The 143,001-nt window shown below is 39.5% G+C and overlaps 9 protein-coding genes and 1 long non-coding RNA gene across 20 annotated transcripts in view; 4 read left to right on the top strand and 6 right to left on the bottom strand.

Annotated features, from left to right (window-relative positions):
• kcnj5 (potassium inwardly rectifying channel subfamily J member 5) overlaps window positions 1-10,886 on the top strand; it is a 12,440-nt gene extending 1,554 nt beyond the window's left edge. Inside the window, exons 2-3 of the mRNA XM_040130776.1 lie at window positions 771-1,644; window positions 10,460-10,886. Coding sequence (XP_039986710.1) covers window positions 771-1,644; window positions 10,460-10,845 — 1,260 coding nt within the window. The 3' untranslated portion in view covers window positions 10,846-10,886. The remainder of the gene's footprint in view (window positions 1-770; window positions 1,645-10,459) is intronic.
• Window positions 10,887-40,280: 29,394 nt separating this feature from the next.
• On the bottom strand, window positions 40,281-67,998 carry st3gal4 (ST3 beta-galactoside alpha-2,3-sialyltransferase 4). Its single transcript, XM_040130397.1, has 12 exons — window positions 67,614-67,998; window positions 59,159-59,226; window positions 55,729-55,800; window positions 54,331-54,412; window positions 53,916-54,005; window positions 52,492-52,589; window positions 51,905-51,968; window positions 50,615-50,710; window positions 47,256-47,445; window positions 46,679-46,816; window positions 40,601-40,753; window positions 40,281-40,414 (listed from the first exon to the last, which is right to left on the bottom strand). The coding sequence occupies exons 3-12, from the start codon at window positions 55,748-55,750 to the stop codon at window positions 40,325-40,327; spliced, it is 1,023 nt and encodes a 340-aa protein (XP_039986331.1). The 5' UTR covers window positions 55,751-55,800; window positions 59,159-59,226; window positions 67,614-67,998; the 3' UTR covers window positions 40,281-40,324.
• A 5,276-nt stretch (window positions 67,999-73,274) lies between these two features.
• LOC120792090 (toll-interleukin 1 receptor (TIR) domain containing adaptor protein) lies at window positions 73,275-74,985 on the bottom strand. Its single transcript, XM_040131124.1, has 3 exons — window positions 74,839-74,985; window positions 73,932-74,525; window positions 73,275-73,740 (listed from the first exon to the last, which is right to left on the bottom strand). Exons 1-3 carry the CDS (start codon window positions 74,945-74,947, stop codon window positions 73,628-73,630), a joined length of 816 nt encoding a protein of 271 aa, XP_039987058.1. The 5' UTR covers window positions 74,948-74,985; the 3' UTR covers window positions 73,275-73,627.
• Window positions 74,986-76,261: 1,276 nt separating this feature from the next.
• On the top strand, window positions 76,262-85,139 carry srpra (SRP receptor subunit alpha). Its single transcript, XM_040131365.1, has 15 exons — window positions 76,262-76,376; window positions 76,485-76,622; window positions 76,935-77,018; window positions 77,180-77,343; window positions 77,691-77,851; window positions 77,934-78,096; window positions 78,558-78,708; window positions 78,839-78,957; window positions 79,049-79,170; window positions 79,271-79,357; window positions 80,994-81,166; window positions 82,294-82,507; window positions 82,813-82,976; window positions 83,494-83,592; window positions 83,747-85,139. Exons 2-15 carry the CDS (start codon window positions 76,500-76,502, stop codon window positions 83,873-83,875), a joined length of 1,953 nt encoding a protein of 650 aa, XP_039987299.1. The 5' UTR covers window positions 76,262-76,376; window positions 76,485-76,499; the 3' UTR covers window positions 83,876-85,139.
• A 120-nt stretch (window positions 85,140-85,259) lies between these two features.
• fam118b (family with sequence similarity 118 member B) lies at window positions 85,260-95,356 on the bottom strand. Of its 4 annotated transcripts, none has more exons than XM_040131367.1 (8): window positions 94,702-95,356; window positions 93,913-94,002; window positions 93,409-93,661; window positions 89,057-89,284; window positions 88,098-88,226; window positions 87,590-87,887; window positions 86,313-86,378; window positions 85,260-86,020 (listed from the first exon to the last, which is right to left on the bottom strand). In XM_040131367.1, exons 2-8 carry the CDS (start codon window positions 93,993-93,995, stop codon window positions 86,007-86,009), a joined length of 1,071 nt encoding a protein of 356 aa, XP_039987301.1. In that variant the 5' UTR covers window positions 93,996-94,002; window positions 94,702-95,356; the 3' UTR covers window positions 85,260-86,006. The 4 variants fall into 4 exon arrangements, with proteins under 4 accessions (XP_039987301.1, XP_039987305.1, XP_039987302.1 ...); XM_040131371.1 differs by lacking the exon at window positions 94,702-95,356 and adding an exon at window positions 94,454-94,660; XM_040131368.1 differs by lacking the exon at window positions 94,702-95,356 and adding an exon at window positions 94,294-94,413.
• On the top strand, window positions 94,503-102,189 carry LOC120792288. Its single transcript, XR_005707786.1, has 3 exons — window positions 94,503-94,711; window positions 98,863-99,047; window positions 102,097-102,189. It is a non-coding gene; the product is annotated as an uncharacterized LOC120792288 (long non-coding RNA).
• On the bottom strand, window positions 99,041-106,145 carry ilvbl (ilvB (bacterial acetolactate synthase)-like). Its single transcript, XM_040131366.1, has 14 exons — window positions 106,032-106,145; window positions 105,360-105,561; window positions 104,869-104,996; window positions 104,416-104,666; window positions 103,947-104,046; window positions 103,644-103,741; window positions 103,262-103,398; window positions 102,955-103,089; window positions 102,537-102,651; window positions 102,105-102,274; window positions 101,659-101,729; window positions 101,487-101,558; window positions 101,021-101,126; window positions 99,041-100,868 (listed from the first exon to the last, which is right to left on the bottom strand). Exons 1-14 carry the CDS (start codon window positions 106,143-106,145, stop codon window positions 100,690-100,692), a joined length of 1,878 nt encoding a protein of 625 aa, XP_039987300.1. The 3' UTR covers window positions 99,041-100,689.
• Window positions 106,146-107,011: 866 nt separating this feature from the next.
• LOC120791952 (beta-galactosidase-1-like protein 2) lies at window positions 107,012-115,853 on the bottom strand. 3 transcript variants are annotated; one of them, XM_040130861.1, is made up of 19 exons: window positions 115,753-115,853; window positions 112,833-113,016; window positions 112,553-112,621; window positions 112,330-112,425; window positions 112,134-112,242; window positions 111,928-112,020; window positions 111,736-111,817; window positions 111,519-111,583; window positions 111,285-111,369; window positions 110,937-111,074; window positions 110,720-110,800; window positions 110,459-110,565; window positions 109,746-109,892; window positions 109,539-109,610; window positions 109,053-109,131; window positions 108,562-108,649; window positions 107,908-108,022; window positions 107,464-107,580; window positions 107,012-107,337 (listed from the first exon to the last, which is right to left on the bottom strand). In XM_040130861.1, the coding sequence occupies exons 2-19, from the start codon at window positions 112,994-112,996 to the stop codon at window positions 107,227-107,229; spliced, it is 1,818 nt and encodes a 605-aa protein (XP_039986795.1). In that variant the 5' UTR covers window positions 112,997-113,016; window positions 115,753-115,853; the 3' UTR covers window positions 107,012-107,226. The 3 variants fall into 3 exon arrangements, with proteins under 3 accessions (XP_039986795.1, XP_039986796.1, XP_039986797.1); XM_040130862.1 differs by having other exon boundaries at window positions 112,833-113,004; XM_040130863.1 differs by lacking the exon at window positions 107,012-107,337 and having other exon boundaries at window positions 107,468-107,580; window positions 107,908-107,969.
• Window positions 115,081-135,181, top strand: LOC120791951 (beta-galactosidase-1-like protein 2). 6 transcript variants are annotated; one of them, XM_040130854.1, is made up of 19 exons: window positions 115,081-115,502; window positions 116,295-116,480; window positions 116,670-116,738; window positions 117,238-117,333; window positions 118,157-118,265; window positions 118,848-118,940; window positions 119,154-119,235; window positions 120,937-121,001; window positions 121,357-121,441; window positions 124,497-124,640; window positions 125,223-125,303; window positions 126,980-127,086; window positions 129,120-129,266; window positions 129,705-129,776; window positions 130,261-130,339; window positions 130,494-130,581; window positions 131,900-132,014; window positions 133,042-133,158; window positions 134,681-135,181. In XM_040130854.1, the coding sequence occupies exons 1-19, from the start codon at window positions 115,399-115,401 to the stop codon at window positions 134,765-134,767; spliced, it is 1,926 nt and encodes a 641-aa protein (XP_039986788.1). In that variant the 5' UTR covers window positions 115,081-115,398; the 3' UTR covers window positions 134,768-135,181. The 6 variants fall into 6 exon arrangements, with proteins under 6 accessions (XP_039986788.1, XP_039986793.1, XP_039986794.1 ...); XM_040130858.1 differs by lacking the exon at window positions 115,081-115,502 and adding an exon at window positions 115,510-115,832; XM_040130857.1 differs by lacking the exon at window positions 115,081-115,502 and adding an exon at window positions 115,935-116,032.
• A 4,576-nt stretch (window positions 135,182-139,757) lies between these two features.
• The window catches only part of b3gat1a (beta-1,3-glucuronyltransferase 1 (glucuronosyltransferase P) a), an 18,220-nt gene continuing 14,976 nt past the window's right edge, over window positions 139,758-143,001 (bottom strand). Inside the window, exons 4-5 of the mRNA XM_040131155.1 lie at window positions 142,805-143,001; window positions 139,758-139,844 (exon numbers count right to left, since the gene is read on the bottom strand). The exon at window positions 142,805-143,001 is cut by the window's right edge and continues 100 nt beyond it. Of these exons, the coding sequence (XP_039987089.1) occupies window positions 139,758-139,844; window positions 142,805-143,001 (284 nt within the window). The remainder of the gene's footprint in view (window positions 139,845-142,804) is intronic.

The raw sequence follows: 143,001 nt of genomic DNA, 5'->3' as shown, positions 1-143,001 counted from the left end.
CTATCCAAGAAGAGGGCTAAGCAAATGAATGGATTCTATGCAGCCCCTGCAGGAATATGTTGCCAGGCTGTGTCATTGTTTTTTGTGTTTCAAATGTTCTTGAATCGTGTAAAACATACAGTATAATATTGGAATTCTGCTTGTATGTGCATGAAAGCCAGTTTATAGATGGTGCGACTTATTTGCCCAGGCATATGCCTCTCTTTTTAAGGATGCCACAAGGGTCGGTTGGGGAAGGATGGTAGATCTGTTCCTATCCGGGCCTGCCAATGTCCCATAGGGTACGAGGGGATGGAACACAGGGGACAAGGAGAGAGACAGGGCACAGCTGTGGAGCCAGATCGCCTCACTGGAGCTGGGCCAACATAAACAAAGACCTGGGTGTCCTTGTGTTCTTGTGATGTCCTTACTCCCCGTTTCCTTCTCCCTGTATATACGTACATACGCTGACACCTACAATGTCAGTGTGGGATATCACAGAGCAGTGACTTTAGAACAGCTCTTAATTTTAATCTTCCCGCCTGCAGCAGTAGTGTGGTTTTGCAAAGGCTGAAAGAAAATCCCATTAAACAGGTTAACACCTACATCCTCCAGTACAAACTCAATATAGCTAAGAAATCAGTGAGACTACTGTAAAGTACACCGATATATAGAAAAAACCTAAACTGCTATTATTTTCTTACTCTCTTCTTTGTTTTCTTGCTCATAATGCTTCACCTCTTTATCCTTATTTTGCCTCTCTCCTTCTGTATCCTTCCTGTTCCACATAGGTGAAGAAGCTTCCCAAACACTTGCGGGAGGCTCAGATCTCGACAGAGCGAACCCACTTGATTTCTGACCCGGCAAAGAAGCCACGTCAGCGATACGTGCAGAAGGATGGCAAGTGTAACGTCCATCACGGAAATGTGCAAGAGACCTACCGTTACCTCAGTGACTTGTTCACTACGCTGGTGGACCTACGCTGGCGTCTTAGTCTCTTCATTTTCACTTTGGTCTACGTTGTCAACTGGCTTTTCTTTGGCTTTCTGTGGTGGCTGATAGCACTCATCCGTGGGGATCTGGTGCATGCTGACGAGGAGGGCTGGACTCCATGTGTGGAGAACCTCAACAGTTTTGTCTCAGCCTTCCTCTTCTCCATTGAAACAGAGACCACCATTGGGTACGGTTATCGTGTGATCACAGAAAAATGCCCTGAAGGTATCATACTGCTTTTGGTGCAGGCCATCTTGGGTTCCATTGTTAACGCCATGATGGTGGGCTGCATGTTTGTCAAGATCTCACAGCCAAAGAACCGTGCTGAGACCCTAATGTTCTCACAAAACGCTGTTATATCGGTGCGAGACAACAAGATGTGCCTGATGTTTCGGGTGGGGGACCTGAGGAACTCTCACATCGTTGAGGCATCGATCCGAGCGAAGCTGATCCGCTCACAGCAGACCAAGGAGGGGGAGTTCATCCCGCTCAATCAGACTGACATCAACATCGGCTTTGACACGGGAGACGACCGGCTGTTCCTGGTGTCACCACTCATCATCTCTCACGAGATCAACGAGAAGAGCCCTTTCTGGGAGATGTCTCTAGCACAAATGGAGAAGGAGGAGTTCGAGATCGTGGTTATCCTTGAAGGAATGGTGGAGGCCACAGGTATGAAAGGGGGTGTAGTGGGGGTGGGGGGGTGGGGGCGGGTGGGGGTAAAGACAAAGAGAAGGAGATAGGTGGAACAGGACATATGGATGGATAGAGAGAGACAGAGATTGATGAACTGTTGGATGCTGAGTGGGTGAGATGGGAGGATGGATAAATGGATGGAAAGGCAGAAGAGGCTGGAATGGAAAGATGGACTGCTTAAAAGAGAGGAGGAGCAGGAGTGAGTATCTTTAAGATAATATTGTAATGGATGGAAAGACAGAGAGACTAACATTAACAGATAATTGACTCTCTAAGTGAGACATATATAACATTAATGCATTTCAGTTCAAAGTTAGTACAGGTTTTAATGATGATTTTATAATTTTAATGATTTCATAACAGCTGACAAATGTTTGTTTTTATGTTTTTTGTGTTTGTTTGTTTTTTTGGTACTTGTTTCCTTAATTAATCCTGCAACTGCAATTCTGTCTTCATCAACAAATGATTTCTACCCATTTCCAAGTATTTGTTCCTTCTGCTGAGACAAATCATTGACAGCTGATCATGCTGCAACCGCCTTGCAAATGTTTCTCTGTACTCACTGCAGCCCGCATTTCCACTGTTGCTACTTCAAGGTTATGTCTTTGATATTGTTTATTTCCAAATGAATGAAGTGTAGCTACCCACACCGATGGTCTGTGTTTTGGGGAAAGGCCAAGCAGTCTTGAAAACTGCTCTAGGCTGGTTACATTTATGCGGCAGACGTGGCCCAGAGTTTCTGTAAAGTTCCACAAGGCTCCTGTCTCCCCGCATGAGGCCGTATTCAAGAACGCAAGAGGAAACATTTAGCATCTTCAACTCAGCAATCAAACTATAAGCACTAATCATCTTTTTATTCATCATTATAGTGTAATGAATAAAGAAACCTTTACTGCATGATGGCCCACAGCTAGCTGTTAATTTGTTTTTCTAACATGTTTTCTGTGGGGCACTGGGTAAATCAGTTATTGTTTTTATGCCTAAGCTGCATTGTTTATTGGCCTTTGCTCAAGGACTCATTATAATACACTCATTTGAAATACCATGCATTATACATTTCACTAATTTAAAATTATTGGATATCATCGTACTTGGCATCAGTAAATGAGACACATTGGTTGATTAGGAGCATTTAGTCTCGTGGACATAACTGTCTTTTTAAAAACTCGCACAAACCACCGAGCTCCCTAATGTGATCAGGCATGGCTTTGCATGCATCTGAACATTTCTGCTCTATTTCATTTTTGATTTTTTAAAATTTATTTAATTTTTTTTCCCCTCCAAAGCACTAGTAGCCATCATGCTTCCTGCCCGCGCTGCTGGACACTTGACTCAAACATTAAATCACCTTTCGCTTCACCGGCAGACACCGTGGCATCATGCAGGGGTTATGTCATCACCGTCCTTGACCGCTGGGCAACGGACGAATCTAACCATCCACTAGCCCTCCCCCTATATTTCTGTCCCCTGTTAACTCTAATGAAACAATTCACAGGCCTTAAGCCTGGGAATTAAAGGATAGCTCAAATTATTTCTTTATTATTTCCCTTCATAGTTTTTTTCCATCATTACATTTATGTTCAAATTTTCTCATTAGCTTCATCTAAATACTGCCAATAGTGCACTTGACTCAGAAGCTGAAACCTAAGTCACAACCGTGCCAATCGAAAACACTGAACCCGAAACTATCAGTATTTGATTAACCCTTATGTTTTGTTAACAATGGCTTTGCTTCATTGTTTGGGGTCCTATTGACCCCACTGCTGTATGTGTAAAAATACTATTGCAAAAATCAGCCTTTTTTTGCTTTAAATACATTTTTTCCCCTTTCTTCTGAGTAAAATTGAAGATGTAGGAAAGGATTGAGGTGGTAACCCTTCCCCATGCCACATACTGCACAGGCATGTTTGATACATTAATTATCAAAAAGTATTGTTAACCCAACGAGAAAGTATTTCAGGTGTTATTTGTTATATGAGATATACATAAACAAATGTATATTCCTTTTGCGGTCTTAAAATTCACTCACAGAATACCTCATATTAAAAAAACGTTATCAAACTCCAAAGACAGTGAATAAAGTGACCTAATTTGGGATTTGGGAGGGGTAGTACTGCATAAAAATGTTTTGTCAAATCAAAGATATAGAGCATTTGAAAATGTATTGCATAAAACCATGTTTTACAGCTGTGGTGTTTGAGACCCCAAACAGAAGTATGTGTCATTTTCTTTTGCAGACGTCATAAACATGCCATCAGTTCAAAATGTTTATAAGCAATTCTCATTAAAATAGGATAGGTCATGAATTATCAGGGTGATTAAAAAAGAAAAAAGTTAAGTATGTTCTGCCTCCAGGACTCCAAATGGAACGTTAGGATTCAAACCTCCAAAAAGAAGGCTAGTAAATTACAATAACCGTGTCTTTTTAATTGAGGTATAATGCTCTAAGGTCATAAACATTTAAATATATAGCTGACTAAGCACCCTCACTTGCTATTCTAAAAGTGTTGAGTCTGCTGTCAGTGTAGTTAGGTATCAGTGAATGGATGGCCAATGCTGCGGTTTGCAGAAAATATGATTTTTATCTGATCCAACAGGATATCATTTTAATATTCAAAAAACCAAAATTCGAAGAGTGATGCCAGGGGGAGAGATACAGTACATTTTTTAAGTGTTTTCTATAAAATAAAAAAGTTGGAGAATAAAAAAAATAAATAAATAAACAGTTGGTTTATTGGTCCCATATGGTCCCATATCAAGCATCTGATGATCTTCATTGATGAACTGCAGAGGTTATATACTATAGAGTAAAAAGTCACCATTAAACAAATGTTTACCGCATCACAAGTTAGATGCTCTGACAGACTTTGGAAGTGACAGGTAAGAGGGTGGTGAAATTGGCTTTATTTTCTCTTTAATAGCCAGCCCTCAGTTTTTTGTTGTTTGTTTCACAACCAGCAGGTGGTTTTCAGCATAACTGTGAGTCAGGCTCTGGAAAACGCTTGTAACATTTGTTTTTCAGGCCCTCGCAAAACATTTGTGATAAAAAGTAAAAGCCATACAAACGAACACACACACTAACTAAAGAACATTCTACCCTCCTACTTGATGACACAGCATAGTTGCACTAATGAAATTATATGAAACAGAGGCAGCCTACAATATACTCAAATACATTCTCTTTACAGAAAAACTTGCAGTCAAAAATCAAAATGAGGTTTATATTTATGAATATCAAAATCAAGCTAACCTCAGTAGAACTCAAACTGACTGTGAGCTGACACATTTCTGTTTTTGGAGTAGATTCAAATAAATGGGAAATCTTCCACACTGTCGTCCACAACACCAGCCTCTTTGCTGTAGATGGACCATTATTTCACAAATTTTACAAATTTTGGTTATCATAGAATGCAATAAATAATTTTGCTTTTATCACACAGATTTAATTGACCATCTGAATGTTTTATTTTATCACCAATTTCCCAAACTCTGCCCTTTATCACTTCCACTGTCTTATGTTTAAAGCTTTTCTTAAAGTACAGTTTTAGAAGTCAAGTACAAATACAGGAAATGCAAATGATGGAAAGCTGCAGTTTATGCACACGTGCACTTTGGTGCCCAGTGGATCAGTCCATTCTATAAAAAAACTAAATTTTACTGTTAGTAACCATCTCATGTTTTCAACATTTCAAACGTGGTAAGGCATTTATTAGATGGAAAAATGTCTATCTAATAAATTTCTTTCATCTTTGGGCACCTAAGCAGCAAGCAAACTGAATTCTCTGTCATCACAGCTATCTACAAATAGCTGAGGGATCTCGTGACTTCATTTGTTTATGTACCCTACCTGTATATTTTTCCATTGAGTGATCGTTTTTGGCCCTTAAGGCAAGACACTACAGGTGAATAGGGTAAAAATTTTAACTAACAGATATCACAATGAAACTTCCCGAGTATATTAGTTACATTAAGAAAATTATTATTTGTATCACAAGTTTTCTGAAATTTCATGTTTAAATATGCAAATGATGCATTATCCAAATTAAATAGGCAGTTATTGGCATACATTTCCAGAACAGAAGTCTGAACATTGGATAAAGCCAGGTTCAAAGTTCTTGTTTCATTTTGTTGACATACAGTATTAGAGTCAAAGGTTTTGTTATAGAGGGGACTTGGGATATCTCCTCTTATCACTCTATAAATTAGAAAGTACTGTCAACAGCCATAAAAAAAATTCATTTTCACGATGTTCTTAGAAATAAAATGTTCTATAAATGAGGCTATGAATTCTATCTGAAAAACCTTCAGAATATAAACAGGAAAAAAAACTGGAAAGTTTGGTGTAGGTCAGTGCTACAGAAGTGGAGATTTCTGGCTCAGTGTATGAGAAGAAACCCATTTTGAGAAAATGGTCTTTAACAATATGTATTGTGTTTGAAATCCACCGACGCAAATAGACAAAGGGTATTAAATGTGTATTTTGGACGTTTTCTTTCCATGAGTCTCAAATGAGTCATGTTGTGGATGCAAAATAGCCCAGAATTTCACAATTGACCAGTGCATGAAAAAACAATGTTTTTTGCCTGTAGTGTCTTGCCTTAAGAAATATAAAGTTAACTATAACATTTTGCTGTAAAGAAAAAAAGTGATTATGCTGCAGTTTATTGTAACATTTCTGGTGCTTGTTCTGCTGTGCCAGAGGCCCAGTCATATGTGTCAGTGTTGCCGACAACAAGCCTTGTTTTCACTACTAAAGTATATCTGAAGATAGCAGGTTTAAAGCCACTTTGTGCCCTGTTTTTCCTTTACAGTACATTATTTATATATAAAATAAAGCCTGCTTTATGCAGTTTCTCAGAAGCCACGAAGCATTTTCCACTATTGTTGATGTGTAAACGAGTGTTTGCAGTGGCATTTTTTGTTGGAAAATAACAGAAGATTAGACACCGGCAGGGGACAAAGTAGGTTTTAGTAATCATTACTAGTAATGGTTTATCCTGAGACAAAAGTGGTTATCACTATTATATCTGGGCCAACCAAAGATCTTAGTAACCATATGCATATAAAGCAAATAGAAATCGGGATGAGTTTGCACTTGTGAACGCATCATTGTTTGCCCTCTGCCCTCCCAGACTGTCCTTGTAGTTGAAGTAGGAGGGTTGGTCCTCACCAGATTTCATTTGTCCAAAGATCCAAAAAAAAAAGTCACACGCCAAGCCCTAAGCATCTCTGAATGAACCAAGTTTGACTTGCCAGTATACAGGTTACATGCCCGTTCTAAGGGGAAAACCAAAATTCAGCACAAAACGAAAGTTGTAAAAAAGATAAATAGATACAATACATGAACAATTCCTTGTCATACTTTTTATTCGGTTGAGATCCTGTTATGTTTTCTCATATCATCATTTTTCATTTGACTTAAACCCCATCTCTTATCTACAACAATGAACAGTGATAAGTTAGGTGTGTTCTATACAAAATTGTCAATTTTTCATAGCAGGATATGCACGGGTGTAATTAATAAGAATAATTTAGAGAATATTACACAAATGCAAAATATGTCAAGAGTTGATTTGTGATGTATAGACTCTGACCTTGTCATTGCCTGCAAAAAAATATCAAGCTCAGTTCAGCAGAGATTGGGGTGTGACGACAAAAAATTTCCCCGAAGGATACTTAGTCAGAGTCTACGGGTGGATGCTGGGGTGGGGGCCATAAGCACTCATGGCGTGCTCCATGAAAAGCAGCAGCAGCAGCAGCAGCATGTGATTGCAGCAGTTGCACCTGCAATGACGTTCTGACATTTTGGTGTGTCAACATTGGTAAAGCACAGATGTAACTCTTAACATCAGTGATGACTCTTCGGTGTGCCAGTAAGCCAGCATGCAGACTACCAGGACTTAAATACAGCTGTATTTGACAAGTCAACATGTCCGCTGTGAAAAAAATTACAGATTCATTGTTTCCTCTTGTTCGCTCATGCATCATTTATCTTCAAGGATTATCCTGGTGCCTTTGCATGTTTTATCCTGTTTATTTACTGCTCCGATTGTTTAGGTGAAGCTAAGCTGTGTGTGCATTTACATGCTGTAGAAATCCCCAGCTACAGATTTTGTAATGCAAGAAGCAACCAAATTCACATCATCCTTTTTTTCGACACCCTTGTTTGCTTATTGTTTGTTGCTTTGTCACTGTGGGTCAGGTGGAGAACCACAGTTCAACATAGTCATAGAAGTCAGCAATAATAATTAAAAACTCTATTGTAGGCTACTTTCCAAGGTGAAATGCGGCCACAAAAGCGTCCTATCATTTGAGTTAAACTTTCATACTTTTTTTTATTTTTTTATCAATTTGGTGTGAAGGTCTGTACATCTAAAACCTGTAAATCACACACTGAACACACGTCAAAATAATGTGAATTCTGGAAAACTGTCAAGTCTTGTAACACATGAACACATCACAGCTCAAGTGTCTCTTATGCACAAGCAAGCAACAGATTGTATAAAACATAAAAAATACAGGTACTGTTTACCAAATACGCAAGAGGAAAGAGTCAGTTCACTGTTCTGGAGCCAAGAGCTTAGCAGCAAGAAAAAGGGACACCTTACCATACAATATTTGTTTCAGCTGATAGTCGAAAATGGAAAGTGTGTCTTCAATTACAGATGGTTTGAAGTATTCCTAATAGTTGTACCTGACAGCCTCATGTGTGTGTGTGTGTGTGTGTGTGTGTGTGTGTGTGTGTGTGTGTGTGTGTGTGTGTGTGTGTGTGTGTGTGTGTGTGTGTGTGTGTGTGTGTGTGACACATGGGGGGGGGGGGTAACTTTCCTATTTGTTCATATTTGTGAATACTGATCTATTCCCTTTGGAAATAACTGCTGAAAAATGTATTTACCAGTGCCTCAGTAAAATAGTGTCTATGTCTTCCATGAGACATCTAGAACTTTTAAGTGAAAGGGACTGGATTCTTCAATAGTGACAAAACCTATATAAACACAATAAAACTGGATCCAGCATCTTTACAATGCTAATATGACAAGACACTAAAAACATCTTCACAACATGCAGTTACTTCATGTATTTCGACTGAAAAGTATTAGCTAAACTAAGAATTTAAAACGACTCCCTCAATTGACACTATAGAAACCCTTCTCATTACAAGTGTAAGATGCTATATTGTCTTTGATGATCCAGTCACAGAAATAACAAACATTTCACAGATAAATGTGGAAACTAGGCCACTCATATCCACAGGGAAAGCTGAAGAAAGGGTTCAAAAGCCCCTCCTCTCACCGTGACATTAGACTCCATATCAAATTTGGCATCTACGTCTATTTTAGAGCACATGCTTGGTGTTATGGGTGATGCTGTGCATGAGGGAAACAGCACATTATGTAACTCAACAGCTGGCTGAGAAAGTCATCTATGGCGAGTTAGATTTGATGCTCCACCCAAAATCTGTCTTTTGAGTATCAAACACTCCCCGCCTGTAAACTTGGAAGGTGGTTGTAATATGTTTTTGCCTTCATTAGCTTGTGGCCACTTTCCTAAGTAGCATTCTATATTCGTTCTGCACCACAGAGTCTTGTGAAAGCAGACAGCAGTGAGTGAGAGACAGGAAATAACAGTTACACATCCCCTTATCGTTCAAAGTTTTAGTTGCAGTTTCTACTGTGAGTATGTTGGACTATTTAGATGCTAGTTATGTGTTGTACATGTCGCTTTGTTTTTTTCCATTTCTTTACCACCATTCCTCAAAATTCAAGCGTGGGTTTGTTTAAGCATTACGGGGCATCATACACGTTGTTATGAACATTTATTTATGTTATTTATGCCAATGTTAAATCCCCAAGTGGGATAGATAGTGGCTAGCTCGCTAACCTAATATTCCTACCGTACAGTACAGTGACAGTGGACTATCTCGTTTGTGATTAATTGTGTGTTTTGTCATTCCTATTTGTTACTGTCATTCTTATTTTCTTTTGTTTCACAATAAGTGTTTAGCTGTATAGCTAACTATCTCACCCACTCCGCTAATACGCCTTTTTCACGGCGGACATTTCTGTAACTGCAGGAAAAGCACAGGTGTAATTTTTGGCAGTAATAATGACTGCACTCTCTTTAAGTGTTTCTGGTATTGTGACACATACAAATCGATGCTTTTCTAAAAATAGACCAATGTGCAATGTGTCAAAATTTATATCTGACACCACCAATATGGTTAATGAGTAAAACCTTATAGTAAAGCTGTGTCTTTAGCATTTTAGCACTTCTGGCTGAGCCTCTCTCTTCTTTCCATTTCCAAAGTAAGCGCAGTTGGAAGTCTGGGCTTCCAGATGTGCTTTTTTTTTTTTTCTGACTTGCTTATTGGCAAAAACACACTCCAGGTAAATAAATGTTGACACGTTTTTGCCACCTTTTATCAACTGTGTGTGGATCTTTCTGTAAACAGCTCATTATAAAAACAAAAACAAAATAAACAAAAACTTTCTGTTCAGACCAGTGGCATTTCCAACATTTTTCTTTCACAAAGATGATGGAGGTTTAGAGAGAACACTGTGCAGGTTTTGGCCCTTTCTGTGTGCAGTTGCTCTATAACTATGAATAATTTACTGATGCTGTTTCTCTTTCTCCCTACACCCCTTTCCATCTCTGTGTATGTCTGTTTACCCGTCCATTCTGATTGTGTGTTTACTTGCCTCTTTTCATTCCTGTGTATGTATGCGACATATTGATGTTGTGTGTATGTTTGTGTGCATGTGGACACATACGCCGATCCATATTCGGACAGGGATGACATGTCAGGCGCGGAGTTCCTACCTGGACACAGAGGTGCTTTGGGGCTACCGCTTCACACCGGTTCTCTCATTAGAGAAGGGCTTCTATGAGGTAGACTACAACAACTTCCACGATGTCTACGAGACCAACACTCCCACCTGCAGCGCCAAGGAGCTAGCTGCTAAACTTCGGGACGGGCCGCTATTGCCTCAGCTTTCGCTCCTCAGCCCTGAGCCTAAAATTCATACTTTTGACTCCCTAAATCGCCCGTCCGAACAGGACCCGCTAAGCCAGGCTGAGGACAAGGAGGAGAGAGATTCAGGGGGTGACAGAGGAGAGACCAATGGCTCAGCAGCTGCTTTAGAGGACCCGCCCCTTGCTGACGGACTGCCTGACTGATTGGCCACTTCAACTAAAAACCCAGGAAAGACTGAACAAGAAGAGAGGACAATATAATGCTTTATTTAGTCAATGGCCAGCTTGTACCATTGCAGGGTTTGGAGATAAAAGACATCCGTCTCCAGCCCTCGACTCATGCAATACTCCTCTACTAGAGTGTCAATCTATAGTATAGATTGGTTTTGTAGACATGTAAGTACACATACACGGACACACACATACAATATCTATATCTACACTTAAAGGGTGGTTCAGATTGTCTTTTTATAATCGTAACGACCACTTACTGCTATAACAGCTCAAGTTGTATAATATGAACTTGAACTAAAACTGGTAGCCATGACCGAGTACCATGGGCTTATTATGGATGGTCCAATATTCTCATTTTAGAGTGTGTTGATTCACCTTCATTTAAGCAGAGTATCAGTCTCATAACTCAACTAATGAAAGCAGCTTCTGCTTGGTAATGGAACCCTTGTTATTGATCATTTTTTAAAAATGTGGGAGATTATTATTTCCTTTCTCTGTCAGTGTTGTTATTATCCTGTGTCCAAAACCCCATTCATCTAAGAGGAAATGTACAAGGCCTCTAGTTCACATAGGCAAAGAGAAGATGTAGGAAATTGTTCTATAAAAAGGCAACATGTACTGGCAACCACAGTCCAGTTTTGTTTTCTTTTTTTCATGCCTTCCTCATGGTTGTGCTGTCGTTAAAAACTCTTATTATGTTTGTCTGATTGTCTCCCCAACACACTGGGAGCCCTGGCCCAAAAGAAACCAGCAAGTACCTCATTTTATATACATTTTCAGGGTTTGAAATTAACAAAACAAGTAGTAGTTAAATGCTGGTAAAAGCTAATACTACTGAGTGACCATTTTGAAAACTTCTAGACTGGTTAATTTTCCTTCTCACTGCAGCAACCAAAGCAGTCCAAGTTCAGTCCAAGCCCTTTTCTTGGTACGTAAAGCACAATTTCCCATGAGGTGAATCCACACTGACCTAACCACCCACCTAGCCACCGCTGCTGGCTGATGCATGTCAGTCCTAATTAAAAGTGACATTCAAATGTAGATTTAATTATTTTTTGAAATATTTATGCTCAACTGCTATCTGAAATGTTCTTGATTTTTATATACCACAGATATGAATATTTCAAATGCTCCACAAGCAAAAAGAAATGCTCCATGTATCCTTTTATGTTTGTTTTCTTTTTGTTTTAAATATTCAAAAGACATCCAGCCTTGATATTTTGCAGTTGCATAAAAGCTATTGATAATAGGAGCAGGCTTTCAGTCTAATCTCATGTGTTTAGCATCTAGCCGGCCCTTAACCTGCAGTAATTACTGTCTTCGTAACTACTCCCTCCAACCTTCACCTTTAGCTTTCACCTTATAATTTGAAGTCTTCTTTGTCCACACGCAATCGGTTCAATCTGCACTTTTGCCCTGTTCCACAAACCACCCCTGGGTCCTTTGCTTGATATAGTTTGTGGCCCTTGTGACTACTGTTTTGGAAGCTGACACTTGTCCTGCGAGGGCCATAGCCTACAGTGTTTTTTGACTTTTCTTTGAAAGTACACATGTCAGAGCTTGCATGCATGAATCAACCCCTGTGCCCCCCATTGTTGAGTAAGTTTAATACAGTAAGAAATACAGGGTATTTTCTAGGCATGCAAATTATGAGGTTTCTACAGTATATTACCAGATTATATATTAATTTCCAATTATAATTTTTTGAGAATCCTGATACTTTAAAATCTCCCACTCCCCAATTTAATGTTTTTTTCTTACTGATGCTTGACCAATCAATGTATTTATTTTCACTGTGACATTAGAGCATCTTACTATGTATTCCATTTGCTAAATGATACGTGTGTCATTAGAGAGAGATCATCTTTCATTGCTGGAATGTCATCCATTTTCTGTGTGTTCTCATGGGAATAAACATAATATGGCCGAAAGAACAACATGTTCCTGTTAGTGTGCATGCATGCATGAGCAAGTGTACACACATGAGTGTGTGTGTGTGTGAGAGAGTGGAGTTATTTTGCACATAACTTTGCAACTGAGGATGGGAAAGTACCTTGATTTAGCATGTGTGACGCTGCATCTATCAGCAGTGGTATGACAAAATGATAGATTTAACCAATGGCTCTGGGTAAAACAGCTGTGTCTTCCACACAAGCTACCTGAAAACTGGATTAGCTCTGCATCAGATCATGAAAAGGAGACTTAAGCAACCTTTAATTACCAGCACAGAACAATCTTTTCTTGCACTGAAGCGTGAGACAAAAAATGCTTCCTGCACGCTAAGGAAACATATATGAAGGATAACATCAAGAAATTTGTCTCCCCTTTTTCATGTCTGAATTTGAATTAATAAATTAAAAGTGTACAGCAGCAAAGTCTGGATACATCTCAACAGTAACCCAAACCCTCCCTGTGCTGAAACACTGAAATCTGACAGTATTTTTCCAAGCCTGTAAAGGAAAATAACCAGTGGTTTCCCATGAATTAACATGACTGTGGCTGCTGAAGTCCTCAGGACCTAAACAACATCCCTGAGTCAGCTTTGTGTGTTAGGAGACTGCAGTTGCATTAACACAGACGCACACACACACACATGCAAAGACAAAGCACAAAAAAACAGCTCACAGACAGATTAAGAGGGCCAACACGGCTATTAACTAGTGACAGAGACAACACTGCAGAAGCCACAGGGGTAATCACATTTATCCAGCATCTAGAGAGTACAACCGGTCGGAAAATGAAACACGATGTTACATTTGGTGGCCATCGTGTCATAGAAATTCACTGAATCATAGCAATGTGCTGTCAGGGCTATTCTTGTCTGAGCTATTAAATTTGGGAGCTGGATCGTCAGCATGCTGACAGTCCCTGATTCAAATCTGAATAATGTACGATGATGAATATAATGCATCCATTGAATCGTGCATTGAAATAGGTACCCGAGGCAGGTGCATGTGGGTGAGTAAGGGTGTGAGAGAGAGAGAGAGAGAAAGGGAGAGGGAGAGACATAATCAGTCATCACAACCTCAAGCCAACAGCGCACATTTACACACAAAGACACCTACAAACACACAACAAAACATAAAATTATCTATGTAAGCTTTTTGCCAAGGTAGACGAAACAAAGAAAAATAAAACTGCTAAAGCTGATGAATGGCACCACACCAACAGAGTAACTAGCTATTGTTCTTTCTCTTCCCACAGCTAGCTAATACTCTTCCTATCTCCTTTAAATAATGCATGCTTGTGACGAAGAAGGAAGCACATAGGCCATTAACAGCTGTGTAGTCAGAATAAAACATCCTGCATAAGAAAGAGACTTACAGTCACAGGGAGAAAAAAAAAAGCAAGTGGGAGGAATTTTACTGTGGTACAACACAGTAGTATGAGCTCTTTCCATGTTCTTGCTCCGTCCAACTTCGACCTTATTTTGCTCATACAAACAAGCTGACCCCGTCAAACAACTCCCACACAGAGGGAACACACAGTGACAGACACAGACACGATCAAGCAGAATAAAGTGAACAAATACTTTTGTTGCCTGGTGAGTTTTTGAGTTTTTTTTTCCACCATCCAGAGCAAGACAAAAAGGAAAGCTCCTAAACCCCATTGTCCCTTCTTTAGCAACTGTGACTCCCTGCTGCAATTATATCTTATTAAGCATTCAAATCTCCTCTTACATGGTACTGTAATGGTTCCCCTGTCTTCACTCCCTTACGGCTCCCACTGGTAAAATAAGGCTTTATGTGTGTCATTTCTTTCTTTCCCCTTTTTGAAGCTTGTAATTTATCCACCACTTGTAAGTATACTGGGGAGTGTAATGTAAATTCTGAAGCCCCGTCTGCACATGCATCTTCATGTGCAGCTCACGAGACCTGGTGGGATTAGTGGGAATCTTCCTCTGCACTTTTACTCTGAACAAAAGTTGTAAGCCCCCCAGAATCCAGCAGCGAACATCTTACAAAACCTTATGTAATGCAGCTTCACACAGAGCAAGTGAACCAATCGCAAGAATCTCTGAGGTGACGTATTCCAGTCCGCTGTTTCTTCAGGGTGAAAATGCGTTTGGAGCCGGTCAGTTACAGTTTGAAGCAGTAAAATCAAAGAAAAATGGTTTCAGGAATGTGCATTATTTGGGTACAACAATAATAGGAGCTACTCATCCACCCAAATTTTTTTTTCCTAGAACAGAAACATTGCATGCTAGCATACAGCCATATGTAAAATGCAACATACAGCCTCACCACACATTTCTTGGACTTTCTTGTCATGCAGAAACTTCACAGGTAGTGGCCAGAAATACAGTATGAAAAGAGAAAACCATGAGCACTGCCGGGCAAGTCTGCTGGTTTGTGTGTAAAAAGGAGCTTGATAAAGGATCTATTTCATGAGTTTTGAATAGAAGAAGCAGACAGATGCACAGACGGAGAAACCTTTGCCTTTTCCCAGCCAGGAGACAGAGGTCTGCCCTTTGATGTGTTTGGACGATGGCAGCCTTTGATGAGGATTTCTATAGCTGCAGAGTGGCTGTGGCTTCAAATTGGGCTGGCTGAGGTTCATCTGCTGAGAAGCACACAGGCAAGGCAACACAGGAACATTAAAGGATGTAAACTGTATTGTCAGTGCCAAAGTTAAAGCATTAGTTCGACACTAGGGTACATATGCTTATTCAATTTCTTGCAGAGTCAGATGAGAAGATTGATACAACTAAATGTATGCTAAATATGAAGCTATAGCCAGCAGCATGCTAGTTTAGATTTGCAAGAGACCTGGAACCAGTGGGGAACAGTTATCCTAGCTCTGTCTGAAGGTAACGAAATCCATCTACCAGCACTTCTAAAGCTAAGCTTCTAAAACTAATTATCAAGTTGTATCTTGTTTGTTTAATTCAGACAAAATCTGTAAAAATGAAAACCTGTTATCTCCCCATCTCATGCTCAGCAAGAAAGCCAATAAACAATATTTCCCAAAATGTCATTTCCCAAACTGTTGTCTTAACAGTTAAAAAACAAAAAACAAAGGCCTCCCACAAAGTAACTATGAAAGAAATTTAATAATTAGCCTCACTTCATGTCAAAAACTTCTGTAGCTGTAATTTTTTTTGAATGCTCTGGGAGCAAATTCTGTCACCCCAGGCCTTGTTTAAAACTGTACGAGCCAATAGAGCATACAGAATTGGATTAATCACCACTGATCTTTTAGTATCATAGTCAGCCATTACTTCTACAGTATTACTGTGGTGAAACCTGAAATGAATGTAGAGCTTCTGCATGAGGTGGAGAAAGGAGGTTCACAGCCACTACAGAAGCTCACTGACTCATCATTATGGCACAGCACTGAGCAATGCTGCAAACATTGGAAGTTTCGATACATGAGATTTGTAGAAAAGCTGAGAGGTTAAGTTCATGGAGGAGGTGTGTTTACTTTCTTTTTGCGTTTTGTTAGCATTTCTTCGGGTTTGTTAGACAAACAATAGGGGTCTGTGGGGTTTTTTTTAGCAAGAGTAGCAGAAGTACAGGGAAGAACATCCAAGTGCCAAGTGGGCAGATGACATCCCCTTATAGTCTTGCCATATTCAAAGAAAAACTGAGATGAAAAGCGTAGCAGAATTTTCTACGGTAAGTAGTGATTCATATGTTTTTATTATTTTCTCAATGTTTCTGTAGCCTACTCAGATTTTAACCCACTGTTTTACTACTTCACACTTTTCTCCAACCAGTTATGAGATAAAAGATTTTTCTATGTCTCTTATCTAAATATTGCACTGGTACATTTAGGGAAAAATAGGCTGGAACTGATTCAAGCCCTTTGAACTAGTGGATTTAAGCCCACTTGAGAACCTTTGAATGTGTAGGAGAAAGTGAGAGAAGTCTGTGAGATGTGAGAGATCCAACATCAATGGTAGGGATAAATCAATAGTTCCACACAATGGCTCCAAATGAAGGTATCGGTTGGCTTTGTCTGGGAGCTCCGTTACCAAGAAGCACTTTGTTCCAGGATTTTAAGCCTCCACCTCTGCGTGCCAGCAGTAAGGTTTAGAGCAATGTTTAAACTGTCTGCCATCCAGGAAAGATGCAGCATATTCTGTATGTTTAATGCAAAACAGCAGACAATGAGGGCAGATAAATGCCTCCAGATGCTTTAAGGGTTTATTGATTTAGTAACACCAGAAAATAACAGTTTCTGAATCAGTACCCAAGTCAATGAAGGAGCCTCCTTTTCTGTGAAAATCATACAACTTCAATTATATTAGGGTTATTCATGTTTTTATTATTCCCTGCGGAGAGGGTAGTGCATAACGCTGTAGTTGCAGAAAAACAAACTGTGGGTTTATTTGAAGAAATCATCAAATCAAATGAGATACAGTATAAGAGGTTTTATGTGCATTTAATAGAGATAACACTGTGTAGCCAGTAAACCTGCACTTTAAATTTAAAAAAAAAAAAGCTGTAGTCTGCATACTGTGCAGTTTACTAGCTTGTCTGTAAGAGGCTCCTGTGGGAAACCAAATTACCTCATGCAGAGATAAGTTACTCTCCATATTTGTCTTTTCATCCCCCCCCCCCCTTCTATCCATCTCTCATTGAGTATGTAACCCTCATGACTCCTCTCCCTCCTACGCACCAAAACAACTACTAGAACAGGAAAGAGTGCTGTCCGGTTCTCACCTACCTGTGGATGACTAACTGGTTTCAGGACAAATAAATCACCACAGCACACACACAAGCATGGATGCAATTGCAAAACCTGCAGCCATATCAAACCAATAGGGAATTTGAAATGTTTTATGTCACTGTTTTCAAGAGAATCTGAAAATACCAAAAGTATCACAAGAGAATCTGTCACAGAGTCTAAAACAATGGATCAACAACAAGCTATCGACATTCATTTGCTTTGTCATGCAACCAAAATTGCTGTACGTTTTCTCCACAAGCTCCAAAATAGCACCCATTTAATGTTTTTGTTTAAAGTCTGTTACAAAATGCAGCACTCTACCAGCTGATAGCCAAATCCTTGCCTCGTATAAGACATGCCTAGTTATTACTCATACCACCAAATCGCATTGCTTGTATAGTACGAACGCTGCCTCACTTCAACGTCTGTGGGCTGTTTGGGTTTTGAGAGAAATATCAAATATTTATAGATGTGACTAAACTATGCTGTGTTGAACTGTACTGAACTGAAGCATTTTCAACCAGGGCTATTGTCTCCTTTGGGTTCTGGCATTTACATGCATCTGAACTGCCTTGTACTAACTCTTCATGCATAAGGCAGCCATCCTTTATGAGTCATACTATAATCACATCAAGCATATACAGTGCTACACATACATCATGCCGTTTCACGTGCATTCACAGCAGGCCGCTCAGAATGCGTCGCTGAGGCAAACGCTCCCTACATCTTCGCTTCCTTTCTGCAAACTATAAGCCGATGAGTCTCAAAGACTCTTGAAGTCCCAGAAGCTTTATGCATCTTCAACACGTGCTTCCTTGTCACTGCATGTCCTCCCTCCAGCCAGGCTAGTTGTTTTGCCTGTGACCTTTTACCAGATTCCCCTGGCATCACTGCAGCCTGCAGTCATTTGCAGTGTGCTCTGTCACAAGCAGCATAGTAAACGTTTCTAAAAGGGTCATAAACTGTATGTCAATCATCAGAGGCAGGCATTTCATGATTTTTATACAGATTGTGCATGTTGCATGATGCAATATTTCATGGCTGAAGAATCAGTAATGTGCCCCCCACACACGCTGTGATTTTGTTTGTTTGCCCTTCAGCATTGGATTAGGACTATATTTAGACAAATGAAGTATGCTAATGAGCACCTAGCTTCTGGAAGGCATATCTGACAGCCTCCAACACACGCTCTGCCAAGTCCATAATCTTTACCCCAAACTCCTTTTTTTCTCAGCTTCTATTTTTTCTTCAGTCTATTGTGATCCTATTGTTAAAATGCTTATGGAGTTGCATAACATAAAATTGGTTCACATGGATATGGGCGGGAAGGGTGAGGAGAGTTCTCACGTTTATTAGATGCTGAAGTGTATCTTAATTTGACACTTTGTAGGTCCCCAGAGAACGAAAACTCTTGCATAACTGTGCTCTCTCTAATGGAGATAAGAAATTTGTCCCCTGTCAGGACCGCACTGACTGTCCTGGTGAATCATAGTCATGCTCTCGTACCTTTTTATGCAAAACCAGATCAGGCTGTTAAGTCTTGTCTCTTTCATGTAATCCTTCAGTAGTGAGAAAAAGTAAAACTAAGTTTCATCACAGCAGAAGGGTTTTCTTGTTTCATCTAAAAATAATTAACCTTATTTTCAGACCAGTTTTCCATCAGAGATGATACTTGCTGTCTAGGGTAAGAGAGAAGTGCGAACAAGCAAGGACACTCCTCAAGCCTAAAAACATTACCAATATTGTGAAAATCATGCATTAAAACTTGATAGGATAAGGTGTTTATTGAAGGAAGAAAGGAAGAGCTGTTCATAGTTTCTAATTAAGAGGGGCTCACAGTATTCCTAAAATCAATGGAAGTTATTTTCAGTAGTAAGCTTTTAAAGCTCTGACATCGATTCTCTGTAAGCATCTGGATTAGTCTGAAAAAAGGAATCTTGGGAAGAATAAAGTATTGAAAACCCAGAATGAATTATATGAATAAAAGGTGACATCTCTTTTGTGCTAACTGTGGACAAAATAAGTGGACTAAATATATTTATTCGAGTAAAAATGATATGATAGGACCAGTGCGGCCAGGTTCAAGGATCTGAAAACCTGTAACTGGCCAACCTGTAAGTCAGCTGGGCCAGTAGTTTGAAGGTATCTGTTCCTGGTTTATCAGATAAAGATTTAGCATTACAGAATAACTGAATTAAAATGGGTCCATACATTTTGTAGCATTAGAAGTACTGTGTGTAATTCTTCAGCTGCATCCAGCAGCTTGTATATTTACTTACTAATAAACCCTTTTTCCAGTTAATCCCATAAATGTTTATTATGCAGATCTTGGTTCTCTTCTCATTAAGAGAGTACATTTTTGTCCCAGCTGGTCAAAGCTAATCACAATTTACATGTTCTGGAAATCTTTAGAGTGGAATAGTATTTCCATCAGCACTTTTTCAAAAAGGTGTGATCACACCACACTTTGTTGTTAATCTTGGGTGAGTGAAAGGAGTAGCCTTAGAGTTGAATGCATGTTTGTCAAGCATTATGCAGCCAAATTCCTCTTCCTGAAAGCTTTGTTAGAAAAAAACGATATTTGCGACACCTGAAGCCATGTGAAACAGCGAGGCTAGGGCAGCAGGGAGAACGCCATTCTCACATGGACAGCTTTTCAAACATTTTTCATAAGTCCCGTGGTGCAGTTACCTGTTTCTTAACTGGATTTTAATGACCTCTGTGTTTGCCAAATAATGCAATCTCTAACCATTCACCGGGTTTCTTGATTTTAGCTCAGTAAAGGCTGTTTTCCAGCTACACATTCTATGCTATATTAAATTATGAAAGTTAACCGTGCTTGTTATTGATGCTCTTTTCACCAATTGTCGGTTTCTCTGGTTTTTAGAGATTAGTTTTTGACTCAGGCAGTGATAGCCCTGGTATTGATTCTCAGGGGCCACAATTTGATTATTTTCCAACATTATCATATGATTGTGTGATGCAGTTTGTAATCCTGAACATCAAATGATATTAAAAAAAAATATATGTTAATTATGTTTTAAAAAATTCCTTTGAAATTTTCTAGGGCCATTTCCTGGTGGCTCAGCAGTTTGAGGCATGTCAGCCTATCAAGTCACGCGGGCCCAGGTTTTCACAGTTGTTGCATAATGAAACTTCATCCCTCTTATCTCCTGTGCCCACACTCTACACCACCTAATCAAGCAAAAATCCCATGATAGCAATCTCTCGATGGCTCTCGGGAGATGATGAATAATGTGAATCCTTCAGTCCTACTGATGTGCCATTTATTAGCATGCTGCTAAAACTGTGATGGGCTTTGAAATCAGCTTTTTTGCCTCTTAGATTGTTATTTTATGTCGCCTTGATTGACACCTTTATAGCTGATGAGGCACAACACAGTCTAAATTATTTAATGTTTTCCTATGGAATAGCAATTTTTACTTTCATGCTAAAGCTGGTGGATGGTTCATTGTAGCTGATGTTCAGCTATCTCATCACCCCGTCTTAATCCATCTCTGTGAGGACACAATCCAGAAAACACTGCTGATGAAAATCAGCTACAAGGACCGGAAATAAATGAATGAAATGCTTTGATTACAAACTTGCAAGGACCGACATGGAAGGAATAGTTTGATATTTTTGGGAATACACTTTTTGGCTTTCTTGCCAAAATGTAGACGAGAAGACTGATACCACTCTCATTTTTGTATGCTAAAAATGCAGCTGCTCAGCTTATCTTAGCACAAAGACCAGAAACAGCCAGGAAGCAACTACAAAGTGTCATTTTTTAAACGTCAGCTTTTGTACGGATTAAAAAGACAAGGTGCAGCGTGTAAGTTAGTGAGCTTTGGAGGAGCTGGTAGGTGCATTTTGTTTCCTTTAGACAGAGCCAGGCTAATCAGGTTTGCCCCTGTTTTCAGTCTTGGTGCTAAGCTAAGCTGACCAGCTACTGGTACCAGCTTCATTGAAGTCCTTATAGACGTGTTAAATTTGAGACAGGAAAGTGGTGTTTTTACTGTTCTCATATTTTTTGTTCTTGTAGATGTGTGCCACTCGTGCACAGCCAGCTTGTCGCTGTTTTGTACATGTGTGTTCATGTCTGTCTTGTGCATGACTGCCTCTGTATGTGTGTCCGTGCATGTATTTATGTTAGGACTCAGCTGTAAAAGGTCTCTAATTAGGACTGGATGGCTCCTTGTATTCTGGGTAATTTCAGTTTTTACACAGGCATTGCTCCTATGGGACAAGCTCTCCTAAATTAGAAATGGAGGACTGATTTTCACTAAGATTTATTTAACCACTCCGTTTATTCATCATAGAGCAAAGACCTCATATTTTCCTCTTTCGTTGTAGGTTGTGCATCTGGGACCATCTTGTGGCCATTCAACTAGAAATTTTTTAAATTAATCTCCAAAAAAAGACAATGTCTTACAGTTAATTGCCTCAGCTTCTGTGCTCCATCAAGGTAGCATTCAGAATGATGACAAAGCAACAATGGAGTCATATGATTTTGCAATCTGCAAAACACTAATGCTCCATCTGACAAATGCCTCTTGATGGCTCTTGTTAATGTCATTCTTTATCGGCACATATCCCCACTGGGTAGATGTAAAGGGCTAAGGGGCTGTCAGCCATCTGTGGTATGTCAGAATCGTCAGGAAAATGTCATGTGACTTGATGAGCACATGGGAAATAAATAATTTCTTTAAAGAGTGCTGGGCAAAGCAATCTTTTACTACTAGAAATTCATGACTTTTACTCCTTACACCCCTTTTACAGCACAGTGTTCATGTTGTACCTATGTTCTTCTTTTTTTCCAGGAGCAGGTGATTTTAGTGATTTTATTGCAACATGCTACTGAACATGTGTATTGAGCGTAATCTACAAGCGAGGCTTTCAGCTGCACTCAACATAAAATCCATTAATAAATTACATTCAAACAAAGGAACTGATATCATGATATAAGGCTTGTTCTTGTGGGTTTGTTTTTGTGAACTGTTTCATGCTGTACGCAAGTACATCCAGTTTTGAGCTGATCAGAGACTAGACCAGACACCTTCCTGCTGGCACAGACATAATCATCACATAACTGTCTCGGCTCCTTCCATTTGAAAAGGGAATACTCTCCATCAGCACATTCTGCTGCACGCAGCGTGCCAGCTCTAAATGGTTGAAATTCATGCCCACTTATAGCACTGGTGTGATCTGTGTTTCAAAGGCTTCATGGCCCAAGAAATATAATTTCTTAAGCAATTTATTCTGATTCTTGTTGCGTTTTAATGGAAAAAAATATTTTAAAATGTGGCAGCTCCATGGACAAAATGATGTATATTTGGGGGTAACACTAGTTAATAGTGCTAAAGCTACAATTTTTCTTTATGGTACAATTTGTACAATTTCACATTAACATAACAATAAATAAACATGATCATTTAACATGTGTTGTCAGCCTGACACTATAGGCTTAAATTAGCACCTCTGACTGCAAATTGGCTTTACATTGCTTTTCAGTGGGTGTATGGTATCCAAGGGCCTACGCCTAAATTTAACAGCAAAATCAAAAATGATACAAAACTAAAAGGAACAGCGGTGCAGCAAGCGTAAATGTTGCAGACAAGACTAATTTAAAACATCACAAAACATCTGCATTGCTTGTTCTATTTTACTAGAGGATGTCTGCATCTGGCATCTGTTTCTTCACAGCCTGTTATGATACAGTACATACGGTACAGTTAGCTGCTTCAGCCTCAACCTAGATTCTACTTGAAGATGGACAGCTCATCAATATAAGTGGCAAATGCTGAGACTTGAATAACCCTGAGGCAACAGAGTGCCTCAGGGTTAAAAGGTTTCAAATTTTAACCTCAAGCTTCTTCCGATAAACCTTTTAGGTTTTGGGATGAGGACACATTTGGTGTTTATGAGACATTTCAGTACATTTCAGAGACTACTGCATAAAGTGTCTACTGACAGTTGCAGTCAGTCTTGTGTAGGTCACTGTGCACAGCACAGTGAGACACTAACACTCCACTCCTCTCTCTTTAGTTCTGAGTAACTATCTGTCTCACTCATTCCTCTTCTCAGAAATGTTTTAATAATGGAGAATAACTACTTTCTAAGGTAATAAGCAAATTAACAATATCTGGTATATCCCCATTAAGTAGTCGCTGTCTTATTATAAATCGATAATTAACTGCTTGGTTCCCATCCGACAAACCTGCTACTTCTGCTGAGCTGAGCTGTAGCACAGAACAGGGTAACCCCCCATGACACTATCATTATGCGGACCGGAGCCCAAGAGCCCTAACTCATTCATATTTTAAATTCAGTGATTCTTAGACACCAGCATTACTGTAACTAAGTCAATTGGCGAAATCATTTGACAGCTTATCTCTATTTTTTTAATAGTGGCCCTCCCATTCCTACTCTAATTAATGGATAAACCAGCTACAGCTGACAGCAGGCCTTTGATGTGGGGCTATCACAATATAATATGCCCCCGTGGCTGAGTTTTTACTAGCCAGTGTTTTGATATAGAGAGCTGAGCTAAGGTTAAGGGGCTCCTTTGGCCCTGCGTCGCTGCAGGGAGCCTGTCTAATAACTCTGATTCCATCCTTCACTCCATCCTAATCTCAAACACCTCATGTGTTGATGGTCAACATATATTTTCTCCATTTTCATCTAGCTCTCAATTTTAGTCCTTCCTCTTTTGTCCACAGTCAGCCTCTCTTTCTCTCTCTCTCTCTCTCTCTCTCTCTCTCTCTCTCTCTCTCTCTTTGTGTGTGTAGTTCTTTCTCTCCCCGACAGCTGTCATTCACAGGCAGACAGATGGTAGCTTATTTTGAGCACAAATAGAAATATGGAACATCTGAAATGCATCAATGCCAATTCCTCCAATCAGTTACAGTTGGTAATCTCTGATTATACTGTACACTTTACCTATATAAAACTAAATATAATTGCAGGTTCAGGTGTATGGATGAGTCAGTGAAAAGAAAATGCATTTGAAGTCTTCAGAAAGAGCTACATACCATTCATTTAGTCAAAGATTATGCAACAGCCTAAATTAATAATATCCTCAACAGTTACTTACTGCAAAAGCATAAGGTGTTCAAACATGCTGTCTTGATATAATGGATTTTAAAACCCATCTCAAAATGCACTTGAAATATTTAGTTGTACCCGAGCGTGAAATTGAAATTCATGTTTGCATTCTGCAGTCAAAATTTCTCACTGCCAAGTAAAGTGTAGTCAGGCCTACCTGCTGGAGAACCTTCTCAGTACCTCACTGATCCTCTCGGCTCTTTGTAGCTATTGTTTTTTTTACAGCGCTGAGTCTGGTAAGGTTGCCAGCATCCTGTGAAAAACTAAACTAAGGACACTGCTGTAACACAGACTGTCCGATACCTGAGGCGGCGGCCAAGAGAAAAAGCAATGGGATATAGTGCAAAATCAATGGCAGAGAAAAGGAAAGTACCCTCATTTGATGCAGATCGCATGTGCCAACATGGACATTACTGCAGGCTATGTTCCTTTAATGAGCCAAGCTCTGGAACTGGTATTGGGTTACTACTACTAATGACTACCCACGCTCCTTCATGGAAAAACGCTGAGGTGGTGTGGAAAAGATTTTGCGTTATTTTTTAGATGAGAATCTTCATTTGTGCATCTACATTACAGCATCATTATTTGGGAAGGGTTGTTTAGAGGCGTGCATGAAATTGTCTGCAAGCAATTTTGGCATTCCCTCGAATGTCGAGTACCAGGCAGTGACAGTTTCCACATCGTATAACTTTGAGATTTACGTATCTCCATGTAATTTTGAATTTGAACAGATCGTTACATTTTGAATGTTATTCTTCCCACATTTGATTGGTTGAATTTTGAATAAAAAGTGGGCACCCTATACTGATAGAAACATACTCACTGCCCTTGACACTTCCTGCTAACCATATGCTGCACGATACCGAAGATTCAGAGCACGCCAAAAACAAACACACAGTGTTTATTATACTGTAGCACTATGCTTATGCTACTTTAGTCTTGTGGACATCCGTGTGAAGCCCGAAATTTGAGACAACACAGACTGTGTGCACTGCGAGCACACCGACTGCACGTGCTCGGAACAAGTAAACTGGGAACTCATTCCCTGCACCGTATGTGCGTACTATTTATTTCTCATCCTTGGTCCTAACCAGTTGCACACACTGTTTTCTTTTTATGATGTTTTCATGTTGTTCAGCCAAATACAACAAAAATGGAGCGCCTTTTTCATGTTTTCTAGTGCGTGTGTGTGAAATGTGCACATGAATTGTCCTAACTTGAAATATAAAACAAGGAAAATCGAGAGAGGGGATCACTATCAGTGGGTGAGTGATTGGCAACTAGCTAGTAAAAGAGGGATGGGTTGCACACACTGACACATACACAAACACATACACACTAATGTTAGACACACAGGAACATAGAGAGGGAGAGACGGAGCTACTTGGAAAGATCGGTTTTTGACAGTTGACAGCCGTACCATTTTTGATGCATTTCACACAGACTTTTGTTCAGATCTGTTGTTGTGCACTGATAAAGTTGTATTCCATTAGCTTTAGGGTGTAATCTGTACCCCCCATGCCCCACAGGAATTATGCGCTTGGGTTATATAGCTAAAGGCCAGGCCTAGTTTTGCCTTGAGGGTAATCAATTTTTAAAAAATGATTCTAAAATTAATCATTAGCCAGTGAAAGGAGGCCAAGATAGCAGTGATAAATATAATGTTTCCTTCAATTGGTTAAGCCTTGAGGATGCATTTTGGACCAGTTGAGGCAACTCTGGCTCAGGCAGGGATAAATGAGATAGAGGCATGGAGAACTGTCTTGAGGGTAGCAGAGCATAAAAACCATAAGCCAACCAAAAACCATATTTCAGAGATATTTCTTTAATTAAGAAATTAAGACTCCTCAGCCCTTTTTAGAAGCTAACAAAGGTCTGGAGCTCCAAGCGTTCCATTGACCAATACTGTCTCAAAAAACTGTATCTAGGAATTGTCCTGATGCATTAGCCCCATTCATTTTGTTCAGACAGTTCCACTGTCTAAATAATTATCTATACAGCTGTTAGACAAGCTGTTTTCAGCCCTGAAGTTGAAAAAGGTTGACTTTTGAATCCCAGGAGTCAGGCTATATACTATATAGTCTGCTGCATATATTATGTGAGTGTGTGTATTCACCAATATATGCGTGTGTGTGTGTGTGTGTGTGTGTGTGTGTGTGTGTGTGTGCATATGTCTACGTCCATGCTAATTAACTGGGACAGGAACCAAGGGAGAGTGGATCTCCAGCTGCTCCTCCCCACCGCTATACCCCTGGGTGAAGTCTCTCCTGAGACCAATTCACATGCATTCTCATGCACACACACACACAAGAGACACACACACACAAAAATAAAGTACAGAACCAATCGGCATCAAACTTGGTGGAGGGATGGGGTGTCGGCCAGGAGAGAACCCATTAAATTTTAGTGCAGATCTGGTTAAATGGGCGGATCAAGGAATTTTTTTTATCACTCTCCTTAACATTGCGGGATAGGGCATTTTTCAACATTTTCGTCAATATTTGGCTTTGGCAGAGGTCATTTAGAGAAATATTACTAATTTTATTTTGGTGATCTTGTAGTGCCAAAGCTAAAACCTGCTGACCTATGTGTGTTACATAGAGCAGTTTGTGAAAAAGCATTGACATTGGACAACTGACCCAGGTGTTGTGCCTGTACACGAGGTGTAATTCTGTCAACTCTGTCAACATTGGTGATGTCTTTACAACTGACTGTGAGTCTAACACTGAAAAATCCTGACTCTACAGTGAGGATGACTTTAAAACTGACAGAGACTGATGACAACTGAGCTTTAGCAACTGAAAGCTGGTACTGTGTAGTTGGCTTAATTTCCAGGTAATTATTTAGAACCTTGAGTGAAATACAGAACCAAAAAATGTGTTACACAGTCATCTTACTTGTCTTACCCTTAAACATGTAAAAATATTGGCGTATAATGTTGTGCAATAAATTGTGTTGGGGGTGATCCTCAGTGCCCTTGTCACTGAGGATCTAGGTAAGTACAGTAGATCTACTATGTCACACCACTTTTTTTTTTTTATGAAACTCTAATCTGTAATTCCCTGATAATAATAGAGCCATAATTCTTAACACTAGTCTAGATCAGACTTACAGATATCGTCTGGCAAACTGATGAAAAATGCACCCCAAGCTTGTATGGTGTCATAAGAAGGTCTATACATGTCTGTCTGCACGACATCCACTTGTTCACTTTTCATTCTCTCTCTTTGCCAAATCCGTCTTCACCGTTTCCTCTTCTCCTGTGGGAAGGTATACGTTTGCTTCTGCATAGACTGAGAGTTGTTTGAAACATTTAAAACTTCACATTAAAATCTGCCTTAGAAAAGTGATAAAACACCTACATTTGCTACTCTCTGACTTCACAGCAGCCCTGTTAGGAGTTGTGGAGCAACTCTGAGATGTAGTGGGCAGGTTTAATTACTGTACAAATAACATCTACTATAAGACACCTACAGACATTGTATGACAAACTGATTTTAAATAAATTCATTCCAAGTGTGTGTGTGTGTGTGTGTGTGTGTGTGTGTGTGTGTGTGTGTGTGTGTGTGTGTGTGTGTGTGTGCGTGTGTGTGTGTTGCCATGAAAGAACCTAACCACACCAGTCTGCACTCAAACTGTTGTTTGCGTGGATGACCCTTAAAGGGTTTGGGAGTCTCAGGCTTTGCGTTCTATCTCTCTTAGCTTCCCAGCTGATGGGTCACAAGGATGCTTGGTGCTGTCATATGCTCTCATGGCTTCCCCTGCCACTGACATGCTGATGGCACCCAGCGCTTCTTGTTATTTCCCACCATCCGTCACACATCGTCGCTTGCACGGCCCATATCTCGCAGCGGATGTCAAGGCACCACCAAAACTTGGCCTCTACCTGGACAAGAGTGAGCGTGTGGTCCCACAAGGGAAGGGTTACTCACGCCAAGATCTGTCCATCACCACTGATAATACTGAGGTGATGTCCGCTTGGGAAGCAAGGAAACTAAGTGTAACCGAGGATGACAAACTGTCATTCTCAGAAAACATCAAAGCAGCAGCCTGCTTCTTTAAATTCTTCCTGTACAACATCAGCAACGACATTTGCTCCCACCTCACCAACGATGCAGCCCAGTCGCTCATCCAGGCATGTAAAGACCCATAATATGATAACTGCAGGTAATGTAATAAGTAAGCATGATGTAATGAATATATGTAATAAAATAATTTTGTTATAATCCACCTGTACTGTAATAAAAATGGAGAGCAAATTATGTGATAACTTTCTGCGAATAATGTACTGAAGCAAGTTATCACATGAAATGCACCTGATGGACAGATGAACTTGTACTTAACTTTTACTGTATTTTTGACTTGTTCATTTCACTAATAACCAAGACAACAACACTATCTTCAAACTATTCTGGAGAAATATGAAAATGTGGATTCACTGCCAATTGACAGGAGAAAGTCACCCCATGAGACACCCACAACAGGATCTATTCTTGCCATGCCCCTTGTCATGTTTACATGGGGCACAAAAACACTGCATTACATTAGAGATCTTTTACATCTTACTAACTGAGTGAGGCCGACAGGGTTTTCGTTTTAAAGCCACTGAGATGTAAAGCAATGCTGGCTTAAGGCTTCATTCAATTTGGTGCCTTAAGACAATAAGGTATATATAGATTATATAGATTCCCCAGCTTGCTGCTCTCTCTCTCTCTCTCTCTCCCTCTCTCTTTCTCTCCCTCTCTCATGTGGCTAGTTTAACGTAAAAAGCACAAAGACAGACAATTTCTCACCAAGGTCCTTTTCATGGCCACAGGCCAGCTGTAGCAGAGGGCCAGCTAATCAAAATCCTGTCCCTCTTCTGTTTACTGTAGCACTTTTTCTCCCTCTTGAACAGGATGAAATAAATTCAGATGTGTCAGATATGGTGTCCTTTTGAATAATCTGTAGGAAGGTAGAATAGAGGTAGCACTCTGAGGAGAATGGATTACTTGTCTGAGCCAAGTATGTGTGGCTGTGTCTCTGCTGAGCATACTGATGTTACCCTCTGGACCCTGGCTCTTATTTAATTATGTTTAGCTCAGACTTCTTTCCTTCTATCTTGTCTCAGGAGAAATATATATGATCTCCTTCAGTCAGATTGTGATCCTTATGCCGGCTAGTATAAAACAAAAGACTACAGAGCTGCCTTGACTTGGAGGGGGTGCAGTGACTTCCTCACTGCCTGTGCCTTTTATGGAGCAAGCTAAAAATGGGGTTAAGTTCACAGAAATCAGCAAATAGGGCCAGTAGATGAGCTCCACTGCTTCTAATGACAGCATCATCTATCACTGTCATTTGGGCTCAGGGAGAAGAAGGCTTGAATCAGTCTCAGGTTAGCCCTAGCTGGCAGAAACTGAGCTTACTGTACAGTACAGTGGGAGTCTTGTTCTCCATGTGTATGCGGAAAAATTGAGATACGAATATGGAAAATAAACACGTAGAGACAGTGGCTGTTCTTGGATGCTCAACAATATAAGGCATGCAGCATGTACTTGTATTACAAATCTGAATTTTATGCTCTCTGTCCATGGTATGACCTCTTTATTCAATCTTTTTTTTAATCACATTTCACCCAGCAAGTCATCTGTAAAACCATATACAGTAAGAAAAAAAGGGTTCCTGTAACATTGGCACTGTCAATCACCAAACCAGCATAAAACCAGAATAACAAATAGACATTCCCATTACCGTGACAGTGCTGACGAGTGGATTCTATAAAGGAGCTCTTTTGAACCACTCAGAGTATTCGTTTATGAATATCATTTGGACAGGAATAAAATAATTTTGAGGCATTATGAAACTGTACACTTCTGGCAGTATTTTTACATTGTTTTGTATGGTCATTATTCAAGCCTCTGTATTACAAGCAGACAGGGAGAGCGAGAAAGAGAGAATTGACCTCTTGATAACGTGGGTGGGCATTACCACATCGAGAGGTGGTTGACAGGTAAGAAAGGCTTCCGCTTACTCTAAAAAAGTCGATCTGATATTGAAAAAGCGACAACACGTTATTATGTAAGCGCACATTACAAGCTGAAAAACGTTTTCCAAAAAAAGTGCAATATGCCGTGCAATTATACATAGCAGCTGTTTCAGAGAGAAAGATAGAGGCAGAAAAAGATGTAAAAAAAACAAACATTGGCCTCAAGCTTACAATATTAACATACATGCAGACTTTTATTTATCTGTATATAATAATAACAATAAGATCCCGTGCAGCCTGACAGATGTAATCATCACTCTTTTCCAACCATTTGTCTGGATTTACAGTCAACATGACCTGATAAGTGACATGCTCCTGTGTGTCAGCAAACAATTTTATTGAAGAATAAATACTCCTAGAGTCCCATAAAGGAACAAGAAACATAAGGGACTGTCTCTGTTGGGCCCTGCCGGTGGCACCACAGCAGTTATGTAAATGTAGCATAAATTCATAAGACAAAACTATTCAGTAGTAAAAGAATACCTTAGTTAATAAGCTGAGACCCTTTATGATGGCTATTCTGCCATCAATTTTGATGAGCTGCAATGAACAGTGGCGTTGTATAAAACTAGATATGACAGATAAAGATGAATAATGAGTTCAAATTGAACCTTATATCAATCTCTTTCTTTCTGAATCTCTCCTTTTGCAGAGTGAAGAGGAGGTGGAGTCGGTCCTGCAATAAGTCAAATCATAATGTACTCCAGTACCTCTCATGTTAAGATTTTATTGACTGCTGTGGAGATGGAGGGCCTGAACATTGGGTGCCTAGGATGCGGATGAGGAGTTCAGACTATTACAGCTGATGTCTTGAATCCTCTACCATTACGTCTGGTTTCATTGTGGTAAAAAGTCTGCCTCTGTTCTGCATTGAAGAAGTTTTGATCTGTTAAGTTACATTTGGTAAATATGAGATTGCCCCTGCGCCAGTATTATAATGAGACGACTTAATTAAGAACTAGAAAAACAATATGAACTCTTAAACAAAAAAGTGTGTTCTGACTGGCAGTCGAATGCGATGTACTGAAATTGTTGCCTTAATAAAACTTAATATTAAGATTTCCTTTACCTCTTAAAAAACATTAATTCATTTGTTTATTCACCGATCAATTTGTTGTCATCTGCATAGTCGATAATACCACCCACTGGCACTCACTCATCCTGTTTCCTCTTGGTCATTAGTACATTACAAAAGAAGGGTGTTTGTCTTTACATGTGGTAAAATATACTTAATGACCCTTAAAAACCAATTTTCTCAGCCAGCTTTTTACTGCAGTCCTGGCTGAAATTATTGGTACCCCTTAATTTTACGTACAGAATTTAGAATATCTTCAGGAATAAATAAAAAAATAACCAATTTTGTATAATCAGAATATTTAATATCACGTCCAAAGTTAGTGAACAACAACAAAAAAACTTGTGTGACACAATTATTGGCAGCCTTTTGGTGAATTTAAATTAGTTCCTCAAACAAAATAAAAAACAATTAAGACTCACCTGTGCTTAAGTTTCATTGGTCACATGACCTTAATTTACCAATGAATGATGGTTTTGCTGCATAAAAAGGGGCTGACCGTTTCCAGTTTCTTCTTCAAAATACTGAAGACAAGATTGCTGTCTCAGAGCATCAGAAATGTTATCATCAAAAAACAAAACAATTCCAAAGCCTACAGGTCAGCCACCAAAGATGTTGAAATCCCAGTTTCAAAAGTTTGTAATGTTATCACAAAGTTTTACATTCATTAAAGTGTTAAGAAGCTTCCAGGACGTGGTGCTAAGACGAAACTCAATGAGAGCAGTCTGCAAAGGTTGATGCAGATTGTGGAAAACACATCACGTGAGGCATTTCTCAGCTCTTTGGGAATGCAGTGCATCAGTTTGTTTTTACGTGACGTAATTAAGCCCATAAGGAAAAGAAGACCCTACCTGCAGTAAAACATGGTGGAGGTTCTATCATGCTGTGGGGCTGCTACGCTGCCTCTGGTACTGGGGGCATTGAGTGTATCAAAGGACTGATGAAATCAGAAGATTACCAAGGCGTTTTAGAGCAAAATGTGTCAGAAAACTGTGTGAGGCGAAGGTCTTGGGTCTTTCAGCAGGAAAACAACCAGTTTTAAACTGGTCATCAATGAGTCCTGACCTAAATCCCACTTTGGAGAGAGCTGAAATCTGCCAATGGAAGAGTGGCAGAAACTACCAGCAGACAAGTGCAAGAAGCTTCTAGATGGCTACAAGAAACTTTTAGAGACTATTATTGTTGGCAAAGGTTCTGCAACTAAATATTAGTGAAGGGTGCCAATTGTGTCCGGGGTACATTTTGTGTTTGTATTATTTCACTATTATGCAAGTTTCGTATTCTTTTTATTTCTTTTGTTCTGTTACCTTGGACATGTTATTAAATATTTCGATTACAAAAAATTGGTTCATTTGCATTTATTCCTGAAGATCTTCTAAATTTCTGTACTTAAAATTCAGGGGTGCTAACGATTTCAACCAGCATCTTACCACATTTCTGCCAAAGTTTCAACAGTCTTACATTTCTGTATGTCTTTCTTTCTCTGAGCTCTTCTCACTGGTTTAAAGTGGGCAGGTTGAAAAAGTTAAAGTCAACTATCTCCATTCACCTATCAGGATTTACCAACACTTGAATCAAAATCTGATCACCGTAGTGGGGTTTGCACTGTTACGTCCCTATAAAACAAGAATCACGAGTTTGATAGAGGGTGTTGTTTCCTCACTGAGAATGCTTACTCAAATGATTTACAGTAGAAAGTACATAGACAATTTACAAATAAACATATGTACAGGCAGCTAAAATCCATGCCCTATTTAAGTTACAGTAAAGAGCCCTAACTTTAAAGGTGCTATATGTAAGTATTTGCTATCGCTACACAGCCAAAGTTTGCATTTAACCCGCTTTCCTACCAGTCTTGAAAAATTTTTGTTCAGCAACAAACATTCTTTGACACAACAAAAGCTGTCTCCAGCAGTGGAACACCAATGTTAACTCTTGTTTTGCTTCTATTTTCATTACTTCTTTTCTTTGTCACGAAATGTGGTTTCTTGTACTCTGGGCAGCACTACTAATCCATCCTCTCACTTTGGACTGAGGGCAGACTGGACGCTACAGTGACTCACTATCGCCTCTTGAGGTACAAAGTGGTATTAGGAGACGAGACTGGCCGAGGCTAGCTGGCAGGCATGCTAACTTCACACTTGCTAACAACACAATACATAGACATCTTTGACATAACATCAAAGCTGTTATTTATTCATATTCTGCTGATAAATGTGCTTAATTTTTGAATTTTTTAAACTAAAATACTAAAATATAGCACCTTTAAGAACTGTTATTAATAAATGTATGATCTTTTTAACCTTATTACCGACCAAGAATTTACTGTTTTTAATTTGTAAGTGATTATGAGTATATAATCATCTCATTTATCACACTACTTTGTTTTTGAATGAGATGATCAAAGCATTCATACCGTCCTGATGAAGCAGATTAGCTGAGTTTTTGAACCTCAAACTCACAATATAAGTAACACTTTTCATGTTTTCTTCCTGTAAACTTAAACTTTCATTTTTTTAGTCATGAATATTTACTGTTTTAGAACCAAGTGTTTGAGGGCTTTTACAAGGCCTTATTCTGCTTTGGAGTCTGTTCATGCCAAGTGATGGATTTTTGTTTCTTTGTCTTTAATTTCTTTAGTTCTGGTCATTATTGGAGGGGACAGAGACACTATGCCCCAACCCTACAAACACACAGATACCTCACTGTATATCCACACCAATCTGCCACTATAGAGGGAAGTGGTCTGCTGCAACATTTGGGTCATGCAGTAAATAATAGGCCCTTTGTCATCTCCAGTATCACAAAATAAAAGTAAAATATTGGGTCCTGTTATAGAGAAACGGCACACACTGTCACCTCCAGTATTCCTGTCCTCAAGGACATGCAGACAGATGTACCAACAGACTAACAGACAGAGTGGTGCCAGGATAAAACTCCACCCTCTTTGGCGCAACAGAAGGAGGACAGGACTGTCAAGTCACACTCCATGTGTAGAGTGGGATAACTGTATTATATGGCTTAGTGATACAAACAACCTGGAGATCTGCACATGGGCCAGATCGAATTGGTACATCGAAAACCACACAAAACATATTGATGATTTATTGATGATTTATATTCATCACTGAGTCTGGGGGGCAGTCAGAAAGGGGCTACTTCAGTGGTTAGGAAAATAGCTCCCAGTCTATTCTCTGACCTACAGCCTCCTATTCTGCTATGGCTGAAGCTCAAGATACAGCATGTCTGTTTGTGTCACTGCCATCAGACAGATTGTTGCATATTTTGGGATTTGTTTCCTAAATCACATCCCATCCCATGTTTCTACCAGAGCTGTGGGCTTAATACTTGGACCTGACTTAGGTTAGACTTGACTCAAATATAATGAAAAACCTTATGTATTTAATCGTCAAGCATATAACCCTTTGGGTGAATTAAGGAAATCAATGGACAAAATTATAGCATGGAGTTGTAGCACAGTTTATAATTATATTTCCTGATTTTAGGTAATGATGATCATACTTTTTTGTTTTTTTTTAAATAATTAAGATAATTCTTGAAATAGTTTGTATATATATACATATATATATATATATATATATATACACACATATGTGTGTGTGTGTGTGTGTGTGTGTGTGTGTGTGTGTATCTTACTAGAGAGTGCATCCATATCTTGCCAACTACGATACTAGCCATGCCTAACCAATACTGGCTCTGCTTACAGGTTTATTTTTCCTAACTGGTCACACCACCGCACAAATCGGTGATGGAGGTTCTTGTGAAGAGTTTGCAGTAAAAAATAGCGTGCACTTACAGTATGTAGCCATTGTGAATGACTCATTGTCAGTTCTCAGGCTGTGTGCCCGTACGTATTATCTACCACCCTCTGGTTTGCTATGGGCCACTTGAAAAAAGTAGACACATATTTAATATGCCCTACTGGTCGTCTCTGAAAGAGCTGGCATGAGATTATTATTTGAATAACTTGCATCTCAGGTGCAAGCATACTGTATGTACATCTGTGTTTTCTTGTTTCCCAAATTTAAAAGCATATTGTTTTTTATTTAACCATTTTTATAGAGTCCTTTAAAATGCATTAAGGGAGCTTTCAAATGACTCTATTAAAACAGCTTTGAGATGTCATTACATGCCACTGTAATGATCTTTTGATTTACAGGTTTCTTCGAAAGATCGGAGAAAGATTTGACTTGTTGTAACAGACTTGTGGCCCATTGAGGAACTCAAAACAGGTCCTATATCTTCAACTTTTACTCAGCATTAATAAAGGAAGTAACTAAAGGCGAAAAAAAGACCATAAACGTCATAAATCCTGATAATAAAACCTTCATTCTAACCCAAATTTACATTTCAGCAGCCCAGTTATGCTGAAATAATAATGTGTCACTTTTAATGACTTCACAGCAAAAACAAATACTGAGCTAACATTAAAAGTTCTTTTGGCTGCCTGTGAAGAAACAGTGATGGCGTGTTAGCCTTTAAATCAGCTGAGTTGGCTGACCTTTTGATTTGTGCAACAGATACATGGAACTACTTAGCATAAAGTGCTGTGAATTAGTCTGTTTTTTTTTTTATTGTTTTTTTTCAGTCTGTTGCCATTTTTTGCAGTTGTCCTTCTCAAGAAAAACTGTGCATCACACACTTTCTTTTCAGCCTAAAGCCTCTATGTAGGGAGGGAATGGATGGAAATCATACTGAAAATCCAACATCACATGGAGGCAATGCCCACACGAGACTAAGGAAAAGGGGCTTTATGAAGGAAAAGCAGAACTAGCAAAACTCACCCTGGAGAAAAGCCGCTTATCTTTTTTTTTTTTTCTCCCTCACTCTTCTTATTTCCCACTCATCCTCCCAGCTCCCATGGTAGTGTTCTGTTTGCAGGAGCACCTGACTCACGGCAGCTCCCGGGGCTGTGGGGGAGTTATCAGTGAGCCAAGCCAGATGCCCCCTCTCTAGGTAGCCGGCTACTTACAGTACGTCTTCCCACACAAACTGTCCAATGGGCTCCTTACACAGACACATCGTTGAGCCATGTCTTCATTTTCTTTTTTACAGTGCAGAGAATCAAGGAGGCCTCAGGTGTCTTCACTAGATCGCTGTGTACCTGACATCATCAGTCTAATGACTTAAGGGAGAAAACCAACACCAACAATAGTTTCTGTTGATTGTCTGGCTTGGTGCACCTTAGAATAAATTGTTCTAGCTCCTGATCCCCTTGGTACATGACCCACCAGCATAAGCATGATACCTTATTTATTTTCTTTATTATTATTTACATTTATTTGTTTTATTGCATTTTCTTTTTTTAAGCAGTTATAAAATTAAATAAAAACCTGTAATAGATATACCTTTCCCACGTTAGTGTGCAGTATATGCAAAATTATCTCGTGATCTATTAGAGGATCATGACTTCCAAGAAGAAAACAGCTGCTTTAAAGTAAGATGTTGCACTGGCAGGCTGAGAGCACTGAGCAGTGAGCAGATGGTGTAATGAGATATACTGTAATAACAATCACACTGTCAGAGTTTCTGCCTGCATGAAACAGCACTTACACAGTGGCACAGCAACCATCAGGGACCATGGATTTTTCTATGAAATTGCTGCATTGTAAGATCTAAACCAATGCATTCGGGGGTCATAGCTTAGTGGGGGTCTGTCTGAAAGTTCAAAGCTATGCATTTCAAATGAATCTTATTGTTAAGAGCAGCTATTGGCTCATTTGGTCACTTTAACATGCATAAATGGGCTTGTAGGGCTCAGTTGGTACAGAACAGTGTGATCAGTGCCAGGGTTAGGGGTTTAATTCACACAGGAGCTACCCATGCTAAAAATATACGCACTCACTCTACCATAAGATGCGCTGGTTAACAGCACTGTTCAGTACATAATATGTTCGTTCTGCAGCACACTGATGCACACTCTGGACTTGGGGGTTCAAAGGTTTGCTTATAGTACACTATATTGTTCTCAAAAGTCTGACCTGATTTTCAGTTGTCATATAAACAGCCTGCAGATTCACACAAATCCTGTTCAATTATGTAACTCCCATGCTGTGTAAGGTAAGTGAACACAGCACATCAGCCCATCGACATGATGGGGCTCATTTCCCTTGTGTTGTTGGGAAAACAAACGTCTATCAGCAGTCCAGCTAATTTAATAAAAGAACCAGTTACATATATTGAAGAGATCGCACAGGTAAGGTGTTTGTACATCTGACTAGAAACATGTGCACATACAGTAGGTGTGTAATCATGTGTATGCGAATGAACACGAAACTTGTGCTTATGCGTTTAAAAAAAAAAAAAAACATGTTTGAATGCATATGCAGGGGTTGAAAAAGGATGGTTTTACACTAACAGACAATATCCCCTCCACACGTAATGGGTGGCTCTCAGAACTGAGCTTTAAATGGGCTGAAAAGGACGTTTTGTTTGCTATCAGATTGGCTTTCAGTGGCAAGCAAATCGGTTAGCACCAACAATTGACAACTCTAGTGAACTGAATAAGAGGGTAGGCGTATGATTGTGGTATCTACCCTGCTGCAAATAGGATTGCCCTCCATATCAGCAATATGCAGGCAAAACACACAGATTTAGGCAAAACGGAACATTCAGCTGAGCAAATGTACCATAGCAGAATTAGCAGGCTACATGGCAATAAAAACATCCCTTCATGAGTTCTGCTGGTGTATAAGCAGACACCATCACAGTTCATCTTTCTCATAGTACAAAAATACCTTTCTTATAGTCTGATCCTTAAGGAGAACATCTACATCACTATTCAAAAGATACCACACTGCACTAATTACTTGATATTTTACCTGAATATCAGGAATGTGGTACAATAAGTAAGCTCTTATTATTGTTATTAGTAGTATAAGTAGTGGTAGTTGCTGTAGTAGTATTATAGCATTTACTGTAATAAATATTATTGAAAGAACAACAAATGCGTACCGTCACTCTGATCTGTTGATGAACCCTCTCATAGCTGATGTTGTAGCACGAGATGAGTAAATTCAGTTTATAAATGCAATTGCACAGTTCCATTCATGTCAACACTAACAGAGGGGCCTGTGCACAGAAACTAGAAACCATCATTAAGGTCCATCGCTAGTAGCAAATGTATGTTAGTCATTCTCAGTTATTAGCATGGTCTTCCAGATGTTCATACTGTACGTGTGTTCCCTAGCACATGTGCTAGTGCTAGTGCTTTTGCTGTTACCATTACCCCAGGCACTTTAAGATGGGCTTCTGCATGACTGCACCATATGCAGTGCAGTAGAGTACCTATTGTATAACATGCCATAAAAGCTCTCTGCCATCTAGTGGTGAACAGTAATGTTATATTCCTGTATGCCAAACAAACAATAGCTCATTGCAGGTTCACTCAGGTCAACTCATTATAGTGCAGTGATTCCCATATGGCAAGATTCAAGAGCCTGTTCAATAATTCATGTGAACATAAATAATAATAATAATAATAATAAATAATTGACACACAATATGAGTTATACTGTATGGATGGTTAAACAGAATCAAATGAAATTCATTTTTGATTTCTTTTTAATTAAAAATTTATTTAATCCTTTAAAATAAAAATAAAAATCTCCAGTTGTTTGTTTCTGGAAAAAATTAAATAAATTAAAAAACAATTTTAATCTGATCTAATAATTGTAAAAAATACAAATTGTATTTCCAGTCTGAAAAAATCTTAAACTCACATTTAATCCGTCTAACTGTGTCAATCAGCCTTGATCAGTTCATTTTCATTTCACTTGAACTAAAATGTACATTGAAAGTGAAGTTCAAATCTGCATGGATTCTAACAAACCTTTTTTTTTTAAACTGTAAAATAGATTGCAGTTCAGAGTTCAGAGGGAAGAATATATCTCACTTGATAAAATTAAAAATGAATGAAGGGTATAAGGAATCATCCGTACTGATTAGTTTTAAAGCTCTCTGATAAGCATGAAATTTCTGGACAAAAGAACCCCCATCTGAGCTGTAAACGCTTGATTCCTACGATGTTGCTGTTTATACTGTAAGTCCGTACCATCACATGGCCCTAAAAACATCAAAGCAGGGGAATTATCCAAGATCCGACGTAATCAGACACAATTTGTTTGCTAGAACTGGATTATCACAAACAGGCAACTGGGTCACCCCATGAATAGCAAGTGTCTTGCGAATTAACTTTTAAAGTTGCGATTCAAATAAAGGTTTACCCACAAAACTCAAAAAAACTTCAAAGTTTAGGCGAAAAGCTGAGCCATGGTGCAAAAAATTATTCCACTTGATAAATCAAAGGAAACACATTTTAAAAGCAGTTAAATCCCTTTCATGTTTTTGAGTTCTACAGAATATAAGGTGTCAGGGAGGTAAATGTTCTTGAAAACTAATTCAAAAATGATAAATCAATGCACCATGTCTTCTATCCCACTGTAGAAGGCACATTAAGAAGGCAACCCGAACCAAATTCAGATACAATTTGGTGTTCAACCCTTTTTTTTTTTTTTACATTTAATCAAACGAGAAACATGTGCATTTTATAAATGTGGGTGCAGGTACAAAATAGCACCTGAATCCTCCAGTCTTTTTAAGGCTTCAGCTTCATGATTGAGGTCATGGTAAGAATTCTGCAACAGAGAGAAAAAGGAGCATTAGTATGTTTGGTTTTTTTATGGTGTTTGTGGGCCCCTAACCTAAGACAATTTTACTACCACTATGTGATAGACAATAAAGTTTTTTGAATGTTGAATCTTGAATTTTTAAAGAATTGAAAGCATGTGTATTACCACAGACGGTATATGACTGCTACCCACCTTCATAGACCTCATGGTGTCGTATCCATAGTAATGGATGGGTTGCTTTTGGCTCCTTGAGTTAGGGTATCCAAAACCAGCAATGTGGACCACATCACAGTAGTTGAGAGCGACAAACACAGCAAGGATACCTGTGGTAGGATGAACTGGGTTCTGCAACAAACAAAACTTAATGACAGCCCACTGCAATCATTCTTGGTCTCCTGAAAAACTCCTTAAAGACTGTATGTGTATCATTTGAAAATTTCTGGCATTCTAGTGGCAGCATCAAAAAACACACCCTGGCAGACAACCAATACCCCAAAATAATGGACTGACAGTATCACACAGACTGCACCGAATTTCACTGGCAATTTGTCATATTTCTTCTAACAAAACTTTATGCCGTCAGAATCACATAAAAAAAATCCGCTCATAGGGTTTAAACACATTAAACTAACTTTAGAAAAGCTCAGCTGAATTAAGCATCTCTTGTATTAAAATGTTTGCCCCGCGCATGGTGTGGTGTTAAAGGGGTGTTAAAATGTACATGCACTCAACATGAATTTGCTAGACCTCTAAAAGAACTTATAAAATGAGCACTAATCTAATTAAAAAAAAAAAAAAAAAAGCCAAATTGTGCATCTGCGGTTTAGTGAAGGCTGGAGTTGAGTGTTTTACAGTCTCTTCGAACAACTGAACTGTAGCCTCTCATTTCACCACTAGATGGTAATAGAGCCCAGCAGACACTACTGCCCAAGACCTTTACGTGCAGGTCATCAAAACGAGCCTCTCCCTGTGCCTCTCATGTCTAATTTCAGCATTACTTTGTGTTGTGTCTACAGTTCTTGATGACATATACTTCTTTTTCCCAAACAGTTTGAATGCACTTATCATAAGCATCTTCCAAACAAATGCTATGTACCAAAAAACCTTTTTTTATGTGAACTTCTGGGAAAAACAGAAGAACCACAACATCCTGTGCAGATACTACCTGCGTCAGAAGAGTTACTGCACATAAGCAAGTCTCATCCTGCTCACTGGGTGTTTTGCAGCAGCTTACTCACTACTTGAGTACAGCCTCTGATGAAGAAAAGCACCCTTTGGTGCCAGTAACAAGCAAGATCCTCAGGCCAATTTGTCATTTGATGTTTTTGGTCAAAATACTTGAGTAATTGGTTCACCATCAGCTTAAATATATAGTGTTCATGTTCTATTTTTGAAAAATTTAAAAGCGTTCTTGATACAGAAGCAAAATGCTCACTGACACTCCTCTGTCCGAAGTGCATATCAAAGATATGAGATAAGATTTTGAATGCCAGTAAAAAAAACAAAAAACACCTTACTGCCGTATTTGATGCCATCAACTACCCTCTCCTTAGTGAAAGGTTAAAAACATGAGTCTTAAAGGTATAGACAGTTTTATTCTTGGGATATTCTATTCAGTGACATTACTTTTTTTGTGTTTGGGTGCTGCTATTTGGCTGCTATTAGGTTCTATCCATAGCAAATATAGTGTAAGGTATGTTTAATCTAACAAATCATTCCCTCGGTCTAGGGGGTTTTAAGGTGCCAACCATGAGCTGCAGCATCCCTGGTTCAAATCCAGCCATGGAACTATGATGCATGACCCCCCTTGTTTCCTGTCATCTCTCAACTGTCAATGATCTAATTACAGCATAAAAAAACCCAGAAATACTGAATATCATCTGGATTACTTGAATTCGCTTTTAACAGGCCTTCCTACAATTTTTCAGACATAATTGTTTCTAAAAGCTGCCGTCAGAATATGTACCAAACCAAATAAATTGAGTGTAGAAGAAGAAATTAAATCTCTTTTTGGCTGCCTATAAGCAATAGAATTGGTTTTAAGGCACTTGTCACTCTGGGTTGTGATTTTTTTCCTCATTCATACACACAGATGCTCTCTATTCAATTCTCTATGTTCTAAAAAAGCAGCTACATGCACCAGTGATGACTTAGGGGTGTGTCAGGTAAATTAAATTTTGATAAAATAATTAGCATGCCTAAATCCAAAAGGGGAGATTATTATTTTTGGCATTATTAGTTGAATGTAACTCATGCGCAGCTTGATAGGTACAGTACTATGTTCCAAAGGGCTTGGTCAGGATAAGAGCTATTGCATAAGATGACAGAATGCCAAGGCTCAAGTTTGTTATAAACTCTACCTATGATGACATTACACCTTCTGCTAACTTAAAGCCTAAAAGGGGTTGTAATTTACATATCACAGAGCATCCTGGTGGACGTCCCTGTCTCTGTGTCAAATGGCTTATTTTCTTTTGAAGAGAAAATGCCCATATCCTGAATAGCCCTACCAAAGATAAATCTTTATCCTAAAAGTGCTAAAATACATCTTTTTGCATTCTTCTGGCTTGTCACTTGTGCCCTGTCTTTCTGGAGAGCAGAAAAAATAAAGGGACATTACCTGACTCCACTGACATCTTTTTGCCTTTTTTTTTTAGGAAAAACAAGAAACAAGACTAATGTGAGATTTAATGAGTTGGGACATGTTTGCTGTGTTGTCCCTGGCAGGCTCTTACTGTGCACAGAGTCCTGCCGGTGGTGTTTGCTACTTTCCATATGACTGTCAATGATTATCAATACTCACAGAGGCAAGAAGGAGAATCACTTCCACATGACCTGGAGATGGAAGAAATTTTATCTTTCCATCCCTTTCCAAAATACTGTACACTTTCCCAACAGCCTTTTCATATCTATGTCCTCTACAGCTTTCCATGTTATAATCAAGTTTCCTCTGCTACAGCTCTGTTTGCAAATAAATTTCTACTCTCCAGTTTATCACTGGTGAGAAGTAAGCCTTAGATAAAATTATGTATATAAATTCTTAATATTTTAATGGTATCTTATTGATTTTTTTAACATATATATATATGTGTGTATGTAAACATATATATATATATATATATATATATATATATATACACACACACACACACACACACACACACACACACACACACACACACACACAACTGAATGAAAATTAGGGCTGAACTCATGTCATGCCTGCGATCATCATGTTTTATTGTTGGTGCTGGAGGTGGAAATAAAACTTTCAGTTATTTATGTAAAGTTTTTTTTTGAAGCATATAAACAAATTATTTGAGTGATTTTACATTCTTAGGACATCATCATCATTATTATTATTATAATACATTGCTGCTCTGCAGCTACTTGTTAATTGATCACATTAATGGATAACGCATTGTGCTGTTACCGGTGTTAGTGTTCTCTCTCCTTCTTGGTCGACTGCATTTTGGATCGGGTCTAATTATCTTTGTGCTCAGGTTCCCCTAAGATTGGGTCTTTCATTTTTAAAAATTAATTTATGCACATCAGGTTTGGATAGGTTTCCCACAGCTCCATTTTCAAATCAGGTCCATAATTTCAGACCTGTGAGAACCATAAATATATACTTTGTATGTGTGTGAGTGGGCCTATGTGCACATTGTGGTTAGTGTGGTATTTGCATATAGAGTAGCTCTACAGCAACAGCTCTCACATGGATAGAAAATAGGCTCGCCCGTTCTCTGGCTTCCAGAGGAAGTTTGTGTTTATTTGTGTGTGTGTGTGTGTGTTGCGGGCATAACCTGTACTCATGGCTAAAATAACCTTAACAGAGGGGGCGGCTGTGGCTCAGGAGGTAGAGTGGGTCGTCCACCGGAAGGTCGGTGGTTCAATCCCCGGCTCCCCCAGTCCACATGTCGACGTGTCCTTGGGCAAGTTACTGAACCCCAAATGAATGTATCATCAGTGTGTTAGTGTGTGTGTAGAAAGCGCAGTATGTATAGAAAAGAGCGCTGTGTATGAATGGGTGAATGTGGCAGTAGTGTAAAGTGCTTTGAGTGGTCAATAAGACTAGAAAGGCACTATATAAGTGCAGTCCATTTACCATATACTGCAGTTATAAATAATTTGGTCTGACTACGATAGCCTTGATAAGTACCTGAAACACAGCCCTTTCCTGTACTCTCCTTCTTCCCTCTCTAAAACATTCAAACAGATCAATTTGATTTGCTATTGCATGACTGTCTTTTTTCTTTAAGTCAGAAACTGATGGGCCCCCTGCAATGGGACACAGCTGACATTCTGTGTGTATTAGCCTCATGTGGTCGCCAGCACACAGGCGAACTTCACAGCTCTGCAGCAGCCCGGCGCATAGTTTGGACGCAGGCCCATGGAGCCTTGGTGAGAGGGGGGGCAGGGGCTGGCTGCATGCTGTCACCACTGCAAGCCAGACCTACAAGAGCCCAACACATGCCTGTGTTTGAGGAGGCGAGTGTGAACGTAAGAGTATTATGTGTGTGTACATGTGAGCCTGCAATGTTGGTTGCAAACAAAGAGGGGAAGGAAAGGGAAAGTCTGTGCCGTAAATGTGTGCGTGTTGAGGGTGTCCTTATCTATCTGGCAGGACCCTTTGCTAAGGGAGGGTGTGGTATGTGCAGTGGAGATCTGCTACAGTCAGGGCTCCTGCTGCTATTTGGTGGATGAGGAATACCAGAGGATAGAAAAGAGGACAGAGACAGAATAAGACTGACAATGAGACAGAATGAGGATGGTGAGGGAAATCTACAGTAGGTTTCATTGTGTATTAAAAGAACTATTGTTCAAGAAAGAAATATATATATTTACAGCCCTGAATAAAGCTAATGCAGTTTCAGATGTCTTAATACTGTTAAAGCAAGAAAAAATTTAATTGCCTGTACACCCCAGTCCTCCCAACACTTCATCCCTGCATCTTTCTCCACCTCCTGCCCACCTTCATCTCCCCCTGACCATTTCCATACAGTCTGTGCAGATGGTGCGGAGCTCCTGTCGGGTAAGCCCACTGATCGCCTGTAGGATCACTGCCTTCCCACTGCTCACTCTTCTAACACACCAGCCAGTCGTGTTTGTACTACAGTCCAAAAGGGTAACACCCCCATCACTCTCATGAGAGAGGAAAAAGCAGAACCAAAACAAAACTTGGCCCGGGCCCACGTCAGAGACTATCCCCACCAAACACACAACAAGCCCCACTTGGCAGATGGGATGCAATGAGCCAATAAAAACTTCATTCTACATGAGTAATGGCCTAAGTCAAATCCCAGGTTGTTTCAAAATCCAAAAGCCTCAGCCAAAGAGGGAGGTTGTTGAAGTCCAATTTGTGAAACAAAAACACATCAATGTTACACTGCAGGACATGTCACGTGTCATGTTTTCTTATTGAACAGTCACTGTTCTTCAATTAAGTTTTGTGTGTTAGTTTACAGTTATGTTTCCATTTATGGTTTTTTGTGTTTTAATGAGGTCTTTGCTTTACTTAATCCTTTACTTTCATTTTCATTTCATTGAGCCAAAAGTCACAAAACATGCTTGATGAAGATCAACTAAACCTTGAAATCGTGTAAAAAAGTGAGCTTTGCGGAGAAGGAACACTAGGAACTTTCCTTATTCCAAAAACAGAGTGTCTGGTTGAAATTTATACAATATTTTGGCTTTCCTTCAAAAGCCAATTATTTCCCAGGGATTCACTATGCAGCTTAGAAGACACAAAGAGCTTATCTTGTAATGAGACGCAAGAATGCCAAGCAGAAGCTAATCTTCATCATGTTCTGCAGTAATTGGATCCACAAAATCGCTATTGACCCAGCTACATTTCAAGAGAAATACCTCTTCCAGTAAACTGTTTATCAGAGGGCTCAAGACATATGGTATCACGAGGAGCTGTGGCTAATCAGTGGATGCTCCATCCAGCCTTGTTAACATTCATGTGGGAAGCAGTAAAGGGCAAAGGGAGAAAAAAGGGAGATGTGTGAGAAAGGGAACAAACGAGAGAACGTTCTAGTGGGAAAATTGCTGTTGTTGATGCCAGAAATAGTTAATGAGCTGCAACAGAGAAGAAGCATCACCACCACATTTATAGATCATCCATTTGAGACTGATTGAGATAAAGATTTGATTGGCTTGATCAAGGAGAGGAAAATAAATTGGTTTGGACCGGAACCAGAACTTCTGCAATTAGCCTGTAGCCCTCATGATTCCTAAAACAGTGACATGGAAGCAATCTCTCACCTCTTTACTATTGGGGTGCAATGGGATCCGGAGCAGTCTGTCTGCAGTCTGGTGCAGAAAGTGGGGGTCCAGCACTCTGATTTTACTGACATCACCCAACCAGATTTGGGGAGGAGGCTTCCAAAAGCCTTTCCTGACCTGGAATGCGCATAAACAATAGAGCAAGATAAGAGGCAGGATGTTTTTGCTATTTTTTGGTTGGCACACTGACTTAATTTACACAAACAGAGATGCAATTGAACCTATGACTCCCTCGTGTCTTGAGGCAACTAAATCGATGTGCAAATTAGCGGGTAATGACCCTGCAACTATTAGCAGCAGGAGTCCGGAGGTGCCTGGAGCAACAGAATGAAGAATGTCTGTGATGGAAACTACATTTAACTCTAAAGGGCTCTGGCATCACTGAAGTCGAAACTTTAAGTATTTTTTCCTGATATGGATGGCTGGCAAGTGCTGGAAAAGAAGCTAAAAGGAGTGTGTTTATGTGAGTGAAAGAAAGAAAGTGAGACAGAGTGATATGGTAAGCATGTGTGTGTGTTTGTGTGAGAGAGAGTGCATTCTCACACATATCCTGTACCCTCTTCTCATTATAGAGGATTTCTTTGAGCCACCGCAGATCTTGCTGTTTGAAAGGCACCAAGACCATGAGCGTGCCAGGTTCGTTGTGCTGTCCAGGGTTGTAGGAAGCTGATTCAGGGTAGAAGAACCTCATGGTGGTCTTGTTCCCCACGTCCTCCTCATAGCCTCTAACTGGGGCATCATTCAACCTGAGGCAGGGACATGACACTACATTCAGCGACAAGAAGAGGAGGGAGGATGGAGCCAATCCCAGCTGATATTGGGCGTGACAGATTGGACAGGTCGCCAGGCTATCAGATGGCTAACACTGAGAGACAAACACCCAGTCACGCTCACATTCACACCTATGGGTAATTTAGAGTCACCAGTTAACCTGACCTGCATGTCTTTGGACTATGGTTGGAGTACCACGCAGGCAGGGGGAGAACATGCAAACTCCAGACAGAAAGGCCCCTGGTCGAACCGGGGTTCGAGCCCAGAACCTTCTTGCTGTGAGTCGACTATACATTGTATAGTATATTGTGGTAAGCAGTGCGAGCCTCCTAAAGCTTTACAAATATACTTTTTATTAAAAAAATTTCAAATACGTATACCTGAGTCTGTTGGAGAGTATACACAGAAAGAAGGTTAAACCAGAACCTTTGTTCCAACGTAAAAACCAAGCCTTGGAACAGAGCCTTAATCAACAGTATGCCATGTTTTTCAGTGCTAAGTCTTACTATGGACAGTAATTTAACAAGACTAGGTCACACTGTAGTTTATGGGTGGACCGTGTGTGGTCAATGTGCAAAATTGAGGATATAGTTGAAAACTGTTGTGGAACTGCTCCAATGGAAAGTAGCTAACGCCCACTCGAAAAGTCACCAAATGTCGCTGAATGTTGCTAGATGACGCAATACGCTAATTAGCATATTTGTGATATCGTAATGTCATATTTGCATTCTGCCTAGCTTCAGCCCTTTATCCATTTGCTTCTTTCCTACTCTCTTTGCTCACATATACGTATGAAATAGTGACTGAGACGCAGCCCATTAAGACTACATGTTAACTAGCAGTCACTTCTAAACCATTCTAAGCTGCTGCTCTGCTATGCCAAAATCCTGATTTTATAACCACAACCTCATCTGGCAAGTCATCATACACATAAGATTAAGACAACGGATATAGTTACTTGTAAAATGACCGGTCAGGGAGAAAATTAGAAGCTCTTTCACAACTATGCAGCTGCCGTGCAGTAATTTGAATGAGATGCATAGAGAAATGTGCCTGCAGAGGGAAAGCCCCACCTTGCGCTTGTGGGGCAATACTGGCGACTCTCTTCTATAGAAAGTATTAAAGGTTTGTCCAAAAAGTCGCTAGATTTGTCACTAGGTCTTTTTGTGAAGAAAACTCGCTAAAGGGGTCTGAAAAATCGGTACATTTTGCGACAAAGGCGCTATGTTGGCAACACTGCCTGTAAACGCCCGAATGATGATGCAAATGAAACCGTTCGCACCAATTAATTTTGTAATTGCAACATCCAATGAAGATCACTCAGTCATGTAGCATTTGGATGACCAATGAAGTACCTTCATCACTCACTCACTCACTCACTCACTCACTCAATCACGGACAATCGTGTTTGTAAGGCTGACCTTGCTGTCGCAGTCAAGCCAAAAAAACAAACCTCTAATATCCTCTATATTATTTTTGTTTGTAGTTGCCTTTAGAGAATAGAATTTCCCATAAGCAAGCAGTTTGTCACCTGTTAAACATCACCAGTACCGAAAAGTTGTGGGTCAAGGGCAAGTTGAGGGGCAACAGCTAGTTCAGATTCATTGAAAGGTGTAGAAACTTTTAGACAGCACTGATTACAGATAAAAGGTGGAAAAATGACTTTTAAAGGAAGTATTTGTGAATACAACCAAAGTTACAAATACACAAGTAACCATGCGGCCGGGCTTGTTAATGTTCATGGAAGCCGTAGTTTTGGCATGCTAACAAATTAATCATCGTTTAACTTTGTTAAAATCAACTAGGTTTCACTTTTTATGGCAAGTGAGTGCAGATTTTCCTCAGAATATGGAGAGTAATCCCCAGGAACACATTTAATTTTTTCAGGAACATCAATGAAAGCAATGCTCGATGATGACGCTAGCAGAACAGAAGCTAGCACATGTTCTGTTCACTGTGACTTGATTCCTCCACCAGTGTGATTCTCATTCATAAAGCTAGTTAATGTTTGTTCTATTGCCTAATACACAGAATTATGTTACTGCCAAAAAGGTATTTACATGTGGATTATGGTGTCCAGTAAGCGTGCTGATGTCAGGTATGTCACCAGGATTTTTTATTTTTTTTACTCAGGTCCTTCTCTTTCCACATACTGTATGTCCTGTCACTTCCAACAGCTGACTGTCAAAGAAAAACATGCCGTAAAGTGATACTGTATAAAAAGAAAAAAATTAAGTTGCCCGCAAATATGAGTACTAACTCATACTTTGTGTGAATGTTCGGGGCTTAAAATTAGATTTATGCTTCATTCTGGAAACATCCTTGGTTATTGCTCTTAACAAATTATTGACACAACGACATCATAACTCATTCTTTGACCAAATAATTAAAACAGTAGTATAGATTGAGACCTTATTTGGTTAAATGATTAGTCCGCACTTTGGAAACCCAAGTCTCAACAGGCTTTAACAGAGCCTAGCAGTATTTCTATAACAGAACCAGTCTGATGATGTCAAACTCTCAGGCATGTATTGAATTCTGAATGTCAATAACCTTACTCTACATGGCCAGGCAACAATTAGCATCTGAGAGGAGAGGGAGAGACATTAGGGAGGAGGAGGACAGGGGGTTGATGAGGGGGAGAAAAATGCATTGTGGCCAGGCCAAATTCTGGCTCTTTGAAAGAGGCTTATAAAAACTCAGAATTCATGTGTTCATTCCAAGGCTGTAAAGTCAGATGCCTGACAGTGCCTTTGTCCTTGAGTAAACTAAATGCTTTCTTTTCTCCTTTAAGAACTTGATTTGACCCAGAAGTTTGCTACTTACTGACAGGAAGGATCTATGTCAGGGTCAGGTGGTCACACAGTCTGAAACTGTCCATCATTAGTCTACAGCCAAGGTCATCTAGAAAAAATCCATCTGTTCCTAATTTCTCAGTCCTAACTATCCTCAAACATGAAGTTAGTTATTTAGAGATTAGGGGTTTAAAAACTAATTTTTTTGAGTGTCACAGTTCGTAATAAATTAAAATATTGTACAGTCACCTCAAAAATCCTTCCCTTCCTATTCCATAGTAATAGTAAGAGCTATGACTAAATGTGAAGCACTAATAAAATACTGTCATGTAGTGTTATCCTTGCTTACCGAATGACAACATCGTATTTGTTGATTATGCTTCCCAAGGAGCTGTTTTTGATGGCAAAGCCATTGCCTATGACTACACAGGTTCTGCATTCAAGCCTGTGGAGAGACACACACACACACACACACACACACACACACACACACACACACACACACACACACACACACACACAAAGATTGGTAAACTTCTGTTCTTTATACAGGAATGCAGGACAAACTATTTTCACCGTTAAATCTCATAATATGTTATAGTAAATAAACTCTTCTTTTATCATTAACTGATTAGATAGGTTTTTCTGTTTCGTGTTTAAATTGTTTAATCATCATTTTAACAACTTAAAATCTGAGTTCAGTTGACTACTTGTCCAATGGATTGTTTAATTAACTCATCAAATTAAGTTATTCAGAAAAATTGCTAGCTTATTTGTATATACTTCAGCGTGCATTGCATTACGGTTAAAATTCCCCAGAAAATTCCTCTTTTTTCTCGTATGAAAAAAGTCATGCGATGGAGGGTGTTACATCTCTTTTTATAAAAGTAAATCAATGCAGACCAGATTGAATAGAAGTCTGTACTTCAGACACTTCCTGCAACCCTCTTATGTAAGGCACTTGAGTCCCCGGGGTCATATTGAAGAATGTTGTTCCTAGGCTTATTGTGACTACTGGCAGGACTGCAAAAGCTGTCATGAGGGATAAAGCTTGACACAATAAATAGTGCATATAAAAAATCTGTGCTCATTTGTAAACAAAGAATATCAAGTGGATACAGCATATAGATTTGAGTTACTTTAACTTACAGAGTTCTGATCATGTAAAAAAAAAAATGTAACATTAACTTGGAATAAGTTAACAGAAGTAAAAATTCTAAGTTCGGCAAACTTAAAGGCTAACCTAATACATGAACTTAAATTGCCCGACTCAAAATTGTACAAAAGTTTGTGGCTTTGAAATTTCAAGTTTTCTAAACTTTTGCCTTTATACAGTGAGGTCCCAACATGACTTTTTTAATGCTTTGTACAATTAGAAACAAAAATGCCACGCTCAATAGAGACATAACTAACAACTTATTCATTACTAGAGCAATAACACCCAATTTTGCTCTCTTGACAATTACGAGGAATAGTTATGTGGCTTAGTACAAGTGGCTTCACCCAAATATCCATTATGACAGTAAAGATGTCATGTAGGACTAAAAATGTAATCATCAAATCTGTACCACAACTGGAACAACACAGTTACTACTGTATTTCACAATGGACAAATTGTCCAATGTGTTCTCACACTTACTTTTCAATGTTGGCTGGCACCTGATAATTTGCAGATACAGCAAGAACTTTCAGAAGCAGCAACTCTGGGAGGGAAAGCGAGAAAAGGAGAAGTTGAAAAGGTGTGGTTGTTTGAAAACTTTGAATAGAGAAGTGCATTTGACATAAAAAATTGCTGTGTGGTTGTTTCAGCTGTATTGAGGGTTTAAAATTTCATCAGTCATAATTCTAATCTATGGTCCTGAATACAAATATATACATAATCAAAACCCAAGCTGCTTATCACAGCGCTTATGCCTTTTTGACAGTAGAGAATCACTGATTTTATTTTCAGGTATGGTCCTAAATTCAATCATAAAATATTAAAAGAATTATTTTTATCTTGGTTTAGTAGCAGTGGGTGTTAAAAATCTATAGTGAAGTAAAAGCTGGTGTTAACATTGATATGTCTACATGACACCTTTTCAGGAGTGGAAATGCGTGAATAAACTTTGCAGTATGAAAAAATGGAGAACGCACACCGTCATAAAACAATCAGTAATACCAAGATGTGAGACATGCTGAATAAACTGAGCAGAAAGAGAAGAGGATAATGTTAAGTCAACATACCGCTGCCCTTAATGCCATAAGGTAATGCCAGCTTTGACAGATGCTCCCGCCAGAAGAAATCTTCCAGTTTCAGGAAGAGCTGTGTCCGTCTGCTAATGCTGCATGAGAAATGACAGGGGCAGGAATTACTACATGATAATGCAGTGCAAAGGGTTTCATTGTATAAATATATTATATTACAGGAGGGTTTGTGGCTGATAGAGGAGGGGAGGATATGAATGAGGTGTAAGGCAGCGAGGATGAAGAACATTACTTATTTTATTTTTTGGACATAATAACTATAAAACCATACAATGGACAATACCAACTGTGCTGCCAAACAGTACTGTGTTCATACTGTCACATGGAAAACTGCTTGATATGCTTAACGGATGCCTTGACTTTCTCAAATGTTCTGGTACCTATTAAGCAGGTAACGCAGACTCATTATAAGCAAACCAGCTATTTACATGATGTCATTCAACAGAAATTTCCCCATTAAAATCCTCTGTTGGCATTTCTCTGCCTAGGAGATTGAAAAGAAAACAATAGCATTCATAGAGCCTGTGGAGTGAGACAAATGTGGCAGGTTGTAATACGTGAAACAACTGCTTTTCTGTGTCCGCTGGCTTCAGACTCCAGCTTTTTGTGACCTACTGTGTCTGACAGTGAGTCTCTCAGACATTTATTACCGTCCTGTGCCAGCTAACTCTCCACGGGAGATCAGGATAAGTCTCCTGGGAGGGGTTTAATTAGAGAAAGGTCACTGTGATTGCCTAGAAGGCCTCCCTGTGAATGTAATGACTGATGTGAAAATCCAAGAACAACCAACCAGCAGCCCAATGCAAATCATGCTCTTTTACAGAGGTAAACACAGGGATTATGGATCTTGACTGTTTTAAAGGTTAAAGGGCCGGCAGTGGAAGGTCTGCTGGGCTGAAGAAATAAACCATGACCCCAGAGGAGGTTGGGGAAAACCACCAATGGACATATCGCTATTTGGAAACAAAAAGACCAGTAAATATACAGCTGAATAAACTGATAATAGTGTAAGAGATAATAATTGAGAGGAGGTTCAGGGCTGTGGAACAATGATTACTTAACCTGGCAGAATCCCAGGAGGACAAACAAGCCATTTGCTGCCTCTAAAAAGTATAACGTTATCAAGAGCCAACATTGGTTTTTATATTAACTTTTCTTTTCAGCCATTTCATCAAGACATTCCACTTGAGTTGATGAAACTTAATGTAATGATTTAGATGGGAAAGTATTTTTTTATAATAAAGTCCTGTTCTTTCTCACTAAAATTAGCTTTTCCTTCATGACTGGGAGAGCCCTTATGTTCAAATAAAAACATTGGCATACCTTCATCCCTTAATAAACCATCCACTCTGTCCAGTTTGAGTAAAAAAAAAAAAAAAAAACACAGACATGCCATAACTCACTTAAAGTTAAGGCTCTCCCACTTCTTCTGGGTTAGCCAGCCACCACACAGTGTCTTGCTACTGTTCAGAGGCTTGCTGGTGCCTCCATAGCTGAAAGACAGACAATCACCACAACTTGCATGAAAACTACTGCTAAAGCCATAAAAACACAGTGTGCCAGGAACTGGGTCCAGAACACTCAAAAAGTGCAAGAATGGGCATGTGTGAGGGCCTAAAATGACCATCAGCTCAGACCACTGGATGATCAAAATGTGGTATGTCTTCTTAACTTTTAGTGATTCAGCACTGCACAGACCTCATGAGCTTACTTTTTACCAGAAATGGGCATTTCTGTAATTATGTGACCTTAATCCCAGGGCAATGGAGACAGAAAGAAGAAAGAAAGAAATGGCTGTGATAGTGTGTGTGTAATTACCTCTGAAGTATGGCATTGGAACAGTAGTATGTGACAAAGGAGACAAAGAAGAGGAGAAGTGGGAGAAGCCTAAGGCACCATGCTGTAGTCAACAAAGACAAAAAATAGAGGCAAACAAACAAGAATTAAATAGTCATGATCATCAAATTTCACATACAACACATTCTGGCCTCAAAGTTTCAACACCTTAAAATGAGATTCCAAGGTTTCATGGATGTTATATAAAATAATCTGCTCCTTTTTTCAATGATAAATAAAAAAACTTTTGAAAAAAGGTGCAGCTCAAAAAATAGCATCCCATTTAACACAAGTGTAGTATCAGCCCCTAAATGGGTACTGAAAAATGAAACTGAAATGCAAAGCAAGTGGCGGTTGCTTTCCAGCAAGCAACATATGCTATTTTGAGATGACTGCACAGATCCGCAGGAAGCAGTCAACCCTCTACGGATTCAATTTAATAGCAGAGAGTGCAAGTTAAGGACAACTGTCTGAATTTAAATATATAACATATTCAATAAAACCTAAAAGTGTTCCTCTTCAAATGCTAGTCAAATTTAAAAAAAAAAAAAAAAAACATGACACTGAGTAGGTGAGTGAGTGAGTTTTGAAAAATCCCTGTTGAGTTGCCCAAAGCCAGGAAATGTAACCATATCGTCATTAAATTATCCTCCAGACACTCATCTTCTGTTTTTTTCCATTTGCGTATACTCATACAGTGAGAGTTCCCGTCCTGGGACAAAGGACCACCGTGTATAAAGTTGAACATTGGAGGCATGCTTTTGAATTTTAACAGACCTGTATGGGAAGCACGGGCACCTCAATGAATTCACATATTTATAATTCACCGTATGTGTGATGAAATATTGTAAGCTTCTTTTCAACCTGTCTGTCTACGCCGGGACAGAGGGCATAATAATAATAATGACTACTTAAAAGCACAGTCTAGCATGTTTGGAAAGAAACTATTTGCTTTCTTTTTTGAGAGTTAATTAAGAAGATTGATTCCACACTCGTGTCTGTCCACTTAGTGTGACTCTACAGCTAGAAGCAAATAGCTTAGCTTAGCACAAACACTGGAAACAGAGGGAAGCAGCTAGCCTGGCGCAGTCCAAAGATATCAAAATGAACACGTTATATATGTAGTTTGTTTAATCCATGCAAGTGTAAAAACGCAAAGTTGCTGCAGGTTATGTGCGAGTGTTTCCACGCTAGGAGCGGTGAATCTCTGGAATCTCTGCTAAGTTGCCTGGCAACCTCACAGTGACAAGACAGTGACAAGACTGAAAAATGCCTACATTCAGCTAATCTGTTGAATGCCCACAACAACTCAGAACAAATCCCTTACAACATTTGAAAAAAACAAAAAAATCATGCACAGATGTCAGCAAAAGAGCTTACTTTTAGTTGCCTTCTGGGACATCTTCACGTGCTCCTTGGTCCTCTCATGTCTACACAGTGCATGAGGTTATCCTGGTGATGGGTACAGAAAGGAGGTAGACCAAATTATTAGCACCTCCTTTAAAATGAATAGCATCCACCCCCTTCTGAGAAGATTATTTGAAAGGGGACCTACTCTGATTGAAATACACAGCGGTTAATTTAGTCGTTGTAGACGACCCCACAATGCACATCTCATCTAGAATTGTCCTGATTGATGATCTGCAGGCCAGAGCCATCCATACAAGTAAATGGTTGTCCTGAACATGCCTGACACTACTTCAGCAGCAACACATCACTGCAAATGCCAATACCAAACTGAAGGGGTGTACAGCTGAATATCTATTTTAAGATGTGTGTCCATGCACATATCCCTACTATATTGTAACAACAGCAATGTAATTCTGCTGTAAATCTGCTACTATGTCATGAATGCCCAAACTTGGAGACAGTCAAGTGGAAACCACAGGATCGATTAACACCACCACAGGGACGTTCTGTGGATTTTACTCCACGGCTTTTGAACGCTCCATCCCCGCCCTGTGACTCAAAATAGTAATTTCACAACATAAAATATGATATAAATTGGCTTTGAGAGCGGGCCGTGTTTGTTCCCTCAGTTATTGTTTAGGAAATGACGAAAGCACTAAATGTGGAAAGGTTAAACTAGAAAATTCATCTTTTTTTCTTCTATGATACAAGCATGATGATTTTTCTCCCTCTTCCCTGTGTTGTTATGCTGGCCTTGGCAACATAGAGCGGTAGCACAGTATCCACCTGTCCTGTTCCTATACTTACTGTAGTGTTGAATTGTACGGCAAAAGTTATATAGACTGCACTTATATAGAGCTTTTCTAGTCTTATTGACCACTCAAAGCGCTTTACACTACTGCCACTTTCACACACACATTGTGAAAGTGCCAGTAGTGGCAGTACACATATTCATACAGCAATTTTTTTCTATAAACACACACGCACACACACACACATTTACACACAAATTATACATCAGAGGCAATTTGGGGTTCAGTATATTTCCCAAGGACACTTCGACATGCGGACCGGAGTTGCCGGGGATCGAATCACCGACCTTCTGGATGGTGGACGACCATTCTACCTCCTGAGCCACAGCCGCCCCAAAATGTAATGAGCACAGTTCATTGTGTTTATTACTTGATCAACCCATTCATCAACTGAGAGAGAGTTAATCCTATGATCAATGGTTTAATCAATTAATTATCAAGCAAGATTATTGAGGGGATCTATGCTCTTACTTTTGGTGTTTGTGGCATCTTACTGCGATTTATTTTACATTTTTATAGAGCATAAATTTAGAGATGAAGGATGTGGCTCTGCTGAAACCTATTCACATTTCAAAGCCTACTACTCTGGCATATGTGCAGGTACAGAATTAATTCAAACTCTAAATCACTCAGAAAGCTTTGAATTTTCAACGTTGCAACCGGCTTTGTGGCAAGTGTTACAGTTTTGGAGCAATTTGGAGCGAGTGACTGATGTTACAGCCCTTTTGAGACTTCCTCAGTGAGTCATGTAATCACCTAGAGTGTGTAGATGAGGTGAAAACTGCTTAACTTTACAGGCACCTACGCTTCCTCTCTCTAAAAATGTAAACATCTTAACCACAGGGGTTACAGTTTTTGAGATCTGAGGCTTAACTGATAGAGCACTGTCAAGCTCTCATTCACTTCTATAGAAACTGCAGGCTGATTTCTTTCTCGCCTACGCCTTACAGATTCTCCTTTGATTTTAACATTGTGTAAGCATTCAATATATTTTCATGTTCAGCTACTCTTGCTGTAATTACCTCCGCCAAGGAGATTATGTTTTCACCCGTGTCTGCTTGTCGGTTTGTTTGTTTATTTGTCAGTAGGATTATGCAAAAAGTACTGAACCAATCTGCATCAAAATTGGTGGAAGGATGGGGTGTTGGCCAGGAAAGAACCCATTACATTTTGGTGCAGATCCATTTAAAGGGGCAGATCCTCCTGATCCTCCTTTCCTTAACGATGCGAGATAGGGCATTTTTCAGCTTGTGCTGAGGTATGCGGTCTTCTGAGTTGATAAAGTAAAAATTTTGGCCCAAAAGAATTACTTTTGGGCTGATTATTTTCTCCTCAAGAAAATGTAAACTTGCTATGCATAAGTGAAATACCTGCAAGGCTCAGTGGTTAGCAATGTTCCCTTGGTGAGGTTCATTCACTGCCTTTGTCACTGAGGACTGAACCTTTCCATACATGCACAAGGTCTTCAACGCTTTTTCTCAAATCTGCAGATTACTTTTTTATTCTTACACATTCTAATCAAGCAATATTCGCTCATGCTTACTGCTGCTGACACAGCTAGAACCTTTAGTTTATGGGCGGTTTCAATTCTTCTTAAAAATGTGAAGTTTGGATGGTGTTTACTGCAGGTTGTGTTTTCTCTGTGAGGGGCACTGCAGTCTGCAGAGTGTGCAAAGTTCAATCCCAGCAAGGGCAAATGTTTGTTCCTTAAATTTCTGTTCAGATAACAGAAGTTGACGACTGGGCACAACTTTCAGAATCACAGGACTTTAGTTTACTTGCAATTACACTTCTCTTTTAGAAAATATGAACTTGAGAGAGCATATACTCAGAGTTGCAGGTTGAGAGCTTAATCCTCTGTTTAGGCAAGCACGTATTCCTGGCACCTCTGGTCAGATAATAGAATTTGGTTGACTGGACACTGCTTTCACATGACTTTAGGTTTGCTCTCTTCAACTTGAAGACTCCCCTTTAATTTTACCAAACAGTATAATCTCATACTCCATAACTCCTGCTGACACGGCTAAAAGCTTTATTTTATGAACATTAACACTTCTTCTTATAATTTTGAGCCTGACATGTTTTTGTTTTTTTTTATTCTGTGGGTTGTGTTAGCTCAGAAGTTACCACTGTAATCTCAAAATCAAGAGGTTCTGACTTCAATCCGAGAGATATTTCTGTTTCTGCACTTGGCAGCAGCAGAGGCAGCAGGTCACACTCACTCGCAGTTTCTTCAGAAAATACATTCTCTGCACTTGGTTGAATATCATCGTGAAATGATTATCTTTTGGTTTTGGACTGTTGGTCAGACAAAACAAACAATCAAACTGTATCACTTTGGACTTTGGAAAGTTTAATAGGCATTTAAACGGTTTTCTGACATTTTACAGACTAAACAATCCATCACTCCATTGAAAAAAAAAAACACAAATTGAACAATCATGAAAAATGTCATGATTAACGCATGCTTAAATATTGCAAACTGATGCCTCAGTTTTCAAGAAAATAACTGAGAGTAGCTGAGATTCCCAGAGAGCTGCAAAGTCACCAATTGTCAGAAAAAAACACATTTCTATAGAAAATCTCACCTTTTCCTTCTTTCATTTCAAAAGGTTGTGTACTCAGTGGTTCTGATGTAATGGGTCTGGGCTTCTCCCTGTAGTAAAAACAAAAAATAATCATACACAGGAACACAACTGGAGAATATCTGCACAACAGACTTGTTATTCCTTGTTTTCTACTTGTCTCTGCAGTTAATAAGTGAATTAAAATGGAAATGCAAGTCTGACCGTAAAGTAATTCCTAAACAGGAAAAAAGGACTGCAAAGATTATTGTATAAAGGAAATACAGTTTGTAATGATTGTTCTGGGATGGATGCAGTAGGACTACAGATGCATTAATACATAAAAAATTGGATATAGTCTCGGATATGGGCCAATCTTTTCCAGTCTTCGTTTTATACCATATACTGTAGCTAATACTAAAATGATTTTTATGGATTAATTGACTAGCATAAGATTAAACAATTTTTCCATTCATATATTAAGCAAATATGCCATACACTAGCTGGTCCTCAGCTTCTCAAATGTTACTTTTCACCAATTTTTTACAATAATAACCACTGGTTCCAACCCCCGCATATACTATACTATATATATAGTATATTCCCATCATCAACCTTTCACCTTTGGGGCATGATTGACAGAGCTTTAACAGCTGGACATACTATAGATCACAGAAGACGCAGAAAGCACAGGACCCCCTCACAGACACCACAGGCAACACAAGAGCAGATCAGCACAATGGCTGACTGTGTGTGATACAGTGTGTGGGGGAGAGAGGGATGGAGGTTTGGCAGGGAGAGCAAAGGGAGGGTCAAGCACTGCACTGTGCAATACCGTGAAGCACACTGGCCAGCTAGCCGACACTGGCAAAAGTCCTCAAGATGTGCAGGACCAACAGAGCAACAGCAGAGGAAGATTTAATCCTGTCTGAAGTGCCCTTCACCACAGATGTTCTTAAAGCACTGCTGCAAGTCTAAGCATGGACCATGAAAGAAATGCAGACAGACCACTTAAAGAGCTTAGTCACACACTGTAGTGATTAAAGATGAGTCAGGCAGCTACCACGGAGCAGCGCAGTGGAAGTAATGCCAGCAAAAGTACTTCATGGGAAAATGTTTTCAGTGATTTATTGATTAAAGCTCCTCTCTCCCAAATTCCTAAGAAAGGTGATGGCTGGCAAGGCTAATACTTTAGGTACTTAGCATTAACAAAAACTTACACTCATGTTGTCATTAATTAAGCTAATTATTACAGATACATATTTATGTCAACATACTTGGGACGTATTAATATGAGCTCTGTTTTTAAGGTACTATTGTGTTATAGTCTTAGTAAGGATGTAAACAAACAATGATTATTTACATCAATATTACAGATCAAATTAATGTATGATGTTTGTATGAATTTGAGTTTTTGTGATCATATGTCATCACACACACATGCACAGACACCTCAATGACAACATGTCCATGTACCATCAAAAATCTCTGAACACGCATGTCAGAGACATACTGGTTCATTTTGAGACTTGTTGCTTTGATTTTGAAAGGGTAAAGTAAAAGTCCTTGCAACAAGGTTAGCTTTGACATAAATGATGACTCAAAATGAACTTCTCTAACTCCGTCACCAACCAACTGATCTCTCTCAACCACGGAAACACTCTCTAAAGAAACTAACATGTACGTCATGCTCACAATAGAAAATCACTTCTAAAACACATAATCCCAGCATTTAATCCAGTCAGTAGAGCTAAATCTGGTGCCCATTTGTAACATTTTGACAGCATTTATGAAGAAAATCTTTCAAGAATTTGCAGGGTCAACCCTTTTTGGTCCCTAAAAGCATCTGCATGTGAAAAATCACCTTCAGGGAGCCATAAGCATTTTGTAATGGACGAAATTGCTTTACTTTTTTTTCTCTATTTTACTCACAACATACATGCACTAACAGTGATTCCCTACCAGTAGTACTTGTACCCTAGTGGGTACTTTTGCAGTTGCCAGTGGGTAAAGGGAAAAAACCCAACTAACTGATTCATAAAAACATTTCCACATATTGAGTCAGCTGTCACACCTGGACATTATGTATTGTGATTGAGAATGTGAACTGCTTTGCAAGCAAGCAGGGGAAAAGATAAAAGTAGGCTACTGGATAAATGCTTGAAGTAGACAGCTAAAAGACGCTCAATAACAGTTGAAATAATTAGGTAAATGGTTGAAGTATTAAGTTAAAAATAAAGAGTCAACAGCTCAAATAATTAGGAAAATGTAATGGATAAATTGTTGAAATATTAGCAAAATTTAATGGATAATTTAAAAGTAGTTAGCTAAAAGTAATTAATAAACAGTTCAGATAATTAAATTGGCAATCTGGTGGTAACAGCAAACTCGGTTTAATAGTACAGGTCACAGAATCCTGTGATTCTGGGCAGCAAAACACACATGCTGCATACAGAATGACTCTGCGAGCAGCAGGGCACAGTGGAAAGAGCTGTTTTTTAGAGAAGTTGGAGGTGTGCAGCCTGTCGCCTGCAGCTCTTCATCTAACAGCTCACTGTGGCTACTCCTTCTTGCTCCATTACTACCTGCATTATTTCAAACTGATCTACTGTCCAAAATAGCAGAAAGATACTGGTGCCTTGTTTTATAGATGCATTTATTTAAGTGCTAAGCTCACTGATAAACACATTGCATGTCCTTTGTCTGATTATTCCTACTTCATAATCAGACAAATAAGGCTGGTTTAGTTGCATCACCTCTGCTGAAACTGAATTATGATGCCTCATAATTGATGCTGCTTCTTGTTGTTCTCAACCCATCATGTTTCCACTGTGCAATTAAGGTATGTCTTTCCTTTTTTCCTCCATTCTTGTTTGGAAATGTGATCAGAAGTCCATTGTCGTTTTGAATTTCAGAAAATTTTATAATTTATTTTTCTCAAACTATGATATATTGCTATACAGACACAAAAAGTCGACCAAATGTTGATATGTTGTTGTACCATATTATAATATTTGGAGTTATAGAATCAGGACTATCCTGTTGCTCAAGATGGCTTAAGATGTTTCCCTTGGAAAATAGGGAAAGACTCAGAGTTAATGTTTCACAACGGGAATTCCACCAAAGCTCTACAAAAACATTTTTGCTTGTTTGCAAGACTAGATGTCAAAACACACTAATTAAATTAAATCTTCCATAGTCAAGCTTTCTCAGCCAGCAGCATATGATTTTTTGTTGTGGTCAAGTCTTCTTAATGATACCAACAAGGCACTCTTCTTGATATTAAAATTAAATGTAATGTGGGTCTTGTTATATGTTTTTGTATATTTGCAAATATGGTGGAAATAACAGGAGAAATTACATTAAATAAATAATATTTAATATAAAAATTTACATGGTATCAATTTTGGTATTACAATCAGCGTGTCATCTGTACCCTTTGCTATGTAGTTGTATAGCTGTAAATCTAACAGTGTATGCATAGTCTTTGGTGACTCAGTGCGTTCATCCTATTCACTGCTTTAGAAATCAATCTGCTCATATTTAGTTTAATGGAAGAGAAAGTTCGCTCAATTATATATGATAGGAAGAATATAACTTTCCGTGTTCACATGGGTACTAAATTAGAGACTTGCATAAAGAAGAGGTTAGGTAATACTCCTAATTGAAGGGCCTTGTTAGTGGCCCTTGTCATTTCAGCTTTACAGATTCTGTTCTCTCACGGGGCTAAATCTGACTAAGATCAACAACTATGATATCTCTTTAATTTAATTAATCGATGAAAACCCTTCTCAAGGACTCATGGAGGCCTGTGGGCTTTCACTGCAGACACCAGTGCACCAGAGTATGAGTCGGTGTGCCTGAATGTGTTGAGGCGGATGTGTGATCGTCATATTTTTTCAAGCCAGGAGTGAGTCATTACTGCAGAGGGCATATCATGCTGTTTTAGCTGATTTGCTGCAAGTTGCCATGTGCTAAATATCTATGCCCCACTAAGTGCAACATCTGTGGATAAAAAGGAAATCCCCTCTAATGTAGCTGCTGCTACGGTGACTGAATACAACAGCCTGAAATCTAAAGATCTAAAAGAAATGATTTCAATTCAAGTTTGAATTTGAATTTCTGTATCCTATGCTGTGGTGGCAGATGTCAACGTGACTAATTTCCCAATTGTCCTGCATACACACACACCTCCCAAAGACAAATACAACCCCACCACCCCCAATCTCAAGCAACTTTGACCGAATGTATTTTTGTGTTTACACTGTCCTGATTCAGCTGTGAAGATCAGTGTCATGGAGCCAGATAGGAACAAGATCCAGTTTCTCCAATCTTGTAGAGCAGTCTGAGGCGTTCTTCAGATAAAAGGCTCTTAAATGATCTCTCTTTGTTTTTGGAAACTAGGGAGATTGTTACATAACTACGGTAATACAAGGTTGAGAGATATAAATGGAAAATGAAATCCCTTATTCATCTTATCCTTTTCTAGCTGTTCTCATACATTCTTGTATGCGCTGGTAATCTAAATGCACACAGGTTATGATTTGCCTTAATATCTACAGAAACAAGTATACAAGTGTGACTGAATTTGCCTAAAATGAATGTTCAAAGGGCATGTTCAACACAGCTATCAGGTTTTTTAGCCAGATCGCAACTGATTGATTGATTCAAGGACGAGTGCTTCACAGCAGAATCAATACTACAAAGGACAAAATAGCTTAAAGCTGCCATGTGAAAAAAAATATTACAAAGCCTCATTAAATCCGACATTTGTGGCTACAAATAAAGACAATAATAACAAAAAAAGTAAAACCTCTACTGTAAATTAACAAAATACAGGTGTACATTTAAGTTAAATGTTAAACTACATCATGTATGTGTGTCGAGCAGTGTTTTTGCAAATGTAAAATCACATCTGGGTTAACAGTAATAAGCAGGAAAAAAAATAAGTAAATAAAAAAAATTAAAAAAAACTATATACTTTTCTTGGTGACAAAATGTTACCAATGTTAACAATGCAACAGTGCCAAGGCAGCTCTCCAAGCTCTGAACTATCCGCACTGGCCAAAAGTATTTCCCAGTGTATTACTGCATCACTAGGTGAATTCAGATGTACCGCCACTTAAGGTATATTGGGACAGCATAAGAAAACAGCATTGTACTTATGTCCTGAAAAGTGTAAGTCAAAGAAATTGGTCATGTACATGACCAAAGTCACATGACATTATTCCTGTGACATCATGTAAGTGGTTGTGGTCAGCATCAAACAACAAGTTGACCCCAAAAACACAAGAGGTAAGAGAAATGACAGATGCTTCAGCTTGATTTTAATATAAGGGGTATAAAATTTGAATGAATAATATGCTGTAGATTCTAGAGAAATGTATGTACTGTTGGTAGATGAACTGATGATTTAATTCTACAAAGTATTTTAATTAAATATTTTTGAAAACATGTTGGACTCTTGAATCACTATAACACCTTAATCAATAGCCAAACCTAATGGGTCTAAGGCTATCTGTTGACATAATAATCCATGTAAGCTATCATAAGACATCATAAGAGGCTAATACATAATATCAAGTAACCTTAGACATATAGTTAAGGTTAAGAAAAACAAGAAATCAGTTTAAAATATTATTTGAAAGACGTCATTAGGTTTGAGAGCAAGGGCCAACACTAACGAAACTATGTCCTAAATTACCAAACATGTCACTGAAAAATAGTTTTGTGTCAACTACAACAAAATGGTGAGCCATGCTTTGTAGAAACCTCATACACACTCATTTTTTCACATAAACAAAGTAGACAGCTTGAAGAATTCAGAAAAGTATCGTATGTTTGTTTTTTTTGTTTTTTTTAATTGATGACAAGAACGCAATTACAATATAGAATTACAAAAACTGTCCCAACATAGCTGATTTAACCCTCTTAGAGTTGCTGAGAAATTCACTTATTCATTCTTTCAATCTTTATTTAATTCTTGAAGGGATACATTGAAGGCAACCCTCATTTTCAGTGATGCTGAGATTACATTACGCAGCAAACAAAACAGAATAAAACAATAAAACACATAATACATATAATAAAACATAATAAAATAAGTAGGCTTAATACAAAGACAATAAGATACAGACATATATAAAGTCTTGTCTGTCAACTTATAACTAAAACAGTTACAAGCAGGCATAAGAAGACATGAAGATACAGACAAGAAGTAATAAAATTAGCTAAAATAGTTTCTAGTTGAGGCAGGGAGGTTTGTGATCATAGTGTTAAATTGCACATTAGATATTAGGGAATTGGTTTTTACAGTGTAAGGTTGTTCCAAGAATCTGGGTTATTGAACAAAAGTCTCACTTTCCTAATTCAGACTTTACTTGGTGGACTTTGAGCATAAGCCAGTTATTTGAGTGATTTTGATAAAGTTCCAAAGTTCCAATCCAGCAACACTGCAATATAAGCCGGTAGCTTTCCAACAATGGCCTTATAAATGTACAGAAACCAATGTTTGTGTCGCCTCTCAGCCAGAGAAGACCAACCGACTTTATCAGAGAGGATACAATGGTGATTACCATACCTATGTCCAGTAATAAATCTGAGGGCAGAATGTTAGATGGTGTCTAGAGGTTTAAGATTGGAGGTTGCAGAATTTCTACAAATGACATCTCAATAATCCAACACAGACAGGAAAACTGCTTTAACAATCCTTTTTCTGCTAGACATAGGGAAGCAGATTCCGTTTCTGTAAAAGTAAACAATTTTTTGGCATAGTTTGTCGACCAGGTCATCTATATGTTATTTAAATGTAGATTTGTCACTGAGCAAGATGACAAGATATTTATTCACTGATTCTCTCAATATAAGATGATTGATAAGAACTTCCTGAAGAACATTAAAGGGGAGTTGCAGGTTTTCAATGGCTAGTTATACAGAGTCAGCAATTCAATACACAACAGTGTCATCTGCATAAAGATAGACTCAACAGCCATTCAATGAAGAAACAATATTGTTGATATTGATAGTGAAGAGAGCCCAAAGTTGACTCTTGCCGCAAACTATTTGTTACTGGTAAAAACTCAGACTGACTTTACACAGTGCAGCCTCCCAAACAGATCATTTCCAAACCAATCACAAGCCATTCCATCCAGACCAATACTATGTACTCTTTGAAAAGCAAAGGATGATCGACTGTAACAAACGCTTGTGATAGGACCCCAAAAAGGGCAGCACAGCGTTTCTTATTGTCTACAGCAGATATGATATTATATGTAACCAATGTAATAGCTGAAATAGCGTTGTTATTAGTTCTAAATCCAGACTGACCTGACTTAATACACAGTGACTTGAAAGAAATGACTTGAGTTGGTAGCTTCCCAAAGATTCTAGGATTTGGGCTAAGCAGGGTATTTTTGATATAGGAGGGCAGTTATTTAAATCACCTATGTCACCTCCTTTATGTAATGGATTCGCATGGGCCGATTTCTAAACACTAGGAAATAAACCTGTTGAGATAGAGAGATTAAAAATGTGCGTTAATGGCTCCGTGATAAATGGAGCAGACAGTTTTAAGGAAAAAGGATCTAATTTATCCTCTACAGTTGAACTCCTGGTATCAATGGTTTGCAACGCCTAAAATACATCATTAGGAGAAAAGGGTTGTAAGGTAAGCTGGGTAACATGGTTCGTGGTACCTTCAAAATCACCAAGGACTACAGGGGGCCCAGTATAATTCTTTTCAAATAATAAATGCCCAGCATCGGTGATATGTTTGTTAAAAGCAAGGCAAACCTCGTTTTATTCATATCAAATAGTCACCATATTTAATATGTGAAGGTAGGGGATTAGTGGTGTTTTTGAGTTAACTGTTTTCCAAAAATTTGCAGGGTTTGAATACGAGTTGGTAAATTGGCCTAAGTAAATACATAGATTTGGCTTTGTCACAGATGATGTGCATTTATTTCTACGTTTTTCTAAATTTTGATCAGACTGCTGGATCTCCAGAATGTCTAGCAAGAGACCAGGCTTAAATAAAGCTGATAATTCAGGTGAAACAGGGCACCAAAAAGGCATTTAAAACCAAGTGGCCGTGGTTTACTGTCAGACTGTGACTTAAATTTCACTTCAAGTTACATTCAATGCCACTGATCACAGGGAACATAATAACTGTCTGTGGTTGAATAAAGTCAAGGATATATGTCATTATCCTTCACACACAAGTCTTTTCCATCCCCGTCTAGTCTATCTATCCTCCCAACGAAAAGGAAACGAAAAAATAAAAAGCCAAGTAATCACACTGACACAAATGTACAAATCTAGACTCGTACCAGCCGAATTAATTTTGACATCTGGTTATCCAAGGAGGCCAGTTACAACAGATCAGTGTTGTTTTATGCCTCCCTGCAAGCATGTACGAAACTCCTGACGCACATAGGCTGCTCTATATAAACTCCAAAGGGGTTTTAACAGTCTTACTTACCAGCAGTGCTGGCCGACAGATGAGGTTTAATCCGTGCAGCGAGGCTGTTGTATTGTACAATGATGTTGCAACCAAGTTCACACTGCTTTTGGTGACATTCACTGCGTGGGAAAACGGCAAATATGGTTCTGCCCGCAGCGCGCGCACACAGGAAAAAGGCAGTGATGTGATGAGCGCATCAAAGTCCGGCCGTCTGACCATGTAGCTCGGGGAAACAAAAACGGTGCACGCAAACCGCAGGGTAGTTTAGTGTTGGCGTGACTGACATCAAGTCCTCAAGCAGATATAGCGGTTTGCTGGTTGGCTCTCTGTCTGTTACAGCGCGTTCCCCTTTCCGCTCACTGCAGGGACGCATGCGCAAGTGGGTACGCGCACTGGCCGCTGGCTGGACTGAACTGATCCAAATGCGATCGCTGTAAAACATGTACAAGCCTAAACTACATGGTGCTGGTGGTAGTGTGGTGGAAGGAAGGCGGGCTTCCCCATGTGACCTGCAGCTTGTTATAATGATTTGTCCTGTGCGTCTTCAGTCCGCTTCAAACTGGACTTTTATCCCAGAAGGGACAACATCTGGAGGGTTTTGCTGTTGGCTGTGGGTTTTTTTTAAAGCTCTGAATTGAACATATATTGTCAAACGCAGTGGTGAAGAAGAAGTTCTCAGAAATTTCACCGAGGCCTAAGTAAAAGTAGTAATACCAAAGTGTAAAATACTGAGTATAAAGTAAACAAGTGCATAACTATTAGCATCAAAATACACTTGGAGTAGCCTACCAAAAGGAAAGGTACTCATTAAGCAGAATGGCCCGTTTCAGAATAATATATATTAATGGATTATAATTATTGATGTATTAATATTACAAGTATCACTTTAAAGTTGCAGCTACAAACATTTGGGCACATTTTTACTACTTTATATTTTTCTGGGTATCTTAATCGATAATAATACATCATAATTTATTTGGTGGGTTGTATTTTGTGTTCATAATCAGAATCTGTAAAGCTGTCGGATAAATTTAGTGGATAAAGAAGAACACTATTTGCCCCTGAAATGCAGTGGAGTAGAGGAGTAAAGCAGCATATAAGGGAATTACTGTAGTAAAGTACCTGTAAGTGCAGTACTTGAGTAACTGTACTTTGTTAGTTTCCACCACTGGGGAAAGGATTAACTGCAGCTTTTATCGTTTTGTGAGTGAAAAAATAGTCAAACTGAGCTTTTATTTTACTTTCAGTCATCTGAGGTCCTTTTTCGGGAACCATTGTGAATATTAACTACCGCAAGAACTGATTTTGAATTCTCACCTGACATGTATGGATACTTTTTGCTCATTTTGAGAAGTGGTGTATTTTGAACAAATGTTTAATTCATTGTTTAAATAAATTATTCAAATTTGCCCGGCCAGTTGAACAGTGTTTACTCTCACATTGAAAACTTGTTGCCCATTGCTACCAAGCCTTGTCATCCACTCCTGCAGTTTCATTTGTCTGTCTTAGGCCACATCTCTGTCTGGGCAGTAATATGTCTGTTAGAAAGCAGTCGCATGTAGTGCAATGATTCCTGAGGTATACCAGGAACATTTGCGGGCTTTTTATTATTCGAATGAACCTTCAATTAGAACTGATTGAAGTGTGGTTGTTTGTTTAGGGGCACCTTTAGCATGAGATAGACAGGTTTGTTTTTTGTAGTTACTCATAGGGAGGCACTAATGTGATGTGCTCAGCAAAGTTTGACCCTAACGAACTTTGATCCAGGCAAATCCAGACAACTCTTGAAAACCATGGCTGCATAAATGTAACATGCCTGTAGGCTGAAAGTGATGGTTCTGGTGTTGAAGTGCACAGATTAATGAACTTTTCCATGTCAGTGATCTTCTGGTAATTACAATGATTCCCCCCCCCCGCGCTTCCATCTGACTGCATATTTCTCCCAGAGGGACCAACATCTGGAGAGTCTTGTTGCTGTTGGCTGTGATTTTGTAAATTTCTGTTTCTAAAGGAGATGACAGACTGAAACTCAGGGACAGGATAAACAGGACCTTCTATCAGGCTTATGCTGCATACAGAGGAAATATTAACCGGAGAAATACAATGTATTTACCATAACCATGGATCTTTGCTTTATTGACAACATTTTTTTTTTTCAAATTGATGTTTTTTTTGTTTTATAACACAAATCTTTTGTTGTATTCTATATAACCACTTTTTAAATATCTCCTCTAATGTATCTGCTGGCAACAAAATTGTTTTGCACAAATGTAAACCTGAAGATTACACACTGAATAAAGGTTTGCTGGCTCTGAACCAAGGAGAGTCTTGGGCTTCTGTAAATAATCTGAGAGATTCTGAAGGGTGCATCACTCCTTTAAAATCCTACCAACTATACCATAGCATTTCATTATCAAGTTGTGCTGTCCATAATTCTTGTCTGACTCAGCATACAATGGGTACTGTTCATTCTGTCTGCACCAAATGCAGTCTGTTGAATCTCTTGAAGACATGAAAGAGGGGCTTTTTTGCTTTTCAGATGACATAGTTTTGTGTGCTTATTGTACAGTTTTCATTTTCACATAATTTGCCAAAAAAAAAATCGTATGCAGGTCTTTGCTGAATACATGGAGATCATTGGGTTTTTATTTTGAATGTAAGTCATTTATTCATGTTTATTGTCCCATAAAAGGAAAATGGTCACGCAGTAGGACTGTCAATGACACAAAAAATTTTCTTCATTAAGCATATTGTTTTCTGGGAAAGCAGATGCTGAACAATGTATCCCCTGACTGAATCTGGCAAATAGTGCTGCTGTTGTGGATAAATTTAGAAAACAGTGTTAAGTGCATGTACATGGCTTTAAAACTCATCTTACATTTTGTCTGTAAAGTTGTGCTCCTGCATTTGACTTGCAGCCTTCTTATGTCTCATTTCACTGTATGGCCTACATTCACAAGAAACCCAATAAAATTTTTGGATCTCCTGCTCACATGTAATTAACCCAGCTGGTGCTTCACTGTAGCACGGCAAGCTGAGTCTACTCACCACAGATAGAAACGTCCCAGTCAGTACCACCGCACCCAGGAGAGACCACCATGGTGACTAACAGCTGAATGTTTTTCCATACTGTTGGTGGTCCAAAGCAGATCATCTTGCCATCCTCTGGCCTGCACTCTCTCCTTTCTCTCACATGCTGCTTCATGATGAAGGTTCTGTGATGCTGACACAGAAGCATTTCTGCCCAGGGACTTTCCACAACTGAATTTGTCTGAATTTTGTCTGCTAGTGTTATCTTTGGTGCTTATCTTTATCCTGAAAGCCCATATGTTTTTTAGTCATATTCAGTCAGCTCAGTTCAACCAAAAGTCTTGACATTTTAGTCTCGTCTTAGTCATAGAAAACCACAAACATTTTAGTCTAGTTCAAATAACCGAAAACATCTTTGCATACAACATAAGATAAGATGGCTGGCTACTGCACAGTCGTCTTAAATAAAAAAGCAGACTGTATAATAAAATGCTGTGCATTTTGATAACCAGTGGTTGTCACAAACAGACTATATTTAGCCATTATATACCCATTCAAAATCATCTGGACCTGTCTATCAAATGTGTGTTGCATTTATATTATTCTTGCTTTAGTATGAATAGCAAGTTTATCACAACTAATGGAACAAACATGTCTTTGTTATCCAATTTCGCTGCCAGGGATACTGATTATTAAATTAGGCTAAACCTCAATATGCAAACATTGTTAGACGCTAACATTACACCACCAGCTGTCTTCTGGACATGACTTAATGTAACTTAGAGGAATAGTTTAACATTTTGGGAAATACGCTTATTCATTCTCTTGCCAAGATTTAGATGAGAAGATTGATAACACTCTCATGTCTGCATGGTAAATATGAAGCTGCAACCAGCAGCTGCTTAGCTTAGCGTAGACTGGAAACAGTGGGAATCAGCTAACCTGGCTCTGTTCAACAGTAATAAAATCCACCTACCAGCACCTCTCACGTTCAGTGATAAAATCCACACCCAGTGGTAAAAAGAAGATTTGGATTATGTAAATTGTTTGGGGGGGGGGGGGTTATAATTTTTGGCCCTCTAAAAATAAAGAGAGATTAGGTTAGTTTTTATTTTTAAATTCCATTTTAGTCTCCTCTTTTTTGTCAACAATATTATACATTTGAGATGGACAGAGACATAGTAACAGTTGCTGTTTAATGAAGTCAGTTTATCCTCATAATTATATATATCAACACGATTTTTATCAATGAAATTAACACCCCTGTACACTGAACCCTGTACCATTTTGTCCACATGTAAATGTAATTTCAGTTGTTCAGATTGTGACCTTCACACCTGAAAAGGAAAGATAGCTACTGTATATCTGTATATTATTGTTAATACAGATGTCTTGACCATCAATGGCATGAAAGTTAAGTTTAAGTGACTTTTCATGTAACATAATGTATATACAGTATTTTCCATGCGAAACTGCTTTTCTCTGAAGTCAGTAAGCATTCAGATATTTCATTCTCTTTGTGTGTGTGTGTGTGTGTGTCATCTGGAGGAGGATTTAACAACAAAAGCCTTGTAGAACATCTGTGCCTTTCAGAGATTAGTCTAAATTTTTATGTTACAATGTTGGCTTGCCACAAAAGAGGCGATTATCAAGGGTCTTTTATTGTAGTCCTAAATGCCTGCTGCTGTTTTGGGGGATGGGAAAGTAGTAGGATGATACAGTATTAATAAAAGTCATAAAAAAAGAACATGCAGCACTTCTTGGAAGCAGATGGTGCCTTGTGTAAAAAAAAAAAAAAAAAAAAAAAACTCATGTCAAAAAAATAAGACTAGAAGATCACAAATGTTACGTTCCAGTTGATTCAATGAATACCTGATATTATACACTGAGTGGTCCAAATGCCAACTATCTGAAATGAGGCACTGCCAGCAAGCTTGATTAACAGGCTAAGGTACTGCCAAGGACATTAAATCATACCTAACAGAAAACTGAATGTTTTTTCTTTGGATGGGGGAGAAAGGGGGATCCTTCCAGTTCTAAGACGTGTTCAGACTTTGTTCCATCTAGCTGAGCTTAAACCACTCAGTCAGAAACATTAATACCAGCAGACAGGGCCATCAATCTGATGTCTTGCTGAGTTTAAGAAACATATAAAGTTGTGTCTTGACTCAATAAGAATTACATTTCCTCTATTGTTACTGAAAATCCAATTCAGTAAAAAGGTCATGTCACTTGTTATGAGTGGGTATTTCCCCTTCACTTTCGTTCTCACAAACAGTAACACACACACAAACACACACGCACACACACATAAGAGAAGTAGATTTACAGAGGTAGGGTCTTAGTGATTGGCATCTCCTCTCTAGTACTCTAAACTGAATTGTAGAGGAAAATATACCACCTAGTGGTAATCACTATCTTTATCACAATATATCCGTCCTATTACAGTACACCGTAATTTTTCACTTTGTTATAAGGAGGATCATATGCACGGTGCTTCAGTGCCCTTTATTCCAAACTTAAATTATGGGCTGCAATTTAACTTAATTCGTAGTTACAAGCTAAGACTATGAACATAAATTCTCACAATGTGTGCTCATAAACTGCAGTTGGCAATTGCAAACTACTTCGGTACACACAGTACTTCTCTAGATCTGATACAGGAAATAAGCTCTGTGCTGCTTGGAATAACATATTTCCTGTTCACAGTATGAACATCCTTACCACAAACCCAGTGTTTATTATGCACAACAAAGGAGAGAGAAAAAGAGGAAAAGTCTAAGTAACAACACTGTAGCTTAACTTTCCTTTTAATAATAACATGATGTGATGAAAACATTTCTAAAATCGAGTTCAGTCAATAGCAGCAGTGTTTTTCCAATCAAAGCGTCTTGTCCTTCAACATTTTCTCTAATTACTGTTGATCATTCTCACTGTAAACATCATTAAAGCTTCAATTTCTCTTCTGCATAACTTCCAGCGGAATTGAAGCCTCAGCGGGGTCATTGTTTGATCAGTTTGTCTTCTTGTGAGCTGCCCTCCCCGCTTGTTCCATTGCTAGAGCTGTCCATGTTGCAGTCATGGGTCTTCTCCTTTTTAACCAGGTCTTCCAGGTCTGGTGAAGAAAACAAGAGGATAATATTAAAGATGGCTTCTCCTCCAGATGGCCTGCTTTTGTTGCAGATTACAAGAAACAAAATGCAAATTTAACTTTAGCCAGGAGAAAAAAAAAAAATTATATTATCACGACTGAAAGCTTGTAAATGGAGCTGGACCAGCAAACATCTTTTTTTTTCCACGACTCACAAGTGACTACAGTCTTGTTGATTAGACTATAACCTTGGTCAGCGTTACTGCTCAGGTTAATGTAGAAGTAGAACTTAAGTTCCTGAGGGTACTGAGAGTGGGACAGGTTCTGTATCAGAGGAATCAGCCGATTGGACATAGGCCCCTCCGCCAGAGCCTGGTGCATCATATACTTGCACCAGTCTTCCTCCAGGAAGTTAGGAGTGATAAGCAGAGCCTGCAAGTGGCTCTCCTGCACAGCCTGGCAGAATTCTGTGAAAACTGCACCTCCTACACAGACGTCCCTCTGCCATAGAAAACACCTAAGGCCGCGGGGTGATGCCTCCAGGAAAGAGACCAGGCGTTTAGCTTCTTCAATGTCACTGTCGGCAAGGCTATGGCACACAAGCAAGTCATATTTTCGTCTCCATCTCAGCTGTGAGTTCAGAACAGAGTGTAGCTTTTTTGGTCTAGAAGAGGCTGTCTCTGTGGATGATGATGATGATGAAGAACCGGATGAATATGTAACTGAAGTTGATGTTGATACACTGGTCACTTGTTGTTCATTTTGTGTTGATAATGATACTCTTGATTTCAAGAGTTTTTGGAACCAACCTGAAATGAGAAAGACAAACTGTACATATTTTTGACTTGGTTATACATTTTGATATCAATGAATCCTTCCTAGTCCAGCTATGAGCCACAAATGGAATCATAAACATTACTACATACGGCAGTGTAATAATCTGTGTCAATCTTTTTTAACTATTTGCATCTATTCCACAGCAGTGTAATGCTTTTCTGAATTATCACAACTCAAGAGAAAGAGGGAGGAGTAATGCATTAGTTAAAGATAAATTACAAAATGTAATCAAACAGATAAAGATAAGGTTTACATTACAAATAAATGCCTGAAACCTGAACTTACCCTGCATGTTGTTAACATTGTCATGTCTGTTCAACTCCTCTCCTTCTGGTAAAGAAATGTTAAATGGATTTTCTCTACCCCATTTGCTCAGATATAGTAGCTGAACCATGAACTGTTGCAACTATGTGCCATAACCCAGTGACAGTGGTTGAGTGCAACAAAGACGAAGTGAAAACGTTGTCAAGTGTCACTGTCATCACCAGAAAAAAAAAGGGGAAGTAACTCAGCCTTGGTACGAACAACCAAATTTCAAATGCAAAATTTAACAAACGTCATATCTCACCGAGCAGGCAGTGAGGTATAAGGTTTGTCAAAAAAAATAATAAATGAAGTTCAAGATAGCTGAGTCCTGATGATTTTCAAAAAAAGATCTGATCTGGATGGTAATATGCTATTTAAGAGAAGTAATAACAGCAAGGACAATGTGAACTGTTGTAATCCACAGCCACTGATGTGCCAGAAGCTAGTGGCCCAAAAGCTTAATAGTAAATCAGACATGCTTCAGACATGCATCGTATGCACAGCTGGAAGTTTTATACCTTTATAAATAATCTGTATAAGATCATATAAACTTTATGGTTTTCATACGGGGGGAAATGATGAGGGGCTGGTTGGCAAAATATCATATTTGTATCTACACTTGTATCTAGAGCACCATGTGATGGTGATGTATGCATTTGCATATCCTCCCGGAGGGCACACCATCTACTCAGTAGTCACTGAGCCCTCTATGGAAATGTGGTCCCTGCCGAGCCCAGTGTAAAGTGACCAACTAATATTAAATTGAAACCACTGTAGTGTTTTTACATTAGGGGAGGTTACTATACGATTTTCAGGGGTGGATTTCTTGTTAGGGTATTTAACCAGTAAGCAGGTAGTTAGAGCCATTCTTTCCCTTTTCATATTTTTATTTTCCAAGATCAAGTGGAAAATAGAAAACAAAGACACACAAAATGTCCCTGCATGTCTACAAAGATATATTGACACAAGAAAAAACTGTGGGAGAAGAGGATAAAGGAGCGTTAACCAATGCAACAATATAAAAATACTGCATTACAAGCAGAAGTTCTTAGCTATATGTACTTATAATATCAGAAATAAAAGTTCTCACTGTTATTGTTATATTGTGACGTATTATTATTGCTGATGCACTGGAAGTTACTTAATATAAAACTGTGTAGTTTAATCTATGCATCAAATTGTTAAATTGATAATATTTTTTGCGTGTTGAATCTAAATTCTAAAAAATTTTAATCAAGTGAGTAGTAAAGAAAAGGTGTATTTCCCACTGAAATGCTTTGTAGCAGAATAAAGTAAATGTACTTATGAATTTAATACTATTATTAAAGACTGATGACGTTTAAAACGCCCTCCTCGCGCAGAACGACTACACATGTTCTATGATCAGACTGCGCAAGCGCAGAATTTAGAAAAAAATATTACCGGAAGTGAGCGTCATTTCCAGGCTGTGCATCTGACGTGTCTAAAACGGTTTTCCCACTGGTGGTGGATTTTATTATCCGTTGAAGTAGTATCTGGTAAGACTTAATTGTTTGAAGAGTTTACACTAGCACTTCAAATGTTTACAGGACCATTCATTTATCGCCCCCTCTCACCTCACCCCTTGTGTGTTTTCTTTAATCCAGATACGTCGTGGCAAGATGCTAGATTTCTTCACAATCTTCAGCAAAGGGGGGATAGTGTTGTGGTGTTTTCAGGGAGCCGGGGTCACTGAATCTTTCACGGGGCCTGTCAACGCTTTGATCCGCTCCGTGATCCTCCAGGTGAGTCATAACGCCGGTCAAAATCTTGTGACAGTTTTCTCTGTGTATCCTAATGTCGGTATATGCTTCGGACAGCCAACGCTAATGCTAATAGGTAGCAATTGCTAGCTTATTGCGTGACGTTTGTGTACCAAACAATCGACTTTTCAAGTGTGAATAGACTAAAAATCCCCATGTTATTTATTTATGGCGAATTTTTATCTAGTTTGCGGTTTTTAACATTGTTAGGAAGGCACAGAAAGCTAGCCGTAGCATCTACGACATGTGTGTTTATCTCCCATTCACATGTCAATGATGTGTGTGATGTCACAGGAGCGAAGTGGGAACAATTCATTCACTCATGAGGCCCTGAGTCTTAAATACAAGCTCGACAATGAGTTTGAGCTGATTTTTGTGGTAAGTCTCTCAACCTCACGCTAAATAAATTTAAAGCAAATCAACACTGAGGTGTGGCCTGCAAATCTATGACCAGTATTCACGTTGTATTTATATATATTTATTTATTTTTACGTTCATAATAATCATTACTCTTCTCTTTAACCCCTGTCTCTTTGCAGGTGGGTTTTCAAAAGATCCTGACGCTGACATATGTGGACAAGTTCATAGATGATGTTCAGCTTCATTTTAGGGATCGTTATAAAAATGAGCTGGAACAAAAGGGAGCTTTGAAGCTCCTTAACAGCAACTTTGCATTCGAGAATGACTTCAGGATGCTTCTTAGGTAAAGACGGATAGTTTCATTCATTGGGGGCGATTTCATAGAATGAGGAACTTCAGCAACAACGTTTTTTGTCAGCTATGACTTTTGATTGAACCAGTCATTACTAGTAATATAAACTCGATTAGAGCTCATTTTACTTTAGCAGCTGTTGAAGGCAAGTGCATCGAGATAATTAGGATGTTCTTTTCAGTTTTTCCAGTGCAAGTGGTATCATAATTTTTTAGGCCATTAAAAAAAAAAGACCAATAAAGCTGTAAGTTTATTTCAACAAATAAACAAAGATGCCTCACTAACCGGATCCTTTTTCGTCCTGTTCATGCTGACTTATACCAAATGTTTACCACAAGAGAGGCGGAGGAGAGCAGCAAAGCTCGGAGCCATGCCCACATGCGGTCCTTTAAGGAGTCCGAGAAATCCCAAAAAACTGTGAAGTCAATGATCGAGACAAAGGGTGGGGACAAAAGCAAGGAACAGGGTGGCAAGAAGAATAAAAATACCAAAAAGGAGGGTATGTGCAGTTAGAGATGGTTGTTTTAAAATAGGCCAGTGTAGTTAATCCTGACTTGATTTGATATACTAATTCTCTCCAGCTCCTGCAGCTGAGCCTTCCAAAGGTGATCAAGGCAAGGCCACATCCTCTGGGCAGAAGACGGTTGAGAATGGTAACCAGGGCTTGACTCCTGAGGAGGTCATGCAGAAGAAGAGAGAGGAATTCTTTCGCAAACGCATGGTGGGAACTACTGAAAAACCTAGGTAAGAGAAAATATATTAACATACATTAAAATAAATGCCAATAGGGCAGATATATTTTTGAATTTCTCACCATCAGCCGCATAGACAAAGCAGGCACACTGTCAAGTATCAAATCTGTCAAAGTTCCCTTTCAGTTATATGCATAGTTTAGATCCCCAAGTTCTTTAATCAACAGAATTTTCCCAGTATTAAGGAGCATTAAAGGCAGGATCTAATGTATTGAAAATGAATGCATTACATTAAGTGGTATAGGCATGCTTATCCTCTTCAGAGTCAGAACCATCGTTTTAATAGTTATGGGTTTTTTTTTTTCAATACTCACCAGAAATACTAGAAATATGCATTTAAATGATCACACTTCTTTTTTTAAATAACTAAGAGGTTTTGTCAGTCTCCTAGTGTACATCATGTCTGATTGCTTATTTCTAATTGCTTAATTCTGATATTCTGTCATCTTGTAGTAAGTCTCCAAAGCCTCAGAAACCGAGGGAGAAACAAATGCGTGTTTGGGACATGGGTGGTAGCAGCACCAAGGACCTGGACTACAGTGGAAGGAATGGAGACGGTTCCCCCAATGGTGGCGAACAGAACCAGGATGTACCAATTGACACAGTATGTACCCACTCCCCTCTTCTCCACCCCTAAGAGGTTTCTAGCTAAAGAGACATCTGTATTAGGCACATTAATAGAGTTCAAATTAAGGGCGTGATGCCAAGTTCTCAATGTACTGGATGCATTTCAGGGGATGCAGGTGAGCTCCATGGAGGGAGACCTGCTGCCTGTGGACTATGAGTCCAGTGATGAAGGGGAGGTGGGGGAGGAAGACGAGAGAGTGGTTGTCAGTGAAACAAGCAAGACAAGGTAAGAAAGTGTTAAGGTATAATTTTTATGAATTTGTCTCAAATGTAACTTGCACTGTGAACAACTACCCAGCTTTGTTTGTTCTTCTCAGCTCCAAAAAGGGTGGAAGTTTTGGGGGCATGTTTGGGATGCTGAAGGGCCTGGTGGGCTCCAAGAGTCTGACCCACGAGGACATGGAGCCAGTTCTGGAGAAGATGAGAGACCACCTCATCAGTATGATATCACATCTCTCTCTCACACTCACTGTCTTTATTCTGCAAGACGTGAAAGTGAATTGTCTACTAATCATAATTCCCCTTTTATTGTCCTATAGCAAAGAATGTAGCAGCCGAGATTGCCTCCCAGCTCTGTGACTCTGTAGCCAAAAAACTGGAAGGCAAAGTCATGGGCACATTCACCAGTAAGTAACCTTTCACATTTCTTTAATGTACCTAAAATAGACTATGGATCCTCATCCCCATTCTTAAATTATTTTTCATACAGTGCAAGGATTAGTTACAATGCAGTGGGTTTCTTCAGTGCCTTCACTTGTCCTTCTGTTAGAGCCCAGTCTACATGCTAGAAACAGTAATGTCATTATAGTAATGCATTTTCCCCAGTGTTGTCTGTATAATTACCAGAGTAAATTGATTAAAATATGATCCTCCCCTCAGTTTCATATACACAGGATCTGATTCAAAATGTGGAATTTGCAGAAATTGGTGTAAGCACTTAGAAACATCACAGATATATTAAAGGTAAAGGGGAGTGTTTCAAGCCCATGTGCTTACGTTAAAGTGAGCAATTTAGGAACTTAGGAACACCATACTAATACTGGGTAGGGCCTCCCTTTGCTCTCAGAACAGCCCTAGTTCTTCATGGCATGGATTCAACAAGATGTTGGAAATATTTCTTTCAAGATTCTGCTCCATGTGGACATGATTGCATCACATAGTTTCTGCAGATTTGTCAGCTGCACGTTAATGCTGCCAATTTCCGATTCTACCACATCCTAAAGGTGTTTTAATGGATTCAGATCTGGTGACTGGGGAGGCCCTTGAAGTATACTGAACTCATTGTCATGTTCATGAAAGGAGTTTGAGACTTTTGCTTTGTGACGCTGTGCATTATCGTGCAAGAAGTAGCAATTAGAAGATGGTCAACTGTGGCCATAAAGGGATACACAGCGTCAGCAACAATACTCAGATATGCTGTGGTGTTCAAACGATGATTGTTTGGCATTAAGGGCCCAAAATGTGCCAAGAAAACATCCTCACCACCATTACACCACCACCACGAGCCTGGACTGTTGACACAAGGCAGGTTAGGTCCTAGGTCCGTTGATGGCAAATTCTGACCCTACCATCTGTGTGGCTCAGCAGAAATCAAGATTCAACAGAACAGGCTACGTTTTTCCTGTCTTCAGCTGTCCAGTTTTGGTGAGCCTGTGTCCACTGCAGCCTCAGATTTCTGATCTTGGCTGACAGGAGTTGAACCCGACGTGGTCTTCTGCCGTTGTAGCCCATCTGCGTCAAGGTTTGACGTGTTGTTCATTCTGAGATGTTTTTCTGCTCACCACAGTTGTAAAGAGTGGTTATGTGAGTTATTGTAGCCTTTCTGTCAGCTCCAACCAGTCTGGCCATTCTGGTCTGACCTCTCTCATCAACAAAGCGTTTCTGTCCGCACAACTGCTGCTCATTGGATGTTCTTTGTTTTTTGCACCATTCTGAGTAAACTCTAGGGACTGTCGTGCCAGAAAAATCCCAGGAGATCAGCATTTTCAGAAACACTCAAACCGGCCTGTCTCACACACAATCATGCCACGGTCAAAGTCAGAGATAATGTTTTCCCAAATTTTGATGTTTGATGTGAACATTAATAGAAGCTCCTGACCTGTATCTGCATGATACAGGTCGTGTACAATTGGTACTGATAAAGTACTTGGTGAGTGTATGTTGCACTGAATTAGGGTCCCACATCATCAGCCTATGTGCAGTTTTTCATCTAAAGTAAGAATAGTAACATAATCAAAACTCTGTGTGTGTGTGTGTTTGTAGCTGTGGCCTCAACTGTAAAGCAGGCCCTGCAGGACTCACTGGTGCAGATCCTGCAGCCCAAACGAAGGGTGGATATTCTGAGAGATGTCATGGAGGCGCAGAGCCAGCGAAGGCCCTTCGTCATCACATTTTGTGGTGTCAATGGGGTTGGAAAGTCCACCAACCTGGCCAAGGTAAGGTGTTAAAAGGGTAGCACCATATACCAAACTTATTGTTCCTGTGGTTTGTGAGTTTTTATCCACACAGGAAGCCAGTTCTGCATTTGGGGCTTTACTCTGTGAGTTTGGGCAGTTTTGTTTTGTGAGTTTGTGGTCACAAGCTCTGGTATAGCTCTGTCAGTAGAACATGACATACAATTCACTCTGGGGCTTGCCCTGTTAAAATGCCAGCACTGAGGCCACTGTGAGACTCTTTGGAGTAAAGAGACCTACAAATTACAATTAAATTTTTTATTTAATACATACCTTGAACTTCTTTGTTTTACTTCAAAGCCAGTGAATCTATACAGTTATATTAGGTGGAACTTTCAGTTCTGCACATGACCTAAATCTTGGTGCAAAGGAAGTTTCTATTTACCAATCTTATCAACAGCCTATGTTCCACCTTTTTCTACTGCGGAAATGTCTGCGGTGGAGTCTATAAAAAAAACAAGAAAAAAAAAACAAAACATCTCAGTAGGTGTGTGACATAGTTAATATAGTCAGTATAAACACAATACTAGTGTGGCGTTCAATGATTCATCAGAAACCAATTATAGAATTTCTGACAGCCTAGTAGTCAAATAATTGAGTTGGTGTAAGAGGTGGGCAACACAAACAAAATTAATATTGAGCATTCAGCATTATATTAGGGGTAACAATTTATGATATGATATAAAATTATTGAAAATTACATTTTTAAATGTTTTTGTTAATGATTTACAGGAACAAAACCCTATAATTGAAAATAAATACAATATTTATTTTTCACAGCAGACATTTTGACTTGTCATAGTAGGAAAAGCACAATTTAGTGATGGCTCTGTTGTATTTAAGTGTCCCAGTGAGTCAGCATGCACGTCTACAAGGACTCTCTGCAGCTAAATGGGATTCAGCCCTCATTCATTTTATTATTTACACCTGTGCATTTCCTACTATGACAAGTCAAAATTTGACTCATGAAAAGGGTATTTTTTTAAATATGTAAAAATCAACAATTTTGAGTATTTGCCCAGCTCTAGCTGTTGGACAGCTTGCTTCAGAGTGTAACTTTTTAAATTTCAGAGTTTATTTGAACTAAACTTCTCTCTGTCTTGGTCCAGATCTCCTTCTGGCTGATAGAGAACGGCTTCACAGTGCTGATCGCAGCCTGTGACACATTTCGTGCCGGGGCAGTGGAGCAGCTCCGCACTCATCAGCGCCGCCTGAACTCTCTGCATCCTCCAGAGTTGCACGGAGGACGGCCGGTAGTCCAGCTCTATGAGAAGGGCTACGGAAAGGATGCGGCTGGAATTGCCATGGAGGCCATTGCCTATGGTAAAATACTTTTTTTTTTTTTTCTTTCCTAGTTGACTAATTATTCACTGACAGGATTTATTGTGAACATGAAGTTGGCTCACCAGGAGAATGTAGAGCTGTGTTTTTTGTTGTTGATTCCACTTGTGTGTACTCCAGTTGTAAAAAAAGAAATGTAGAATGTAAGTGGGAATTTAACCAGTTAGGCTTCTGTAGTGATAAGGGGTCCTCTCACTTTTGTATATATTATAATCCATTTTCATTAATGACTCATATCACCCATGTGGTAAAGTCAGATCTATACCTCTTGTGTTTCATCCCTCCAGCCCGCAACCAGGCCTTTGACGTGGTGCTGGTAGACACTGCTGGGCGTATGCAGGACAACGCCCCCCTAATGACAGCCCTGGCTAAACTTATTGCGGTCAACATGCCCGACCTAGTGCTGTTTGTTGGGGAGGCTCTGGTGGGCAATGAGGCAGTTGACCAGCTGGTAAGACCACTGAAAAACACATCATGCACTAATATAATTGATAACTGATACTGAGGAGAGTCAGTTTCGCTTGTAACTTGAATGAAAATCAAAGTTTTTCATGAATTGAATTCCAATTAAATATTTGCATCCTAATTATGTGATCAGCTGCTAGAACTTAGTGCTGACTGACGGAGGGATTTATTGTTTTAATCAGCTTTAGCTTCATGGATATACAGACCTGGAAAGCAGCAGACCAGAGGCTCTTGTGCTAATCCACAGTTATTAACAGTAATAAATAAGAAAATGCTGTAGAATAAAATGGATTTTTGCAGGTTAAACTCTCCAGCAGAGGTCAGCGTTGCTCCCGTGACCTGCTGTCTAGTTAACCATTCATCACGTTTGCACATATGTGTGTATTTTCTCCTCGTCTACACTATGCAAATAGTGAGATGGCAGCTGTTGCTGTACATATTAACTGTCCTAATCATTTTTTCCCCGAATGACTCATCTCTCTCTCTCTTCCTTGTGACCTCAGGTGAAGTTCAATCAGGCTCTGGCAGACCACTCGATGTCTGACAAGCCGCGGCTCATTGATGGAATTGTTCTCACCAAGTTTGACACCATCGACGACAAGGTATTTTCATGTTTTTGTGTACATTCCTTCTGGTTTTAATCATTTGATGTGGGCTCTGTGTGAGCTTTTGGTGCAGTTAATGTTTTGTCTGCGGCTGTTTCATGACTTGTGAATAATTAGCAGTCAGAAAGCTGATAGCTCTCCTCCCTCACAGGTTGGTGCTGCCATATCCATGACGTACATCACAGGCCAGCCCATTGTGTTTGTGGGTACAGGGCAAACCTACAACGACCTGCGCAGCCTCAATGCCCGCGCTGTGGTCAGTGCCCTGATGAAGGCTTAAGCGGCCGCATGTTCTGCTGTGTATTCATCATCGCAAACAAAGCCAACAATACCTTTGCCACACTGCCGTGAGATGTTCCAGCTCTGTTAGCCTGCGTTTCTCATCCTCCTGCTCTGCTCTCTCTACTGTGCATCAAATGAAGAACTCATGTCACGCACAGGACTTTATTCTCCCAGTAAAGGACAAGTGTGCACTTTGAAAAACAGATCATTTTGCAACGAAGCCAGAGGAGCCTCCCTTTGCATCGCATCTAAACTTTTTGGGCCAAATTGAAAAGTACCTCAAATCAGCCTGAGTTTTGAAACAACGAAGTCGCATCCAAATGACATTTTAGCTGACTAAATGGATCTAGGCTGTAAATGTCATCAATTCTACTGGTTTACACAGTAAAGACTTACAAAACAAATTCCCCACCTGGCATTTTGTCAGTCGGTTTTCCCCTCATTATGTAAATGAGGTCAGGTCGTGAAGGCTTGCTGGATGTGACATTTCAGCAGCTGCCTGTGCCTGAGGAAAGCTTAGTGACCATGGTGCCTATCTGTCTCCTGGCTTGTTAGTTAACACTTTCACTACATGGGTGGTTATCCATCAAGAGTACCACGGCAGTTCATGTCAGTAACTACTCCTTCTAGTTTAGAGAAGGGGGCTGAATCTGTTTAATTGGCCATAGAGTTCATCCAGTGTCATCAGTAGATGTTGTACTCCCCTGTGAAAAATAGAAAAAAAAAATCATGGGGTACTAAAGACCAGGCTCAGTCAAGACCAATCCTCTGTAAAGCTGGGAAGTACATCAACATCTCCTAAATGCACTAATGACTGTGGTACACTAGCTTTGGATGGATTGTTCTATTAACCTCATCTTCCAAAGCGCCTCACCTACCTAACACATTGTTAACACATTTTCATTAGAAATGGAGACTACGATCCCTCATTTTATGAAAAAGAAGAAAGAACCCCTGTTTGATGAAAAGTGGAAAGATATTTTGTAAATTTGTTTTTTAGTTCTTAAAGGTTGTCTGCAGATTTCAGACTCCACCTTATGTGCGGTCAGTTGAAATTCTATGGACCTTTTTATTTATGTTTTCCCTAATGATTTATTCTTCATTTATAAGAGGAACTAAGTCTTAAAATCTCTCTAGCCCCCTTAAATTCGTGGTAGTGCAATATGAGAGAATCAGGAGTTATACAGACGATTTGAGCTAATTTATGAGAATGTAAACATTTCTAAATAAAGCTGCTATATGCTAAGATAGCCTGTAAAGTAGAACTTGTTCTGTCGTATGTTACCGGGGACACACTGGTCTGTAGCCCTATTAGTCTGCTCCAGTATGGTCATCGTTAGACATGCAAACAAGTCAGGACAAATGGGATACCAAAAGCTTTATTTTGAAAATAGTATATATAAATACTATGTCAGAAAACACATGCAAGTATTAAAAATACAAAAAAAGGCTTACAAAGAACATTTTTTTACTTTCAGCACAGGAGTGGCAAAGTGATTGCTACTGGCAGAGCCTCTCTGCTATGAAAACTGAACTTCCACTTGAGGACAGAATCATAACATTAATGTGTTTGCAAAGTAACCATCCCCCTCCAGTAATGTGCAAATCAAGTTTTCCTGGTTCCAGGGTTGAGTATGACAGATACAAGACTTTTTCTCACTTCAGGAGCATGTGATGTGCGTTACAGCTTGCAATTAGAGCTTCTCATTACGGGGCAGTTAGGTCAAGGTGATGCAGTTTAACTGCATTCTTGTTTAATGTATGTCCAAATCCAAGCAGCATACCATTGCATCACCTGCATACATAAATCGGTTATTTAGCTTTTCGAAATATTGAGGTTTCAGCAACATTTAAATACAGTACAGTGGGGTCTGTGAGGTTGGGTATTGGTGTTGACCGTTACCTTAATATCTCCTTTCCACTTTAAATTAAAAACGAATAAAAAGTTTAAAAAAAAAAATTGGACATCTGCAAAATAGTGACAACAGCTTTTAGGTCTCCCATTGCCCATAATGTTCCTGGATTCCTAAATCCGAATGAAATCAGAATTGAGTACTACTCGAAATACACTGATCTCTCGATGAAGCTGTGGAGGAAAATGACTGATACTGATCCCGATCGTGTGCCTGTCAGGAATGATAGTCTGGGGCAAAAAGAGAAGGAATGGACTTGAGTGAGCAGTTGAATAACAAAGAGCATCCACTGAAACGTTGCCACTGACTGCCATGCATGCAATACTGCAAAGTCAGTTGTATCTTTGTGTAAAGTAATACCAGCAGGTCTTGATACTGAAAATCAAGAACAGGCTTGGGTTTTCTATCTACCAGCATGCAGTAAGAAAACAAGAGTCTTGGACAGGGCTTTATCGTGTTACTCTGGAAATGTCTCTTGCAAGTGGCCACTGTCTGATGTCAAGAGAAGCATTTAGTCCTAACCTTGAAGGAGGCTTTTCTGTGTGTTAAAGCCATTCTGCTGCTCTTCCCCATTTTGTGAGGGAGACCCTGTAGATAGATTAAAAAACAAAAACAAAGACATTATAAAATGCAGGCAACTCACATTCTGAACTCCTTTTAAAAAATTTCTACTTGGAGTTAGCAAATTGAGCAGATGTGCTGAATAGAAGTGCAAGAAAATCCCACATTTTCTTTTGCAAGAGGGATGCTGACAGAAAGGTTATGTTGTGAAACCAGTACTACAATTTATGCCCTAAATCATATCTGCAACATGGCAGGTTTACTTGGCCTTAGCGTCTGCTTCCAGTCTAGTTTTAATGCTTAAACTCTGGTTCAACTGGTGTTATAACGTAACTGCCAGAATGAAACAAGTCAACAATGTTTTTCATTGGCCCTCTATGATATCATCAGGGTTATTTTTTCAAACTTCGGAAAGCTCCTTCATAGCCACAGATGACATGATAGAGCTTTTTTCACGGACTGTATAGTACTCCACGGGATGAGTAAACTGGACTTAATGGGTATACTTGGTGGAGTATCCCCTTTAACATGGATTGACCAAACAAATGTTAAAAACTACAATTACATTGTGGACGCGACATAATCACTGGCTGGATTACATTCACAGGCAACGTTTTTTCTGAATGAAGCGCTGCTATTATTCGCGGCAGCAGAGTCACCAAGAGGTGGATGGTGGGTATACAAAGCACACCACTGTCAACCAGACACTGGAGTTCGCATCCAGAGTCCTGTCTGTGGTTATTTTCAGGCACTCACGGCACTTTGGTTAAGGTTAGGGAAAGATCATGGTTTTGGTTAATGTAACTAAAGATGTTGTGTCTGAAGTCACTATAGACTTTTTCTGTATTAAACCAGACCACAATCATTCCCTAACCTTAACCAAGTGCTGTGAGTGCCTAAACACAACCATAAAAAAATTGAATAATGCTGTAGTCTAAAATGGATATTGTCCTGCAAGGTCAGATATTCTGGTGGAAAACAAATAAGTTTTCTGTGAACATTTTACTGATTCGTTCAGTATCAATAATTGAGACTTGCCAAAATATGTAAATTAACAACATATCCTCATTAAGTTAATACACAACATCAATAATCTGGTCACATCTTAACTTTCCTTTAAAATACATTTGCTGTTAGTTGTATATACATGTAATTTGTCGGAGACAGGGTTAAAGGAAAATGTCCTCTACTACAAACACGCAAACAAGCGAACTGTGATCAGCTTTCATCCTTCTTACCCCAGCCGTTGGTAGACACATCCCGGTTGCAGATCTCATTGGCCAGCCTCTCAAAGTACTCGGGCAGGTCGGCATACTCATCTCCATAGGAGATGACTTTGATGCCCTTGTCCAGCATGTTGTCGCGCAGCTTCTTGAACTCACCCACGTCCTCGCGGCGCACGAGCATGAAGTGCTCCAGGTCCGACTTGTGTTTGACTGCCTCCAAGAACAGAGCCTGGAAGGTTGTGTCGTCTACTGTGCGCCCGCAGCCAAGAAACACAAATGATTTGGTCTCATACAGCTTCTGGATCTCACGCTGTTGAAACCAGCGATAGAAAATGTTATTACTCTTTACAAAAGCTACCATTTCCAATGAACCAGTGCAGGGACAGAGGCAATTTGGTAGAGACAGCCTTTTCTAAGAAGTGCAACTTGTACTTCAATATAGTACCCTAACATGTCATATTATGTACATATTGAAAGATCAAAAACATAAGAACCAATCGACAACAATTGCAGCACTCACCATGACCTCAGTGTTCCTCAGTACATTCTGGTAGCCAGCAGGGTGCAGTACAATACCACTGGGGTTGGTGTAAACACCGTGGATATGCAGAACACTTAACCTCCGTTTCTCCTGAGCCCACTCCAACACCTAGACATGCACACACACTTAACACTCCAGTGCACTCAATCCTGTTCTGGCTGGGCAGGGAGTAAAAATCACTGAACAGCAGTGAGAGGATATTAGCCTTGATGGGGACAAGGCATAAATACCAGGACTGAGAGGCACGGTGATGGGTCTCTCAGAAAACTCTGATCAATCCTTATAAATGTGTGTTCTATTTGACAAATAAACCATTCAGCTTTTGAATTTACTGGGACATAAATGACATGACTGGATGACTTGAGATTTCATGGAGAAACTGGTCAGAAGAGAAACAAACCTTTGTCTACTTGGAAAACACATGCTTCCTCTCCAGCTCAGTCTTAAACCAAAGGCAAATATTGTTCAATCTATAAAATCTGACAGCAGTTGAGTAATGGCTAGAACTTTAACCTTCCTCCACCTGTCAGACACAAAAGGCTCTTTCAGGTCAAAGCATTATCTAGTTTTCTCTAAAACCAGCCAATGAAGAACTTTGCTGAAAGAGAATTTCATAAATGTAAATCTGGCCGTGCAGAGTGTCAGTTCAAACAAATGCCCAGAGGAAAACATACTATTCAGGTGGATTAATCTGATTTCCCTCATCCAAACAATCGTGGTCCATGTGTAAGTGTGCATTTTAAATGTGTTAAAATGCAACTTTAACTCAAAATTTCTCAGGATCCTAAAACTCCAGTAATCTGAGTTTGGCCTAATATAAAGTGCTCACTTTAGTGCATGCTTTACTCACCCTTGCACTCATTTGAAAAAAGCTGACTCAGATGTATTATGGAAAGAAAGATCAATCAATGCCATAACATATTCTGAGCACTGTTTACCTTCTTCTCATCTGTCAGGTCCAAAGACTCCAGCTTAGTGCCCTGGTGAGCTGCATATATCTCCAACAGGTTGTCAAAGTTAGTAGTGAGGACCAGTGCACCGCTCTCCATTAACTGCAACACTGAGCGCAGTAAATGTTTCCCTGCATGCTCCATCTTGCACTCCAAATCGTCAAATACCTCATAGAGACAGTCCTTGAAGAATGTGGATCGAACATTGCCTGTTCTCTGAAAAACAAACAAACAAACAATTAAAAGTGTGCTGAAGAACGGCACTATTTTTGCTATTTTGTAATAGCAAAGTTAAAAATATTAGAAATTATGAAGTTGGCACACTTTTCAGACAACTGCTTTGCAGAACTGAAATGTCAAATTCAGAGTCTCCATACAGTGTTTAATGCATTCAAGACAAAAGGCCATATCCATTGAGTCTACCTACTTATACTTTATAATCAATTGTGAGCTAGGCATCTTTAAACAGTACTGAATTAACATGATAAAAGCTGGAGGGGGAAATGCAGTGGACAATCAGCAGCACTGTGATCTACTGTGTCAAGAGGCAGTAAAACTCGTGATAAAAAATAAACACATAATGATCACAGGAGCACTAATGAAAGTGACTCATCTAAGATCTGATGTGCGCAGGATTGCAAAGACTTCTGCCGTGTGAATTGCTAAGAAGCAATTTAGAGCAGCCTATTAATCAATTAACCTAACCTGCATGTTTTTGGACTGTGGGAGGAAACCCATGCAGGCACAAGGTGAACATGCAAACTCCGTACAGAGGGGCCCCAGACCGCTGGCAGGTTTGAACCCATAACCCTCTTGCTGTGAGGACCCAGTGCTAACCACTGGACAGCCGTGCCGTCAAATCTGCTTTGGGTGGTGAACTCTTAACACAAGAATGGCCAAACTGTAGTAGAACAAAATCTGCATTCTCCCAATTTTATAATAATAATAAAAATTTGCAATTTTTCCAACCTGAAATTCTGTGTGCAGACTGAAGACTGAAAGATTTAAATAATGTTTGGGGAAAATAATATGTTCATTATATTACATCTCTACTGTGCTGTGAAAATACTATTAATGAGAGTCACTTTCGCAAACCCACAACAAGCAGCCTTTTAATGCGATTCAACCCCCAAGTACAAGGTTTTACTTATTTTACCATGTGACCTGACCATGTGTGAATCAAGTGTCTTAAAATAAATGTGTGCATTGAGCCCAGGCCGTTCAACAGTTGACTGTTAAAGTTTTCTTTCTTTCCTTCTCTTTTTTTTGGTATGACCTTAGAAGAAGAATGGAACAATAGCATAATTACTACCACCAAAACTGAAGGAAATGACAAATTAAAGCAACAGTATAGTGTAACTTTGTCCCGGAAACAGACAGAAAAGCATGTACAATTTTTTTTGTTTTGTTTATATCATAATACTAGAGTATGAATGGTTAAATAACTCAGTCATTCTCTTATACTGTAGTGATGTATTTCAGGCCTTTGACATAACAGAATAGTGTATCAGCATGCTTTTATTTATTTTGTTTTAACATGCTTTCATAAATTTCCTTTTGCACAGCCTTTCACAGGAATTCCAACCGGCATCTTAAATGCTTTAATTTACTCTGAAGTAAGCCTTCCGGGGTGCGTCAAGTGCTTGCAAGTTTTCAAAATATCTACTCAAGGACCATTTTGTTCTGTATAAAACACACCATCACCCTTTTTGATCCTGTCCACAGCTCCTCAACTAACAACTCTCATACCACCTGAGTCCGCTAAGAGATTATGGGCTGTGACTGCACGGTCTAAAGCTCACCCTTACCTGGCAGAGCCTGTTGTTAAAAAAAAAAAAAAGAAAGGCAGGAAGAGTCGAGAAGCTAAGAATAGCAAAGGGTAGTGTAGTAGATGCAGAGACCAAGGTGATCCTAGCAAAGGGAAATGTTCTGCTGGCTTCCAGAGATTACAGCTCTAATGGGCTAAACAGTGGGAGTCCTTTCCACAGGAAGAAGCTCATTATCCGCATCTAGTGTCTACAGCACCCATCCTGACCACACTGTCCTTGGACCATCTCAGTACTTATGCAATAACCAAATGAAGTGCCAGTAAACAAATCTGCTTTCTAAACATTCATCCTAAACTGATCATTGTTTTTCATAAATATATTTTATTCAGAGTTTTGTGCTAACTCTGGATTGCCCTACTGTGAACATGTGTACAGTTAATACAATATAGATATATACAGTAGGTGTGCTGACTTTTTACAAGTCTCCTGCTACTAAAAATGCCCATTATATAGGTGATACAGTGACCAGAATGATTGCCCTTTATCCACAGACAGTTACGGTTATTTTCACATTGGTAACTGACTTGGGGAAAAAAAACAGAGCAGTGTTATTTCCTAGCAAGATACAGAGCAGGGCTTTAAATTATATATCTTCATCAGTTTCAGTATATAGTCGGTCTCAAGAATGAATTAAAAAATTAAAAATATCATTCAAAAATCTAAGATCATCACCAAAATGACTATCAGCAGAGGAGCAAATGTTTCCTCCACTGACCTTGTTTACATTTCTCACTTGAATAAATACACTAGTCAGCAAAGGTCAAAGGTGTGAGAGGATTTATGACAAAAACATTCTCTGAGTTTTAACTTCAGATTACCCCTGACACTGTGTGCCTGCAAACCACCATAATCCATTTGATACACAATTCCATGAAAAGTGGGTTAAACTCTCACAACCCCACTGTTAATGGAATTAACTGGAACTGAGGGCAGTTCTCTCACACCCTCATATGCCTCAGTTTTTCTGAGGGTATTTTGATATTAGGGCAGTTCTTACTTGACGCCTCACAATGAATAACATCATTATGAAATCCCCAGTTTAGTGGATCAATGAATACACAGTTTCTATGTGGAAGATTTCAATGAGCTTCTAATGTGTGATTTAACTGTGATTAGGGGCAGTCGATGAATGCGTGAATTCCATGTTGAATTAGCTCTATGCCTTGGGTCAAAAACTATGATTGACACATGGAGAAATTCCTTTTTTTTTTTTTAACCAGAGGACTGTAAAACCACCACATCATCTCAAGTCTAGTGCTAACATGTGTGCTTAACTGCAACATGGGAAAAATTTTTCTAAATGGATTTTGAGAATGGAACTGCTCCACGCTCGTGTCCCTTGCTGTAACCTACAGTATGCTTCCTGTTTGGCTGGAGCTTTAACTCTGTCTGAATGGAAAATCTGGGGTGGGGGGGCTGCTGGTTCACATTATTCTATGTTTGTTTTTTTTCCTCGGCATGCTCGATCCTGCTGTGTCTGTAGCCAACAGCAGTGGGCTGGTGTCTGCACGACTGTGGATGGAAATAAACACGATGGATAAAGCCATAAAAGCACTGTTTGTTCCCTTTGTGACAACAGGCTGAGGGCTGAAACAAAGCGTGTTTTATCAATGTCAAAGGTGCGATGAGACATGACTAACACAGGAGGCAAACGGTATTAAGGCTCCCATCTGCCACCCCTGCTCCAGATCAGACCTGTCCAATAGAAAGAGGCCCGGGTTATCTGGAAATCCAAAAATGAACACAATTATATTATCAGAATTGGTGTTGAAGAAAGTTTTCTTTTCCTCACCATCACCAGCGATATTTCCTTGATTCTCATCGATATTGTTATCTTGTATATTTCGTTTCTCTGAAGCTTTCTTCTTTAACTTTGTTAGTCGCTCTCTCACACACAAGTTACATTTACTGTATTTTTGTTTCTGTCCTCTCTGCTGTCAAATGGTGTAGTGCAGTCTTGAAATTACAAATGATTGGTGTGATAGTGTGAATCTTCTTTTTGACACAAATATGTATAAATTCTTAGAGGTAGATTGCACAGAGGTATTAATTGAAACTGCTATTAAATATGATCAATCATGCAGACTTATTTGTTTATATCAAATTCACGGTTCGTCTTAACTACAAGGTGGTTGGTGGTTTGGGTTCTGTCTCTATATATGCTGGAAATAAGCCTTGATTAAGGAAGTCAAGGGAGGATTAAAAAAAAAACATTAATGTGGTTCAGCTAGTCTACCTTCATCAGGTTAGTGCTTTTTTTATTTTTTTAAATAAACACCATAAATACAAAACAGAAGACACAGCCTGCTCATTGCATGTGTGATTGATTCAACATCGACTGACTAACAGGATAAGGCTAAGGTGTCTTATCTCAATCCATGGAAGTTGAAACAAAATGTCCCTGGCTGAGGAAAGGACAGTGAGCTGGCAGTCTGTCTGCCATGTGTTTGTACATGTGCAACAGGGTGGTTTAGAAAGGAAAGGCAACGAAAAAGGCTCATGTGGTCTTACCGGGGAAAGTTTCTGAATGAGGTCATGGGCCACATGCACCAAATTCTTATCTTCCTGCATGTGCTTCTGGAAACGCCGGCTCTCCTCCTCCTCTAGTAGGTCAAAGTCGTTGGCAGCATCGAGCAAGGCCTGGATGAGGCCTTTCCAGGAGCGGAGGGCAGGGACCTGAGGGGCCACTGCAGAGCTCACCCCAGTACCAATCACCAGGACCAGCTCGGGGGCTCGCTTGGTCTTCAGGCTGGGCAGCAGTTTCCTTTGGGGTAGGCAGAGATTGAGTGATGACGGTTCCAAAGAAGGTTCTTCCCAAATCCTTCCGACAGCATGAACGTTAAATATAATATTTTCAAGCACACAAGCATGAAGTTTGAAACTAAAACCTACCTTCATTTGGAACTGGCAAAAAAATAGGAACTCAAGAAAACAAAAATCAGCCCTCTTGACAAAACCGATGAATGAGTTATGGGTAAAGTGTGCAGCTGGCTCCCAAGCAGCACCTTAGCTTACCTGGGCTTTTTTGCATTGGAGTCTGCATCCTGTGTATCAGCTGCAGGTCGCTTCTCGGTTTTCACTGCTACAACGGAGGCCATTCAGCTCCTGAAACAGAAGAATGATCAACCACATGCTACCTCAGAAAGGCTTGGTAACGTAAGTCCAGAGATAACTATTTTAGCAAACAATAGGCAACACAATACAGCATTCCTGGAAACTAAAGCTGCCGCTTTTTCACTTTACATCTGTTGGTTGGCCGTTATTTGTTAAGCCTCACCCAACACCCTGATTACACGGGAATCATGTCTGATAATGAATTATAACTGACACTTCCCCCACCGTGTCAAAAAACAGCCTGATATCAAATGAAATGTTGCCTCAAGTTGTGTTGATTACCTCTGTCCTTATGTTCTTACCAACAGGAAACAAGTTATAAATTCCTTCCTGGCAACACACCTTGTCTGATAACATACGCTGTTAGTCAATGGTAAATAAAACACAACCTATAGTAAGGCCGTTGGTCCAGGGACACTTATAACATACCGGGTGACGTTACCTTGTTTTTGTTAAACAGCTGCTGTTTCCCTAATGTTTTTCTGAACTTTAAGTCACATCGATGTCCCACCGGTCGAACACCAAGCCATACGCTGGAAGTTGTATTTAACCCAGTGTACGTTTTAATAACAACATTAGTTTCTGAGACAACGACTACCTGTAATATTTCACACAACAGATAAAACGTGACATCGATGCTAACGGTAACGTACAGGGCAACGTTAACTAGCATTACCATTGTTATCTTACCTTGATGTAGGTAAGTTAATTTCCAGTGTTTATTACTCTTCAGGTAGAAATCCCTTTGATTTGAAGTCAGCGAAAATCAAAAATTTTGTATTAACGTGAGCCACGTTAAATAGCTCGGGAAATCGACCCTGAATTCGGAGGATGTAGCTTCTTCGGGACTGTTAACTAAAGCTAACCTGATAAGTTAGCGTCAGCGTCGTCACTGTATCACCAAAGAATAACAGAGAAACTAAATCCAACTCGCGTTAAATGACACCTCGCTCGTTAAGCTAGGCTTAGTTTGTTTCTCGCTTTAAGATAAATTAGCTGTATCCAGAGGTTGTTAAAAGCCCGAAACTGCGTCTGTTTCGCTCGTCATTCTGAGGGTAACTTTAGAGTAATTAAAGCGGCATATATCCGCTGGTAACCAATCTCTCTAGCTAACAATGCCGTCAGTGAATATCCCCTGGGTACTGCTGTACACCAGAAATGCTCTCGGCTCTCCCGGCTACTTTTCTAAACATTGCACGTTTGTGTTTTAGTTTAACGGAGCGGTTAAAGTCACCGCCTGCAGTGATGTGCGCCGGGTCGTACGATGCCTTCACGTGCTCTGCGAAAAACTCAGATTGGCCCCTTGTGCCGCATGGGAAGTTTGCCTAACAGCAAGGCAAAGATGTACACATCTAAGCAGACTCCACCAGAATCTCTCGGGAAAAACTGATGAAACTAGAATGGGACTCAGTAGAGCGCATTCCTCCGCCGAGGGCAGAGTCATACATCATACACCAGACTTCAGATAAAAAAAAAATAAAAAAAATTCAAATTCATAGTAAATGATGCGGATCTGCCCGAAACTTTAATGGGTTCTTCCCTGGTCAATGCTCCATCCCTCCGCCAAGTTCGGTGCAAATCGGTTCAGTACTTTTTGTATAATCCTGCTGAAAAACAAATAAACAAACAAACAGACACGGCCGAAATCATAACCTTCTTGGTGGAGGTAATAAATATGACCAAGACACAGGAATAGCGCACATCTACGACAGAAAAAAAATCATGTTTTATACTCAAGGTATCATTGTGTATGAGTCATTCTGACATACCATGTCAACTTTGAATCTGCTCACAGTATTTATTTATAAGACCTCAGTAAATCCAATGCATCGCAAAGTATATCAAGATCACTATTTCAACTAAAACACAACAGAGCTGGGAAGTGGGGATTCACGAAGAGCACTTGAATGCATCAAAACAAAGATCCTGTCTTGACAGTGTGACGTTGAACAAGGTCAAGAGGCTAGACAGCAGACAACAATCTACAGTCCGCTACACTGTATGAAGGCATAAACTACGGTTTACACCATAAGCTGTTGCTGTTGCATCTATCCATTACTTTGCAGATTTCAGCCCTTTGGAGGCACTGGCACGTCAGTTTTCACCTTCTAATGCAGCATCACTCCAAAATCTGTGCAACCAAATTTGTAATATTCAGAAGAAAAAAAAATCAGAAATCATCCAATATATCCTTGTGTTTACAGCCTGATAATTAGACAATATGATTATCATAGTATGTATAAGTAAAATTAAATAAAGTAATAAAGTAAAATTATATTGTATTAGAAACTTCAAGGCCCACCTGCATATTTATACTTTTTAAATTAAGAGCCACAGCTTCCTTAATTCAGAGTGAACCTATAGACATTATTTTGAATTATGCAAAACCTTGTTGTGGTAAAACTGGCATTTACTGATACTCCCAACAGATGTTTTCCCAGAGGGCCTGTTTGTCCCCCCCCCCCCAATAACCAATGCTACCCATGAACACGTCAGCAGACAACTTCAGTAAAACTACTACCAGCCTGCCATCTCCTGTTTAAAATGAAAACTGCACTTATTAAGGGCAAAGGTCACAGCCCCTCATGACAAAAACAGTTGTAATTTAACACATTTAGTGTTTTTTCCGCTGCTCTTGTTTAAAGTATTTTATTTATTGATAACTGATGTGAAGATGCTGTATGTGACTTCACAAAGTTGAGGCAACGTAAATCATTTTGAACCACTCTGCTGGTGGTACAGCTGGCAGTCCATCCAATACCACTAGCAGAGTTAGATAATAACAAATCTAGGTGAAGACATCTGTGTATATTCTCAGTCAGCTAGGAAATGGTTATCCAAGAAGAGCTGAATCAAGGGCAACTGGACTTGGTTGTAGATCTTGAAGACGTTTCACCTCTCATCCAAGAGGCTTCTTCAGTTCAGACTGACTGGTAAGGAGTCCCAGATTTTTAATCTCTGTGGGGTCGTTATCAACAACAAGGGACACTCCTTCGAAGACAACAACGTACATATTTTGGAGGAAAGACGGTGTGTAGGAGGCTATCGACGTTAAAGTAGAGAAACCATGCCTCAAGAGAGGAGGAGGTCTCTCGGGACACCACTTATGCCCCATGTACAATGCTGTCCTTTCATCCCAACTCAGAAGATTTAGCAAACATTCACAGTTGGCCTCAGGTGATTCCAACAACTCTACGACTGTTGTTGCGACAGCCAGGAGCACCAAAAAACCAGTTGACATCTATGGCCTTGATAACGAACCCAGAGATTAAATATCTGGAACTCCCCTCCAGTCAGTCAGAACTGAAGAAGCCGCTTGAAGGAGAGGCAAAACGTCTTCAAGATCTACAACCTACAACCGAGTCCGGTTGGCCTCGATCAAGGTGAAAACATTGTTATGGACGCCATAACTGAAAATAACTGGTTGCTGATAGTTAATTAGTATGGAAAATATTTACCCTGGGATTGTAGACATACTTGCACCATGGTTCCAGGTGGCATGACTACACTTTATATGCTTTCTTTGCCATGTTTCCAAAATTCAGGACGCACTGCACATCAATCATACCATAAAGCAGACGCCCTACTGTACCTCAATACCATCTACAACTGGTGCTGCTGACAAGAATAGACAGTCCAAACGTTAGAATATATATACAGACGTCTATGTTGCACTCTTGCCAGTTGTGAAATTCAAGTAGCAGGGCGTGGGAGCAATATTGAACAGAGCTGTAATGCTTTCTTTGCACAGCATCTGATTGGTGTGAAGGTGTAATTTTCTTCAATCTAAACACAGATGACTCATTTATGTGTCAGCGGTATTTCAAACAATATGGCCCCGTTCAACAAAAGCAGTTGTCAACTCCCCCGAATGTACGAGTTTCCTTCACAATACTGTCTGTAGTTTAACTCACCTTCTGCAGGCTAACAGTAGAAAGTAGACAATCCAATCCTAGCATTTTTATCAGTCTAAACCAAAAATCAACATTTGGGTAGCTGTGTTAACACAAGCAAGCTAGTACTGAACAAGAAATCCTGCAACTGTAAGACAAGAGATATAGAAAGTAGTGAAAGTTCTGGTTAGACTGTTTGATTGCGGTCTTTGAATTGGTACAAGAAATGATAAAAATAAGTAGATGGTAATCAGTAAAATCAAACACGTACCTATAATACAGTCTATGCTAGATCATTCAAACGCTCACTTATTACCCACTTCCATTTTTCAATTTATTTGAGAATTTATCCATATTAACATTTTATGAACAACAGTTTGACCTACCCTAAATCCCTTAAAGTACCAAACAAAACAGCAATATATATTGGAGTGAGATGACCCACACATGTTCACCTGGTGTGTAAATAAATTATAATTATAGTGCAATACATAGTGTATAGGCATATTTTAAATGATTGCCCACATCACTGCATATAAGTTAGTATTAGATATCATTTAAATACATAACTAAATCAGCAGACACATTTTTAATCTATACATATCAATGTATTCAAAGATACAATCAAGCATTAAAAGGCATACCATTTGTCAATCTTCAACATTCAAAAAATATTCCCCATTCAACAAATTTTTATCCCAACAGATAAAGAATATCACAGCTGTAAGATTTCGTGTATCCTCATAAAAAGGCGAGGTGAAAAGGCATTCTGGTCACATTTGACAAACTTAAACCGATGTTCTCTCTCAAGCAGAGGGATTTTCTGTTAGGGATTGACCGATTATCGGATCTGACCGATATGCAGCATTTTTACGATTATCTGAACCTTTTTTTTCCTTCCCCTGATTGCCGATAAAATTAATAAATTTAAAAATGCTCTACTTTGGCTCTGATGCAGCCACCTCTCTCTGTAGTCACCGCTCTGGTCCCAAGCAATGCCCTGCCTACAGCACTATCTGAGTGGTTACACGTCACGAGTAATGCCTTATCAACACCGAAGGCTACTCTGCCACAGACGGGCACAGAGGAATGCATTTGCAGACTGGAGAAGCTCTGGTGAGCGAGAGGAGCTGTGTGTCGAAGGTAAGGCAGCAGATATTGCAGAAGCTGCAATAAACATCACAATCTTCTGTTCTATTTCTATGCTGACAGGCATGCCCAGTTTCCCAGTTACACTGAAAATGTCTGAATAGTGCACTTTGTTGCAGTGATATACAGTTAAGGAGATACGAGTTTATTTATGTAGCAATGGCTTTATCTTTGAGTAACGTTGGTGCCAGTGCAACTGGAACTTATTTCAGTTGTAATATTGCGAACATAACATTACTCGCCCCTATGAGTTGGTGTTTTTACATGATATGTAGCCGATGGTCATAATAATATAAGCTTAGCTAATTGTGATAGTGAATGTCAACAAGTCCATTTGTGGAGCCATTATTTAGCCAGTAGACTAGCAAAAAAGTTGATAAGCTATTACGTTATTTTTTTGCACGTCACTTACCAGGGCCAGTCATACTCTCAGTCTCTACCCACGACAGCTAGTAACATTACTGAAGTGTGTCCTGATGCTGTCTCTTGTAGAGAGGTGCAGGATATTGTTGTCAGAGACTTTAGACGTAATGGAACTGCATCTAAGGCCTGTGTTAATCCATACATGGACTGCATAGATGGCATACAGTTGTCAGAATTGAATAGTCTTCTATTGCTATAGTACATATTCAGCTATGGCAATCCTTCGTAATGAAGTATTCTAGTTTTGAATGACAGGTTCCCTGCTATCACATGTTATAAATAAATTATATGTTATATAACATTTAAATAACTGCAACCAACTAAAGGCTTTCCAAAGCTGTTAGTCTTCGGCCAAACTTTTAACTCTCTCTGTCTCTCTCTCTCTTAAACGCTCAACCAACACCAGGGAGGGCACTGTGTAATACATATAGCTATATTGTTTATTTATTTATTATGTGTGTGTTTGTTTATTTGTTAACAAATTCAGTTAACTTTACAAGAAATGCTGCTGGGAGCTCCCTGCACTTTTTGTTTTGGGATACTGTTGAAAAGAAAGTGCAACATATGCTTAAAGGTATTTCAACAAAGTTTTGTGTTGAGTTTGTGTTATTCTAAATTTTGACACCAAGATTTTCATTTTTACTTCAAATGTACAGTAAATCAATTCCAGATATCAGTTACTGGTGTCCTTGATTGCTAATAATCAGTATCAGTATCAGCCCTGAAAAAACAGTTTGGTTAAAAGGTCAGAAATCTAACACCCAAGCCCCCAAAGAGGTACAATCCCTAAACAAAGCAAAATTTTCTTCCTTTTTTGTCCTTCACTTCTTAAAATGCAGCAATTGTCTTTCAAAGAACACAACATGACTCTGAAAGTAGCACATACAACAAAAGCTTTAGTTTTTAGGCTGGCAGATCTGCAGCTATGTTTTAAGTGTAAGTAGAACTAAATATTTAAGAAGTAAAACAAATACATAGTAATAAATAATAACAAGGGAAGTAAGTGATATCATAACTGAACTCATATGAGAGATCAGCATACTCTAGAATTTCCGCTTATCAAAGTGAAATATGGCTTTAAGGGCACAAAGGATTAGCAGAGGTCTGATCAGGGCTCGGCTTAACAATATTGTCCTATTTGCTGGAATCTTTCATAGAGCCTGATAGTAAAACTCTTTGAAGGCAGCCAAAGTTAAAGGAATACACTGCTGTTCTAAACAGAGATAGAGCCCTCTCTAAAGTTGGTCTTCCCTATCAAAACATTTAGAAGTGTCGCCTTGCCCTCCTGGGTCCCCTTCTTAGCCTGTCTGATGATGTCGCTTAGCCTGTCCTCGTCCTCACGCCCTATAAGGTAGCCCTTACCACCGTAACCATCTGCCACTATGTGATAATCTGCAAAAAGGAGGAGAAAATACCATTTGCAAGTTAGCAACTGCCTAGACATTAGACAAAAAGATACACTAATTCTGTTCAATGTGTGGGATGTTATCTGTGCATATTTTACAAGCACAGCAACCACGCAACATGTTGTGGAGAAAACTTACCTGTAAATGCAAGGCCACACGCCACGTTGCTGCCCAGGATGGGAACCTGCTCTCTGGAGATTTGACTCCAACATGCATCATTTCCCACCACAGCTATAACTGGTGTCTGGGATAAAATTAATAAAATTGGGAATATCAGAGGAAAAGAAAACAAAAATATAGACTCTTGCAGGTTATGCTAAAACAATGCACAGTTAGGTTAATCGTTTGCTAAAGCCTATGATGCCTATAAAAGTCTATCAATACATTTTAAAAGCTCATTTTTAGCATTAAAGCTGCTAAAAGCTGATACTTCTGTCTTAAAATTTGACCATTTTCATCACTTAACTTGTACATTAATCTATTTTAGACAGGTGAAAGAGCCTCAAGTTCAATATCAAGTTCAGGTTTTATTCGTCACATACACACTGTCAATACAACGGTAGTGAAATGTTTTCCCGTTCCTTATAACTGTGTGAGATTTTACCTTGTGTCTAGTGAATGTGTCAAACTCTGCAACACTGTACCCTAAGGAGCCGTCACCATACACTATCCACACCTGAAAAGCACAAAAAGTATCATTTAATTCATAAAGGGTGAACACTGATCAATAGAGGATCAGAAAAGTGCTTTCGGAAATGCCTGTATAAACACTATACCTCAGATTCAGGTCGGGACAGTTTTGCTCCCAGGGCAAATCCTGCGCCAACTCCAAGGGTCCCAAAGGCTCCTGTAGGAACAAGGTACAGGACAGTTATGACACTATGACTGCAGATAAAGCGTGATTAACCTCAGAATAGATTGACGAAACATGACTTGTGATTATGTAGAACAAACCTAAGATTTTGGATAACATAAATGAACTCGACTACAAACAGCATAGTTTTCTGTGCTGTCCTGTAACCTCTTTATATGGAGACAAAAAAGCAACAAATCAACAGACAACTAAAGTCCACAAATGAACTGATTTGAAATTATTAATTCATAATTATATTACTGAAATTACAAGCCCTTTTTTCTCTGACATTTAAATTACCAACCAGCTATTGTTTTGATCACAACAGTTTTTCATAAGCAAATTGTTGTTTTACCTACAGGATCTTACCGGGATCTAGCCAGCGCATAGGTCCTCTTGGTCTCATAATGTAAGCAGCACTTCCAACAAAATCACCCCCGTCAGCAACAATGATGCTGTCCTCTTCCATCAGCTCATCCACACGGTGGAGGACTTTCAGTGGATTTAAGTGGTGTTCTGTCTTCTCATCGGCTTTAGCCCTGGAATAACCAAAATAATAATAATAAATAAATAAATAAATAAATAAATAATTAAAGGCTTTAAATAATTGTATGTGATGGAGAAATTATTTTGTAGTGACAGAGTTTTAGCTGAATCTGCATTAACATTACATTATCTGAGAACATTGTGTTTCCTTTCTGGTTTTTAAAACATTCCACTAATATGGACATTTTAATTAATGTAAGTTAATACATACTGAGACACGCAGAACAAGGACCGGGGATTGTCCCCTCTGCGTACCTGTTTGCATTTTCTTTGGTCACGTCTCCTGCTTTGAGGGTCTCAGGCCATTCCCCTGGACAGCGATGGCCCTTCAGGCCTTTAGAAAGCCGTACTAAGAATGAACCGGCGTCACCTAAGATAGACCAATATTTACATCTTAGACTTTAAGCGTTTAATGACCATATCTGTCCTATGACCCAACCTTAAAGAGTACAAATCGATGTTAAAAAGTGTGTGTTTAAAGTCACAATGCTGAAACAATGCACATCATACATACTGTATTGACCAGAGTAGAAATTGGAGGTAGTGACAAAAAGGGTTTTTGTGTTTGTTTGTTTGTTTTTATTAATGGCACATTCTTCACTAATCACCAGAGATCTGACACATTGTTACTTAAATCATAAACCTGGATGATGATAGCAGCTTGTGAACATACCCTGAATTGCTATAGTTGGTTTCCAGAACATATCTGAGTTTTTCAGCAGCTGTGTCTTATCTCTGTTGACAGCGATGATCTTGCTTCGTCTGTTGAGAACTCTGCCGTAGCTCAGGCGGAAGTCACACACGGTGCCTGCGAACACAACACGATTAACTTGACTTGACTGCAAACTCTTTAGGAATTCTGCATAACAGCTGTTACTCTTTGAAAACTCGAAAGAGCATCAAACTACTTGCTTAATTAGCAAACGAAAATTCAAATATTACATTTTTATTTCGTTTTATCAAATTTTAAATTGCCTGACCTGCTAAGAGCACCAAGTCGGCTTCCTTCAGAGCATCTCTCCTGTTCTGTCTGATGTGGATGGGACTGTCTTTACCTAGCATGCCACGAGACATGCCCCCAAGGAAGCAGGGGATGCCCAGGTCCTCCAATGCCTTCCTGTGAAGCAGGAAATCATTTTTGACCAAATGAGAATTGCTAAGAAACATTACAAAACAACTCTTCAATGCTGTTGGAATACTGGCAGGAAAACTCATGTAAGAACTGGATATTTTAGCAAATTTTTAAGCACTAACCTTTTGTAGTATCAACATTGAGCAACCAAATAGTAGAGTGCCAGAAAAACAGTAAGACACAGGATAGAAAAAGGAGAAAAGAGGGGCGCATAAGACATTGTCCTTTACCTAATGTCATCGACCGGCATTGGTGGTAGTGTTGCTTGGCTACCCAGCAGAATAACAGGTTTCTTGGCTCGACTCACCAGCTCTATGCACCTTTGTACCTGATTTGTATTGAAAGACAGAAGAAAAAAAACAAAAAAAAACAAAAAAAAAAAACAGCAAAACATTTAATACTGTGGTTTGGGCTTCTTAATACTGTACACAATGAGATGGTTGTCTGATTCAGGTAAAATCCTAGAAATGTTACATGGGCAAGAACATATAAGAAGCATCAAATCTTAACTACTAAGACTAAGTCAGTCTTACCTGATCATCTGTGGCTTGTGGTATGTCAACAGGAAGCGGAGACACATCTCGGGTCTCCCAGGCTCCAGCAAACAGGTTCATGAGGTGGTTATTTAGATACCTTATGAGAAATCACACCATCACATGAAATCCTTTTATATTTATTACTGCATTTTTTGCCTTTATTTTACAGTTAAGAGTGACATGAATTGCCGGGAGAGAGGAAAGTGCTAAGAGTTCATGGTCCTGGTTGAACCAAAGATGGTGGTGGGCTCCCAGGATGCCCTGCAGGCTATATATGTATGTGTAACAATGTAGCATTTCTTAGTATATAAATGTATCTATAAAGTTGCTGATTGTTGTTGTGCATAGAACTGTAATTTAATATCATTTCAGAGTCAAATTACATTCTCATACAGTATGATTTCAGTATTGCTTATGATTTTTTACTGTACATATTCAGGGGCAACAAGACAAGCTGATAACATACCATGAGACAATTTTTCCCATCAGGCCTTTGGGAGGGTTCTTAACCGCAAACTCTTTGGACACCAGGTGGTAGGGGTAGAGTGTATCGATGGGGAACTCTATGAAAACAGGACCAGGAGTTCCAGACTGGGCCATTGCCAGGGCCTTCCTGACCGTAGGCACGATCTCTCTGACAGTCCTGACGGACGCACAGAACTTACACAGCGGCTTGAAAAGAGACATCTGGTCGATATCTTGCAGAGCTCCTCTGCCCTGAATCACAAACATAGTTGATGGAGAGGTTAGAAACTGAAGCTGAGAACAGGTAAAGTACAACACATGTAAAGGTCCATCATACACGGCGACTAACTGCAGCTGACCCCACCGCTCCAAATGGACAACTATCTTGTTCTGTTATTTTATTTTACCTGCACATTCACATCATATTTGCAACAGTATTTTGAATCCACGCCACCTGAAGTAGTGTACCAGCAGCTCCGCCTATGAGAAGCAATGGCGATTCAGCCATCTGAGCATTCTTCACCGCTGTCACTGTGTTAGTGAGGCCTGGGCCAGCAGTCACTGCTGCTACACCAACGGTGCCTGGTGGAAAGACAATCAAAATAGCTATCAACTAGCCCCAAAAGACACACTCATGATTGACTCAGAACAATATACAACACACTCATACACTTCTATCTAAACCTACTGCCATTGTAGACTGTTTGTAATACCAGGGTCAGACCACTGGCACACCTAAATGTAATCCAGCCTCTATCAGTGCTGTTAGTTACACCTGTCATACTGTCTGCAGTGGGAAAGCCCTCTACCAAGACACACTCAAACAAGGCTACAACACGCTAATTTCCTTTATTCTCCTTTACTGCTGGTAACATGATGTGAGCTCAAATAAGGGGGGGGGGTCATATATTTTGACACATCTATTCTTGTAACATAAATCTGCACCTGAGAGCCTTGCCACAGCATCGGCAGCGAAGACAGCAGTTGCCTCGTGTCTTGTGTCCACGATGCGGATGCCCACCTTCTCACAAGCCACCAGGATAGGCGAGATGTGTCCACCTACCAGAGTGAAAACGTACTTGACCCCATGGGCACGGAGGACCTCTGCCACGCTCTCGCCACCATGCCGTGGGCTCTTTGTTTCAGTCTGGCGGGAGTCAGGGGACAGAATAAAAGTTGAGCCAGAGAGCAGAATATTCAGACAATGCCTGTTACTTCACTGATTTAACAGAATAAATAATTTGTTGAACTAGGGGGGAAAAAAAGGCTCTGTCATAGATTAACAGCTGTCAGTGTGAGTTAATGGCCCTTCTAAAGGTCACCTGTCTCACTATCTCTTCACTCCGTAGGCCTTTCATATATCATGATAGACGCATATTGTCAGGCTTGCAGTGGTGATGGTCCCCTGGGATCTGTGCAATCCCACTAACAGCCTGTGTGTTGTGAGAGCCTTCGTGCTAGAAAACCACAAGGCTGGTCAAAGCACAGGTGGGAACAGAGAACGAAGGGGTATTTGCTATAACTGATCTGTCCAGTATACTGCAATAAAATATAATGCGTGTGGAGAAGGGAACAGAAAAAAACGGAGGTTAGAATTAGCATGTTGAAGAAACCTACCTTGTGAAACAACTGGTAGAGTAAGCCGAGTCTGTAGGCTGCAAACACAAGCCCACACACCACGATGCCCGCAGAGCATCCAAGAGCAGCGCCGACGACTCCAAATGTCTCCATGCTAGGATGCTGAAGCAAACCTTGAGTAGTAAAAACTCAACTTTGCTAAACTTAATATCCAAACCTACTCCACACTGTCCAGTTCAGCAGCTCACTGGTTCGGGCTAGGCTAAGATACCGCGAAGCCGTTCCTGCAACTGCTATACGCCAATTCCAAAAGTCGAAATTTTTATCAGCACATTCACGGTGAAATTAGCTAATAGAAAGTTCCCGACGAAAAGCCGTGACGGGCATGTAGTCGACTCTTGTGCAAGTTGAAAATAACCCAGTTCTCTCCGCAATTGTTGTGCCGACACCTCGACACCAGCGGATATAGTTACAGATCAAGCGAGCTAGAACTACGCGTGGAACTTCCGGATTTAATTTTCAAAAATAAATCCCAATATTTCGTTTTCACGGATTATATCCACAAACGTATGCATACAGATATTCATGTCTTCACGAGAGCGCTAAAGGTGACTATTATGTCAATATTATTTGCCCCGAATCGAGTCTACATTTTTCAGTCAAACAAATAAATAATAAACTTATTCAGTTACCCCTTTATTGTGAAGGAAAAGACGACTTCCTTTTCCGGTTACTTGGCTTTGTTTGCAGTGATGTTGACAAGGCTGTGCGTGGTTCAGGTGTCCTTTCTCAATATGAGAGCGTCGCTTAACTAAAGGACAAGCCTTTGGTCCAATGAGAAGCCTGCGAGGGAGTGTCACGCTGTCAAAGGTTCAAAGTGCGCTATTTAATCCGAGCAAAGTTCACACTGAAGTGAGAAAACAGGACCGATCAGAGGGTGCTCATTTTGAATTTTATGTATTCTGAGCAAAAGACATAAATGCGACAGCATCAATGACAAGATGTCACATTTCACTAAACCTTTGAAGGACAAAATTAAACATACTGCGGTACTATAGCTTCTGAGACTATTTTGGTTAGTGAATTAATTGTGTAGGTATTTAAATCTCTGACAGTAACTGCTAGAATCAATAAACTGTTCCCCTGTGTGTGTGTGTGTGTGTGTGTGTGTGTGTGTGTGTGTGTGCGTGTGTGTGTTTATGTGTTTAAAAGCATGTGCCTTGTTGCTTTATTTTCACAGCAGTGTGCAAAAGGGGAGTTTGTAAACATCAATTGTCTTGCCATGTTCAGGATTTTCAGCAAACAGTATTTTGTCATCCGCTTTTTGTTCCTCAAAAACAATGATCTGCAAGAGAACGTAAAAGAGTAACTTAGTACGTACATAAACTGCCACAGATTGTCTAAAGAAAAATAGAAAGCAGGGGCAAATTTGACCTCAACTACACACCATTATATTCCAACATGGGTTTACCTGATTCTCTCCACTTCTGAGCCAGGGTGCTGGGAGGTAAAGGGAATGCTGAGGACCGATGAACCAGTGGCGTCCAAGGTTCTGCCCATTGATAAACACAACTCCTTTACCCCAACCCTGTGGATGGATGCACTGGTATGATCAATAAAATGACAATGTGCAATGTGTGTTTACAAACTGCAGGATTAACAACATTTTCAAGGCATCAGAATGCAGCCTTTGAAATATATATTTTTATCAGTTAGAGCTCCAATTTCCTAGTGATTTCTGAGCTTTAGTCAGTTTAGCAGGCTCTTATCCTGTCTATGGTGCATGACACTTTTATTAAACATGCATGCAGAGTGTTGTATTAAAATTAATTTGAGATATTAGAAACGGTACATTAATATTACAGCAATTCCCAGTTCTAATATATGAAGTTTGAAATATAGTTGTTTTACTCACGGGCAGTCTCAAGAAGGTGTCTCTGGGAAGCCCATCCACATAGAGTCTGGCCTGGAGAAACCCTGGAAGGGAGGGCGACTTGAAGTCAGACTTCCAATAATCTGAATTTATTAACCTGAAACAAGATCAAACAATCATTTGAAACACTCAATGTAATGATGTGAAACTAAAATCAATTTGGACATTATGTGGTGAGAAAAATTTGGCAAACCATGAAACCAAGTGAAATGTAGACAGGTGGAAAAAAATCGATCGTGGGTTACTCTTATTGTCATTAATTTGAGACGTTTATTAAGCAGCAAAATATTTCATTTTTTTATATATATAAGTGTTCTAATGAAGGAGGTGGTACATTAATATGTTCTGTCTTGAGTACTTGAGTTTATGATTCCCTACAATTTACAGTTTACAATTTTGCATATCCTGTGCTGCAAATACAAAAGTGCATTCAGATATGCAAGGTCAAGGTTAACGATACCTGTTTATAAGCAGAGTGAGCAAGCTGATTTTTGAGCAAAGTATAAAGTATTTTAGTATTTTAGCATTTGAATCTGCCCTTTGATTTACAACAAGGATCTGTCTGTTAGTGTCCATGAAGAGGTGTAGTAGTGTGGCCATTTTCAAAGCATCAAAAATGAAATTTGGTTAACTAACCTTTTCATAAAGCTTGGCTTCATATCTAAACAGAAGATGGTAAATCCTCTCAGAGGGGCGTGATTCAGCAGAATATCTCCCACAATTCCTGTCATACAACATGAGGCAAAAATTTGAAATGTAAACATACAGTCCTAGCAGACAAAACACTGTATGCAGGCACAAGCTTTTTGTTGTGCTCTGTCCTACATACAGTAGGTATTGCATGAGTGTGGTGTAACACAAAACACAAAAAAAGCAAGAAGAAAGTGTAAACAGTCGCATTGATTTGACTTGTTTGAGTAGACTGAATAGATTTTTCAGTGTCCAAGCAACATTATCTGAGCTGTTATGATACATCTTTGGTTTGAACACTGATGTAATGCTCACCTCTGTAGTATACATAAGAAACGCACAAACGGAGCTCCTAGATTCAGATGGCTGAACCGGTGTAAAAGTAATAAACCAACATAAGGCACAGAACATGACAGTGCTGAGTGAGGGTAGAATACCTTTGCGCTGCTCATCCAGAGCTTTCCCGTAGCTCACTCTTCCACAGTTCTCCACAAGTAAACTCAACATCCTCTCTCCCTTTAATGCACAAAACATTCGAGTCATGTGGAAAGGTACTCAGCAAAGAAAACTGATCATAATGAGACCTTCCATTGTTTCTCTGCTTGATTGAGAACAACATTTTGTGGTAAACGCCTCTAAATCCTGTTTGAGCATAATTAAATGCTCCAAAATTGACATATGCTGGATAACTCAGAAAACCTCTGAAAAACAGTAAAATAATGAATTCCCTTCAAAGATAAAGTTTAAAGATCTTAATAAAAAAAACATTTCTGGGATGATTTAGACATTAGGGGCCTTGTACTTAACTGTAATCCTAAATCTGAGCATAATTTAAAAATGTATGTGTTTCAGGGGCCATAGGACAAGGGCTAAAGGGAGGATGGCATGTTTAGATAAGAACAGACAGAAAAAACAGTCAGTACCTCTCCATCGGGGAGTGTCAGCTCCTGAGTCTTGTAGTCCAAACTACCAACACATTGCCTGTCCACAAAAACCTAGAAAAACATCAAAAGTCACAATGACAGGATTATGTATAACCACATTGTGTAACCTCCGGCAAAATATTTCAAAACTATAGTATGCATGTTCAATAAGTGTGTCTGTCTCTGGGTTGATCTGTACGTCCTCACCAGCGCTCTATCTCTGATGTTGTTCCTGGAGTTGAGGGTTCCTCTACTGCTGATGGTGGTTTCATACAGTGTGTAACCATATGACTGACCATTGTTATTGTTGACAGGTAGATTCTCCATGTTCACCGGCCTCTCTGACCTGTATGGCTGGAGGGAGAGTAAAACAAGCCACATATTAGGTACAGGAATCTGGCAGAACGCATTAAACACTGGACCTCTGAAAACAATGACATGAGATTGAGTCCGTATCTGTGTAATTGTAAAGGGAGGGCAAGATACAGTCACAGTTGGGGTTATTGCATTCTCACTGAATGACATTGTACAATATATGCATAAATGCATGAGGCTGTGACACACTGAAAATCTTTGTGAATAAGAGAGTTGACCAAACAGCATATGACAGATACTCCTTAAAAAAAGCGAGTGTGTTGACACCTGGATGTATGACCAAATCTGAGCTGCCAGGTGTGAGACATCTGTCTTGAGCATAAGCAGCATGCTGCTAGATCTCTAGACAAGCGGAGACACAGCAGCAGGCACACGGGCTGACAACCACAATATTCTGTCTGTCTGAGGCTCACCACATCTTACATTTCGCTGTCATCCCAGCATGGACAGTGTGGTCTAGTTGTAGCTTGGACACAACATTTCCCATCCTGTAGATTATAGAATCAACTGTCACTCCAGACAGGTGCTTGGTATCTGTAGCTTACCTTGTCGGTGAGGTGCAGGATGTCCCACAGTGACAGGTGCTGCTGGACGACAACAGGGTTGTATGCTCTCCTCCCCTGAGGAGGCGGCACTTCGGGAAGAGGCTCAGCTGGAGCACCAGTTAGAAAAAACATTTAATTAGGGCCCTATTATGGCTCAATTACTCAGGGTAATGGAGTCATCAATTGAATTGCTGGGTGTATATGGCCTCTCATAAAATTTGTCATGCTATCGATGCGTGTGGATGCTTAAAGAGAGCTTACAGTGGTACTGGCTGAATAAATTCCTTAACAGTTGATATTTTGGGGTGCAGTCTCCAGCCTCAGATAAGGGAGCGTCATAATCTGCAATGAAAACATTTACAAAAATAGTATGAAGCAATGCATTTGTTGAGGGGAGACATATTCATCGAAGAGAGAAAGAAAGATTCTTTGTTCTTTGGTCTCTGAGCTCCAGTGGCAAAAAGTGATTCCTACCAACCATAGCTAGTGACCTGAGGTCTGTAGGTGCCAAAGTCCATCGCTCCATTCATGAAGCCAAAGCTGGTTCCACCATGAAACATGTACAGATTGATGGAAACACCTCTCTCCAAGATCTCTGACACCACAGCTATCATGTCTGCCGGGGGGGAAGCCCACAAATGACTCAGTAAGTTGCATCTCATGGTATTTAATAAGTAAAGCATGTAATAATAGACAACATGAGCCAAAAAGCAATATGCAGTAGTGAAAGTGTTACTTTAAGTAAGGCAGTAATGCTCTTCTCTTTCAGTTGAAGTGTATTAGATTCTATCACTGGAAAAATGATTGTTGAAAAGTGTTTCCATACCCTCAGCATGGAACACGTGGTGATGCTCTCCCCAGACATCAAACCACCCAGACCAATACTCCATCACCATTAGAGGTTTCTGGGGCTACACAGAACAGAACACATGTCTTTGTTAAGTACATGTCTTGCTTTACAAAAAAATGTACAAAATGCAATATTTTCCCCTTTGGCTCTTAGTTGATCCTCTTACACATACAAAAGAAGAAATAACAAATAAATGTTACAGTCACTTACCTGCATCTCAGCCAAGTGCTGGATTGCACCAAATGACAGCCTCTGAAGGTTTATTGTTTTCATAACTGAAATGAGCAAGATATAATATCTTCAAATATCATACATTATCGAGGGCAAAAACAAAAAGATAAAAATGAAAAAAACAAAACAATAAAGTAAATGTTGTAATCTTTTTTTTTCTGTTTAACTCAAGGATTACTTCTGATATCTTCATTACCTCCCTCCACGCCACCATATCTCAAGCCCTCCCAGTTGTCTGAAGTCAACAGGAGCTCATTGATCCCTCTGGAATGGAGACACTGCAGTCAGGGGAGGAAGAAAATGTTACATACAAGAGGGAAGCTGAATTATCTACACTGCAATGTAATACGAACATTTTAGTGTATCAGAAAGACATTAATAAACTCACAGTCTTTATAAATTGCATGTATTTCTCATCTTTTGCATATGATCCATACTCATTCTCAACTTGCACAGCAATGACTGGGCCTCCCTCTTCAAACTTAAAAAAAACAAACAAGGAGAAATACATAATTGCCTCACCACTCATAAAATATCCCTCTATTGTTCTTGAAAAATATATAAAATAGTATGAAAACAGTAAGGTGAGCTTACCATCAGAGGTTTGATAACTGAGACAAGCTTGTCAAAGTAGAGGTTGACAGCATCTACAAATCCAGGATAAGTTGTCCTCAACTGCATGTCTTTATCCTGCAACAACCAGCTGAAAGAAGCACGAGAACAACTTTGGTGGCATACTGCTCAAACAGTATATGGCTGTGTTTTTAAGTATCGGTCCGGTAAGTGTTACCTAGGCAACCCGCCCAAGTCCCATTCAGCGCAGATATAAGGCCCAGGACACAGGATGACCAGGAGACCCATCTCTGCTGCTAAACTGACATAGGCCCTGAGAAAAGAAGAGACACCATCTGCTTCCGCTTCATTAAAATAAAATAAAAAACAACATTCTGCATGTCTTGATATAATATTTAGTAAGTCTACAAAGAGGAAGAAAAACATGAAGGAAGGCTGACCTGAGGTCCAACTGATCCTGAAAGTTGAATGTTCCTCTCTCGGGCTCATGCAGGTTCCATGGCACATATCTGAAAAAGCAAGCGAGAAAATGATTATTTGGAGCTTATAAGCAATAGTACAGTCCAGTGGCTTGTAAAAAACTTGTATTTGGGTTGTTTCTATTTCATTTTAAGGTGAACTGTTTTGTTACACATTTTGTACAAACACGTGACCTCCTCCAGTAAAAGATGAGTGAAAATCCTGCAAATGAGGCATAGTCAAGTTGCAGTGGGAGCCTACGTTGTGAGGGTATTGAGGCCACAGGCCTTCATCTTCAGCAGCCGGTCCTCCCAGTAAGCTCTGGGAACACGGAAGTAATGGATGGAGCCTCCCAGGATGCGAAAGGGCTCTCCCTCCAGCGTGAACTGAGACGAGTTGGCCCTCAGACCCTCCAAGCGGCTCATTCTCCTCACTTCAGGGTGCTCTCCAGTGGGGGAAAAACAGTTATACAAAATATAATGGAAAAAGTCAATTCTGTGAAACAGGTCGTCTAATTATATTCAAAATTGTATTTAATGTATTTGAAACATTTTACTATATGTTACTGTAATAAAGCTTTACAAACAGTAGGCTGCACCAGAAGATGAATCTGTGATATATTGTACATAGTATGAATATGTTTTGCACAAAATAAATTAACTTTAATAAAAGAACAATAAAAACACAACCTTACCAAGACTTATCATGAAAGTCCCAAATGCAGAATTATAGAAAATCCCAGTTACATCAAAAGCCCTGTCAAAGCTGCACCTTGAAGCGGCGCTTACCAGAGAGCATTTGAAAGGAGGACGGTGCTGGGAGGCCTCAAACTCTACTAACTGTGGATAAGGAAACTATTGTTGTTTCACAGCAAAAATATAATAGTGCTCTGTCTCTCTCTCCTGCTCTCCTCTGTGGCAATCAGGGAAGGGAGGCATTACATTACATTGTACACAGTACTTGGCTTTATGGTGTAGTTTGCAGCTAGTGACTAGAGTCTACTAATGCCCTCTAGTGGTTCCAAATGTTGTCAGAGCCTACAGATAAGGAACCCTATGCACCTGTGGTCATAAGTTAGTGTGAAAGCGTGAATATATGTGTGTGTGTGCATGTGTGTATCATTTTATTAATCTATTATTTGTCCTCTCTGCCCATATTTGGATATTGTCAGGGTTCTTATTTTTGTCTGCCTCTGAAAGCATCTCAATAAATTTTATGATTATTAATAAGATAAGAAAAAGTCAAAACCAAGATTAAGAGCACTGCAAAAAATCCCAAGAGCTTCTTTTAGGACATGCAACTACATTTTCTAATACAATAGTAATCAGACACGAGTCTCCATCATGGAGAGGGCTCAAACAACTTCACAGATTTTAATACAGACTGTATTTCTTCAAGTTGTTCTCATGTTTATGACATTTTTTGGGAGAGAAATATTCAGTAATGTCAACACCTATACAAAAATCTATTTGCAAATACAGTATAAAGCTGAAAAGGCCCTTGCACAACTAAGGGACTCTTGGTGTATGCTTTTTGGAGTTATTTCAGTGTGTTCAAACTTATGTTTTTTACTCCGTTGTTGACATTGGCTTTTCCTTGTTTTTAATCATAAAATTAAGCAGATGTAAGTCAAATAATATAAAAGCGGTAGAGCTGAAATGAATAGCTGATTAATCGATTAGTCAATTGGCAGAAAAATAATTGGAAACTATTTTGATGAACTATTACTCTGTTTTTCAAGCAAAAATATCTCATTGTCTCATTCATAAGCATTTGCTGTTTTTGTTCGTCGTAAGTAATAGCAAACTGATTCCCTTTGGGCTTTGGATTGTTGACTGGACAAACTATTAGTTGATTAATTGAGAAAATCAATCAACGGATCAATGGATTAATCGAGAATGAAAATAACTGTTAGTTGCAGCCCCAAAAAAAGTTGATCTCCAAATGTAACATACTGTACATGGGCACAGTTAATAAGTCCAAGGATGGACTGTAATTCTGCAGATTGTCAGGTCTGGAAGTGAGGGAGTTTATACCCTTATTCTGTGCATCTAATCTGGTTTAGACACTGTAGTTAACATAGGTAAATGTTGCAGTTCCAATAGGCAAAGTCAGAAATTAAACATATTGTTAAAAACAGAATTAGGAGCAGGGAGTATTTTAGGGATGTGCACAGAAGAAAAATGACAGACCAAAGGTTGAGAATAGGACACACTGTACAAGAATAAGTGTCATTTTGTGGAAATGTGATAGATGCAACCTAAAGGAGATGTGGGTCATGCTGTATTCTATTAATTTGCCCAAATATGCAAGAGAGAAACAGACGCTAAAAAGGAGCGACTTGGGGAATGCATTGTAAAAGAAAGTCCTTCATACGTTCGTTAAATTTGTGGAGAATATTTTTGGCAGTGGTTTTCCTTGCTGGAAGCAACTGATTTTTTTTTTTTTGAATAAGAAGTAGGGGCCGTGTTGACAGTCTTCTGCCTTTTTTTTTTCTTTTTTAAGCAGACGGTCCCTAAACACGGAGAGTAGTGCAGTGCAGTCGCGTATCTGACACTTTTATACAACTAGCCACCTCTGAAATATAGCGGCTACATCAGCCACCACAACAGTTGAATCCCGGAAGTACGAATATCCTGCCGATTAGTGAACATGGGGTGGCTCAGCTGCATTTTTGACAGGTTTTGGCGACCCCGGATTTGCATGTGTGACAGACTGGTTTTTCAGTGACAGGACTGTGGTCGCTCAAACCGGACTGGAGAGAGAGGAAGGAAGGTTTCCAAAGGGGGACTGTTGATATGAAACTGAAGTCGTGCTGTAGTCGCCAATGGAAAGCTCGTCGGTGTTTGGCGTCCGTCTGTCCCTGAAGCAACGATATTTCCTCCTGCTTTGCGTCGCCGTCGGAGCCATAATTGCCTACCAGTCCACGAGGTAAGGCAGACTCTCAACTGGACCGCCGTCCCTCGGTGCGGCTCGCATGAGGGACGGATTTCTGGATGAATTCACCGCCCACCGAAACTTGAAACGTTAACAGCAAGTTAGTTACGTTCAAGCCCATGGCCGCCTGCCTTATGCCCGCACGTATTTGCCTGGTTATATTACTGTCTAGATTCAGCAGTTAGCACTCAGCTCTACTGCAAGGAAACCAGCCGAGGTACCCGTGACCTTTCCCCTGGCTCACCTGCTGGCCTGTGCACGTTGAACGCGACCAAAGTTCAAGCACTCGTCAGTGCGTTAGACTCCAGTTCGTCTGCCTCTGAGGTGCGTCTCATCTCGGCGCGTCAGTCTCAGTTCACATCTTTTCCTTCAGCAAGGACGAGATCCTGTCAAGGGATGACGAGGGGAGTTCTGTGACATGATGGGGCCTATAGGTACACGGGAAAATCTGCCACGATTGAACCAGGGCGAGCTGACCAAGCACACGTTTTGAGCAGAAGGCTCACACCTACCGCTGTTCCCAGGTTGAGCCTATCCTGCTTATTTGATTACATTCAAGTGCGGTGATAACACACGAGAGACACACCCAGCATAACAGCTACCTTTTGCCGGCATACTTTCATAAAGGAGATTTCTGAGGTGCAACTGGGCTTGAGTATTTTGCTCAAAGGGGAATATTTGCTTCGTATCAGGAAAAATATGTCTCAAACGTCTTCATAGCCTTTATCCCAGATGCACAAATTCAACGCGTTCTTTTTCAGTTGTGGATTGTTTTTTGCCCCTCAGGAATCACCCTGAAACAAGGAGAATGAGCCGCTTGGAGGGTCTGAGGGCCAACTCGTCTCAGTTCACTCTGGAGAGAAAACCCTTCCGCATCCTGGGAGGCTCCATCCATTACTTCCGTGTCCCCAGAGCTTACTGGGAGGACCGGCTGCTGAAGATGAAGGCCTGCGGCCTCAATACCCTCACAACGTAGGCTCCCACTGCAACTCGCAGCTGGTTGAATGTACTAAGCCCCAAAGCACCAGAATGAACAGTGTCAGCTTTTTGTTTTAGTAAGGCAAAGTAGAGCAGAAAAAAATCGTAAGATTTGTAAGAAAACATAAGGATATTAAAATACAAAAACACACAGAAAAAATGTATTTTATATGTCCTTTTCAGATATGTGCCGTGGAACCTGCATGAGCCTGAGCGAGGGGTGTTCAACTTTGAGGATCAGCTGGATCTAGAGTAAGGATTGATGGAGGGAAGACTTGCGGGGAACTCAGAGACTCTGTTTGAGAGCAGGCGAACTCCTGCAGATGGCACTGTAGCACTGCAAAATGCCTTAGCTTTCCACAGTCTTGAATCATTTGATACTACCAGGAAGGTGTACATTTACCCTCAGGAAATGTTTTTGAGTAATTAGTTGTGCACTATCAGGGTCAGTGATTGGTGATTTATTGATTGCGATGGATGTGGCTGGTCAAACGTGTTGTTTGCTGGCAAGTCTAGTGCAGTAATTGGACATTGTATCGGAAATTCTGTGATCTGAAAATAATAAATGGTGTGAAATATTTTAGGATGAATCATATATCGTTTGCCATTTGCTTTACTTAACATTTTGAATTGAAAATTATTATCTGTCTGTGCTTTATACCTGCTGTGGTAAATATTTTAAATTGATTATACAGATAATAAATAGACCCTCAGGAGAGCACCTTCTGCACATTTTGTGTCCTTCTCTCAGAGCGTACCTCCACCTTGCAGCCAGCATGGGCCTCTGGGTGATTCTGCGTCCAGGGCCCTACATCTGTGCCGAGTGGGATTTAGGGGGACTGCCCAGGTATCGTATCTGCCTCACAGCCATACTAACATTGTAATGCATTATTTTAAAATAGCCGGAGGAGTGCTGAATTAATCCTTTAAATTGGCTTGGAAATGAATTGTTCGGTCAGGTAATCTGTTAGTGAGCGGTGTCTTTGCTGTAGGCTAAAAACATTGTCTTGGAAATAATTCATAGTTTAGTTATGTGAATTATTTCAAGTGTGCTGTCATCTGTCATATATGGCCAGTTTCAACAGATGTGTTGCTACTTACCGTACAACAAGGGGATTTGTCTTTGCAAGATTGGAGTTTTACATATATTACACAAAGACAGCGTGGCTTTACATACAGAATAAGACACATTATTGATAGAGGATATACATCATATATATTTAACACCACTGTTACTCAGATGAAAGCCACTGATCATTTACCAGACTTTTCGTGAGGTACTAGAGAGAATCATAATTACACCTGACAGGCACATCTCCCTGAAATGAATTCATTTAGCTCTGTAATCAAAATAGATTCAGACAGATAATGGGGGCAAAAGTTGGAGGGAAAAAGACATGAAGTAGGTATTTCTGGAGTAGTTTTGCCTTTAGGCAATGTGCGGTTGAGGTAATATTTATTTGATAATCATCAAAACAGTGTTTCGAGGGGCATGCAGTGAAGCATGACTTCCTCGGCACCGCATTTTATGATAGTCATGCTTAGGTTGGTGTGATAATCTCTGATAGTTAAAAACCTGAAGAGAGTTCACTGCACAGCACTTTTTGAGGAACTGGTTTGATATGTTGCTTTTTGGACATTTTAAAGGTTTTGTTGTGATTTCTTTTCAGTTGGCTGCTACAGGATCAAAACATGAAACTGAGAACAACCTACCAAGGGTTCACTGATGCAGTCAACGCGTTCTTCGATCACCTAATCAAGAAAGTTGTTCCGCACCAGGTACTTTTCATTTGAGCACTATCACAATGGACCGAAAAGTAATTGGACTGAGGCACAAACTTTAAGAAACACAGATGCTAATAACAAACAAACAGAAATTTGATGACAATACATCAAAATAGAAAAGCCATTTCATTTAAACTTTCTGAGTTTTTTTTAGTTACGTGCATACAGTTTTCTGTTGATTCATATATTCAGCAAATGTCAGAATTCATGCAGTTAAAAAAGGAATCCAAATCCCACCAAGATAAAAATGTTTACGGTAGAATGTTTGTACCTACAATAATGTTTTTGTTCTTTATGCAATATTTTTCTTACCACCTCCTAAAATATTGTGCAAAAACTAGCTGCTGCTGACCATATGGTAACCATTGTTAGCAGTACAACGCACCATACGCACTTGAACTGTTCAACTTGTGACTTCTCAGCCATATTTTCATTGTATCAGCTCCATGCATCAGCTCTGATTTCCATTTCACAGTGTTTTTCAAAGTCAGTTGTACTGAGGGTAGGTAGGAATGGTCCAGCACTGGTGCCGAGCTCTAATATGTGTCCTCTATTTACTGGCTAATTAATGCACAGTACTCTGAGGGTGGCCCAATTATCGCAGTTCAAGTGGAGAATGAATATGGCTCCTATGCTAAGGATAAAGAATACATGCCTTTCATCAAAGAGGTAAGAAACAGATTTTTGAATTATTTCAATAATAACTGGTAGCTTTTAGATGAGAATGTATGAATACACTAATTTACTTTGTTCTCCTTACTGTCCTTTACTGACTCACTCACCTTTTAACTCCGTTTCAATAAAATGTAACAATTATATTTCAGAAAGATCCTTCAGTGTTTGTTTTTTTTTAGTTGCCTCCATAATCCCCTTTCCCTCCAGGCATTATTGTCAAGGGGCATCACAGAGCTGCTGCTGACCTCAGACAACAAGGAAGGACTAAAGCTTGGAGGAGTGAAAGGAGGTATTGTCGGATAGGCTGACAGACAAACAAGCCTGTGCATGCATACACTCACACACACACACACATATTCAATATGGTGGTTTGTGTGTAGTGTTTTCACACACAAAGATGTCTGAGCCAAGGGTGGCCCAGTGTCAGGCAGCTGCAGCTCACAACCACATTCGACACACAAAGGTTTCTGTGTACTGTAGTACCAAAAAGTTGCCCCTTTTGATTGTACACTGGCATAAATGTTGTGGTGCCAGAAAAGAAATTCTTACTCATTTTCTGTTCCCCTGAAAGTATAGTGTCTTAATGCACATACATTAACAACCATTGTTTTAAATCCACAAGCATCTGTATTTATCATCACTGCAAACAATGTATTCATCATTCACATGATTACGGGGCAGGCTCCACCCGGTTATGTTTTATTTTTATAATAAACCTTCCTCTGGGAAATCATATAATGTTTAAATGTGTCTCTGAAGTCATTTTTATAAATGGTACATATTTCTTGCATGTTATTTGCATGTTAAATACACAGCAATGTGCGCAGTTGAAGTTCACTGCCATATGTAGAAGCTTACATTACAGCCTTCTAACTTGTGTATGCAATAATTACTAGTAACTAGTAATAGTTCTTTAAAGACAAGTACAGAAGCACCTAAGTGTTAGAGTAGCTTCCATAACGTTTTAGCTAGCCAACAAAGAACCTCTGAAGTAAGGAATGTTTTTCCATTTGTTTTTACTGATGTAACTTTGATGTTTGTAACTTTTTGTGTTTGTTTTTTAGTTGCCTCCATAATCCCCTTTCCCTCCAGGCATTATTGTCAAGGGGCATCACAGAGCTGCTGCTGACCTCAGACAACAAGGAAGGACTAAAGCTTGGAGGAGTGAAAGGAGGTATTGTCGGATAGGCTGACAGACAAACAAGCCTGTGCATGCATACACTCACACACACACACACATATTCAATATGGTGGTTTGTGTGTAGTGTTTTCACACACAAAGATGTCTGAGCCAAGGGTGGCCCAGTGTCAGGCAGCTGCAGCTCACAACCACATTCGACACACAAAGGTTTCTGTGTACTGTAGTACCAAAAAGTTGCCCCTTTTGATTGTACACTGGCATAAATGTTGTGGTGCCAGAAAAGAAATTCTTACTCATTTTCTGTTCCCCTGAAAGTATAGTGTCTTAATGCACATACATTAACAACCATTGTTTTAAATCCACAAGCATCTGTATTTATCATCACTGAAAACAATGTATTCATCATTCACATGATTACGGGGCAGGCTCCACCCGGTTATGTTTTATTTTTATAATAAACCTTCCTCTGGGAAATCATATAATGTTTAAATGTGTCTCTGAAGTCATTTTTATAAATTGTACATATTTCTTGCATGTTATTTGCATGTTAAATACACAGCAATGTGCACAGTTCAAGTTCACTGCCACATGTAGAAGCTTACATTACAGCCTTCTAACTTGTGTATGCAATAATTACTAGTAACTAGTAATAGTTCTTTAAAGACAAGTACAGAAGCATCTAAGTGTTAGAGTAGCTTCCATAACGTTTTAGCTAGCCAACAAAGAACCTCTGAAGTAAGGAATGTTTTTCCATTTGTTTTTACTGATGTAACTTTGATGTTTGTAACTTTTTGTGTTTGTTTTTTTTTAAGACATAATATTGTACCTCTTTTTTTTTTTTGTCTGAAGCACTAGAAACCATCAATTTTCAGAAACTGAACTCAAATGACATTAAGTATCTGGATGGAATACAAGTAAGTCTTTGTGTGCCATATGTTTGTAGACTTATGAATCGATCATTACTAGTATTCTGATCTAATCTAACTACACTGGATAGAGACGTCATCAGCAACCCTTGCTCTTTCTAGTAAAAAGACTGCCCATATATATTCAAGTGAAAACTTGGGGCTACTTTCCTACCTCAAAAGGAAAAGTTGGACCTGAAAGAATATCTTTAATCTTTAAGAGAGTGTATTCATGGTTTGTGCTAGTGCAGTAAGTTAGTTACACAAAGAAACCGAAGTGTCATTCAGAAATATCTTGTGTTTAACTTAGGTTGTGTTGCTTTCCAAAACTGTTTTAACACCAAACCATTTCTTCTTCCCCTAGCCTCGGAAGCCCAAGATGGTGATGGAGTACTGGTCTGGCTGGTTTGATCTTTGGGGAAACCTTCATCATGTGTACACAGCTGAGGGTAAGGCTTACTTTGCTTTTGCAACGGTAAGAAACACTTATGATGGGGTAGACAGGTTTGTCTTTAGCGAGACATACGGGATTCCTGATAAGAGTGTTTACATGAGGTTGAGACAGGATTTCTACTGATGGATTCTTTTTCTAGGGTGAAACGGTTTCTTTCTGTACAGAGGGTCGATAATACTGGCTAATTTGGGACTGGAGTAAGACAGGTTTTGTACTGCCAGCAAATACAGAATCTCTAAAGGTAAGAACAGACTGTCTTGAGGGTAAGACAGAGTCTCAGAGTCTTAGGATAAGAAAAGGCTTAAGACCGACCTTTTTAGCTGAGAATAAAAAAGTCTCTGTGCCAGTGGTAAGGACAAACTCACTGCTGTGGGGGGTTGTGTAAGATAAATTCGCCAGGCTGAGAGTGAAACAGTCTCTCTAACACTATGGTTCCTTCACAAAAGGCGCCGAGCCCACTCAGTGCAGCTGGGATGTACAGCTTAGCATATGGTCGTTTCGTCCTTGTTTTGTGGCTTTGTCAGAGATTTATATACTTTTCATGCATGATAGGTTGGGAGCCAAGTATCACAGAGTGTGTGTCCCCTCCGCCTTACTCTGTCTCTGGGCCATGCATTTGATGTTCACAGGCCAGATTTTCCAATGCTTCCTTGTACAGCACTGTTCAGAGATGTGCATCACAGATTCTCACAGACTGTCCTGAACTCAGGTGTGCGGCGTTACACTTCGTAGGAGTCGCATTCATCTCATGCCCTCCCACCTCCTCTGTGTCCGCATGAACCCATCTGCTATAGCTACACATACACACAGATACACACTATGATTGTCTTTCCCCCGGCTGCATGATGTGACATTTCAGTTGTGTGCTTTCCCATTAGTTATCCTTACTTATGCTACAGTGTCTTATACAGTCAGTCACAGGCTGCATGTTTACTGCAGTATCTAACTGCCCGCACCAAAGCATAAGAAATGACAAAATACGTGGGACTTAATCCTGTGGAGTTTTTTTGACGTGAAGTTATGTTATATTCTCACCAGAATGCATCGTGTGTATCATTGAGTCCTAAAAAAACGTGCTCATATGCACTTTTTTTCCTCATAAAACATTTTTTAGAGCAGATTTTTGGAAGGATTTGAAAGCTAGATTTTACATCTGTCATTGCTTGCTAGCAGTCTTGTTCTCCCTGGCCTTTTTTGGGGCACTGCTACATTTCTCGGCTTTGTACTCCACCAACTGTCGATCAGTGCAGTAACGTGAAACCACTGGCAAGGTTGCATATCATGTCACCTGCGTGCCGTGGTGGAAAAAGGATTCAGATCCTTTGCTTAGCAAGAGCGATGAGACAACAATGTAACAGTACTCAGTTACAAGAAGAAGTCCTGCATTTAAACCCTTACTCAAGCAAGTATTTTGAGAGATTTACTTAAAGTTTCAATAGGAAAAGTCATGTAGGCCCAGTTCATGTTGTTATATACTATATACATTATATTATTGGATTATTATCAGTGATGCATCAATGTGTAAGCAGCATTTTACCATTGTAACTGGTTGAGGTGGAGCTAGTTTAACTACTGTATGCACTAATGTATAGTATCTAAAGACTATTCTGTGTACAATTTAGTCCTAAAAACCTTATTTTCTTAAGGCAACTGCAAAAAATGTGTAAATGCAGAAAGAGTATTTCAGCGTTTTCAATTTTAAATTATAACTCTATTATAAACTATAAGGACTTGATAATAAGGAGATTGATGATATAAATGATATAAAACAGAGAAAAGCACCTGATGTTTCCATTTGAGAAGCTGCAACCACAGAATGTTTGGCATATTTTCTTGATAAATAATAAACAATTATCTACAAAGTCATCAGTTAAGTCACTTTTTTTTTCTTTTTTTCTTTTTGAATAGTCAGTTAGTCCAGTAATTGTTTTAGTTACATGTCACAAACATATATGCCATAAGCTACTTAAGGTGGATCACCTTGTCCTGGATTTCGGTATGGGCCATAAAAGTATGAAGAGTGCTATTGCAATATTCATGTAAACTAGCCAGTTGCTAACTCATATGTACTCTCTGGTATATCCAACGTACCAGCCATATAACAAGGTCCACATGCTACATTCTAGAGGGGTGATATTTTTAGTGTAATCTACAGTCATGTCATAAATGATAGCGCCTGTTTCACAATTGTAAAGATTAAAGGCAAACACACACCCTGCTACCACCGTCTCAAGTGCTGTCAGAAACATCTTATTTCAATCACACAGTGCAGAACCTCAAGCCTCCTTTTAACTCTCTGTCATTCCCAGCAGCCATCCACATGGTCACAAAAAATGTTATGAAAATGAAAGGGCCGGCAGTCTCATTCCTTTATGTATTTTCTCCACAGTGAGACAGGGCAAAGGAGCCAAAAAAAAAAAAAAAGAAAAGACGATCACCATGCAGAAAGTTTCACGGCTATGAAATGAACACTGGAATATTCAGAGGGGATTCATGTCCTTGACAGTTCAGTGCTCTGCAGACTGCAACACACCCAGCAGTCGGTCAAAGCCAGTGCCACCACCATGAAACCAACTGAGTCCGGCTCTGTCACTCACCCTGCTCAATTGTTATTCACTAAGGCTCATGCCCTTGATTCAAATCATTAAAGTCAGACCAATTTGACTGCTAAAGTCCAATTTGAATACTTAACTACTTTCTCTGCCAGGTTCACTGCAAAATATGAGTAGCTAATTTGTGCAGGGAGGTATGCAGTTTTTTTTAATGGGTGTGAGTATTGCCCCGTAATGAATTCTAGTAACCTCTAATAGGATGTGTGGCTGAGGTCCATCCATGTTTCAATTGAAGAGGAATTGAGGGCAATAGGATTATTGAAACAGTGGCTCTGGTTTGTGAAAGCTGAAGTCAAATGGATTTTTTTTCGGTCTATATGTTTGGCTTTGTATTCATTTTTCACAGCTTTACTCACGATTGAAATCAGAATAATTAAGCTAATTTATACACGTTGTGTATTAAAAGGGATCTGTTTGTTTCTTTCGCTTTATTGACAGACATGATACCTGTTGTCACAGAAATCCTTAAACTGGACATGTCCATCAATCTCTACATGTTCCATGGGGGGACAAATTTTGGCTTCATGAACGGGGCATATGTCGTTGGAATACCAGCACCTAAACCTATGGTAACGAGCTACGGTATGTGTGATCAATCTGTTTTTGACCAGCGCTTTTTAACATTTGAACAAACAAAATTCCCTTTCAGAGATAGGAGAGAAATACTGAAAACAAATGTGAATAGGATAGGCAGATGAAAACATGATTAGGACATTTTAAATATCTGTAGATGGCGCTATCCATACTCCGCGGCATCTGACCTTTGGCTGCTTAGAAATTTGAATATGCAGTGCACACTGATGAATTCATTACTTAATAAAATGCATGGGAAATGTAAATTAAAGATGGTACAGTGAGTTTTATATCCTGTAGGGTACTTAACATTGGAATGACTTTGCTCTTCAGGAAAGAGGTGCTCCACAGTAGGGAAGGCGACCTCTGACCTTCAGCCCTCTTAATACTTTTGTTGCTCCTCTGAATGCCTTTTACCTTTTTGCCTCAAAGAGTCCCCAGTTTCTGTCAAGATAACCCAAAATGTGTCTCGGCCCACTGCTGTCTCAAGATGTTTGATAGGGGAGCACGGGGAAAGCATCTGCCACGGTAAGAGGCATCCCTGCCTCTCTCTGGCTCCCGAGCCAGTTCTGATAGAGCATTATCTTTCAGATTACGATGCTCCATTATCCGAGGCTGGGGATTACACCACCAAGTACCATCTTCTGAGGAATTTATTCAGCCACTACCACAGTGAGTGTTGTTGCTGAGATGGGCCCCACATCTTCTGTCTCTCTTTCTCTCCCTTTCCTTTCATCTCCCCACTTAAGTTAATTCTCCTTGTAGAACCTGTTCTCTGTTGGCTAAAGCAGGATAACTTTGCATATCATTACAAGCACGGGTTAGATATGGGTTTTTGTGTGTTTGTGCATGTGTGCGGGATTTCTGCCCAAGTCAAAGATCCTCAGTCAAATTACATACCAGGCCTTGTATCATGCTTATTGCTTATGCAGTCTTCTCTACTTGTAAAACAAGGCTTTGTGGTTGGGGGCAGAAGTCTCAAGTGTTTTGCGGCCAGCACTGGAAATGTAGCTTTTGGCAATCTGGGATTGAATCCAGCACAACAGAGTAATAATTTGTCAAGTGATGTGGTGATTGAAGATAGTTTGAAAGGCTGCCTGTGCATGATTCATTCTTATGTTTTGTAGTAGTCTGCTGAACAATGAGAAGTGGCCTGGATATGAGACTGAGTCTGAGAAGGCACTTTGTTCTATAGCAACCACAAACACATGACCTAATTTTTTAATTAGATCAGCTTGATATTTTGTTACTGTTTAGTTGTCAAATCGTGCACATTGTGTCAGTTACTCTTTGCCCTGTGGTGTTGTTTTTGCATAACTTGGCATGGATCCAGGCTGATCTGTCAAAGGTCTAACACTGATATTTATTAACAACATGGCTCTGAAAATAGACTTGTCACATGCAGAACATGCTTTGGGCTTTTCTCATTATTTCAGAGCTGTCAGAAACTGCAGAATGCATTTTGACTCTAAGCAGAGTGTCTGTGCTCGCTGTTAATGTTTAAGTTGATCTTAAAAAATTTTAGCATTCAAAAGTATTAATACTTGTAATTATCAGTCGACAGTCTTCTGTGAAGAAAGTCTAATTTCAAGCATTAGAAAATTTGAACCTTCCCCGCAACACATCAACATGGTTTCCCATGTAAATGGGGTTACAGGGGAGTATTCCAAATCTGTGACATGGCTCCATATAAGTGTCTTCTCATTTCACACTCTTTCCCTCTTATATTTGACACATTATATACGGTAACCAAAGGCACAGGCTTGTAAGCATTTCGAGAGCCATTTAGGAGAAAGTGTTGGCCATTATCCTCCAAGCTTTCCTTAAGTGATCCAGCTGTTACCCCCTTGGTTATAAAGAAATGCTGTCAAGCCTTGTCCAGAAGGACCGCTGTTGTCTCTGTGTGCTTTAACACCTTTAAAAGCAGTCAGAGTGCACGAGCAACCACTGTTAATCGTCGTAAAGAGACTTTTGTCACATAGAGCACAAACTGGATGCTGCTGTGGAGGGTGAGTGGCTCACCCAAGAAGCCTTAAAAGTACTTAGGAGAAGGAGGTCTAATAGCTACAGTATTTGTCTTTGAGTAAATTGTTGCAGGTTAAACTTTAGCAGACCAGTAGCTAAATGAAACATCCATCTCCATACATTACAGTCCTATTGTAGTCAAATAATAGGCTTTTAGACTAAGTTTAATTTTTTCATTTTGTGTTTTTATGTAAACATAGTATACACTAGATGTCTTTCTATTTTCATGGTCAAAATCATGTATACCCTGTTTTCAGTACCCATGGAAGGTTATTTTGGGACCATACTGCAACTTAGCCTCATTTTTCCTCCTTGTTTTTCAGCCCAGCCTCTCCCTGAACTCCCCTCTCTCCGGGAGAGGAGAGCCTACCAGCCCGTTGTCATCCAGCAGCACCTGTCTCTGTGGGACAGTCTGCATTTCACTGACAAGGTAAGCTGTAGAAACACAGAGAGTGACAAAATTCCAGGCAGTAAAATAATAAACATCATCTGTGTGGCATTGCTCAGAACAGAGCTTCAAGGTTGTTTACAGACAACAGTAATATTTAAAATACTTAATACATAACCAATACATAAAACCCAATCAAATAAACTCAAAGAAAATTAGCTGTTAATATTGTGGATGTGATGGCCGTTGTGGTCTGTGTACTACTTGAAAATGCGGTCTCCTGCTCAAAGAGCCTTGCGGTGCACATGAGGTTCCCGGCTCTGATTCCCTAAGACAGGCCTTGCCTGGGAACACGTGTATTTAGAGTAGCCACAGTTACAGTAGCACAAACTCCTTATCGCATCTGCCTACTATTTCTGCTTGCCCTAATGATGAATTGAACACATTCAATTTGCTTCTAACTGTTATCAGTAGCTATTATATTTTGTTTGCTGTTTCGCTAGCTATGTTTTTTCTTTTTTTTTCAATCAAGCATTAGCAAATGATAGAAACAATCTCATTATTAGGTTATAATGACACAGATAATCACTACAGTCACTGGCGCTCTTATTCCTGTTGGCACTGATTGTTTCTTCAGATATAGCTTTAAAAATGTTTGAACAAGTGATTTTATGATTGATTGCAAGATGTCTCAATACTTTCACTTGATTACCTCAAAAAGAAAGCATCGTGGTGTCACGTGAGTGTCTGGATTGAGTTGAGCGACCAAAATGGTCAGAAATCACAACATATACAGGAACATACCTTCCTCTAATGCATAAACCAAACCCCATTTTATTTTTTTTGATCAAAACATGGAAAAATGTAGCTTGAAGATCTGAAAATCGCAGGGCAAGGTAGAGACGTGGCTGAGATTGCAACAATTGTCGATCACCAGCTTGATTTCCTGGACCAACTGAGAAAGTCTGAGGGGGGAAATATAGAAAACAATAAATATTAAAATAAATTACGGGAATTACGGGAATAAAACGCCCCTAATAAACAATTGCTGGTAAGGTGCTCCTGAACACTGTGTTCATCTTGTGTTGCTTAAGCCTCTTTTATCCAGAGATCCCACTATATTCCTGTTAAGAAGACTCCTCATTATGCCGCCTTTGCTTATGCTGCCAAAGCTGGCATAATGTCGGCCCATTGGGTGATTTTAGGTAGCATGCCAGCGTCGGTGTCTGTCCCGCCATGCCAGGTTCTCTCTTTTACACGGATGTCGATCCGGCTCGGTGACTTCCCCTGCTGCCTGCTTATTGCCGGAACACCCCCCGATTCCGTGTTCATACATTAGTAAAGAACGGCTAGACGGAATAAAGGCACGACATTCCCGCCTTGACCTGGCTGTATGAAAGGGGCTTTTCTTTCATGTCCACCAGTATAGTTTAGCCATTTACTCCGTGCTCTTCATATGGCATTGATATTCACTCCAGATATAGCACATCTGGCAGTTGCTTACAACATTAATTATTCATTCCCCATTGCAACAACTTGCTGCCCTCTGAGACGACGATTACTTTGCTCCCGACCACACAACCTTGTTTGAAAAGAGCGTCTTTTCTTCAGTGGCTTGAGAGAGACTGAGTGGAATTCAAGTCTGATGTTGTATCTGTGTGTTTTGGAAGTAGGTGGTTAATCGTGTCATATCGAGGAGTGCTCATTGTCTTGTGAAGAGCACATAATGCACCTCCCAAGGGCATGCAAAAAGGAGGCTGCTGAATTAAAGAATTTCCATGAACGCCAGACAGGAGAGGTTCATTAGGTTTGATAAATCATCGCTTTGTACGAAGCCATCTTGCAAGGAGGAGATTGTGCAGCAGATATCATGAAATCCCATCTACACTGAGAGAGGGTTTTAGATTCTCAGTTTCCCTTTAAATACAGCAAAATTTGTGTAACCATTTTACAAAACATCTCTAAAATTCTGAATTTCAGCAGAACATTTTAACACCTGCTTTTAGCGGTACACCGTATGAACAACAAGCCTTGTAAGCATTTGTCTCGGACTCTTCTTTTGCATATTTTTTTAGCCTTTGAAGTCAGAGAGGCCGGTGAACATGGAGAATCTCCCTGTCAACAATAAAAATGGTCAGTCATACGGCTACACACTGTATGAGACAACCATTACCAGTGGAGGATCCCTCAACTCAAAGAACAACATCAGAGACAGAGCATTGGTGAGGACAGGAAGACAGACGCAGAAATAATGCATCCTCAATCACGCATTTACACTTCTCTTTGCGAGAACATTTGCACTTGGAAAGCTGTTATCTGCTTGTTAGAAATCACACCCCTGTACTTGTGGAGTACAATTAACAAGCTCAGGCAGCGTTAGAGTTGCTCTGGTATTGACGTCACACAGTTTTGAAGTTCGAATGTTCAAAAACTTCAGGTGAAATATTGAATTCAGTGTGTAGGCAATTACATTTCATTCAAATGTACATTACATGCAGTTTAAAAATATGTGTTTTGCATGACATCAGTAAGTTGAGCCTTTTCTCTCTCTTTGTTGTATGTTCACTTTAGCAACATAAATGGTTACATTGGTTTCTGATGTGTTTAATTTCATCTTTCAGTATGATCTTCTGCATTTTTAATTTTCTTTTTCTTCCTAGGTTTTTGTGGACAAACATTTTGTTGGTATCCTGGATTATATAACACATGAACTAGCACTCCCTGATGGGAAGGTACCTTGTCTTTGTGTGTGCGTGTGCGTGTGTGTGTGTGTGTGTGTGTGTGTGTGTGTGTTTGTGCGTGCGGGTGCGCGTGCATGTGTGTGTGTATGTGCACGTGTATGTGTATGTGTTTGTGTCCTGTATGTAATTTAGACCCAGTCTGCTGCCAGGTTCTTTCAAAGGGATGAAGTTGTTAATATTTAACAACGTGCAGCATGTGAAAGCTTCAGGGGATGCTGATAGATGTTTTTGGCAGCAAGGTCCCAGTATTAAGCCAACAGCAAATCATCAAACGGATGTTTATCTTAACAAATTTGAACAGTCAAATTCAACCTTACAGAAAAGTGCAGACTCAGATCAGACTAGACCAGTCACTCAAATCAGACGAGATGAAAGGATTATTTACCTCTAATTTTATTTTGTTAATTCTTTCCGTTGAGTACAATAGCTGAATTGGACTTATGCTTCTCATGTTTAATGCATTTTCCCACTGAAGGGAAGAAGAACTCTCAGTTTACTGGTGGAGAACTGTGGAAGAGTGAATTATGGGAAAACCCTGGATGAGCAGCGCAAAGGTACAAATTGATCCACAAACTGATAGCTTTGTAAATGTTCCAGTCCGCACAAGTCTTTCCAAATGATATTTTCATTGGAGACCTTGAGAGTAGTTTATTAACAATGTCTTAAGATCTATAAGAAAACTGAAAGCAGCTTTGACTCACCTTTCAGGTCTGGTTGGAGATATAGAGTTAAACAAGTGGGTCCTCAGGGACTTCATTATTCATAGTGTGGATATGAAGCCAGGCTTTATGAACAGGTTTGTGTCTTTCGATTATTATCCAGTTTCCCTCCATGTTTGTGTTTCTCTGTCATTAAACCAGCCTGGCTCCGATTCAATCCAGCTGATTATCTCCCCGCTTAACACAATTACAGTGGGAACATGATGGCAAAACCGAGGAATCAAAACACAGCCTTCCAGTTCAGTATCTCTTGTGAAATATCTTAAATTATAAGCAGTACATTGGGTAGATTACACAGTTGGAGTCAATTAAGATCTGCACTGTTGGCACTGTTCAAGAGACCCAACGTGATAGCGAACACTTTACCTTTCTGGATAAAATAATGAAAACACCACATGAAAAAAAGATATTTTAGTTAGCAGCATGCGTCTGACAGCTGGAATTTTAGATTTCAAAACAACATGAGGCAATTAATATGCCGTTTCCAACGGCTCAAAGAGCCTGTTCATACATTCCAAGTGTGTTTGTCACAAAAACTGGAAACTTATTCTATGTGGCCGTCATGAAAATCATACCAGCATTATGCCAAACTTGCAGGATAGTTATTATATACTCCAATATAGCATTCACTAAAGAACTGACACGATAATTGAATGAAAACTGAGACACTTGCTTAATATAACTCTCAGATGTGTTTGATGCCAAGGGCTACCTTAGATGCAATATGTTTGTTGCAAAGTGTTAAACATGGTGGGGGACCTTTTATGTGGAATCTCTCATGATGTTTCCGTATTACAAGTTTATAATGCCTTCTTGTACATTACATGCTAGATTTGTGGGCGTTTTCTCAAATTGGTTACCTCCTATATGCAACTCATATTTGCGACACTGATAATAAACACTAGTGTCATTAGGAGTATCTGACTTTATAGTGTCTTTACATTTATAGTGTGTGTGTACGTTGTTAAATATCTAGCTGTACAGTATTTTCCATCCATTTTCAGGTCTCTCCCCATGTACTGCAAAATTGCAGTTTCTTTACCGCACACCAACCTGAAAATGTCAAGGCCTGAAGCACTGTATGAATTAACGCTAAAATAACCGAAGAAGGAATTTTGGTCTTGTATCCTGGCAACCTTTTGAATTTACTTACAGGCAAAACATAACCTATAGACAAAAACAAAAAGACAGTACATTTGAGTATTCCCCCTGCCATCCATGTCCAAACTTTCACGTGACATTTACCGCAGGCAAATAAATGCTGTAGGAATGACATGATATACTGCTGGCTGATAAACAGGCTTCTTAAAAGTCAAGATTAGAAATTTGTTATTTTATCGCATGGAATATACTGTGAAAAGTGTAATCTGTAAGGATTGTATTCTCATTTTACAGACTCGAGAATTCAGGCCACTGGATGTCTATGCGCCACCGGCCCTCCTTCCCAGCGTTTTTCCAGGCCAAACTCTATGTGAGCAGCTTTCCTAAAGACACCTTCGTCAAACTCCCTGTAAGTCGGACAGCCACCGGAGCTTCTAATACAGTACAGAAGCACTACAAACTACTACTACAAAGTTTATTCAGCAATTCTTTACAAAATCTTAAGATTAAATAAAAATAGAACATTAAAATCTTCAAAATGATCGTATTTGTTACAGGAATATTATTATTATTATTGGATAACATTAAAATATATTGACAGGTGTTTGTGTTATTTTACCCAACCTCTCTCCGATTCAAATTTTAACGGGTTTAAAATCGAGCCAAAACATTTATCAAATCTGATGTGAACATCAAGTTTTACTTCTTTTGGGTCCAACAAAAATCAATATGTCTGTACCGTTAAAGATCATTTACATACTATTAAGTTTTTGGTAGAGTAGGACTGATACTTCTTCACCACACAGACCCAGGAAACTCTCCTTTGTCGACCCGATAGAAATTTAGACACCAGAGATCCAGATTCAGTGTGAATTTATAAATAGCTTTTATTTGATCCCAGCATACAATGTTATTAGTTATAACACTTCTGTAGAAAAAGACATATTACAATAGACTTTGGTTTTTATTTTCTAAGTTTTCATTATGTCCCCAGAAAAACAGCTCTTTGAGAGGCTTCATTAAGTGCTGGCTCACTCATAATTCATTTGATATATATATACTCTACACTATTATAATATTTAAATATGTAAATTTCATTTAGTCTGATAGTGAGAACATCTTGATTTTGAAAGGCTCTTTACAGAAAAATATGTTGTGATGATGATCCTGTTATGCAGTTATTGATTTCCCTCCTGTTTCACTAGTAGTTTCTTTTTTTCTCAGATTGTAACGTTTCCAGTGCTGGATGTAGAGAAGCTAAGAGCTGTAATTAACAACAACTAGGTTGTATTAAGCACAAGATGCAAGTCATATTAGAGGGGAAGGCTTTCATGTGTTGTTGGTAGTCATCAACATGTTTCCTTTTTTACTCATCAACATTTAATTGGCTGAACCTGCCTGTTGATACGGTGAACAGTAGCTGGTTTTGTTTACAGGGATGGATTAAAGGTGTCGTCTTTATCAATGGCAAGAATCTTGGACGTTACTGGTCCATCGGTCCGCAGCAAACTCTCTATGTCCCAGGCCCCTGGCTTCACAGGGGGGACAACCAGGTACGTCTGTCTTATCTGTACTTACACGTGCTTACCATTCAGGGGATACTTCTATCACAGTCACTGCAGAACATTTTAGCTTTGATGACCTAATCTCAACATTAGCTGCGGTTACATGCACAGGTTTGTACATTCTGATTGAAATCATTCTGATTGAAGATTTCGGGTCAACAGTTTGCAAGGGATGGCATTTCATATGGTCTGGTGTTTACATGCGCCGATGCATTTAATCGGAAAAGCTGTGTGACATGCGCAAAAGTGATGAATACATCTTGCATTCGTCTTCCTCAACGGCTATCTTATCTCTGTGGTACATGTGTTTGATAAGCTCCCTGAAGATGGACATCTATCATCTCTTCAGCGCAGTAGCCGTCATTGTGTTGCTCTTAATCAAGCAACAGCTTGATAACAACGCATGCTTACTCTGCCATTTCTGGGCAGTGGAGAAACGTACGTTCCCACACATTCTGTCGGCACGGAGCGCATGTGCAGAAAGACCACAGCCAGAAAGTAATCAGATTAAATCATTTACACGGTACAATTTTTTCTTTTCATCGGTTTTTGAAAAGGTTGAAACTACCCCTCTGCAGCTGATTGAAATTTCAGTCAGTTTGGGTCTGTTTATGCTGATTGAGGTGTTTATATTGAGCATTTCTATTCTGTTTGGGCTTTTAAAACGATTAGAGGCTCCATGTAAACGTACTTTTTGTTACCGACAAGTTATTTTTCTCTTGGAATCCTTGGTACAACAATCTATCAACATAGGCCATGACCATGTCCGCATGCAAAACATTTTGTACCATTTCAACCAAACGAATCCAATCTTGCTGCCAAATTCCTCAAGACCTCCTTGAAATAGAAAGTAAATTTAGCCACATGTACTTAGGGTTGCAACTTCCAATTATTTTCATTATTGAATAATCTGCCGAACATTTTCTTGTATAATCGATTCGTTGCCATTAAAAAAAATGGCAGAAAATAACGAAAAATCACCATCATTGTTTCTCAGAGCTCAAGATGACATCTTAAAATGTCTTCTTTTGTTTGACTAACAGTCGAAAACCCCCAATATTCAATTTGCAATGATTTAAAACAGAGCAAAGAATCAAATCCTTACTTCTCACTGGTGAACAAGCAATGTATATTTAGTTTTATTGAAATAACAAATTTAAGGGACTGTGCAGCCATGGCGGATTTACACGTCTTCTGAGGGGTATCTAGCTCCTTCAGTCATGTGCTCTTCACCTCCACAAATACAGCAGTGTAAAAGCATATCACAGGTCAGCAGTTACAGTACTACAGCTACTGATATGCATCACCCTTTAGCTTTGATGTTGTTGACCTCTGCAGCACTTTCTGGAAGAGGCCTGAAGCTACATCTACTGTGTCTCTGTGCTTCTCGCCTCTTCCAACTTTTTTTTTCCGTGAGTGTGCATACTGTGTATTGAAATTAGTGCTCAACCACCCACTCTCACTGTCCTTTCATGACCTTGCTAAGCTGGTGTTTTCTGCTTCATCACAGGTCATAGTGTTCGAAGAGCAGGAAACAGATGGTAAGATCCAGTTCGCCAGCAGCCCTGACTACGGCATGCCTGTCGATGTCCAGTGAGGACAGGAGGTCAGAGGGGAGGGTGGATGGGGAAAGGAGGATGACGGGACAGTAGCAACCAGCAGCACTCAAAAGTGACATGTCAGTAAACATGTCTAGCAGAGGACACTGACACAGCAGCGTAATCAGCTTCCTCAGAGCAATATCTCATTGTATATATCATTATATATCACTGTATATATAACATTGTGTTAAATCCTTTTTATTCAATTTAGCAACAGTATCATTAACCTTCCACTTATACACTGCATAATTGGAGGCCAAGGGACTGTGGCAGAGAATGTCCTTGATTATAATAAAGTGTTAGAAAATATCTTCCTCTCACAGACTTAATTTATAAATTACATGCAGACTGTATAAAAAGAATGTGTGAATAAAGACCGGCTTGACCTCTGTGTCAGTAGCCAAGGCCAAGGAAGCTTTGAACTGCTATTTATCCTGCATACTGGGCGCCTGTTTGATGTAACACTCGTTGCTTTTCAGATTTACCTTTTGATATGCTATGAGCTCCTGCGGAGGAGTCAAGCTCACAAGCCGTGTTTGAAGATCATCTATTGAAAGCTCATCTGTTGTGTGTTGTGCTAACCAGCCAGCGACAATTTTTTTTTTTTTTTTATTAAGATTGATGCCACGGTGAATCTAAATGAGCTGTTACTAAATTTTGCTATATAGGTAACTGAACAACCACACATTTGTAAGCTAACATTTAAAAAGTAACATTAGCTTGCTAATGTATGAGTATTTTTGATTAAAACGTGAAGGAATATGATATGATATAATATGGTCAACACGTCTGACCTGACACTTGATGAAATGCTGTTTAATACAGATGTAAACTGGGAAGATTTTAGATGACATTTTACATAAATTACAACACAATAGACCAAATGACAGTGGTTAAGTTAGTGTTATCGCATCATTTTAAACTGCATGAATACTACTAAAGCTAAAACAAAATTTCCTTATGTGTGCAAATTTAACTAGCTTATTTACACATTAAGTTTGAGTTTTCACAAGCTACTCCTCATGCGTTTATGGTGCAGCCTGATAGTATATCACTAGATTGGAAATAGGTAGTTGTTACTAAGAGCTTATGAAAGACTTGACCCAGTTTTACAAAACCACTGGTGAATTCAGGAAAATATCAAAGGATTTTACAAATGCATCACTTTATAATCATGGAGTGTTATTTTAGTAAATGTATATGTCGCACTGTGAAATGTACCTCATATTTTATGTATACGTAGTGGTGAAATATGCACTATATGTGTAAAATGAGCAAGGAACTTTGGCTCTTCACACATGCCCACAAATGGGTCAGATCTCAGGTTACAAAGGCACATCATACAACACAGAGTGTAAAGACGTCCACAGGACAGAATACTCAGGACCAAATGAGGTTCTTCTCACTTGTTTATTTCTCTTGATTCAACTAACATCTTTCTCTGAGACAGAACTGCTGTGGCAAATAAACAACCTTAAGAGTCACATGCATAAAATGTGAATCACATGAGGGTGGAAAATGTCAGTGGGGATGAGGAAAAGAGGGTTTGTGTGTAAAGTGTTTTGTGCCTTAGAAAAGCCCACAGAGGGTAATGCTCATTAACTGACATTAAATACTGATAACCTATACTGCTAAAGTTGATGTATAGGTAGGTTGGTTCTTGTAAGTCTTTGTGATTATTTTATATTGCTTGATCCGTAAACTGTTGGAATCAGAGACATTTCAAATCAGATGTTGGACGAGGACGTAACATCACTTTCAAGGTGAAACCCTTTGAATTGTTCTGCTACTTCAGGACATAGCACAGACTGTAACATCACATTCACATGTTGTCCGTAGGCCACATGAATGTTTTTTTGCCTGCATCTTCACCAGAGCAACACTTTAAATGAGAGGATTAAATGAGAGCGGGAATGATATACTGCAAAATTCACGAAAACTTGTTCGCACAAGATAAAAACAAGTCGGCCAGCTTTTTTTTTAAAGGATACTGTTCATTTAAGTGGTTTACACAATGGCATTTTTTTCATTTTGGGATACATCTCTTAATTTTGTTTGAGTGTGAAAAACATTTCAGGTGGATTAGTCATTCGTTTAGATTAAAAGTTAATAATAATCACTCAAGTAGAACTTAGATGCACAGCAGTGCTATAAGGTATATGGTGTGTGTGTCTGCCTGTTGGTAGTGCTAACCTATTATTGATATATATGATAATCCGTGTGTACAGTATAATGTATGTGCGCATGCTGTTTTAGAGAGCAGTTGGAAAATACAGTTTTAAGGGCAAACACTGCTATGCTCTAATTGCACATCCACACTTGAAATAAATACATAAATATATTAAATTTGATCTTTAATAAATAATGTGGAGGCAAGTGGAAGAATAGAACTAATCCAAACATAGTTTGAATCTCCATGGCTGTGCAGTGTAATATCGTACAGTCAATGAAAACAGCCGGCTTGATGAGAGATACAATACAGCCATTGTGTGAATGTGTTTCTTATCATATTCCAAGTGAAATATGTAATAACATGGTTTCTGCGGCTGATGAGCCCAAGAGGCTATAATGTCTTTGTAAGTTTTCATACTGCGGCATTGTATTTTGGGTTTTGTGTGTTGAAGGGGTGAGGGTACACAAAGATAATCTGGCACCAGTACAGAGGCTCAGTGTTTAAATTATCTCCAGCTACTTCTGCCCGGGCAATGTTAGATAAGAGCCAACACCGTGTATTGCACCAGACAGATGATTTATCAAGCGGAGGGGAGATTCTATTATATGAGGTGTAGAATAACTTTGTTACCGTTTTCAGGCGCACAGCGTCCCAGCTACTGATGTTTATCGTCAGAGCTGCAACGGCTCCCTTCTGTGATCCAGTTAATCAGTCCATAATACTGAAGACGGAGACGTTGCTACCAAATCATTAGCAAAAATAAGATTTTTACTTTTGTTGTGCTTTTCTTTAGTCCGCTGTCACTTCAGAGTAGCATGTATTGTCTAATTTCATAAGTGGAAGATTTCATAAAAAACAATATTTTGGAACCATGCATAAACTATTTTAATGTAATTCATAACTTGCAACCGCCGTTGGAAGTTCAGTTGTGTTAAAAGTCAGCTGATGTAGCCTGAGCGTCTAAATTTATCATTTAAAGTGTGTTTTTCAGAGAGGAGAGGGACTGACAAGCCTAGTAAAACCAAATTCATGGGCTTCGATGCTGTGTCATCCTGCGCTTCTTTATTCTTGCACACAGCTGACCTGTGTTAACCTGTGGCCCGTGTACATACATGTGTATGAGCGTGCATAGACAAGGGGAAGTATGAGCTCACTAAAATGGCACACTGTTTCCCCACAATGTCAGAAATGACACTGAATATGAAAGCTGACATGAGGATTAGGTCAGCGTTGGTGAGCCTTTCATGTAGCCGATTTGATGATGTTGTCTATGTCTGCCTTATGAATGGGTCACAAACTGGAGCTTCTATTACCAAACGAAGGTGGTGATGTGCTATTACTCTTCCCATGTGTTGAACCTAGAGTGACCCTGTGCCTTGTTGTACGTCATTGTGAGGAAGTCACCACGGGGGAGAGAGAAGAGACTTTTTTGTAACATATAAATACAGTAATTACAATGCTCTTGTCAGAATTTGTCATTAATCCTCAGATTGTTCTCATGTTGAATTACTATTTACAGATGTTGCCGCAGAGGAACATCGTTTGTCTATGTTTTTTTTTAAGTGCTCAGAGGAGTGTTAGGATCTTGATGTTTTACATGTACGTTTCAGCTCCCAAGCACAATATGGGGACATTTCAAACAGCAGTCGCTCTTCAAGTGTACAGGTGGCCTAAATGAATGAGTTATAATGACACTATAAAACTAAACAATGATAACCCAAGAGTAAATGTAGGCAAGAGTCAGTAGTATTGAACTAGCAAGTAAGTCAAGTGCTTGCAAAACACCCGAACCAATTAAATTAAATTAAAGCAAACATTTCATATTTATCAAAAGAACATTTCTTCCCTTGCTATGTCTATGTTTGTGTTTGCTCAAAGGAAAACCCACATGAGACATATTTGTCCGTGGAGTTTTGTTTTTATCCAGGCTGATGATGTAGGTCGTGTCCTCAAATCCAAGAGGAATGTCTCTTTTGTACCAAGTGCAGACATGTCCACATAATGTTTTTTATTTCCATAGTGTTGGTTTTCGTTTTTTTTGTTTGTTTTTTTTTGTTTTTTGGAGGGGGTGAAGGATATTCTTTAATCTGCTTGGGTGGTTGAATCCGCTGGCTGTATGCCTTTCATGTTGTGCTGTCTCTTTTGTTAAGTTGTCCTCAGCCTATGGTGGAGGTCACGACTGTCTGCACTGACCCCTGTGAGACGTCCCTTATGTCGTCCCTTCTGCACTTCAGTCCTGACAAATAACCGCCACCTCTTACTAATCTGTGCTTTAATATGATACATTTGTACTGTTTTAGTCCATATTTGAAAAAATATCAGAGTCAGTCACGAGGATTAAATCCCCCTTCAGAGACCCCCGCCTCCTTTTTTTCTGATGATTTAGACATGAGTGCTTGTTGTACTTAACAAGCAACTTGGCCGTTTTTTTCCTTCACAGGTCCAAGGCCGACCACCTGCAAAAGAAAGGATGAAGAAATGCTGAGAAAGAGCACTACGGCTTCATTTATGTTCATTGAACCTGTTCATTTCAATGGTGACATTTAATAACGGACAACATCTGCTGTGTTTACGCCTAACAGGAAGCACATTAAAAATGAATGCACAAGATATTAGGAGATATTCGAAACACCTGCTCTTTTTGTAGTCAAACTAGGTGAGACCAGGTGAGTGTTCATCACATTTCCATTTTGCCTTCTAAATTCATTTCATTCGAAAATAAAATTGATGGAGAAAAGAGGGTTCAGCTCAGCAACACAAGGCATTTCAAACTTCATAAACCATAATTATTTACCATGGTCTGAGGGGATCAGTCAAATCTCCACATTGGGGTCTGTGAATCCTTTTTTCCCCTCATTCACAAGGACTGGTTTCTCCGTTCTTGTGTGCCAAACAAGTATCTGGTGAGAAAGGCGCGTGGAAACACAAACAGCAGTAACATTAGTAACATGCTGTTCCCTTAATGCACTCATTTAGTCTGCTCTCCCTTTGAGCTCCTACTCTGTCTCATGTTTTCCAAAACACTCAATTCATAGCTCCAACAGTACATACGCCACACCGCCACAGGGCCTGTCTGTGTAGACAGTTACTTGAGCATGAACCCTGCATTAGAAGGGAGTGAAGAGGGACCGCCAGAGTGTGTTACCTTACATATAATAATATGACACAACCCTCTCAGCACGGCCTGTGTGAAGTCTTCTCCTGACCATACGATAATGGCTACCTTTAAAATGACAGCCAACCTAAAATGTTTATAAATAGGATGTATGAGTAGCACTACAGTTCTTTGCAGAGTTCTTCTGGGTATTCTGGGTTGATTTGGACCAAGCGACTGGACAAACATTCAGGAAAAGGAAAGCAAGGGGAGCAGGGGAGGGGGAAAAAACCCCCAAAAGTGTCAAGCTCATTTTCCTCTCTCTCCTCTGTGTTGGAGCGCTCCTTCCATTCATCTTGCCGTGGCGGCATTCATGAATTATGCATAGTGCGTGTGTCAGATGTGCCAGGAGCCCACTCCCACTTTGCTCTGGTGTAGGGGAAGGTTAATAGTAACACTGGCATCGGAAATGGTAGATTATAAGAAAGAGAGATGCCCATGCACAACTTTCAATTTTTTTCTTCCTCCTTCCCTGCCGCCTCTTCTCCCCGTCCCTGCGCTCATCTGTAATCAGTGTTACGTCCCTGCCCCACCACCCCTGCAAAAACTCCAATTCTGCTCTCTCAGCCGTTCCCTGAATCCCCTCTTTTCATTTACCCATCTGAATGGCTAGGGAAGAGCAGAAGAAAAAACTGGCTGAAAGTGTCTCTCTCTCCCTTCCTCTTCCCTCATTCTGTCTCTAGCTCTTTGTCTCTGTGTGTGCGTGCGTGCGTGTGCGTGTCTTAGTGCGTGTAGGTGTGTGTACTGGTTAGCTAAAGCCCTCTGGCTGACTCCTCTTTGCCCAGAGAGAGGCTTAGTGAAGTGACCCAGACCATGGGCCGTAAGCAGAAATGGCGGCGTGGGCATGAAGAAGAACAACGATGTTGCTGCTTCTGCTACTCTCGAGCCGCTCACTCAAGTTTGTGTGTGTGTGTGTGTGCAAGAGTGTATGTGGGCAGGGGGAGATATATAATCAATAATTTTCAGCAACAAGTTTCGAATAGTTTACATTCTGACCAATCGAAACGTGAGCATTTTGTGGCATTTAGGCCAAGAGATCCACGGATTTCTTGGCATTTAGGCCAAGAAATACGTGGATTTCTTACCTGATATATTTTGAAGAGGAACATAGGGGAGAATTTACAAACCAGTAGCCTCATGAATGTGTTGATTTTTTTTTCCAGCTCAGGGAGCTTAATAAAGTAAGTTTGAGGCATCAAACACTGAATATATGCCCTGTTTTCCTGATCAGTGATCAAAGCAAAGAGCCTCATTTGATGCCAAAAAATACAAATGACCTGTATGTAGGTTTCTCCTGGTTATAATCAAAGTGTTGTGGTTCAATGTAATGTTGTCTTCCTTTAAAGGAATCGTTCAACAATTTGGTAAAACCTATTTGCTTTCTTGCCAGGAGTTACAAAGTAGAAGATTGATAGCACTCTCATGTCTGTACGGTAAATGTGTTTCTAGAACCAGGCAACGGTTAGCCTAGCTTAGCACAGAGACTTGAAACAGGGGGAGCAGCTAGCCCGGCTCTGTCGAGAGATAACAAAAGCTCCCTACTAGCACCTTGAAAGTTTATTTAACTCTTGGTAAATAAGCAAATAAGCCTGTTTCTGCATGTTGCACATCTTTCTTTAGAGAGTCTTACTGTGTATAATTGGTGGAAGTAGTTTTTCCTACTTTCTTGATTTGTTTATGGGAATTCACAGTTTCACACGACCCCACTGTCTTTTTGTGTATGAGTAGTACTTTTTGTTGCATCATCAAGGCAGTGTGCTCGAAATCTACAGTTCTCTATTCCATAAGTTTTCTATTATATAACTTATGAAAACATAATATTTGTTTTCTGTTGCTAAGGGTGAAAATCAGTAAAGGGCCTGATTTTAGCACTGTGAAAAAAATAGATTGTGGATTTCTCTACACTTTCTTTCCTCTGATCCTGAATTGTTGGTGAAATATATTTTATCAAGATGGTTCAGCACTTATAAATATAACAGATTTTACAAGGTTATGTCACCTGGTATGCAGGTTATGATATTAGTATGCTACAGCTAGTGTTGGAAAGTACTTAGGTGCAATTTTGAGATACTTCTACTGTACTGTGCTACTAACTACCTCTATTCCACTACATTTCAAATTAAAATATTGTTTTATTTTTTTCTCCATGATATTTATTTTAGAGCTATAGTTACTCATTATTTCATAGATTAAGAATTTACATTCAGAACTTATACAGTATGATAAGGTTTTAAAATACAATGTATTGTTAGAGATTAAACCAGTGGTTCCCAACCTGTTTGGCATGAGCCCTTACAAAAAGCAGAGTGTAGAGGTGGCTCCTTTTTACTGTATGTTTCAGATGTCTATGAGTTTTTAGCAGTTCCATCAGAGAGACATTTCTCCTCAGAACCCTTCAAATGGTTTCATCTACAAAAAACAGTTTGAGGCCCAAAGATGTCAAATTATTCATTTTATTGCAAAAATACTAAAGATTGGAGAAAATTTCAACAAATTAAATCAGATTTGTGTAACAGAACTTTGTTTTTGCTTCTCTCCTACACAATTAATCATTTCACAACCCCTCAGATTTATGCTGTGACCCTTTGGAGGGGCCAGGCCCCTAGGTTTGGAACCGCTGGACTACTACCTCACTGAAAATCCCTGAACTACTAACTGCTCCAGTCAAGCTGCTTAACAGGAGCAAACATAAAAAGAGTAAATTACCTTAGTGCAATTGGCTGCTTTAGGCTCCAGGTCGTTGAGTGTGACAAGTTCCCGGAGCAAACTACTCTCCTGGTAGCCTCCCTTCACTCCACGAAGCTTAAAATACGCCTGTGGCTTGAAGAGGATGAGTCTCAGGTTGATGGCAAAGCCAGCCATGTCGATGGCAAAGGGCCGATGGGGGTCGAACACCGTCTTCC

This window comes from Xiphias gladius, chromosome 7 (assembly GCF_016859285.1).
Source record: "Xiphias gladius isolate SHS-SW01 ecotype Sanya breed wild chromosome 7, ASM1685928v1, whole genome shotgun sequence".
Lineage (NCBI taxonomy): Eukaryota > Metazoa > Chordata > Actinopteri > Istiophoriformes > Xiphiidae > Xiphias > Xiphias gladius.
The sequence above is the reverse complement of the archived record's forward strand: the minus strand, read 5'-3'. Positions and strand labels throughout refer to the sequence as shown.

Coding starts and splice junctions, on each gene's coding strand:
- LOC120792090 (XM_040131124.1), bottom strand. CDS start 74,947: ATGGTTCAGCTACTATATCTGAGCAAATGGGGTAGAGAAAATCCATTT. Junction 74,526..74,838: donor CAATGTTAACAACATGCAGG/GTAAGTTCAGGT, acceptor TTCTCATTTCAG/GTTGGTTCCAAAAACTCTTG. Junction 73,741..73,931: donor CAACAAGACTGTAGTCACTT/GTGAGTCGTGGA, acceptor TTTCTTCACCAG/ACCTGGAAGACCTGGTTAAA.
- LOC120791951 (XM_040130854.1), top strand. CDS start 115,399: ATGGAAAGCTCGTCGGTGTTTGGCGTCCGTCTGTCCCTGAAGCAACGA. Junction 116,481..116,669: donor GGCCTCAATACCCTCACAAC/GTAGGCTCCCAC, acceptor TGTCCTTTTCAG/ATATGTGCCGTGGAACCTGC. Junction 130,582..131,899: donor AAGCCAGGCTTTATGAACAG/GTTTGTGTCTTT, acceptor CTCATTTTACAG/ACTCGAGAATTCAGGCCACT.
- srpra (XM_040131365.1), top strand. CDS start 76,500: ATGCTAGATTTCTTCACAATCTTCAGCAAAGGGGGGATAGTGTTGTGG. Junction 77,344..77,690: donor GACTTCAGGATGCTTCTTAG/GTAAAGACGGAT, acceptor GTTTACCACAAG/AGAGGCGGAGGAGAGCAGCA. Junction 78,097..78,557: donor GGAACTACTGAAAAACCTAG/GTAAGAGAAAAT, acceptor GTCATCTTGTAG/TAAGTCTCCAAAGCCTCAGA.
- LOC120791952 (XM_040130861.1), bottom strand. CDS start 112,996: ATGAGCCGCTTGGAGGGTCTGAGGGCCAACTCGTCTCAGTTCACGCTG. Junction 111,370..111,518: donor AGCACTTGGCTGAGATGCAG/GTAAGTGACTGT, acceptor TGTTCTGTGTAG/CCCCAGAAACCTCTAATGGT. Junction 107,338..107,463: donor TCAGAAGTGGAGAGAATCAG/GTAAACCCATGT, acceptor GTTCTCTTGCAG/ATCATTGTTTTTGAGGAACA.
- ilvbl (XM_040131366.1), bottom strand. CDS start 106,145: ATGGAGACATTTGGAGTCGTCGGCGCTGCTCTTGGATGCTCTGCGGGC. Junction 105,562..106,031: donor TCTACCAGTTGTTTCACAAG/GTAGGTTTCTTC, acceptor GACTCCCGCCAG/ACTGAAACAAAGAGCCCACG. Junction 101,559..101,658: donor TGTCCCGACCTGAATCTGAG/GTATAGTGTTTA, acceptor TGTGCTTTTCAG/GTGTGGATAGTGTATGGTGA.
- fam118b (XM_040131367.1), bottom strand. CDS start 93,995: ATGGCCTCCGTTGTAGCAGTGAAAACCGAGAAGCGACCTGCAGCTGAT. Junction 89,285..93,408: donor TCATTCAGAAACTTTCCCCG/GTAAGACCACAT, acceptor TTTGTTTTTCAG/AGAACAGGCAATGTTCGATC. Junction 86,379..87,589: donor TGTGTCTACCAACGGCTGGG/GTAAGAAGGATG, acceptor ATCTATCTACAG/GGTCTCCCTCACAAAATGGG.
- st3gal4 (XM_040130397.1), bottom strand. CDS start 55,750: ATGTCCCAGAAGGCAACTAAAA. Junction 54,413..55,728: donor GTCCCAGAAGGCAACTAAAA/GTAAGCTCTTTT, acceptor TGTTGACTACAG/CATGGTGCCTTAGGCTTCTC. Junction 50,711..51,904: donor GTGCCAGCCAACATTGAAAA/GTAAGTGTGAGA, acceptor GTCTCTCCACAG/GCTTGAATGCAGAACCTGTG.